This window comes from Aythya marila, assembly GCF_965140915.1.
Source record: "Aythya marila genome assembly, chromosome: 8".
NCBI lineage: Eukaryota > Metazoa > Chordata > Aves > Anseriformes > Anatidae > Aythya > Aythya marila.
In genome coordinates, this window is record NC_139049.1 from 7,671,606 (window position 1) to 7,794,933 (window position 123,328).

Sequence of the window (123,328 nt, forward strand, 5' to 3'; positions counted from 1 at the left end):
CGTGGGCAAACACTACGCAGGGAGGAGGAGGAGGGACGTGTGCTATGCGTGTTCCAGCCGGATGCTCTGCAGGGCAAAGTGTGATCCCGACTGAGCAGGCAGGGAGGTGTGCTGATGAGGGCAATGTTAGAGAAATTAAAAAGTGATGGCAGCGCACATTTAAACTCTCCTGGGCTATGAACATGAAAGGTACAATGCTGAAGCTTGGTTGTGTGCATCACAATGGGCAGGGGGTGCTTTTGTCAAGCTGGATGGTTCAAAGGCCAAGAAATGAGATGTTTGACATTCTGGTTTTAGCTTGGACATGCCCTTATTAAAATCTCCAGAGCCTAGCTCGTTTAGAGAGCATTTCAGGTTTGGTGACTTAGTTTAAATTGTGTTAGATGACTGCTGAGTCTCTGGGTAGAAATTACTTGGAATGTGCCTTAAAAATCATAGATACCGCAGAAAATTGTGGCTCACTGCTCTCCCTGTCCTCCCTGCAACCCTTTGTTCAGTTCTGTGCTAGCCCTGGCTCCACATTTATTAATGCAACATTTTATAGCATCGGCAATTTTCTATTCACTGCTCTTTTTAAGAAAATAACCTGTTAATATAATACCACCTGTTTAGCAATGAGAAGGATTATGTACTTAAAATGTTCAGCTGAATAATACATACAAACATCTGACATTTGGCCTGATCTGAGAATAGGCGACATGCTTATTTAACGATTTTGAAAATGTTAAAATGGCGAGGTAGAAATTAAAATGTCATTTTAAAATATTTGTATTTAACTTATCTGATTCAGTCCCTTTCTACATTTCCCCTTGGCATATTCGAACTGGGGGTCACGGTAGCAGTCTGACACTGTGGATACTTTGAACGATATCCTGAACACTGTTGGCATTTCAGCCTAATTAGTTGCATCCTATTTTGTGATTTGTCTTCGGTCCTTTGGGTTGCTGGCCAAGGATTTTTTTTAACCATTTTTTTTATGCTCATCATTGTCTCTTTTTAAATGTCAACAGACCAGTGCTTGTGTAATTGTGTTTAGGTTTTTTTCCCCTCTTATTTCTTTTCTCCCCAGTGTCAGAAAATTTGACAAACAATTTCTACGTCTCAAGTAGGCTACACGAGAAAAATCTATCTCAGTACTGAGTGACAAACAGGGTCTGATCTAGTCAGTGCAGGTCTTGGGCACAGCCACACATTTTCCTGGCCAGTAGTCACCACTGCTGACAGTTTTGAACTGGGAAGATGTTTTTGTGAGCTGGTTTAATCATTTTTGCCAGCAATAGGCCACAATGCAGAGAGTGCAATCTAGCCACAGGGCAGACCTGCATCTCTCTTGGGCTGACTTCTGAAGGAAAAAAAGCTGATAGAGCCTCCCTCTCGCTGGGGTCATGTTGAATGTTTTGTAGGTAGTCCTTGGGCAGCTCGCTCTGAAAGAAAATGCTTGGGAACCCAGTGAGTTCAAGCTGTACATCGAGGGCTTGTACTTTTAGGAACCAAAGTGTCAAGTTGCCAATTTACTTTAAAGAGTCCTTACTGGACCTAATTGTGTGCCTAACGGAGCATTTTAGCATCTGGAGTCACTGGGGTGTGACAAGACATGGGAGTGCACTACCAGAAACTGAGGAAGAAACGACACGCTTCTGGTTGCTTTTCTGTTTTGTGGTAAGTTTTGTTCTGCTGTCACTTGGCTCTGAGTGGAGGTGACTCACTCTGGGGGTCTCACCTGGGCATTGCTTCATGGAGCAGCACTGGGCAGTACTGCAGGCAGCCTGAAAGGGGGGCTTGTGCCTTATGCTCTAAGCCCTGCAGAGGTCTGTCCTGTCACCGCTGGGTGCACACCCACTTTCATTTCCCCGTGTTTTCCTGCTTCTTGAGGGGATGATTAGAAGAGGCTAAAACTGCATTACTTCTTCAAGCTGTTTTACACTTGGAGCAAAAAATACTACGTACAACTTCCCCAGAGATTTAGGCCTTTCTAAAATCATGCATTTAAGATTGGGGAATTGCTTAGGTGTAGCACATGAAACACTGTTAATGCGTTGTGCTAGTTGCATGGAAGACATTATTTGTTTTGTGGGATGGAAAGCAGCTATTTAACCTGAGGCTGCCCTGTGCTGCAACTGCCTGCGTGTTGCAACCGTGCTGCAGTGCAAATAACAGCTGGCACGGGTGAGAAAAGCTCAGCCTCAGCGGCTGTGTGGAGTTAGGATTGCCGTGCAGAGCTGCCCTGTTGGTTTGCTCTCACTCCTCCGATGCCTACCTTGCTGTCATTGGGTTTGAATCTCTGCTGAGCACAGGTGCCAAATGAAACTAAGTGGCTTTAAATTGGAAACACACATTTTTGTCATCGCTATTTATTACAATACATGCCAATGAAAATTGCAGTTTTGCTGAAACTACAGGGGAAATCGGAAAGGTCATGCACAATATTGAGCTAAGAAAAATGTCATGCTTTAAACCACACCACGAAGAGCATAAAAACAGATGAAGGCCCGTGAAGTTTTTCTCTGATCAAAAAGATGATTTTAAGTCCTGATTTGGACATCGCAGTCTTCCTGGTGTTTTACACCATTAGATGAATTGCTGGTAAATTGCATTGCCAAACAACTTTGGGGAAAGAAAAATCTCAGCCTAATGAAAGCAGAACTGAAAAGCAACTTTTGTGAAACCAAATGAAAGTATTAACAAAAGTTGCTCAAGCTGGTTAGAGTATGAAATCTCAATATGTTTTTATTCCATAAATATGATTTGAAGGAGCCTAAACCCAGAAAAACCACCACTGAAATGAGAATTCTGTTTGGCCTTCAGGACTCCACCTGTGCCTTGATTCATAATTTATACTCTGACTTTTCGATGTGCAAGAGGCCTTCACACCTCATGGCATGCATTATAGATGGAGGCAGTTTAGGTTAAAACATGCTTTTACCGTGAGGCATGGGGTATCGCCTGTTCTCCACATCAAATTCATGTGTGCAATTTAAACAAGACCTTACTCTGCTCCCCATAAATATGCACCAGATGTATCTTTTATAAATGTTAGGTTTTGCAGCATCTTGACACATGCCAGTAGTTTGAAGCCTGTACGTGCTTCATTGGGGCATGAAAGCCCATCCACTCATTCAACTGTGACGTTTTGCAATAGGCAAAATTTTAGTGTTGTCAGCTACTCCCCGTTCAACTTTATTGACTTACAATGTCTAATCTGATGCTCAGGTTTCGAGTTGTTTTCAGAGGTGTCAGTTTTCTTCATCTGTGAGGTGACTGAACAGAATAGGAAAAGGAGCTTTGCCAAAATTCTCCGATCGATGATTACTGACATTGTGTGACATTACAAATGTGAGGTTTGTCCTGCAGTGAGACTTGCAGGAGACTCCGGGCTTAAGTTGTATGAAACAGCTGAGACAATTTTGACTGGAAAAAAGAATTTGCTGTCTCCTATGAGGGGACACGCTTTCTGTTATGAGCCTGTATTTATTAAGGTTGTTTTAAGAAGCGTATCAGCTATGTTCTTTATTTAAAGTTGTAACACGGGGGATGTTCGTTATCAGTTAGCATTTTCTTGAACAATAATCAGTAGCCAGACTTCACCATCACTGTGTTCATCTACTGGAGAAGACAGAAAAGCAATGCTTTCCATTTCAAACCCTCAAGGCTATGTTATGATGATAGTGTTAATTGCTTGGCAGAGAAAAGTGTTTTAGTGTCCAGTTACTAAAATAATGGCAAAGCTTTTTCTTTTTTTTTTTTTTTTTTTTTTTTTAATATTCTTTAAGGGTTGCTACTGATTTAAACTTCCCAGAGACCCTTGGCGAACTTGAATACTCCTACAGTAACTCATGCATTTGAACAACAAATTCACCTTCGCTTAAATTTCTGAAAAATACAAAATTGTTCAGTCATTTAGTTAGGAACAACTAGCAGTGCTTCATGTAGCCCTGAAACAGAATGGAAGGGTTGCAGCCATCACCAGCCTGGCTGGAGGGAAGTTTGCAGTGCAACAAGGAGCATTACAGTCGCTGGATATGTCCAAGGGGATCCTTTCAGTTGCAGCTAGTTGCTGTCTTTGGGGCAATAAAAACCTTGGTTTCTGAGGTTATTGATCTTTATTGAAAATGTATGAGAAAAACTGTTGGAGTGAGCAGAATGCACCTTGTGAAAATGGGACTTGCATTAAGTCAAGAAAATTCTTGCTGCTCTGCCATTTTTCTGTCTACACTTGTCCGCAGTGCTGGAAAGTGTGCAGTAATGTGAAAAGCAGAGCATGAGATTCTTGGCTTGTATAAACTAGCTGCACTGAAGCTGTATTGATTCTTGTCACCGTGGGATGTGGCACAGGACCTCTCCCTTGGATGAGCACAGTACCATCAATGGGTGCAGACATCAGAGGATGCAGCAGGTTACTGTGCAGTTGCTGTGCACAAAGCACTTCCATCTTATTTCCACATGTGGAAAATGTTCCTCCATTCCTCGATTCTGAACAGCAAGTCTGACTTTTTAAACTGCATATGTAGTTCTGGCATGAGGATAATTTCCTTTGTAAAGGAAATAATGAAACAGTCTCATAAAGCAACAAATATAAGTTACATGTGGCTCAATATAATCCTTATTTATTGGTCATTTTGATATTTATACAGCAAAATAGTAACATGAATACACCAACTAAGCTATAAACAGTGTGTGTATATACAGAGAAGGGGTGGTTAATTTTACATAAGGTGGAGAAGGCACATTATGCAATGATACACCACGACCACTTTGAGCTGGCAGAATTCTGGCCACGATATTTATATTTTGGCTAATGTAAATTCTCCTATAACCGTCAGAAGGCTCTCCTTGTGCTTCGCAAGCTGGATATCACCTCTTTCAATGGGAAAAGGGAGTGGGCAGTGAAAGAGGAGTAAGCTGCTTCATCCTTCCCATGCTTTTGTGCATCTTCAGAGGGATCAGACACAGAGCAGGTCGTGTGCTCTACCTTAGCACCTTCTCCTTTGCACAAGACTGTTAGAAGTGAACAAGAAAGTTCAAATGTGTAAGGCTGAGAGCATATTACGTGTTTGTTCCTTGAATGATTGTGAACAAATTATTTTACTTTTGGCTTTAAAGTCAAATGAGGAGATAGCAATATATTTTCAAAATATTTTAGGTCTTCTGTGTGGAGACAAACATTCTCTCCACAACTGTTATATTATTGTTCTTCCCTGAATGCCCATGCTTCTCTACATATTCTGTTATATCCCTGGGCTGAGAAGCAGTAAATGGCTTGGCATTTGCTCTATCAGTCCTAATCCTTGGCTTAAATTTTAGTAAAGATGGTATTTCACTCTGTATAATGTATTCCCCTTTCTTTTAACTGTTGTTCCTTGGCTGAGATATGGCCTGAAAGGGTCAGGCTTCCTCACCATGGTTGCTACAGCATGTTAAATAGCCACAGCTTTGGGCTTTTTTATGCTTCTCCAGGCTGCTGTTGAGCTTTTCTGGCTGCAGAGTCTGACTCCCTGCCTTCTTTAGATGTTATTTTGTTAATTCAGCTTTGGTTCTTTTCTTGTTTATTTCTTATAAAATTGCAAGTAGGATTTTAAATATTTCACATTTTAATCTCTATTTGCAATAGAACTTCCTCCCTCTAAGTTACCCTACACCAACCTGCCTCAGTAGGCAATTCCCATGCCCTGACTCACCCCTGTCCTCTTTTCCATGGCTTCGCTGTTACGAACACCCCACTTCACCCTCACTGTGTTTGAAAGGTTGTAATCCAGCTGTTACCTCCACCTTCCTCAAGAGTCATCTGCTTTCATTCCCTTTTCTCCCCTTACGTTTGTGTGAATTTTCACCACTCCTATTTTCATCATTCCCTCTCTGCTGAGACAGACAGCAGTCACTTATGATTTATTCTAATCCTAGTTTAAAGGCTTTTCCCCTGCCTTCTGTCTCCCTGACTTACCTTCTACAAACCACACGTTTCACCATGAGAATTTTCCCTTTCTTGTGCTTTTATGGGTGTCTTTTTAATGCTTTAGTAGCATATTCCTCCAGAGCTCTGTTTGGTCTGTGTGAAAACTCTTCAGGTTTTCATCTCCTGTCTCTTCCTTTCAATGTACCCATTGCTGGGTATCTTTCTCAGCCCTATAGATTCTCTGCGTGACAACACTTTCTTGGATGTTTTATTACAGATTGTTTTCCCACTGTCTCCAAAATTTTGTCCAGAAAGTCGAACCACTGAGCAGAACAGAAAATGAGTTTCCAGCCACTTCCTTATTCTTGCTGTGTCTTTCACTGTGAACAATAACGCTTTCCTTCAGGTTACTTCTCCATGCAAACTGACCTCCATCTTCAGGTGCTTTCTCTCTTTTGTCCCTTTTCTTTGAATCATATAACAATTTAGGCTGGAAGGAACCTCTTGAGGTCATCTACTCCAACCTCCTGCTCAAAGAAGGGTTGACTTCAAAGTTAGATCTATATTACCTCCTTCTGGTGCTTTCTCTGAATTTATTTCTATTTTTCTTTCTCCTTCTACGTTATTCAATGGGATCTTAACTTTTTTTTCTTTCCTCTTTCTTCTCCTTTTAGCTTATACAACCATTATCACTGAGCAGAAACGCAGGAACATAAAGTAGGTGTGTGGAAGAATCTTCTCTGCATCTGCTTTACTAGTTCAAAGCCACTGCTGCTCCTTGCTCCCAGTTCCAATTCCCGCTTCTAGATTCCCCCTCATTTTCAAAGCTCTCTGTCCCCAAGTCCTTCCCCACCTGCAACCTTCCAGCTCTTCTTGTCCACTTACCTCTTGCTTGCCCTCTTGTTCTCACACGTTACCACCTTTGCCACCTCTGCCTAGAGAGCTGCCTCTTCTTTGGGTCTCATTTTTTTCAGTGAGCCGTAAGCCACGTGTGAAGGAATCTGCACAAAGCACACCTCTGTCATGGCTCACCCTCACACACTGTTCTTTGCAGTCTCATTTGCTGAGCATTATCTACCTCAGACTGTCTACTCTGAAAGTCAACCTCTTCTTTTCTTCAGGTATGCATGTGTTCAAGTAGTGATCATGCCAAACAAACTTTATAATATTCTTTATTATGACTTGGCAGTGTCTCACAGGGCAAGTGCTGGGCTGAACTAAGAGTTTCACTTATTACATAAGGCCATAATTCAAAAAGATCTTCCCTGAATCTCTATCTCTTACTGCCATGTTTTTGGTAGCTTTTTTCTTTCTTTCTTTCCTTATTACCACTTGAACTCTGGATTTAAACTGCAGCATTGCAATGATTGCATTTAAATTCATAAGCTTCAGTAGTAAACTGGGCTAGAATAAAATCTGTTGTGTATTTGTGTTGTTACTGCATTATGCTCACCTAAAATTCTGCTCTTTCAACTCAGTTTGAATCCTACCATCCACTCCCATCTACTGTAGTGCCTTGTTTTGAAAAATATCTGTAAGGACTTCAAAAATAAAGAGAATGTGCTTGCTATCAGAATTACTGCTAATCATCTAACAACGAAATAAGTGTGAGTGACATGAGTGACATCAATCTTCAGCAATCCCTTAAGGGAATCACTGAAAATAAATTCTATATTGATCATTAGTTAAAATGATCACTCAAACACTTGGATACCGAGTGTGTGCACTCTATAATACAACTCCTGGAATAATCATGGGAAGTTGAATGCGTGTATCTGGGGTATTTCACAACCACAGGAACAGATCATCTGAGCTGCAAGAAAAAGAAAACACCATCATGAACTTTCCATGATGCCTCTTTATTGTAGGCTCAATTTGTGTGGGAGCAGTGAGTTTGTGCTTTAATTTCTTCACTATGTGTGAAAATCAGCTGGATGAGTTAGTGCTAAAATTTGCCTCAAAAGTTCAAAAAAACAAACAAGCAAAAAAAAAACCTTGACCTGGGTCTATTTTTGGAATATCTTTTCCTTCTCTAAGAAAGATCACTAAATGGACTTGAAGATTTTCAAATGTGTCTTTCATTACAGTAGTTTCCAAACTTTTCCAGTTATTCCATTCCCTTCTACACATTTGTGTTTTTTTTTTTTTTTTGTTTCTTTGTTTTGTGTTTTGTGTTATTTTTTTTCAACAAATAGTTGCAATAATTTTGCTACTGAGGAATACAGTGATACCATCCCTGTTTCAAAAGAGGAAAATGCAGATACAAAACATAATTTTCCTGTGCCTATATGGATGTCTGAACTTCAGGACTATTGAGATGCTCTTTCATTATTTCCAAGCCAGTGCTCCTGCCTTCCTGGTATTTTCCATGAGCACTGAGAAACATTTTTAAGCGTGCTTGCTTTTTTAGCAACCAATACATGTTGGCAATGGGAAAGGCAATAGTTTGTACCATTGGATACAATCCTAATGAGAAAATGGTGTTAGTATGGATATGCAGAATTTGTTTAGGATGTTTTATTTTCATGTCTGCTAAAAGGTCAGGTTGTGTCTGCTGGATATTTCAGGACATAGTCGTTTATATTTAGAGAAATGCATGCATTTGTTGGGGGTGGAAAGTGAAATTCTTTTTGGTAGAAAATGGAGAGACTTCAGAGAAAATGAGAGAACTGGAGGAAAGAAAACCAATTAAATTTGAAACATTTATTTTGGAGAGTTTTTGCACAACTTCCTTTTAATCCCTGATTAACAGATGAAAGTAGATATGCTGAGACACAGCTCTAGTACTAAACCCTTTGATAACAGAATTAGAAGTCTATGTTGCAGGGTTATTTGATTTGTCTGCATTGCCTTCTGCAGCAGTGATTGCTAGGCAGGCAAAGGGAAACACAAACGAGATGTGTTTTTTTTACTCGCGTTGTGTCTGAGACAGGCACTTAGAAGTATCCCAGAAACCATTACTGTCTGTAATGCCTACTGCTGATTACCAAGGCTGAAGTTTCCAGTGCAAATAAAAATTGTCCTTGGACAGGTTGGTCCAAAACGGTGATAAATAGTAGTGGTTCACGTAAATGCTAGGAGATGTTTAGTATTATTGAAATTAAAAAGAAAATATTGAAAGCCCAAAGTCATTGTAATCTTCGTAGCAGGTGTTCCCGGTATCAGAATGCAAATGAACATATCTAACATATGTACACTGTCCCCATTCAGCCGTCTTGCAGGATGGAGGAGAGCCTTCCTCTAAATCAGTCTTTCCATCGGCGGTGGCTGCACCATGTTCCACATCTCTACGCGGGAGCCCTCCTTCTCCTGCCGGCTGGGGCTGTAGGTCCCTTGTGTCGCCCGTTTATTGGCAGCAATGACTGAAACCACAACTGCCAAGAAGAGGATCAATAACAAGGCCAGCATTACTGAGCCAATGGAGGTGAATATGTTCGAGATCAAGTCAGTTGTCAACTGGAAGGATCGAAATAATTGCAATATAATTTATGTCAAGAGAATACAGAGATACACTTGAGCTACCATGGAAGGAAAACAAAAAATCCTTCTATGGACAGGACTTTGCAGAAAGGACACACTGCTGAAGCACCATTATTTTGGAAGAGAAGTAAATTACTCCCTCCAGAGTTTGTTCATTGGACTCTTTAGAAAATTGCACACTCGCTGCTGGGTATTAACACACAAGGCAGAGCTGGATGCATTTCATGTAATGACCCTTTTAATTTGGCAACTTCCTTTCTGCTTGAAAATAGTCTGTCAGCTAATGCTTCTTGGACTGCGGTGGTAATTCAGCAATTATTTGCTTAATCACTTTAATAATAATTCATTTTCTTTAATTTTGTTGTGAACATGTTATTGCTAGTCTTTGCTGCCATGAGTTAAACACTAGCTATTTTGACTGGCTGTATAGTCAGTCACATTTCTGTTTCTCTTGCTGGAGAAGTCAAGTTTCTGTGAATACTTGCATATAGAAAATTTGCTTACTGTAAATATTTGTAACTATTCTACAGACATTCCTGCCAGTATTTTTTTTCTACCAGCATGTTTGCATGAAATAAGCATATAGAGACTGCACATGAACATAACTGCCATCTATTCAGTGAGGAAAGAGTATCAGTATATCTCACAAATGCTTTAAAATATTCATCCATCTCTTCTACACATAAGCTTAATACATAGAAACACAACCAGTACAGTATGGGATGAATGTAAGGAGGCTATGACTTCCTTTCTGTTTTCATGCAGCAGTAGAAAACGTGGTAATGTCAGAAGGCACAGTGCGCATAAACAAATCTGCCAGTTAAAAAGCTTTAGACCAGGGAAATTTTAGAGTAGTTGAATGTTTTATACACATCTACATATGGTTTTTTTTTTTGTATTTACATTTTTTTAAAATGTTGTGAGGGTAGCCGATGAAGTGATGTGGACGCTGTGGAAAAGTGGTCACTGCGGACAGAATGACCCTGGAAGGAACTGAACTTCTGGGCAGATTCTGCCATCCGTCATTTTTTGATTTATATTACGAGTGGCAGCTGAACTGCCATACATGACTGTGTGCTCGAGGGTGAACTTTCAAATCCCAAAATATTTAGAAATAAAAAATAGCAGGTCAAAGCTAGGTTTCCCAGTTAGATACTGCATGTTACAGGATATTTTAGTGACCCGCTTACTCGTCATTTCTAAGGAAGTGCAATTATGGTTCTGAGAATGACTGTGCATTCAACAATGGATGCAATGTGTTGTTTCTGTGGCAGTGCACTGCCATGCTTGGACTCACACTGCTCAGGTTGGCAGTGCCAGGGGAAGAATGATAAAACAATCCTGCCTCTTTTTTCTCTGCACCTCCATGCTGTTGTAAAAGGTTCTGCTATAATAATAAAAGCAAGTTGGGCTCGGGCACTCTCTCTAGAGGATGCATAACCTGCTGGGGTATTATTTTCTTCCTTCTTTGATGCCTCTGTACAATTCCTATGATTTTAAAAGCTTTTTTTTTATTATTATTTTTTCCAATAGAAATAATCCAGTGCAAGTGACAGGCCAACCCTAAAATAAGGTGACATGAAACATGTTGGTCTTTTAAATTGTAGGATTGGGAAGGTCATTTCGTCTGGAGATGTGTTAGAGATGTGTTTGAGATCTGAGTTTTTCTCTGCACTTTTAGACTCAAGGATGATGTCTCAGAAAGACTGCAAATTTTTAATGCAATTTTTGTTCTCAAAAGCTGTTTATTATTTTCATTTTCTGCTCTGGGAAATTGAGGAACAAGGTAGTCTACACGAACTCTCATCCTGGGGTTGAACCTGATGGTGGTGAAAGAGAAATACTACCATAAGCTGATGGATGGTATTATGTTGTATTCGATATGTGAACTTCCTGAAATTATTTTTCCATTTTCTTGTTCATACTTTTTTACTTTCTGGTGTAAGTATGTCTGCATCTATGGAGACATTTTTTATTTATGATATCTTTCAAATTGCACCACTTTCTTAAGGGTAAGTTTAATGCAGAGGAGTTGGGGAGAAAAAACAACGGTAAATTGTTAAAATGTGACCAAATATCTAAACCTCATCCTCAGGTTGAAATATTTATAAAAGGATTTTTTTTTTTTTCCAGTAGCTGCTTATTAGAGAAACCTTATTCATAGCACGTTACAGCAATCCACTAGACATTTTGCTGCAATTTTAATTTCTGTTTAATAACATTTATGGTGAGAGAAGATCATTGCATTTAGTTTGGTCTACCAGTGACCTGAACTTCAAAAAATACTGAAAATTGCACATATTGCCTGTATCTGGGTTGGACAAAATACTTCCTCTTGAGCCAGTATGTTTAAAAAAATAAGTTACCTCACTGATTAAAATCTATTGAGCACTTTTTTCTTTTTTTCCCCCATGATCAGATGACACATAGTCTAACTTTAATTCTGCTTTTATTTTGTTTCTAATTTCTAAATATGAAAAAATTGGTCTTTATGCATTCATTTGGGTGAATTTTGTATTAACCCAAAAAATCTACCATCCCCTGTACTGTCTCTTGCTTCATCAGCCCACAGATCACTGCCCAAGTTTTATGATGTAGGTAGCCCCCTTAGCAGAAGCAGTGAATTGATAGCAGAATTGCCAGAAGGCTCTGCAATCTGGTCCCATCAAAATCAACTGCTTCTTTTGTAACTGATGGCTGAACAGTTCAATTAATTTGGAAAATGAACTGGCTGATCTGAAAAAAGCATCAGAAAAGTTCTGTCCCTGATAATCTCTGTGTCTTTTCCTCACAATACTTGGTGGTGATGATACTGAACTAATCGTAACTGGTGATCCCAAATTGAAAAAAGCGATGAACAGCATTTTCAGAAACATATTGCTGCCAAAACAAGACCACCTGAGGGCTCTTCCGACCTGAATGATCCTACAAGCCTTGCTAGAAGGTAACCAGTACGGGACCAGTTGTGAGAGTTCCCCTGCCCCTAAAACACAGTAACTGTTGTTAAAAGCTGTGTTCTTACTGGTAATGGGTGCTGATGGTGAGATGATGTCGTGTGTCATGGTAATACAAACAAAATGAAGTCGGCTAAAATTAGAAGGTCAAACTGCTTCTCTCTAAGATGTTTTACATAGCATGTTCTATTTACGTGTCTTTGGATGTCAGCCAGAGCAAGGTTATTTGGTTATACTGCCCAAAATTATTTGGACAAAATTGAAATAAAAAATAAAAAATAGTAAGAATTAAAAGGAAAATATTCTTGAATTATGTTTTCATGTAGTGAATAGTTTTATCTGCAAAGACAGAAGTGCAGGATTTTTTTTTATATTTTTTTTTTTTTGAAACAAGGTCTTTTGACTTTTCACTTTTGATTTTATTTTAAACTCGATTCCTTTTTTTTTTTTTTAAAGTTTTTAGACTGTTAAGTAAAATTATTTCAAATATTTAGATAAAATTATGAATAGAAGTTTTTCTTTTCATTTGGTTATTTCATTTGGTTGTAGACTAACTGTTCAGCCTTGGTTCCTTGATCTGCTCTGTAAATGAACGGTTTGGGTCATGAATGCCCAGGTCACGAGTCAAAGCTTGGTAGCATATAGCAGTCTCCTTTATGTATGGTTATCTTTAAACAAGATGTCTTCCAAACAGTTATTTTATGAGGAGAACATTAGAGTTTTGCTATCTATGAATGTTTCCATGTGTGCCAAATGTCAAAGTCAAGTGGAACAGCACAAGGGAGCCAGCAGAATACAGAGGGCCTCTTCCTCTTGTGTGTTTTACATCAGCATGACTTAGCTGATCTAATCCTGCTTTATGTCAGTATGGGGGATGAGAATTATGGCACCAGACATGAAGTCCTGAGCCAGAGCCAGGGAGAGAGGAGAGAGCTGTGGTGCCGGAGCAGCAATTGCTGCATGGGAGAGAAGTAGCACGAGCTGCTCGGGACACTGCTACCTGGGCATGAGATTTGCATGGGAAGCATGGCTTGGGCCACAGTCTTTAGGATGTGAAAGCAATGGTATAACACTCTCTGAAAGCAGATGCATACCTCTATTGCTGGGCATTAAGATTTAATCATCCTTCATTTCAGCACTCACATAGAAATATGCTGGATTCTGGATGCTTTGCAAGACAGAGACATCAACGTAAGCTTTAAAATACAGGAATTGCCCAGCCCTGGAGAATTCCCTTCTCTGTCATGTGCGGTGCTTTCTGGGAATTCTGCAGCTGCTCGTGTGCACTAGAGCTTTCGCTGGTGAAGTCTCCAGATCTGGAGTCCTGACACCACTCACGAGGTTATCACTTCATTCCCGGTAAGAAAGTCTGATCCATGCCATCCAGATTTACTGCTCCCAAATCAAAACCATTTGCTAAAGTAATGAGGGGTGATTGGCTTGAGTGGTACTAATCCACATCAGAGTTACTTTGAAAGGTTTGGGGGCATATAGGGATAATAATGAGCAGCCAAAGAAAAGCCGTTAGCATGATTAGAAAGCCCATAGATATGCTGAGTTTATTTCATTGAGGATTTATAACCATCTTATCAGCAAATTATCCCATTAAAAGCTGATTTCAAGTAAGAATCCCAGTGGTTCTAGAAGAAATCCAGTAAGTAATACGCAAATCAATTCTAATGAGATGCACTGATAACCCCAGCCTGTGGGACTACAGTTTATTTTCAACAGCAGCAAAGTGGCCTTAAATCTATGGACTGACTTTGTTTCAATATAAGTCCTTTAAATTAGTGGCACATGATATTTTTTCCACCTTCACAACCAAGCACCTACTGCTTTGCCTTGTACCATCTGTAAAAAGTAGCTGCTCAGCCTGTGCTAAACACCAGCCACCAGGTTCCAGGAGCTGTGTGACTGAGTTGTTAGGCTGCAGATTTGAACCACTTGTGCACTATTTCGGACTCTTAAACAGAGCAGATTCATGTCCAGTTGAGACAAACCCCACACTGGCAATTGGAAATGACAAATTATTTTTTAGATAAAAAAGGGAGGAATCTTCTCCCTCTGACACCATGTCCCTTGAGAAGAGGCTGTCTTGTCATCCCACACCTCTCTCTTTACTCCTCTGAAAATCTATCTGTACTGTGTATAGAGTTGTAAATAGTCTTGAATTTTGATTGCCATTGTTGTTTCTTCCATCAGCCTCTGAGATATCTTCCTGCCATCCACAGGAAAATGCAATCCCATTGCTGGAGTACCTGAATGAGACCCCCCATGGCTTGTTTATATCTGCATGGACATTGCTGAAGACAAAACCACTTTGATATGTGGAGAACAGCCACAGTGTAGACAGCACACCTTGAAGAAGAATGTTTGTAGGTAAGTAACCTTTTTTTCCCTTTTTTGGTCTGAATGTTTTCTTAAAACAAAACAAAACAAAAACTCCATCTAGTATACATTTGTTTAAAAAATGTAGTTTGAATAGTTTGTCTTCACCGCAATATGACAGTTTGAGTGAGTTCCTTCCTGGAAAATGTCAACTTTTAGTTGTCTGACAATTCTTCATGAAATCAAAGCAGAAATATAGAGAGGATTCATTTTAGCAGCTATAAATTGATCATCTGGATTGACCAGTTATAAATTAGAAAAATGCAATCTGTTTTATCAAGGAAGAATTATATCTCTAGTGCCCTGTGAGAAAATGAAGAAGTCAGAAACAATTGATATTTATGATTTAGCTGGGCTTGCAAGGATTTAAGTTCATTGTAAGAAATTCTGACAACCTCCCTCCTGTCATGTGAAGTCTCACTGTTGTGACACTTCAGAAGCTAGTGAGGAAGTTTGTTCTATAGTTTGTTTTATAGTGGAGCAAGAAATTGGAAAGTAAAGGTGGTAGGTGGCTCTCCAAAATGTTCCAGCTAATTCCAAAGCAGACTTTGGTTAAAGCACGGGTGTTATCCATATTGGCCTTGATCTTATGTAGCCTCCTATTTACAATATTAGCTTTTTCGATGTAGCTTTTCAAACTCAAAAGCCTACTTTTATGAACTCATCTCTAACGAACAGACAGTATATGGTAATTATTATGTCTTTAATACTTGGAGTATTGATGCCTGGTGTATATTAACTATTTAATGGAAGTGTCCCAGTCAAAAATAATGATGGTATTTCATACTTCTTTTTTCAGCACTATACTTTGTGAGCTCAGCCATGGACCCAAGAAAGCCCTTAAGTGCCTAAGTAGCACTTTAAAATCTCCATTACATATTTTGGTGGATCGGTGTCTTGCAGAACAGAGTATTAAATGCCTTTTCTCTCAGGCAACTGAGTGTTGGTTACACACAGAGAAGTGATTTGGCTGGCAGTTTGGGAGGTAAGCTGTCGTTAAGCTGCGAGCTTTCAGAAGACTCCTTGATAGCATTTCTGCAGCAACTGCCAGCGCTAATTTTTGTAAGAGTGCTCCAGCTCTTTTTAAGATCATCTTGCTGGTGCGGCACAGATTAAATGTGCAGCTCCAATGTGTTGTTATGAGATGCCTTTTAAAATTCTATTGACAGCCTCTGGTGTAGAAACTTAACCATCTGCTGCAATTTGAAAGGGTAAGAGAGAAAATCTATAGCTGGTTTAAATCCAGGCAAATCATGCTGAGGAGTTTGTCCCATAGCTGCTAAATTGCAGACTAGACAAATAGTATGACAGTGTTTTAGTAAAGGTGTCAGTCTCTGGGGTGCAACATCCCTTTCCAGCTTGGGAAATGCTTTGGGGTATCATATATAATTATTTTTGTACATGGCAACAGAGCAGTACATCAGGTGTTGTTTCTATGTCGGGGATATTTGCATTACAGCTTTCAGACAGCAGATTCTATATGAATAAATCTTGGTGATGGATTAAAGCCTTGCCAGGCAAGCTTCTCACAGGAAGGAATGGATAATATTTAAAATCAAAAGACTATTGCTGAAAACAGTAACTTTCTGTCATTATCTGGCATCTAGTTGGTTTGAGTTTACTGCATCCACATAGTTGCCACAGTAAAAATTACTCCTGAAAAGGGATTTGGAAGAATGCACAGTAGTGGCCTTTTGAGGACATCTGTGTCTGTTGTCATAGGAGAGTGAAGTAGGTGGAGGAGGTCAGTAGGTTAAACCCAAAAGCAGGAGGAGAAGAATAGGAGAAGATGCTACAGTGCTGAAGATGAGGGCAGGACAGTTCCTGAAGAAAAGAGGTGAAGAGAGATTCAGCAGGCAGAATGGATTAAGTGAAATGACGAGAAAGAGGAATTAATTTCACAGTGGTTTTCTTCATTGATTGTGTAGGTGTGGAGCAGACCAGCATGTGAAGGATGATATTGTAACATTGAAGATGGGGCTGATGAGAACGACAGTGTTGGGATAAGAGAACAGGGCGGGAAATGACAACATACTATCAGCAGCTATCCCAAGAGTGGAACTAACCCCTTTCTAATGAAAACTTCTGATTTTCTGAAATTTGCATGTTTTTTCTCTCTTTCTCTTTGATTCTAGATTCTCTCTCTCTTTTTTTTTTCTTTTTTTTTTTTTTATTTCTTTTTTTTTTTTTTCCTCTGTATTAGGTAACATTATGAAATATTTTGCTTAGGTATTTTCAGTCTGGCAGCACAAACCCAATTTAGGCGAATACCTGTACATTGTTTCTTCACCCCAATATGTATCAATGCCCATTGTTTTCACTATGCGTGATTCAGTTATGTTCTGTTATCAATTTCAGTTAACTTTAATGGATTTTCAAATCTGAACTGAGGGCACCAAACTGGTTGCTCAGAACTCCGCTTCACAGCTCACAGCAGCTGAGGTAAAAGATTTCTTCTTCAGTGAGCAAAGGTAGTAGTAGATGATCTTTTATTTCTGAAATCAGACCTCTGAGATTGGCAGTAAGGTGGGAGGGGAGGGGCAATAAGCAAGGGGGCAGTAGTGTACAGTAAAGCAGAAACAGAATTAGGATTCCTGTTCTAGTCCAAAATTGCCAAATACTTTCCATCCCTACTCTGTGAAGCAATGAAGCCTACAGTCTCCAACATGTTCTATGACATTTGTTGTCCTATTTGTGGTATCCCTGCCCATGGTGGGGGGTGGGGCGGGGATGGTGGCGGAAAGAGATGATCTTTAAGGTCCCTTCCAACCCGAGCCATTCTATGATTCTATGATTTGGTGCTAAGCTTCTGCGAAACAGCCATGTGTTGCTACCTAGAATTAATATTATGCTGTCAAGTGGTGATGAAGTAAGTAGCTACTTGACTGTTTCACACTGTCAGACAACAAGGTATCAAGTCAACAGTGAGCCTTTGTTGGGTGCAGCACTTAGATTGCAGCCATCTCCTGCTTCCAACTGTAAATATTAATGATATAAGTTAGACCTTTATTGGCTACATAATACTTGCCTTAGCATGTTACATGACACTGTCACGTTACTTAGCTAATTATATTCCTAGATAAAAATTTGGAGTATGTTTTTATCCTACTAGAGTGGTTTTTTGTTTGTTTGTTTGTTTCTCTAGTAGAACGTTGATTACAGAGAACTATCATCGTTACATTTTAGATTGAGGAAAGACTTTGGAAGGGATGCACACAGGGAAAGTGTAAATTAAATTATTATAAAAATCTGTAGACTACATTAACAACTTCATCAAAATCTGTTATCTACATCAAGAACTACTCAATTTTACTCTTGATTCAGATGTTGGATTTGTCAGTGAACTTGCTGCTCCTTGTAGCTTTTTTTCTTTTTAGTGTACTTCCATCTTCTTGATGGGAGTGTATGAGTCTGTCTCTACCCAAGAACCTTAACTCTGCTGTCAGGGATTCTTGGATCAAGTACTGCACACCGAGTATAATATCCAGCCATTTTACTAATAGTGTCAGTGTTCAACAGGTTTGCATTTGAACAGGATTTGGATAAAGCCAAATCTAATAATTGTGTGTTTCTTTGGATATCTGCTGAAGACACAAGTGGTTTATGAAGTCTCTTTACATGTTACAGCCATCACAGTACATGAGAAAAAGGTCTCAAGAAATACATCAGATTACTCTTACATTTCTACTCCATGCTTTTACCTTACTGCCACCTAAAGATAACTAACAGAAAATACATTGGAGTTCAGATCAGAGCAATTTACTCTAACACTCTAGGAAGTAATGGGGGCCTTGTCAATGTCTGTCTTTTAAGAAGACTTCCTACACTTTCAGAAGGTTTTCTTGATGCTCATACTTCTTAGACCAGAAAATAGTCTGCTGGCTCAGCTAAATGAATTTATCTCTGCTCCTCCAAGGCAAGTCATATTGAGTGTGAGTGCAACTCAGCTCTGTTTCTAGCCAGGTGATTATTTTGGATCTGTGGGCTCCTCAATACTGGCTGAAAGTAAGCATTTTGTACAGTCTGTAGAGTCAGGTCCAAAACCACCTTTGCCTTCCACAAGCTGTGACCAGTGCAACAACCCCTTGCTGTAGTAGTTGTACCAGGGCTGTCTCACCCTGACCCAGCTCTAACGCTCCCATCAAGAAGGAGATCTAAGGAGATCTAGGGAGGTCTCGCTTAGCACTTATCCCCAGCCTCCTTTGGCAGTCTGTCATTTGCTTGGTGTTTGTACAGCTGCTAGAATATGGAGGCAAGAAATTATGAGCAAGAAGGATTAAGTTTGATAGCCCACATAATGGATATCACAGAGCTGTTGCGGAGCGAGCATTTTCCCTATATAAGATTTCTTTTTGGAGGGGAGTATGACATTCTCTGTTGCTTAAACTGCAAGCACATTGCACTTTCACTGGTAATAAGTAATTCATAAGTATATATTATGGACTTAAAGGATGAACTCAACTCCCATTTCCACGTGAGCTGACCTGTTATCTGTTGTCCAAGCACTGGGTCGTTGCTCCTTCCCAAGCGGGCCAGCCAGGCCCTCACTCCCTGTGCTGCTGCCTGCGGGCTCAGCTCCGCACCCCTGGGGGATATTGTGGAGTGCCAAAGGGTCTTTCTGAGACTTGAAATACTCAGAGAAACTGAAAGGTTTTGGCTTGATCTCTCTTGTTATCTATAACTGCTTCAAAGCAATGATGACACATTTCTTTTAAGTCAGCACATGGCTATTTTCAGTTTCTCAGGCATCAGGGACAAAACAAGTGCCACTGTCCATCCTCATATACCTGAGCTTGTTCTGAATGCTCCAATATTTTTATTTTAAGGCAGGGAATTATCCATGCTCAGATATAAACAAAATACATCTGACAGCGAGCAAGCTGCAGTTGTAAAATTAAACTAAGGGCTTCCTCAGACTTTAGTACAGCTTTCTTATAGACATTATTGGTTTTGTCTTGGGTGTTAGAATAACCAGCGGTTTGTATAAATGGGATACTCAGGAGTCCATTCCTAAATATTGTGATGAATGCCAATAAGAAGCCTGTTAAGTACTCGAGCAACCATCTTAAGGGAATGATTTTTACATGCTTTATTCAAACAAGGAAGTTACCTTTCCATGTTAAAATATTGCATGAATAAAATCTGTTGTAATTTAATCTATACTCATATAAAATGGCTGTCAAATTCTTTCTCATTTGGAGTTTAATTGTATAGAATTAGTTAATCTTTAAACTACAATTCATAGTTTATGAGGGCCAGGATGCTGAAACTAAGCTTAAGTTAAGTTAAGCTTAATAATGCTGAGTAGCTATAAAAAGATAATACAGTAATCTTATTTTAAAAATATATTTTACATGAGAAAAGCAATTGCCAAACAGGCAGTTGGTTATCTTTCTTATACAGTGCTTATGGGATCCTCATCTTAACACTAGCATTTCTCCCCTATTATTTCACTATTCAGTACACTTTGTGAACCTAAGGCCAGATTCCAGAACAAGAAAGGTAGCACTTCAGTCTGCTGTAGAGGATCTCTAGTAATTATAGATGTTTTCTTACTGGCTCCAAGTCAAGTTAACTTTTTTTCCCATCTAAAATGATCTTTTTATTTATAAAGAGCCATATAACGTTGCCTTAGTCAGGAGCTGAATAAGGCACAAAAGGGCTGAATGTGGAGAACCATGGCCAACAGGACAAGGCAAACAAGAACCGTGTGGTTCTTGGTGTGGGCCATGGGTTGAAATGTATCTGTATGGAGAACACAGGTCACTTAAATTCCTTCATCTATGAGAATGCCACAGTCATCAGGATTGGAGATACCCATGAGCTGTGAAATCAAGCGATTTATATATAATTTTGGCAGAAGTGTCATATGTTAGCGTTTTTGTTTGGAAGAATACTTCTGTGTCTTTTTTTTTTTTTTTTTTTTCCATCAGTGATTTGGGGAGAGGATGAAAAATGTTATCATGAGCTAGGGATTTTCAACTCAAAACGTTCTCAAGCTGAAATATGTAGTTTCAAGATGCTGGGTCTAGGCTAGATGTGCTCTGGCCAGCAAGTGCATCAGGCCTGAATGTTTCTCCAGAGGAGTGGAGGTAGCTGGGTACTGAATGGAAATATTTTCATGCTATTTCCATGTAGAGAAGTTCACCTTTTCAGAGAGTATTGCTTCATAGCAGGTTATACAAATAACAGTTAGTTTATATTTTCATTTCATTAATAGATACAGTAGACTCCAAACTGCTTACTTGCTTGAGAATCTCCAATATCCCTACTGTAGCATTTCACAGGGTCTACCAATAACCAAAGCTGTCTGCAGCAGTGAAAAATCTGCTTCAGCTAAATAATTACAAATGTTTGTAAAGGACACAGTTGCTGAGTCTTCTGTTCTTTGCACTGAATTACAGCAATATCACATTGGTGTTCTTGAGAATAATCTGTTTTACCAAATAATGTTTGAATAAATTTGAGGACTGCTGTTTTTGCTGTACAGTTTGGTACAAAGAATCTCAGATATTTAAGTAACAAGCTCTGCCTCTTATGTAAGTGACTCTGGATCAAAGCAGATAAGTGTTTCTGATCATTTGAAAACCAAATATTTTTCAAGTCCTCGAGAACAAGGATTTGTTTTATTGCTTTTTAGTGGACATACATTCTAGAAGCCTAGTAAAGTGTGCAAATATATTTTCAGACACTATTAGGAATGGAGTTTCATAGCAAGAACTGAAAAGTACTCTGCACAAGAATATACTTCACAGGCAGTGCACCAAGAGATACATGGGCAGATGAATATGCCACCCCTGCTCTATCTGGAAGCATCATAATTTCTAGACCTTTTGATAGTAATTATAAGCATATGATTAGTTTCTGAGGCATTAAAACTATTCTACCAAAAGTATTTTTTATTCTGAGCTAGCATATAGATAGTATCGATGACTACAGGACTACCACTGTCTATATAACGTAGTGGTTGAAGCCGAGGACCATGGTTCCCATTTAGAAACCTGAACAAAAGGGGATAGATTTTCTAAAGCATTTAATGTGTTGTACCTGAAAAATGTCCCTAATTTGTTCTTTAGCCGGCATCCTTTATATATAAATATATCTTAGATGCAGGTATCTTCTGGTCTTTCTAATTGTAACAGTGGTGAACATACTTCCTCTGAAGTCAACTTGTAATCTGGTAATAAATTTCATGTAATGCCTTGCACACGTTTCAATTCTGTTAATTTTAGTTAATTTCTTTTTCATTTCATAAGCATTCAGGGAAAAGTCAGGCTATATTTTTCAGCTTGAAGATGAGGATGGATTTTTCTCTTCTTTAAAAACTTTTGGTCAACTGTGCTACTTTGGGATTCATGGAATTAAAGCAGATTTATGGTCTGATTTCAGTCAGTGTTTGGCCAATTTGCCTAGCAATATAAAGCATCTTATTGTGTAAAATAGCCCATAGGTTACTACTGCCTGCTCTTGGGGTATTTGTTCCTGCTTTAAAAAAAAAAATAAAATTAAAAAATCTGGTTTTATATTTGAGTTAATTGTTTTAAAGCCACTTCCAGTATACCCTTGTTACTAAGCCTGCTTCATTATTGGAAGCCAGAAGAAATAGATAAAAGAAAAAAAGAACATTAATTCTCATGAACCACATGAGAAAAAACACGTAAAATTTAGTATCTGAACAATGCAGGCATGGAGTGCACAAATGTGTTATAAAGTGAGCAATGACTGAAGTAAATGCCCATGTGATGTGAATGTGAGTCTACAGGGAAAACATCAGAAGGTGAGAAAAAGGAAAACAATGCCATTGCAACGTAAGGATGGTGTACAGACAAAATGTGTTAGTCTGAATACTAAATGTGTTATGTGAATACCCTACTTGAGCTGATTCCTCCTATACTGCAGAGTGTTATGCTGTCATATGTTATCTGGGCTCCCTTTTCTGCTTATATTTACCATGCACATTAAATATTCAACTGCTTTTCAGTGATGCGTGCAGTAATGCTGGCCTTATGAGGAGCTCTCTTGTCTTTTCCAGCTAAGATGCATCAGATAACCTTACTGTCTTTGCATCCTAATGTTTTTGTACCTTATGTTATGACACATATTAAATATGTTTCTTGCAATATCCTTTTAGAAAATTTAGTTAAATCCTGTGTTTTGAATACAGACTAATAGAAAAATAGCAAAGGATATTAAGGGGCTGTTCTGCTCTGAGAAACAATTGTAAAAACAGCATTGTGACATTTGCAATGACTTCCAGAGCAGAACTGCTCATTTTACAAATCTAAAGATGTTTCTTCTTACTGCGCATTTGACCTGGCACAGGAATAAAGCTGGGTTCTCTCCGCTCATACCATCAACGGTAAAGAGTCTGCCACGATGGGTGATCTACAGCCATGCGAATGACATGAAAACAAATAAATTCCAGCTTTTTCCCCGCTCAGTTGCACTGACCCTGCTAGGCTAATAGAAATATGAAAAGCTTACTTCTGTCACAAACTAATATTATTTCAATAACCTGTCATCAGACTGCAATGAGTTTACCTGTACTGCCTGTGTTTTTCTCCAAAGAGCTGGCATGCTGGGGCTTTTCTGTAAGTGAGGCACTGCAGGGAGTAACCCCACAGTACTGGAGAAGGCCCCTCGTGCCTGCAGCCACCGCCTGATGGAACCAGCACCCTGCTCCAGTCCAGAGCTGAGGAGCATCAGGAAAGCTGACAGGTAAGAGGGAAATTCTGCTCCCTGGCTGTTCTCCTACCCCATGGTTTGCTCCCAGCTTGGACAGACAGAGAGCAGGAGTGTGCCAGGGGCTGGATGTGCTGCTGTGGTCATCGGAGGATGAGAGCATCCATTTTGAACAAGGGTTCAGTCCTCAGTGCTTTGGTCCTCAAGTACCACTGGCTTCAGTAGGACTTGGGGCCATGTAAACAAGAGCGGTCTTAGGCATCTCCAATTTCATGAGGTTATTTTATTGGGAGGTAAAGACCTCAAATGCGGTGAGTTAGCTACATATAATGTGATGTCCAGAAAATTAGTACTTATTTTGGAAATATTTTACTGTATGTATTATCCTTTCTCAATAGGCTGCAAGAGCACCAGAGAAGACAAAAAGCACAGCAGAAACACGTGCTTATTTGCTAAGCCCACAGCCCAATGCTCCATCATCCTTGCTCCACCTCACTGGAGCCTGGAGCTGAGCTGCATGTATGGCAAGGCCCTCTGTTTGCTCCCTGTGGGGTACAACAGCTGGGATGAGCTTTTCGGTGAGCCAGGGCACACCCAGCTCTGCAGCAGGTGCTGAGGAGGAACAGCAGGTTTGTCTTAAATCAGGGCAGTAGCACTTCTCAGTTTTGGTTGACTTACCCAGCTTTACTTCGTCATTTTACCACACTCCTGGGGCTGGCTGCTGAATATTGCTCTCTTAGTGTTGCCAATATTGAGCATTTAAACTTAGGCTAAGAAGAAAAACGATTACATTGCCTTAAAATAATCGTATTTCAGTATGTTTAAAAAAAAAAAATATCTGTGTTCTATTTCTGACTTTTTGTGGCTCTTTGGACTTTCTTCCAGTTAGGAAGGCCTATCAGCTTGTCTTGTATCACAGAGTCTGAAATCTGTGTGTTGGAGCATAAACGAGAGATATCTACAGCAGAATCATTTGTTCAGATTAAAGGTGTCGACAGTATTACTATCCTTGTTTCACAAATGAACAAACTCTAAGTATGGAAATGCCCTAAACATCTGCAGTAGGAAAGAAATTCCAGGACAGGATCAAACCTAAAATGATCACAAGGAGAAAAAAGTTCTTTCAGCAAATACTTTTACACAAATGTGTACATTTCTCCTTTGGGATTTTTTGTTTCTATTTCTCAGATTTGAAGAAGCAGAACATAAATACTTCTCTCGCACTTCATCTCCTAAAATTTGAAAAGTTCTCTGCTGAAAAGAGAAGGTGAAATATTTTGTTTGTTTGTCTTGTTTCAAAGAATATAAAATTCTTCTACATTTTTGTAACCTCAGGACATAAACTGATGAAAATACTGGCTCAGAACTGATGCAATGTGAAAAGTAACCGGCATGGCTGTATTTGTAACTGTATTGCTCTATAGTTGTTGAAAAGAATGCTTTCCATCTTTTTGTCTACTAGAAAGACAGATGTATATAAGAGCAAGACAAACAGGTAAAGCTGTGGTGAGACTGGGTGTCATCGTTACATTCCTGTTGTCCACATCTTCTAGTTGAATGATCATTATGCATTAATAGCTTCAAAAGTATGAATATGTAAATAGTTAGGGGATGCATTATTCATGAATCACCAGGCATTAATTATTGTAATTAAGTATCATTTGCTACGTTCATATTACTAACCTTTGCAGTTAATGAATACATTAGCTAATCGCTGTAGTGCATATTCAATCAAAATTCCGTGTGCCTGTGCTATGGAAGCCTGGGAGAGTTTTACTGAATTTAGATTCAATATTGAACAAATCTTACATGCTTATCGGTGTATTTTTAATGACACTAAATGTGAATCATAACCTCCAGTGCATGATGCTTGTCCTTGTGCCCAGGAGGATCGAATGGTACCAGCTGGAAGCAGGTATGAAAGCAACAGCCGTGCACATCAGAGCACAGCAGTAGCTACCTTAAGCAGAACTTTAATTCTGGGATGTGAAATCCACCACCACTTTCAAGTTTCATGTATATTCACGCGTACAATAGGAGAGAGTATGCTTTGTGAGGAAGTGCTGTCCCGAAGGTGTAGCAGATGATAACGCTCGAGAAACCATTTCAAAGCACAGCCTGAGCTGTTCACCAGTCAGCGCAGGGACCACATTTGCCTTTTGCTATGCACAGCACAGGCAGAATGGGCTCTGGAGCCTAATGGGGCCTCAGGGCACTCTTGAAACACAAAGTAAAAGGAACATTCTCTGGAGGTGTTCTTCAGGTAATAGTTGTCCAAGTATCACAAACTGAACACTTGCTGGAGGTTTTTTGTTTGTTTGTTTTTGTGGCTATTTTTTAGGCTACTGTATAGCTTGCACTTTTTGAGGTAGAAATTGTGTAGAATTTTTCATTGCAAACAAAGGTTTTGCCATTTTTAGAGAAAATCACTAAATCAAGTTATAAAAATTCCAGTTTGTCCTGGTTTCAGTTAGCACAGAATTAATTTTCTTCCTAGTAGCTGGTGGAATGCTGTGTTTTGGCTTAGAATGAGAAGAGTGCTGATAACACCCCGATGCTTTAATTGTTGCAGAGCAGTGCTTATACTAAGCCAAGGACATCTCAGCCTTTGCTCTGTCCTGCCAACGGGCAGGCTGGGGGGTGCAGTAAGAGCTGGGAGGGGACAGACCCAGGACAGGTGACCCAAACTAGCCAAAGGGGTATTCCATACCATCTGACGTCATGCTAAACAATATATAGGGGTGGCTAGCCGGGGGGAGGGGGCCGGACTGCTCGGGGTTAGGCTGGGCATCGGTCAGCGGGTGGTGAGCAATTGCATTGTGCATCACTTGTTTGTACATACTATTATTACTTTCGTATTATCACCATTGTATCATCATTATTATTATTGTTATTATTATTTTGTTATTTTTTTTCCTGTCTTATTAAACTGTCTTTATCTCAACTCACGGGCTTCACTTTCCATTTCTCTCCCCCGTCCCAGAGAGGGAGGGGGGAGGGTGAGCGAACGGCTGCGTGGTGTTTAGCTGCCGGTCGGGTTAAACCACGACACAGTTCAAGTGCTAAAAGCTGACATACGGATAAAGTGCCCTCCCAGCTGAACCTTTGGGTGTTAGGCCAGGAAAAATATTTGCAATGAAGAAAAGGAAACTTGATTTAATCACTATGAGTCTGAAGCAGATTTTTTGCCATTTTTAGTTTCACCGACATACTGTAGTCACATGCATTTAGTAAACTGATTATGGGATCTAGTTTCTTAAAAATTAAATGAACTGAGATTAAGAGAATTCAAATAACATTCGGCATTGAGGATACTTTCAAATTCACAAACACACGGGCTCTTTGCAGCTAAAACTGTGATAGGCAGAGCCTGAATTGCATTACAGCAGCTCCAGAGGAAGGTCCCTCGGAACCTGGATTTTAAGGTTCAGAAGTAGGAGCTATCATCTAAAAATCATACAAAAACCAGTGCTTAGCATCCTTATTCATCCAACTATTTTTTCATGTTTGTTTCTAAAACTTTCCTTTAAAATGTCCTAAACTTACTTTTCATTTAAATAATATTGTTGATAATATTATTTTAATTAATCTGGATTTTTTTTTAAAATTTTTTTTTTTTTCCCCTTAACCTTTTATACTAGACCTGTGAAGTCTGTTCTCCACTGGAGATCTGTGCACGGGGGAGACCCAGCCTACAGGCTGTGACAACTCAAAGGGAAGGGCTGACCTGTCGGAATGCACCTCCTAACACCCAACGGTTTAGTAAGTATTGACTTTTTTTGTAAGTATTGGAGGGAGGAACCAAGTGGTAAAAGTCACTTTGAGCCATGTGGACCTTTCATAAGCCCTTCCTCTCTGAGCTGTTGGTTTGGGGCTGATCGGTTGTTCAGCTGTGGTACACGAGGCACCGGGGGCTGCGCAGGACAGGGACTGCCCTGGGTGCTGCCAGTACACCTGAGAGCAACTTGGAGATGGAACCACTGCTGGTGGGCAAAGCATGGTACACCTGATGCAAATGGACAGAGCCGATAGCAGAAAATGAGGAGCAGACAGAGAGACAAAGACACAGGGTTTATTTTGTGCACAAAGGTAGGAAAGTCCTGTACACATGTACAATGTAGTAGAGCATACAGAAGTACAGAGAGGAAAAGAGCAGCGTAGCTGAAGTCGAGAGATGCTTCGTGATGACAAGGCATGAGAGGAAGGAAAGAATTCGAGTGCAGGAACGGAGAACATTTTCGCAGTGTGTACGCAGAGACTGAACTGCTGCTCTGCACGTAGTATATTCTAGATGAGTAACTTCCATATTCCTTTAAATCCATATAAAGCCTGTATGTAATACTGGATATACTCTCACATCAAACTTCTAGTGTTGACGAGAGTTTTGGAATTTCTATACAGATACATTTGTTGGTTTGCATACTGTGCTTACAGCTGCGGTATGTCAGACATACTATTAATACACGTACTGGTTTCTAGATTTCTTCAATGTTAATACCAGGATGAAATTTTTACTAACTGTAGGTTATCCATACTATGTAAAGCACATAACATCTCAATTTTTTTATGTGGGATTTGAGATAAAACCAAAAATTTTATTGTGATTTTTTTTAATTTAGATTTTTTTTTAAAGATTGGTTTGGAAACCTTTGGTTATAAGCATCATTTTCATCATAAGAATTTTCAGAATTCAGATTTTCTTGCTTTTATTTAGTATTTGAAAAAGATGTGATAGCTTTAATTTCAAATTATTTCTGATGCCGTCTAAATTTTTTGTTTCAATAATACTATACCAAGAAACATTTTAAGCCAGGATGAAATGAAAACTATGGTCTGCAGTAAAATTTCCAGCATAATACATTCATAGAATTATAGAAACACAAGGTTGGAAAGGACCTACAAAATCATCTAGTCCAACCATCCTCCTATCACCAATACTGCATTGTTTTATTTTAACTCAGAGCAATGGGAATGCTTTCATTTTGGTTTGTTTTACCTTGGTATTTTAAGCCAAAATGCAAACATGTCACACTGAAGTATTGATTTCATTTTAAAAAATGTATATATTTTCCTCTGAAATTGTAAGATTGATCATGCTACTTTTTTTTTTTTTCCCCCCAGAAGGGGGGAAAAAAAACAAACAATCAACCAAAAAAAAAAAAAAAACCACCACAGTTATTCAAAATTGTATTTTCATTGAAGAAAAAAAAATCCAAAATACAGTTTGATTTTGGTTTGTTGTCTTTGCCTGTGTTACATTTTTCAAAATTTTACAAATCATTCCCACCAAGAAAGGTAACTGAGCCCTACAACTGATAGAAAACAGTTCTGTTTTTGACTCTGACACATTAATTTCATCCCCAGTGATGGAAAATACATTCCCATCACCTATTTATTGCTTGCTTACAAAGAGGAAAGGAAATTTTAGCTGCATAATATTTTTTTTTCCACGAGAGATCAAAGATAAAATTACGCCAACCAATTTTCGGTGAGATATTGATAACAAAGAGGTTATCCTTGTGTAATACAATTGTTATAAGTAAATGTATTGTGCTTAAGTTTTCATGCTAAGGCAGGTGCTTGATACAGGGATATGTGACATCACAGGGATAAATCATGGTATTTTCCACCAATGTGTAAAGGAATGTGTTTTATATTTTTTTCTGAAAATACGAGTCATATTTTCAATAATACTATTGTTGCTGAAATTATGCTTTGAACGGCATTCAGAAAAAATAACAAATTTGGGGACACTTCTGAAAAGTGGGAGATAAAAGGCAGAGACTTGATTCTCAGGCAGTAATTTCTGTTGTATCCTGCTGTGGCAAACCAGGAACCTCAATATCTCATTTAGGACTCTCTGGATTCATAAAATCTCATTGTATAGCATTAGTTAGTTCTTTCTGTAACTCTGCTACCTGCCATCATCACTCAAGGACACTATTTTAAATGACTAAAACGAGTACAGAACCTATACAAACATGACATGATCGTAAATGCCTGAAGAAATGTTTGCACAGTTCATGAATGGCTTTTGCATTAAAGCATTGTTTAGAAAATGAAAAACTCACTTTTTACTGCTGTTTTTACATGTAACAATTTATGTCAGTAGTGTCTACTCTCACAAAGGCATTTACAGATTCAGATATTTTACATTTTTTACATATATTTGCTAAACCTCTCAGTATTCATAATTTTCATGTCCCTAATTTTCATTATTTAAAGAATCCATGTACAACTGATCAACTGTACTACCCTGATTTCTTCCTCAGAAGGAATAAAAGAATGATTTTTTGTCTGATGACACTCATATCTATTAATGGATTACATAGATTTAGTTAAAGTTGTAGAAGTCTTTGGAAAAAAAAAAAAGGCAAATGATTTTAAAACTTAATGTATTTACTAAGGTTTTCTTGAAAGAAGAATCTAAATGAAGATTGAGACAGCTGCAGCTTATCTCAGTATAATGCATTGGAGGTGTAGAGGCTACTGGAGCAGAGGTGCAGGATTAGAGTTACCAGTGCAGTACTGCACTAATCCAAATGGATGTACAAGTGGGCTCAGTGTGTTGCCAACTGCTAATCCAAACCAGTATCTAATTATCCAAAAATCCTATAGACGATTTCACAGGTAGGAGACTAAACTGTCAAAGAAATAGCAGTGAACATGGTATGTGATACAGAGATAGTGGCATCAGCAAGATTTTTCTGGTAAAATTAACCTCACTGAAGGCAATGGATCTTTGCCACCCATTGCAGCAGGGGCCTGAATGCCACCATCATTGTATCTTACAGTTCCCTTTATTGTGCATTGCTTCTTGGTGTGCCCCACTGCTCATGCTGGCAGTGTGCACATGGTGAAATGCTTGGGTGGAGGTGGGATGGGACACTTTTTAAGATCTGCTAGCATTTGATCTAAAACAAAGTGAGAGCACTAACATGGATCCACAGTGGTTCATGAAACAGGCAAGAACTTGGTCCTGAGCATTTGCACCACAAAGTTCTCATCATTCACTTTGTTAGATTATATTAAAAGGAACATGATGTTACCTAAGAGGTTTGTTTCCACGTTGCAACCAAAGTTGAAGAATAATTATATAAAACTAAACATTTCATGTAAGTTCAACAAATATAAAATGATTTTTAAAATTCAGATGCTTGCATTGCTTTGCTAAGCTGTTTGGAAAAGGCATCTTCTGTTGCACTAAACCAAGAGTTAAAAGGCTGCTAATAGTCTTCCTGGTCACCCCACTCGACTGCTGGATCATCATCCATTCGCAGAATAAGATAGGAGAGAAGCTGAAAGAGATTCTGCCACAACAGTAAAGAGACAAAAAAGGAGAGGTCGCTTACATCGATCTCACAGCGGTCTCCAGCGTAGTTCACGTCGCAGAGGCAGTGGAATTTGTTGAGCAAATTCTGGCAGAGGCCCCCGTTCAGGCACGGGTCAGAACTGCACTCATCAATGTCCTTTTCACACCTAGAGGTAAGAGAGGAAACAGTGATCCTCTGAAATCACGTACAAAATGCATAAAACTGGCACATTTTTAATTCAGAAGCTTTTTGGTGGGAGGGTGCTCTTTTTGAAATACATAGTATACTTCCACATGTGTTTATGGTCTTATTATTAGCCATGCTTAAATCTTGAACTTCCTGTGTTATATTAAAACACAGATAGATAAGCTGGAAATGCCTTTTCTGTAGAGTATTTCCTGGTTAATGGTGCTTAGCAACATGAAATGTATGTTGCTGTGTAATTTTAGAGCTGGATCCAGCACGGCCCTGCTAAAAGCTTGCTTGTCCATTCTCATTCTTACTGCGAGATGAGGGCACGTTTTCCTTATCAGTAATTTGGACCTACGTCAAACACGTGCATATTTTTTTTCACAACAGAGTGCCTCTGGGAATACTCACTTGCTTTTTTTTTTCTCAATTAGAAATGCCATTAGATGCCCGGCACAATCTTCTACCCAGTCTCTCTGAGGACATGGGCATCGAAAATGGTAAGGAAAGGAGATGCAGAGTAATGTTTTAGAAGCTTAAATATGTATCATTGCATGCTTTTGAGTTAATTTTGATGAGAAAGGAAACCCGAGCTCTTAATTTCTTAAAGCAACTGATTGAATATTAATGAAAAACGTGTGAGATTTTTTGGAAACAAGTAATGAGTTGGTGCCTTTCTGCTCTGGCAAAGCTTCCCCCTTAATTCCCTACCTCATTTTCTTAAAATAATGGTAATGGTCACTCCTATTTTTTCCAGATAAAGAGTTATGTTCACCCTTGAAGTAGAATGTGTGAAATTATAAGGAATTGCTTTGTTTAGTTGTATCTATAACCACCCAATAAACTGTGTTACGTTAGAGAAGAGCTGTTCTTTATATTAAATGCGCTTAGCTGGTTTTCTTAGTTAATACATGAAAAAGTTTCCACCCCTTCTTCCAATGACAAATTACATTCACATTCTTCAAAAAGCTGACATTAAAGTATTAATTCAATATGTAAAAATTGTATGGCTATGAACTTAACCTATGCAAAACTGAAAAACAGCTAGAAAATAAAATAGTCCAGGGCATGAGATGCCTGAATTCAACTGAACTTCTGGAAGATGTGAAGTAGGTAATTAGATAATTTTGATAATACTGGCCTGGATTCAAGGAATAGCCTGTTTTCAAGAGACAGCAATATCTCCCTTAATGAAGAGTAATCTTTTCACATTTCCCTTTCCACATATTACCAAGTTTATTCTTATTTTTTTTTTTTTTTTTTTTTTTTGTTAACTTGTGATCCCCAATCGATTGACATGGAAAGACGCTGTTTTCTCTATATTGTACATCAGTGGCTTTCTTAGGGATGAAATATTGTCTTTAAAGGAATATGTCTGCTTTATCAGTCTAATCAATAAATATACCAAAGGGTTTTGCTTTGAATTTTCTTATTAACTGACATATTTATAGTTGTTCTGAAAAAAAAGAAGTCTTGTGTTTGAGGTGAAATTTTCTCATTTGGTGTACTAACTTCTGCAAATGCAGAAATACTTCTGGTTTATGGTGCAGCAGCCTGGAGGTAAAGAGGACAAATAGTCGATTTTAGACATTGGAGAAGAATGCCTTGCTGTGATAGTCAGTTATAGTGCAGTGTGCTTGGTACAAGGCTGCTGCTCAATATGAGGATCATGGGAACTATAAAATAGAGATTATTGCCAGCCTGTGGGATGGATGTAAGCAAGGCTCATTCCCAAAGCTGTAGTTAGCACGTTGTCTGGCAGGGAAAGGAAAAAGGAAAAAACACTTTCCCTCTACCTCAAAATCCTGAGAAAAATACACACCAAAGAATTGCCTGAGAATATGCTTTTATTATTTTTTTTTTTACTATTATTTTATTTTTTAACCTTTTTTTAACTGTTGTGGCATGGCACACAGACCTTCTGGCTGAGTTAAACAGCGCAGCACAGACGTGTCTGCCAACCACACAGAGCATTGAGTGGGTGGAAACTTTCATTTCATCCGTCCGTTATGGCTTACTGTACTGTTTCCACAAAGTCCATGGATTAATAAGTTTTGAGAGAATTAAAACCTTTTGTTGAAAATTGCTTTGTGCTTTCATAGCCAGCATAGCTTGGTGCTATTGAAGCTTTGGATATTGTACTAAAATGTAATGCTAATTTCACTAAGAGTGAAAGCCATTCATTTTCTGTTTCTGTTCTGCATTCCCTTTCTTACTACCCAGAAAGGTGCTGTTACCTCAGGCTATATTATGACTGGGACAATGTCCTTCTATGTTTTTACAGCACCTGATGCACTGAGACCATCAAGCTTCCTTATTCCCAAGCCTTTTGTAGACAACAAACAAGGGGTTAAGAGTGAATTGTGGCAATCTGCTATATGACACAAATTTTGCTGTGGGAAAGGCTCTCTGTTTCAGACTACCCTATAAGATATAAAAAGTACTTCTCAGCTTGACTATTAATAATAATCCTGTATTAATAATAATTATTAATATAATAATCCTGTTTTTGTATTTTGGCATTCAGTAAAAAATAAAATAAAATAAAAAATAAAAATAAATAAAAATAAATAAAAATAAATAAATAAACAATAAAAAAATAAAAAAGCTGCAATACCAGCAAGTATTTCATGTCATGCCATCCCTGTAGAATAGATTGTATATTCACAGTGGATATGTGTGAAAAACAAACAGCTTTGCATATTCTTGTATCACTATACTGTAGCTGATTTTTATATATGAGCAGGATATGTGCATTTATGTGTGTCCATACATGAAAAGGTAATATTCTTCTTTGCCATATACAAAATTGGCATGGGATCCAAAGAACAGGCACGTGGAAGAAAGTGTAAGATGCCAGCTAAGGAATAATGGCTTGTCCTGGAATTGGTGGTGCTGTGTGGGAATGACCCTTCCTGCATTAATTTGTGATTCTTGTCTGAGTGCTATACTTTTGGGACCTCAAAGGCAGTGCAGCAAGGAACTGCTGCATTTGAAAACCAACTTTGTCTGTATTTCTGCAGGAGGGTGATTCCCCAGTAGATGGTACACTCTAGACCCTTCTGGAACAGCTTTTGGAGGAATTGCTCCACACAGTGAAGCATCTCACCGTTCTCCAGCAAATCCCGGCAGGCACACACACGCCAGCTCACCGCTGAGATCAGTACAGTTGCCGTAATTGAAACAGGTAAGATTTCTGTCTTCATTCCCACAAACCGTATGCGGTAACTTTCTGTACCTAGATAAATAAGAAGGCAATGGCAGTTGTTATTTGCTTGTCCACTTCTGCATGTCTTGTGCTTGTGCTCATCTTCTCCTTTGAGTCTATGTCATTGCTTTACTGGAAAATATTGAGATCTACCTTGCAGATTTGTTGTCTGCATGCAGAACCTAGCACTGTGAGTCTCCCAGAAAGCACAGTGCTCCTGCTGGCAAATACTGCCCAATGCAAATGGGGTGACCACCCAGCCATGGAGGTGCACACACCTGGTGCCTCCTTGGTTCTTCCCCTGGCAAGGAAACCCCATGGCTGTGTGGTTGCAGGCTGGTGCTGGGGGCTGGCCACTGCCTGTGCTGTGAGGCTGGGGTGGAAGCAGTGCTGCACTGTCTGTGGATGGACAGCAGGAGCTGGAGCCTGAGGCTCACGTAGTGTGTGTGTTACTCATACTTAACTACCTGAATTAGGGTTTGCCTTCTCAAGGATTTTCTGGCAAGTTAATGATTCATTGCTTTTTAGGAAAAACAAAAAAAGGGGCAGTGCTCTGCCTGGGTTAGTGGCTTGGATCTGTGTGACACCCAAATATCTTAGAAGAACTCAAAAGAGGGATCTAACATACAAGATAGAGCATATGGGGCCAATATAAGGCATCTTCCAACTGATCCACATCTAACTGATCTCTAAAGCTTTCTGTACTGCAGATTCTTTATATATCAATTCTGCAGCCACAATTAATATGTAAATTGATGCATAGTATAAAATACAAGTCTGTATTTGATGTGCATTGAAATGGGAGCATCAGTGGTGTAGTAATCCCTCAGATGACACCTTAAAAAATCATTTGGACCTGCCTAGTTTATATTACCTGCAAAGTTTTCCAGTGAAGTTGCTAGCACACAGGCACGAGTATCCATTAACCCCATCTATGCAAGTGGCCCCGTTAGCACACTGGTGGCCACGACAGTTGTCTATGTCCTCTTCACAGTTTAACCCTGTGTAGCCAGGTTCACAAATGCACTCGTACGAGGCAATCCTGTCCGTGCAGTTTCCATGAACACAGGGGTTGGAAAAGCATTCATCGATGTTGGTCTCGCAGTGGGTGCCTGTCCATCCCTGGGCACACACGCAGCGGTAGGAGGTGTAGAAGTCTTTGCATGTCCCCTCGTGCATACAGGGATCTGAGCTGCAGGCATCTACCTGCAAACAGCCAGTAAGAGTAGGGTTTGCAGATATTTTGAGAAATTGTTCCTCCTGAGGTTTTTTAGTGTGGACAGCAGCATTTTCAAAGTAGGAGAGATAAATGCCACTGATTTCTATGGTGCTCATACATCCTCGCAGGCCATCCAGACTGTCAAAAGCCTTGTCAGCCACATAGATGTCAGTCTCTTCTCTTAAAAAGTTGAGGCTTCCTGTGGCAGTTGCGCTAGTTGCAGTGTCTTTCTTGTCATCTATATCAATGTGCCACCTCGAAAACTGGGACAGGGGCTCCACCATAGAGACCATCACCTGATGCCACTTCCCATCGCTCACAGGCAGTGAACTAGCGAGGGTCAGCTTATAAAAGCTGTTGCCGCTTTGCAGCTGGAAGAGTAGTTTGGAGTTGTGAATACTGATGGTAACAAACTCTGGCTCCTTCTCTGCATACAGCAGTATCACATCTGTGTCCCTAGTTCGAAAGCCAAATATGATATTGGTGAGGTCTCTGCTGATTTTTCCATTGCTTCTGTAAAATATCGCGCTGCTTCGGCCGCTAAACACTGCATTAGCAAGACCTGTGCAAAGATAATAATTGAAAAACCAGGCCAGCTTTAAAACAATATGTGTGGACAGTATCTCTTCAGTGTCCCCATGCTCCCTGTCATTGAATTCCTTTTGTATCTGCTGAAAAACAACCAAATTCCACCAGAGTTTCAGTGATCCTTGCTTGCCTCTTGCAGCCACAGAGGTTACAGGGCAGTGCCAGCACCAATGTCCCTGGTGTCACGGGAGTTGCGTGGCTTTGTGTCACCTGAAGCTCTATTTCTGGAGCTTTGAGTGCGTTTTCTCTGTGACTTGAGAAGGGGGACTGGCCCTATTTACTGTAATGTAAATCAGAAGTATCAGTAGTAAAAAAAAACTATGGAAGTACATAACCATAGATACTAGTTGGGCCCTGCTTCTTCTTACGAGGGGAGCCCATCTCGGGCACTTGGCAAAGAAATAATAGCAAAAGACCAGGCCAGCAAGGCTGATGGGGCTCAATAGCTTTTTATAGGCTTTTATGGACATAGCCAAATCTGACTGATGTAACCATAATGATACTATTTTAAATGGTATTTTGGGAAGAGGTTAAATGATTATGTTAGTTGCATGAATATATTAAGATTGAAAAAGTATTTAGCTATTAGGTATCTCTTCTCATTGTAGTACTTGTCTACAATATCAGTTCCTGTATTCACATTTGTAGTCAATAGGTAGGAAATGATAGGTACTATTTACTTGCACTTCTCTGCTTCATTGGTGTTATCTCTTGTTCTTCCTTAGGCAGGGGAGTTGACCATGACTGTATACAGCTCAGACCTGAGGCTGAGAGAGTTTTTCCAAAGGAGACGTGTTTGTCTGTATTTGTTCCCTATGCATCGACAACTAGTTTTTCCCCATGAGGGACCAGCATTGGGTGAACCTTTGTTCTCAATGCCTCTTTTCTTAGATAAGGCATTAAGAGGTTTTAGAAAGTATTTGGTTGGATCCCAATCTATTCTCACTGATGCAAAAAGGATGACTCTCATTGAAGTCAGTTGGCAAAAAGCCACTTCAAAATCGATGTGGGAAGTCGTGCCTGTTGTGCTTAAAGCCAGCTTCTCCCGCTGCGTGCAGGCTGCCGCAGCCTCGCTGCCGGCACTGAGCCTGCGCTGGCGGGACTGGGAGGGCAGCAGAGGACTCGGTTTATACTGCTGTGAGTGAAAATTGATGGGCAGCATTATGGCAGTTTTATGGACGTCTTCACAAAGGTATTTGACATCTTTCATTAACATGGTTTCTACTAAAATGCACTAACTCAGTGGACTATAAATTTGCACATTCTGAGATTTATGAGGATTATAGACAGGGAGGAAAGACAGGAGGAATGTCTTCTGCTTGTACTTAAGACAAATTTAGCTCTGCAAGATCCCAGCACTGAGGTAAGGTGGAATTCTGAGCTTTCTCTGGGCTCAGTAAATCTCAGGAAAAAGAACCCCGGGGAACCCCAGTGTAAGATTATGGCTGGGGAGCAGCAGCAGATGAGAACTTGCCATTCACTGCAGAGTAAATGCTAAAGCAATTTACCTGAAACCTCCCAACGATGCAGGCAATAAGCACCATGAATTATTGTACTGCTCAGTGACTGTCTATCCCAATACTAATGCAGTCTTTCTCACAAGAGAGGTTTCCCCTAAGGAAACCATACCAAAAATGAAACTCAGATTTTTTTCAGAAATTATTTCTGACTTTTTTAAACATTTCACAAAGCTGTTTTAGCTGTTTTTAAGCTTAAAAGCTAAAATACTCCTGCTGAAATCCTTTTAAATCCTGACCACAGCTAGGCATCTGGATGTGCTTTTACTCTTAGTTGTGCCACTGGGCATAAGGTTTTGCGATTACTTGATGCTCCCCACTTCAGCTTCTTCTATCTAGCTTCTCTTTTTTTTTTTTTTTTTTTTTTTTTCCATAGTTGGAGTTCATGTTTTATTAAAATGCAATAGTGAATTTTATGAGAGAACATATTTGATGTTGTCATTAAATATGTCTGTTATAGAAGGTGCTATTATTTTAATTTCAGTAATTATTTTAATTTCAGCTGTTAATTTTAACAAGTGATGCAGTGCTGATTCTAACAATCTCAATGAAAATAGCATGATACTGATCTGCTTCTTAATTGTCTATGGTATAAATCTTTTGCTGACCAACCTTCTCATTCCTAAGAGTCATGACATGAAGAATGTCAGACATTTTAACAGCTTCCATCAGACTTTGTGTATTTGTCTTCCTTCACAGTATCATTAAGACTTCCTTTAATAGTAAAAAACTATGTATATATATATATAAAGAAAATAAATCAAAAAGGACAAAAAGGACAAAATATTTCTTCCTAATCCTTTCTTGCCTTTTAAATTCTGCTTCAGTTCAGGGTGGCAAATGAAGGTATTTAGGGTGGCTAATGTTCTTAAGACAGCCAATGGCCATCACTTTTCAAACTAATATACTGCCTGTAATGCAAGTGCTTCTTACAGAGATACTGGTTTAATAGCTGTACTGCTGACATTAGGGTGACTTCCTTCAAACATTTCTTTATCATCTTTCTTTAACATTAAAGAAAAATCAAGTTATACAAAGTATGTCATGTAGCTTGTGTTTTCAAGAGGATAGAGAACATCCTAAGGTTAATCCAACACTAGATATCCTCTTATCTCTTTGCAGTACAGGGATGTGGGGTGCACTTGCACTCTGGTGGTGTAGTGATCTGTTCTGCAACCTTGACAAGTTATGTTGAAAAAGTCAAATGTGAAGGTCGTGCAAACATCAGTGTCTGTGTCATGGGGTCTGTCTGAAAATACCTGTGTTTGGTAGGGCAGAATTTTCCAATTAACTTGACTCTACTTACAATTAACATGATTATTATTATAATATAGAAATAGCATTTGAATGAACCTTGAAAAAAGTGAATATTGAGTTTTATGGAAATGCTGATGACAATTTCAATTGTTTCTAACCTCAAGAGATGACAGGAATAACTGAAATGTACCTACATTCAAATCCTTGGTGCACCAGCTGGCATTGTGCTTCTTGAGGACAGGGCCCAAGCTCACACCACTTAACTTCCTCGCATGCTTTCCCTGCTGTATTAGGGGGACATGTGCAAGTGAAGTCATCCCAGAGTGAATAGCATACACCACCGTTATGGCAAGGGTTGGACTATGGGGAAAGAGAAGAGACAACCTAAGTATGAGTAAATCTTGTTGGACTCACAACTCTAAGGATATGGGACTGTTTGGCAAGAAGGATAATTCTGTTTATTTCAGGTGGAAAGCAAAGACCAGTGCTAAGACTGCATAGAGTAATTAATTGGTGAACAACAGTATTGTAACCTTAAAATATTTTCATTCTCTACTATGCCAATAGCTCTTGCTGCTGAAATCCATCATATGTAATGTAACAGAATCTGCTTTTTTCTAGCATTTCTACACATTTTCCTAAGATATCATTATTATCAAATATTGTATGGAAGGGTAATAAATATTATTTTTTAATTACCCATGACGAACTTGTGAAGATGTTACAAAAAAATGTCCTTCTTACCTTGCAGAGGTTGTCACCCATGCAGCCTCGGGTGACATTGATCAGGGTTCGGTTGACAAAAGAATTCTGGGAGTTGGTGATGGGGAAGAATTCCAGTGGCTGGTTATTCACTCTTACATCTTGGATGCAGCCTTTGAAATACCTGCCATTTCTATTAGTTTCTCTGTTATCTGGTAGGCCTCCGATGTAAAGAATTTTCTTGCTCTGGGTGGATAGTACTGGAGTAGAAATAAAGCCTAGGTATCGGGAGGACTGGAACAGTTCAATCTTATTTGGTTCTACTTTTAACATTATTAAGTAGAAGTTTCCATCATTCATAGAGTGTTTCCCTAATAATTTTATGGAATTTAGAGCTAACACTGTGAGTTTCCCACCTTCTAAGTAGACTATTAGGTAGACAGAGGTACTGTTTCTCAAAGCCAGTAACAAGCCAGAAGATTTGCGTGTTCGGACAAACATTGATATATTCAGATTTTCATTCTGAGTGGCATCAACAGAAAAAGCAGCATAGCCTGAGGAGTCCTCAGATCCAAACCGGCCCGGAATATACTCTTGGGATTAGCGATAGGGGAAAAAAGAAAGAAAGAGAATGGAGAAAAACAAAATAGTTAAGGCTAAATGACAAAGAAGCCAATACAATGATCAAATAGCTACTTTTGGTAATATTTACTTATGGTAGTAAGATGTGCTGGTATTAATGGATGTATAAGGACTTGATCCAGCCATAAAGGGCTTCTATTCCCAAACTTCTGTAGGTTTCCATGGCTGTAACATTAGGCCACAGTACAGGACCAGATGTTATATTATTGTGCATATTTTTCCCCTTTATCATGCTCTGTGTAATGCTGTGTTTTCAAACAGTTAAATAAGGACAGATTTCTCCATTTTCCTGGATTGGTCATCAGAAAGATAATTTTGAAAGAAACTAACTGGTTTGATCCTTTGATGACCATGGAAGTTAATATAATTCTGGATCTATGTGATTTTCTATTTTGCATTGGTTTCAATCACAGAAATAGTCAAAAGCTGCTCAGCAAATATCTCTTGTGTACAACTTCCAAATAGCACACCCATTTTGTCCTGCATAGGCTCCCCAGTTCTTCAACAGACTTTCTGTTGCTGGAGCTCAGTACGTGCTCATTTGAGTCCTGCTCATTCCTGAGTGCTCATAACACTACTGTGTCATGGGGAAAAATGATCCAGGACTGAGTAAGCCTTTTTATTTTTTTCTGCTTATCAATTAAAATGATTAAACCAAAAACATCTGTCTCCCTGCCTTACTCTCTATTTTCAGTAATGATTTTCAGACTTGTAAGGATACCAAATATGTAGTCCAAACCGTATTTTATTCTGATGAATCATCTCGTTAAAGCACAACAAAGTGTTTCTATTTTTACACTTCAAGTTTCATGATCTTGTCCTCAGCATTATAGACTTCCTGCCTAAACACTTTCAAGAGCTATTTTTTAATATATCAAATTCATAGAAAGAACAAACCTAGCCTTTTTTTTTTTTAATGCTCACATAGCTGAACAGTCAGTCCCCTTTTGCGCAGTAAAACTCTTAGAGTGAGACCTCGTAGGCCAAGTTCCTGCCTGCAGCACTACTCTTTTTTTATGACTACATTAAAATAAGCAATGAAAATAGGGTACTGACTGTGAAGCCCCTAACAGACCCTTAATAATCACACTGCACTACTATGTGGCAAAGTAGTATTATTTAGCGACAGGAAAAAATCCCTTGCTTGTTCCTAAATGATTTCATAAATTAATTAAAAAAAAATAAATAGTTCTTTGCATAAGATTACCTTTATTTTTAGATGACTGTTAAAAATCTGGTATGTAGAAATATGTGCTTGTTGGAATGGGTGTTTTGAGGCATGATACCTCTTTAGCCAATACCTCTTCTGTAATATTGGTACTGGAGACTGAAATATTTTTTCATGTCAGGAAAAAGAAAATTTCAGCTAGAGTTATGAATCATTAGTCTTCAAAGAGGTATTTCATGTTTACAATTACTTTGTTGTATTTCCCTCTATTTATAAATACATACATATACATATATATCATCAGTCTGATCTGTTTGATGAGATGGCTAGCATCACCTTGGTCAATATTAACCTCTTGGGTCACAACATGTGGATGTTGATCAAAATGAGTCAACATCTGTTTGTTATTTTGTGTATGTAGAGAAAATATTGCTTCTTGTCAATTAAATACTTGGCAGCAACTTTTCTTCAAAAAGACACTAGCATTTCTTACGTTATCCTTTACCACAAGTCTCCCCCACTCTGCCTTTTAAGAAACCTGTCACAGCCTTTTAAATATGGCATATATCTAGAACCTATGTATCAAAATGGCATGGTGCCATAATTTGCAAGGAATATTGTGGTCAGCAGAAGAAAAAAAAAAAAAAAAAAAGCACACTTTCTAATCATTCTCAACAGTTCTAATGCCAGTATAAGCCTCTCCTGGCCCTGACTGGTTTTAATTTTGCTTCATATAAGGAGGCAAACATATTTACCAGATGTTGTCCTATACTCCAAAGTTGCTTTCCAAACATTTGGATAAATTACAGCTAGACTTCAAAGCAGTCTGTTACAATTACCTCTCAGACTCTGTCATTTTGCAATAAGGGAAAAAAAACAATATTGAAAAGTATTGATAACTGTTAAGTATAGCATACAAAATGAACTTGTATTCGAACATTTTGAAATGCATTTCAAGCTGCAGCTTTCTGCAGCGATACATCCAATAGGCCCTTGGGGCCAGTCGTTCAGCTGGTGCAGGTCAATGTGGCTTCCCTGGCCGCGGTGCTGCCCTGCCAGCCTACACCAGGTTAGTCTGTCCATTCTCACCTGACCACAACACTGCTGTGGCACTTCATTTTTTAGATTTCTTGGTAAATGTATATTTATTTATTTATTTATTTATTTATTTATCTGTGTATCTACATGTTATTGTATGTATTCTTCTTCCCTAAGCATTTGCTGTGGTTGAACATGTGTGCGTGGTTAGTAAGGGGACAGATGGGGAAGCAGGGGCAAGGCACTGCAGGGAGGACTCAGCCCTGTGCATTTTTCAAAACCCCTAAAATGTTTGCTGAGGACGGATTGCAGAGCCCACCCCAAGACATTCCTGAGGGGTGCTTATTTACAGCTCCAGAGTTACTCACTGCCGTTCCCGCACCAGATGTGGTACAGCAGGGAGCTGTGCAGGGACCTGCTCATGTCCTCCCACTTGGCCTCGGACTGCACTTGGAAAGATGACTTCTAGCAGGGAACGTGCTACAGGCATTGCCAGCTTTTGAATCCCTGGTTGTCGCTGCCAAAAGGGCTGTTTTCTGAGATGTGGTCTTCTGTTCACTGAGACAGGGACACATCTTCCTCTGGTCACCAAACAGTTATCTGGCAGCAACAGCCTCTGCCAGCTGCTGCCCAGAGTTGTGTTGGACTCGGCTGAGATGAATGGGCCTCGGTCCCAGTCTCTGAAGCCCTGGCTTCTCCTCAGGCTAATCAGATTAAGTTAATAGCATAATCCCATTCATTTTGTAAAATTGGAATCTCTCCCTCTCTCTCTTTCTCTTTTATTTTTTTATTTTTATTTATTTATTTATTTTTTTATTTTAACATGCAGTACTTTTGCTGGCTTATTATTGCCTTAAATGAGTTTCTTTATAAAAGCCTAGAGAGCTTGAGGATAAAATTTTGAAAGAATGCTTTGAAAATAAGACTTCAACTCCAAGTGACTTGGTTGCTTTCTAAATTTTACTCCAGTGAACTACAGTTTTCCAGAGTTTATGGAGTGCTAAGAGTGCTAAGAAGATTTTAAAACTGCTGGATGAGCAGAATCCACCAGTTTAGCCTGACTTTTTTTTTTTTTTTTTTTTTTGTCAGGCTGAAAAGCAGCCTTCCTGGGAAAATAACTAGAAAATAATGAACATGTGCTGCTACTAACCTCTTGTGGTTTCTTACCAGTGGGCAATAAGTTCCAGAGATCGTAAGGCACACGCTGGTTCATCACTGAGATAAGCAGGCCAGTATGTTTTGAACAACCACTAATGCCAACAGCGTGATCTTACCTGCTGAGCAGTGGGGCCCTGTGTAAGGCCGGTAGCAATCGCAGTGGTAACTCAGCCACAGGTTGGTGCAGCGTCCCCTATTCTGACAGGGGTGGTTTTCACACCAGTCCTTTTTAGTACATCCTGTCTTGACATTTAAAGACGATTCAGGTGATGCATTCTCTGGAGTAATAACATTCAAGTCTATTTCAATATCCTGAAGACAGCCTACAAATGAAGGTGTAGAATGTATATTATTGATGTTAAGCAGAGAGCTGCTGCTAATGTTCCCCACTGGTAAGCTGCCCAAAAATGTGCTCTGAAATGCAAGCCTCATGTGATCATTATCTATCACAGCAGAAGTTTTATTGACACATGATTCTGCACAAGAGCTGTCAAGTAAATTAAGAGTAACAGCTCTTGCCAAGGTTACCTCCACTGAATGCCATTCTCCATCACTGACATTATGTGAAATATGCAAAAGAGCCTGTGGCTGGTTTTTGACTTGCACAGACAAGTGTAAGTAGCCATTCAGTAACTCCAGCTTCACGAATGTGTCTTTCTCCCCTCGATGAAACAGAAGGGTTGTGGGTTGCACAGTCTGAAACCTCAGGTTTACATTATAGAAAGATTCCTTTTTAGGGGTTGTGGGATTCTTCAACCAAAGGAAACTGTTTCCTTGAAAAGAAAATGTAGTTATGGTTTCACAGTGTATTCCAGTATATCCAGGTGAGCATATGCAGCTGAATCCATGTTGGCCATTTTTTAAATGTGGGATACAAATTCCATTATTTTGGCATTGCTGATCAGTACAGCCATGGAGAATTTCTGTGCAGTTCCAGCCGCCGTAATAAATCCCTTCTTTGTCTGCAGGTGGGCAATGGCAAGTGTAATTCCCAGGAAAATTCTCACAAATTCCACCATTTTGGCAAGGGTTCATGTAACATTCATTGATGTCTTCATCACAGTGAATACCTGAAGAACAAAGAATTAGACATTTTGGAGTGAACAACTAGAGCCCAGAATTGTGTTTTTAAGAACTTGTACTTTCTTAAATTATCTTTAATTTAAGAATAAAATTCTCAGAGTAAGCAGGGAACTGTGCAGTGTAACAGTGAGAAATGCAAAGAGCATCCCTGAATCCTATCAAAATTGGGGTGAGGTACAGTGGGATGCACCTTAACCACAGTAAACGTGCAGTTGCACATTTCAGGAGCAGTTGCATGTTGCAGGTCTTCACAGATGGAAGCAGAGGTGATTTCTGGTCCATCAGCTATATCTCATACTAAGAGGAGAATTGTCGTGGGACATGAGGATGTGAGAAAAGCTGTTGGAAGGGTTTGAACCCATGTGGCCCAGAAAAATGTTACTGGTACTGTATATCTACAGGGAAACATCCTTTACTTGTCCTATTTGCAAACTATAAAGAAAAGAGGAACAGAGTGTCTTCCCAAACATCCCAGAGCCTGATGATTAAAGCATGGGTGATAGTGAGTCATAGTTGCTTTTCTTCCATGTAGTGCATGGTTTCTTGTGTATTGTGTAAAGGAGAGCTCCTCATCTCAACTTGACTGGAATTTGATAGATGTAAACCAAGTATGCATAGTGGGTCAGGCTGCACAAAGACAAATCTGTTTGCCTTGTAAAACTTATCTGTTTATCCCTCTGCAGTGTTGTTTTATCTATAAAATTGTAATTATAGTAATTCTCCCTTGAACATTTAAATGACTGATAAGTATGAAATGGATCAGGGAAAATCTGTTTCTTATCCCGCTTGGAAGCATTCAAAATATCCAAATGTTTTTTTGAAGACTCATGCAAAATACAGCTCTTAGTATTTCCCCTGTTCTGGAGAAGAATATGAAATGCTAGTTTGGAACTAACCGCAAAGTATTGTCTGCACAAAGTAATTAATAGACATAATTATGCCTGTCCCTGCAACAGCATTGCCTCAAGCAGCTCGTCACTGGCTTATCGTGTTAGGTGCCTGTAAATTAGATCCTGAGGTATGCTGGGACTCTCACAGTTGCAGAGAGGTACAAGGCACCACACCTAGTTTTACATGCAAATTCACACAGAGCTTTATTTTTATAGCAAAATGCAGTCGTCTTCCATGAAAAATCACAGAGCAGCATTCAGCCACAACGAATAGCTTCAAACAGCAGCAGATAAATGTATCTACTCAGGCTAATTCCCCGCCTGTCTGTTTTATTCAATCACAATTGTAACTAGACCCGTCTCAGGGAGCTGTAAGTTCTGAGAGCCAGAAGGGACCTGGGAGTTGGCCAAGATTTGTTTTAAAGATTGGACAGAGTGAAGTGGTCATAGCATGCATGCAAAAGGCCCTCTTAGCAGTGATCTTCCTCACCGCAGTGCCCTCCTTCAATTACAGCACATGATCTGAAGCTTGAAGCAGAAACTATCAAGCACCGTAGTGCTCCTTCTGGTCTGACAGTGGGGTTTTACCGCAGCAGCCTCTCTTTTCGAGCCAGGCTTATATTTATTCCGATGTGAGATGTCTGTGTATACCTTAATGTGTAGTGGCATCTGGCAGAAATATGAATCATTAGGCCTGACTTTCTCAAAGTGACATGCACTTCCCAAACCTTTACTGACTGGGGGCCAGAACAATGCCTGCTTTACCCAGTTTGTGGCAATTTCTGTGTTAGCGACTTGTCCTGCTTTTACTGTTCTAGTATATGAAAAGTGAAGTTACCGTGAGCTGTTTCCTGTTTCAGTCAATGTTTTAGTACATCTCCTGCTTTGACATACACAGCAATGTGACCACGGGTCTTGTGTACTACTCAGTTTTACTATGACAGCTGTAGAAATATTGGTCTCATTGGGTTTTTGTGTCAGAGAGAAAAATTAATACAGCCTAAAAGCAGTAGGATTGGGTATGTATGCCTTGCCATAAAGCGTTAGGGTGGTCAGGGCAAACATAAGGATTTACAGACCGGGAGCTCCTATTAAACCTTTCATAGAAAACATCAGACAAGTGAATGGCATGCTACAGAAACTGTCTAGGTGCTTAGCTGCTGCATGTTCAGCTCTGAGTATGTTTGTTTATTATCCCACAGCACCTGCAAGGCATCATCTTTGCCTTGCAGCTTGTGGTCAGTGTTGCAGTAGTGTTGTTGTCCTCTGAAAGGGTGAAATAGACGCATGAACTGAACCCAACTTCACAGTTACGTTCAGTGTCTGTGTTGTTCTCTACCTCATAAAATTGAAAGGAAAATTAATGAGATGGTTTCATGAACATGCTAAACTTATTTGGAAATCATATATGTTTCTGTCTATAAGTTTAGATAACACACTAATAACACAAGCATCAGTGTCTAAGGAAGAAATTAAATTTGTTTTATGAAAATAAACAAATTGGTAGTGCATTCTTTGCCCATAGTGAATAATATCAGTTACTAAATGCAAAGTGACTACCACAGAGAGACCTCTCTCTATATATATATATAATTTCATAAGCATTTCAGTGACTGAACACAAATGCTTATTTTCTAAGTAATGGTATTAATATGTTGTAAAATAATGATTTTGTGGATACCTCTATAAATATTTGTTTATGTATACATATAAATACAGATTCAATGTCTATTTCATAATAAGATTAGCACAAACATAAATATAGGTCACACCAAAAGACAAGCAAAAAAACATTTTTCTTCATAGAAGGAATAAATAAATCATCTGTTCTTACAAGTGGTGGTTGATATTGCTTGTTATCTGCCAACTGCTATGCAAAGACCACTGTCACTCAAGATAAAAGCACTCTAGATAAAAGGATTAGTCAATATTTATAGAACTGTATAAGCAGTTCAAATAGCTCAGGTTAGAAGAGAAGTTAGCATTTAAAAAAAAAAAAAAAAAAAGGATTCTGAAAAGATATACCAAAAGCAAGTGCAAGGGGAACTTTTTTTTTCTTTCTTTTTTTTTTTTTTTTTTTTTTTTTTTCTGTGGTTACATGCATCAGCTCAGCTAAACATGTTTGTGTTTTAGAATTGAAACCATTTTATCTTCTAAATATATTATATGCCTACCTAAAATTTCAGATAAAGATATTTTATTTTTTATTATATTTTGATAGATAATAGTTAATTTTTCCTCCTGTAAATTTTTATTCAAAACAGAGATGAAACAGCTCCTTTGACTCTGTTTGACAACCCCACTCATACCTTCATCTCCTTTTTTCACTTACACACTACCACTAGAGCGTAGCTATTGTCTACCCATTAACCTCTTAATTAAACTATGTTTCATATTTAGCAGAAAAGTTTTTCTTACAGAAGCAGAATGACAAAAGCAGTTATTCAAGCATACTTCTGCTAAATGCCACTAACTTTCATTTTGATTAAACAAATATATGTGTTACCCAAATTACACTTTTTACACACACCTTTAGTCAGAAATCTCTCTACTTTCCCATTCCTTGACACTTTATAAATCATCATGCAAGTACAAGCAAGCAGTCTGGATAGACGTGACATACTCCGTACTACCTAAGTATCCATAACATTTCCCAAAAAGAAAGTATTTACCTGTAAACATTGTCATTAAAATGATGTAAACCTGTATCCTAGTTGCAACCATCCTTTTCTGAAGTAAAAAGATTGTTTAGCATTTACGCAGTCCACAAAGTAAATTTCTGCAAAATTCAAAGCAGTTCTTGGTATAAAGGCTTCTTTTCCAGGATTAGCTTGCTCCACTTCTGTACCTGCTGATGTAGTCTGATGGTGTATTTTGTCCAAGCCAGATCAACAAGGCTTAAAGTAAGACTCATTAAACTGCTTACGTAACAGATATGTATTCTACTTACATGCTTCTTCAGAGTGTTCAGTCCCAGTGTGCTCAAACTGAACTTTGGCGATGTTTGACAAAAGGCATATTTCTAAGATCTCTTCAAAACTGATTTGTCACTTTTTACTGTTTTATATTGTTTTTCTTTTAAGAACCAATAAATATTGTTTTCATTTTCAAGAGGTTTATTTACCAAGATCAACCTTTTTATAGTCACTGTCATTCAAAAAACTGTATATGTCAGTAAGCAGAAAGAAAAGACCTACAGTTGTGTCTGCCTTTGTTTTTTTTTTTGTTCCACTGGCATTCATTGTTCTGCTTGCTGAAAATTTATGTCTGTAGATTTTTGAGTGTGCTAAAGACGGAAAAAAAAAATATTGAAAGATTTTTCTTCTTCAGCTCTTGAGCAAGACATTTTTGATTTGGCCCTAATTTAATGAAAAAGTATAATCATAGAGTTCCATAGACTGAAGTATTTATGTCTGTGACAATGCAAACAGCAATTTTTTTCCTTTCGTTACACTTTATTTACCTGGTAAATTTATGATTTGCATAAAATATTGCTAGAGCAGTATCTTTGTGATATCTCTGAAATACTTATAAAGTGAGAGCATCTTTCCCTGGGTTGCTGTTTATACCATACATCCGGTGTATGACAAACTATGCACTCAGATCTTTCAGATTTTTTTTTTTTTTTTTTTTTTGTAGTTAGCCATTTTAAAACCTGAATGATGGATCCTGAAGTCTCTCTCAGACTACCTTATTTCCTCCACATTATAAATATTATATAAATAAATTTATCACTGAATGGGAAATTATCTCTGTAGTCCAGTAGTCAGGACTATGTGAGGTTGTATTCCAATATATTTTTTTGTTTTTGCTCCCTATGCTGTAAGTTGTGAAGGATCTTGCGGGCAGTGCAGGACATGGTGTTCATCTCCTCTTGGGAAGTCCTGAGTGCTCTCTGGACCTCTGGTATCATTCTCTGTTTTCATCCAGGAACTGCAGCCTGGCCCTGAGAAATAAATGTTGTTTTTTTTTGCAAGCAGATATTTTTCAATTTCTCCCCCTCCCTCAGATCATTTATTCATTAATTAGGAAATTCCTGACCTTGTTTGAAATGTGTTTTTAGGTTTACCAAAAGACCTGTACACAAGATACAATTCCGGATTCAGTTAATCTACAGTGCAGTTACTTCCATCGTGGTGCTCAGAAATCTGCTTTTCCTTCCAGCCTAAGATACAGACATAGAGTGATTATTTCTATTATGAACACAAGTACCACAGTGTGAGAATGTCATCCAGACTCCTTGAAAGGTAGGTAAGTAAGTTTTAAACAAAAGAAAGTTAATGTTGGTAAGGTATTATGCATGTACTTGTCAGATGTCTGATGCTACAGCTGTAGCGCTAAAAATGCATTTTTATTTTGAAAATAACAAGAAAAAGTTGGAGGTTCTCATCCTCCTTTTACAACATGATCCTGACAAATGTTTTGAGGTAAGATTACGAACATATGCATTGTCAGCAAGTTGGGATAAACGTACGTTAACACAGCTCAGGGAAAACACTGAGCTGATGACACTCCAAGACTGAAGAACTTCACACCAGGATATTTAGCTAACTGCTTGAAGCCATGTCAGAACCATCAGAAGTTTTTTGTTTGTTTGTTTGTTTGTTGTTTTTTGTTTGTTTGTTTGTTTTTGTTGTTTTGTTTTGTTTTTAACAATTGTCAAGAAAAAGTGAGTTATAGAAGATGGTGTTTATGCTAATTATTGTAAGGTCTATACAGTAACAGTAATAAATACGGTATTGTCTTTGATAACATTTTCATATACAAAATGAGGAAAATAATCTATATGAAACCACTATAAACCTGGGTTTAAAACTTTCAAAATCCTGCACAGAAATTATCAGGAGTTCACTGTTGAACTGGGAGGCTCTGCTAAGTAAGGTTTGGGATTGTCCTGTGTTTGCTGTAGCTGGCGTTTTCATAAAAGACGTGGGTGATGGAATAGAAAGTTTGCTTATTAAGTTGTATGTTAATGCAGGGTTAAGAGCAACTTTGTCTGTGTTAGAAATTAGCTTTTTGGATGAGTTTAAGAAACTGGAGCAATGGTCTGAAAAAGGAAGGGCTAATTAAGTTTGTATAGTCTCAGGCCAGAATAGTCATCAATCAGGTGGAATAATCACATGAGTTTACAAAGCCTTGGTCACACCTTAGCAGGAATATTGAGTACACTTTTAGTTCTGCACTTCAAAGAAGGTTTGGATCAATTGGGAAGGATTCAGAGAAGAGTAATGGGAACAATCAGGGGTCTAGAAAATATAACTTGTGAGGAGAGACTAAAAGCGTCATGCTATTCAGGCTAAAGACCGGAGGAGGAAAGGAGACCTGGTAACAGTCTTTCAGCACAGGAAAACACTGTTCCCTGAGACCATAGTCAACAAGTAAAGAATCTGTGGAGTTGTACTGCAGTAAGGAAGATTCAAGCCAGACTTGAGGGAAGTATTTTCCATGAAGGTAAGGCAACAAAGCCTTGGCACAGGATGCCCAGTCCTGGCCATAGCATTTTTCTTTGGTTCATTAAAAATGGGTCAGATAACAGAAGTGCAAAGTGTGACACGGCTCAGCTGATCCCATTCAAGTCAGATAGGCAAAACAATGTCTGCATGTTTATTCTGTCAAGTCTATGTTTTCCATGATTCTGTGATTTCCTTGAATAAAATAATTACCAGCAACTGAGCTGCGGATGTATCAAACTATATAAACATATATTTATGTATACATATCCAGGAATGCAAATAGGAGTAAATGTTGGAGAAATTTAAACTGTAACAAACCATTTAGTATATGCTTTATAGAAGATGAAGACAAAGAGCCTGCAATAACACTTCCTCCACCTATATTTTACAGTTTTGGAAGTGTCTGTTACAAAATCCTACTTTAGGCAGAAAGAACCTTTTTTTTTTTTTTTTTTTTTTTTTTTTCCAAGGGACTCATTAATCCTGAGCCCAGCGGAAAGATCTGGCAGCGCATATATTCTTCAGGCCTCCAGGTCTTAGCAGACAATCATGAAAATTCTAACTTTGCCACATCTGTGCTGATAATTGCAAAGAGATAATTACTCTTTGCTGGAAGGAGGAAATGCACGTTCATGAGTAAGCAAGCGCAAGGAAATAAATTGACCATCTCTATGTCATCATAATTAAAATTCATGCTTCTGGGCATAAATCAGTTGTCATGGAGGTCAGGAAGGAGGTTTTTCTCTTATGTACATCAGTGTAGATCAAGTAAGGGGTATTTAAATGGATTTTATTCTCCTATTTTCCTTCAGTAAAGAACTGGCCTATGTTGCATATTGAACTTAATGTGAGCAGTGATCTGATCTAGTATGGCAATTTTTTGTCACTGTTTTAGGAGGAAAAACTCGTGAAATGAAAGAATACAAGGCTGAGCTGGAGCATATGGAAAATTGGATACTTTAAAATAGGAGGGTAATAAGCATTTGCTAACATTGGGATAATTTGCACACGATACCTTTCACGCAGAATTCTAGTTTTGTAAAGTTGTAAGACCTTGCTAGTTATTCCTTTATTGCAGACAAATTCACTATTCTGCTCTTTTTCCTCTTGACATTTGAAATGTACATATAAAGTTAATACTGGTTAGGAAAAAATATTGAAATAGAAATAGAGCTGAGTGACTTGGCTTATTCATTAAATATGTCACTCTAGCTGAGGAATATGGAATTCATAATGTGCCATGGTCAGTATGGCATGCTGTAACTTAATCTTTTCAAATTTTGCAGGCCTGAAGCTTCATAGACTAGTTTGAATTTTCAGTAAAAATAGTTTTCTTTTTTTAAAGCAGTAAAAAACCCCAATCCCTTAATCTCTTCAATCATTAAAGGGTTTTTGGGAGCAAAAGTACTTGGAAATGTTTTTCCACTTGTTTCACATGTTTTGTCACACCTAAAACAGTTTTCATTTAAAAAAAAAAAAAAAAAAAGCCATGTAGGTGATTAGTTGTTTAGTGAGATCTGGTGTGTTTATTTTATTTTATAAATATTGGAAACAGCCGACTGATTTAAGCATTGCCTTCAGTTTCTGGGTAGCTCAGCCAGCCTTTTGCATGATCCTGCTTTGTAGGGCTCCTTCTGCAAGGTTGTGTGAGTGGCGCAGCCAGAGGTCAGAAACATATAGGCTGTGAATGGCAAGGGGCCATGTCCTAGAAGGGCAGCATGGCAAAACTGTTGCTTGTAGCCTACACCTTCATCCCATATTTCGATTAACACAGCCGGCCATGTGGATCCAATTGTGGGATTAGGGTCTGAATCTGGAGTAAAGAGAAGCGTGGTGAAGAAATATGTCCCTGCATGGCACTCATTTTCCTTTCATTTCCCTACTTCTAGAGTCAGCTTTATATATAGGTAAAAGAAGCAGCTGCTGTTGTGGATGAGTGATGGAGGTAGGAATGAAAACTGAGCAGTGGCAGCCCAGTTTTCCCAGGCAACATCCTTCCTGAGTGGGTTTTCTGGTTGCAGTAATGTGCGTGCAGCTACGGCCATGTCACTGACAGGAGCTAGGAAGGGCTGATGAGAGAAAGGAAAAGCTGTGATGGGGAGACCATGAGCATGGGGTGTGGCAGGTTAAAATGGAGAAATGTGTTAGATAGATTAAAAGGAAGGAAGAATAAAAGAAATAAGACAAATTTAAGTGGAGGAAGATGATACCATTAAGATAGAAGAGATTTCTTACTTAGCATGTAAAATTTTGGAGATTAAACTGATGAAAAAATAGAGAAAAATGTGACAAGGATCTCAATATAAAGGAAAAGGAAATAAAAGAATCAGTGGTACCCCCAAAGGTACTTATGTTGGCATTTGAGATAGCCACACACAGGGACGCATGGGTAGTAAGAGGAGCAAGAGTGTATGTGTATAACCACAGATATATATATAGGAAATGTAAAGGAATGCTTAAAAAGACTGCAGATCATGTATGGGGTCTATACAGTGATCGGACCTAAAATATAGAAGTGCAGAAAGGAGACAACAGGAGCAATGCCAAAGACAAATGACTGGAAAAAAAAAAAAAAAAAAAAAAAAAGTATTATAAAAATAAATCAGTCCTTGCATTTTTGTAATGAAATTAAGGTAGTCACGTGCAATGGAGCAGAGAAGTCTGGTCACCTGGTCCAAACTTCCACTCAAAGCAGGGTCAGGACACCATCCAGAGAAGAAACTGGAATGATTACTGGGTTTCAGATAATTTGATGTATTTATACCTGGTTATGCATTGGGTATTAGGAAGCCAAAGACAGTTATTTTGTATTCTGCTTCCAGATCATTTTTTGTGTGTTCTTTAAGCTGAAAAAAAAGAGTATAGATAATTCAGGTATTTTTCATGTTTTACCTTTCAAAAGACTCTGGTAAGACTGCTGAATTCAAAGCATTAATGATCTGATTTGCATTTTTTGTAGATTTATGAGCTTGTACATACAGATGATGTGTGTGCATTCGAACTGAAGTGTATCCAGAGGGATCTTAAAACAACCAATACCTTTGAGTTGTTTAATTAGATTGTACAAGGTCATGTTTCATTGACTTAAAAATCTGTTTGGAGCATATGATTCACTTTGGAATTGGAAAACAAATTAATTTTCGCTCCTACAAACACTTAAGGGCTTTAAAAGAGTGCTCGCTGTTGATGAACACATCCATTGAGAAATGTAGGCTGCATCTAGTCTCCCCTAAGAGGGATTTCTTTACCTTGTCTCTTGTTGACTGCTTCCTGTTTGTTTTAACTGAGGTGGGCAAGCACAGCCACTGCGCTGCTTGGCGTGGAACGGCCTCTGCCCAGGAAACAGGGCTTTGAAAATATTCAGTCATTTGCAAGATTTTTCATTTTGCTAAAACCAGTGTGAGCATCCACAGCCCACAAAAGGACTGCGTTTACATAACTTCACTGTTGGTTGATATTAAAAGAATCTGAAAAAGCCATCAGGCTAGAAAATCATAGTTCTAATTGGGCCTATAGAACTTGAAAAAACATTAAATATGTACAAGTGAACATACATAGCATGCATGTGCATGCTGTGCGTATTTTAAGCAGTGAATAGTACAGCTGTATAAATTGCATGAAGATTTCTCTATTTATGGCTTGTACAGTTACATTTCTCTGTTCTTGCTTGATGTATTTGAACGTCCTTTCTTGTCACTTTATAGGCAGAAAATCTAGTCTTTTACACCAAACTAAGTTTTTATAAGGCTGTTACTCTACCTGATGGGTTTTCTTTCCTGTGTAAATAAGCTTTTGCTTGCTATAGACTAGATGGAGATTCAAAAGACCTTGAATTGTGGACTGCCATCTTTCAGTCAAATTCAATAGCAGTGGGAGTAGTACTCTCTTGACTTTTTCATTTCTCTCATTCCCTTCAACATGAGTTCTTTTGCAGTGTGAAAACTCACCTGAACAATGGTGGTGTTTATCCAAGGTTTTGTAGGCTTAACATATCTTGAAGCTGTGAAGTGTGACACCCAAACTAGCTTCGTTTTCAGTAGATCACATAACCGTCCCACTGGCAAAGTGATAACATGGACTTCAGCTAATATTTTATGTGCGTGCCATAGACTTGTGACCATCATTTTCAGGGATTACCTGGGTCATATTACAGGTGTGCAATTTAGCTAGATTATATCCAGCTTTTGTTTGTCTTCAGATGCTACAAATGACTTCATACTGCTGTGCAGACCTACTTACAACATAGTATTTAAATAGTTTTCTCTATTTGTTACTACAGGTTGTATTGAATGCAATGTTCTGGCCTCACACACAGGCCTACTAACAATTCTTAATCCTCTTTGTTAAGAAAATATAGTGCCCACAGCCATAACAGTATTGATCATTATGATACACTGTAATAGTGTCATGTTGTTACCACAGCTAGACTCCAAGAATTACAGCAGTGGGAGAGCAATCTGAATCAGATCCACCAAATCTATTTCTAGCAGTTAATTATCAGCACAAAGGAGCTGTCTATAATAGCCTTCTTTTCTTTTATGAGACAGTTTTTGGAAAGTGCAAAATGCAGTGTCAACCAGGGAAAGAGTGCTTTCCTTACTCCATTTCTCTCAAACAATCAGCAGAAGTACTTTTCTAAGGAAATTTAATTATTTTTTTAAAGATAACAGCACCCAGATGGTCAGTAACAGGCTTGATTAACTTCTTTGAACTTCTCCTTACACCTGAAGAAATCAATCAGGATGCCTGAACGGAGATGGGTTATTCCTTATAGCCACCTGGGTTTATTTCAAAGAGTCCAAATGAGCAGAGACAAGAACATTAGGTCTTATCATTTCTGTTCCTCTTGATGGCAAACCTTGAATAATTAAAAGCTAGATGCTACAGGGAACAATTCGTGTAAACGAGCTTTTACTTAGTGCATCACATAGAGCCAGTTTTGTTCTTCCTTGAGAAGACCATAGATCTGGGACTCATCAGTGATAGCTAATTGCCAGCAAAGTATAAACCTTGCAAGTCCAATCCAAAAAAAAAAAAAAAAAAAGCATTAGTGCATTAGTGATCATTCTTATCATTCTTTTGTTGATTGTGGATTTAAATGGGAACTTTACAATGTATATAAAATTGTGAAGAGCAGTGGATATGACAGATGGCTGTGCTACCATTCAGAGAGACCTTAGACTGGAGAAATGAGCAATCTTCAGACCCTGATGAAGTTCAGTGAAGGGAACTGCAAAGCCCTGCACTTGGAGAGGCGCAATCCCATGCACCAGGAGGTGCACCAGGATGACTGGCTGCAATGCTGGTGAAAAAGTTGAACATGACCCCAATGTGCCCTTGCAGCAAAGAAGTCCAACAGCTTCTGGGCTGTATTAGGACAAGTGCTGCCAGGAGGTCAAGGGAGGTGACCCTTTGCCTCTCTCAGCACTGATGAGACCACGTCAAGTCTAGCTCTGGGCTCCCCAGCTACAAGAAACAAGTGGCTGTCCTGCAGCAGGTCCAGCAAAGGGCCATGAAGGTGATTAGGAGATGGGAAAATCTGTCTGTGAGGAAAGGCTGAGGGAGACAGGGTTGTTCAGCCTGGGGAGGAGAAGGCTTGGGGGAGGTCTTCTCAGTGCATGTAAATACCTGCAGGGGAGGGAGAAAAGAAAACTGTTCACAGTATAGAACCCAGGGAAGGCACAAACTGCCCTAGCTTACCCTGCTTAGAGCAAGGGGTTTGCACTAAATGATTTCAAGAGATGTCTTCTGATTTCAACAGTCATATGATTCTGTGATATAACTCTCTATATATACATACAAACTTATCTGTTCAAGAAAGGATGGTATTACTGGTCTGCACCATCACTGCGGACAATTGAAGAGAAATTAAATTTTAAAGGCATGAAATAGTTTTCCAAAGCAAATAATAATAATAATAATGGCGATTAAAACTTCTCCTAACCTTCACCTGTTTCTTCTCTTTGAACATCTATATTTTGCTTGGGCTTGCTCACATGATTGCTATCATGGATACAAGTCTACTTAAGACCTAATTACATGACTGTGAGTCCCAGTTGTGGTGATAACCTGCTTTTATATTTAAAATGCTCTATGTTGTCAAATAATTGTTTACAATAGGAACAGTGGGAAATCTGAGACATGGTTGTACTGTAAAAAATAAGAATATTTGGATTCTTGAATCCCTTCACCCTATATGTAGGCTTGGCAGTGTTAATTCAAGAAGGTTTAGAAGATTATGTGTGCATGACAGCCCTGAGGATTTCCATCATTGTGATTTTCCTTCCAACTCTTTTTTTTGAAGAGCGTAATGACCTATGACAACCAAGCTTTATTCTCCGTAGAGTCTGACATTGCTTCTGTTTAATGGATCAGACAGTTTGTGATACATCAGTACAAGGCACTTTCTTTCCCACGTCATCCTAGGGTACCTCTTCAATATTTCCCGTCTGTGCTGACCTGTGCGATCAAGAGGTCGTGTCCTGAAGTCAAACCCAGAATCGAAACACTCACTTCTGCCACAGGCCAGACTATTAATGTAACCCATTTAATTTACATCAAGTTGGAACTTGACATTCAATTTCTCAGTCCAGAAGCAATTACTTTTAAAGGAACATGCCAACAATATTGCTTGGCTTAGAATAGAGAAAGTTCAAAAGGGTAAAAAAAGTTTCACACCATAAATAAAGAATTGATTATACTTGAAAACAAAGTTTGTAATTACTACTGACGTTTCTGAGCCTAGATGAGGTGCCTTTTATGCTTTAAAAACTGATTTCATTTATGCCACTGGCATTATGGGAAACTTATGTAAGGGTTTAAAATAGTCCTTTGCTGGTATTTTAAGGACCAAGAAGAAAACGTGAATATTTTTGTCAAGGGAGAGTGCAAAATTCATGGTGGGTGTTTAGCCTTTAGCAGGACTGGAACTCCTCTGCCTTCTTTCACCCAAATAGCTCCATCAACAGGATTACTAGCATAACCAGCAAAGCCCAATACTTTGGGATTAAAATAATGTTGTTGTTATTGTGCAAAAGCCAAGCCTCCAAGTTGCTAACAATTTTTAACTAAGAGTACCCCTGATCTGGATCATCAGATTATTCTTCTGAACTTAAAACCCTCGTGCTTGTTTTTTCCGTATCTTTTGTAGCTCTGAGTGGACTTTGCATGATGGGCTGAAGACCTATATCACTGAAGTCCTTGCAGAAGGCTCTGCTACTCAAACTGTGCAGGGTGAAAGCTGAAAATTAATAGTAAGAATTTGGACTAGTAAATAGGGATCATCACAAACACTTTGAGCAATAGCACCTACCGGATTAGGCTCTAATGACTGCGATGAAATATCAACTTAAACTAGATTTTTGCTAATGTGTAGCAGATGCTACAAATGCACAGTATTTCATACTCCCTCTACCGGCTGAGAGCTACAGGAAGAGTACAGAGACCTTAGCTCTGCTGGTACTAAAATGCTGATGCTAGTTTAAATAAATTGCATATTTTCACATATTAGGTCAGTTTATACTATTTTGTGGGTAATACAGATAGCGGTTTACTAAGTAAAGCCCTTCACTGAGCTGAATCAGAATGCCATCCCACAGCTGTGGGTTATTTGGAGAGGTTAATATGTAAGAAGTGGTATTTCAAAGGTATGTAAAAAATCTACGAGCATGAAAACAGAGTAGTTAAGCTGTATAAAGCCTGTGAACTATACCATAACTAAATGATGAATGGTTTTACACTTTTTTTTTTTTTTTTTTTTTTTTTTTTTTTAATGCCACAGCCAGGTAACTGCAGCCTGGATACTTTAATCATAAATAATTTTACTCACACATCTTGACTTTTTTTTTCTGAATATTGGCCAATACTGCTGGCATAACAAATATATACAGGTTTGGCATGCAAATGTTACACATTTCCCACTGTCAGAAGCCATGCAGTTAAAATAATTAATTAGTAATGAAGATCAACATAAACACTGCTTATTAATAAACATACACATTGCATGCTTCAAATATTGAAGAAACGAATGAAGACAAATCTTTCATTCTTACCACAAAACAATCCAGCCAGAAACCTGTACACTTCAAAATAGAAACGAAAGTTTTGGACCTTTTTAATTAGTGATCAAAGAAAGGCTTTCTATGAGCAGAACAACAAAGTACTCTGAAGCAGATATTATGTACGTAACTACATATATGTGTATAAATACAGACATATTAGTATATATGTGCATATGTACACATGTATTCTTACATGTATAAGCATATGATTCAGAACTACTTGTCCATGTGTTTTTTTTTTGAATTAACTCCTTCAGCTTCTCTAATGTCACTCCTTATTTCCGCTGTTATGAGGGGAAAGAGAAGTAATTCCTTTTAAATGTTTGGCTGTATAATTTACTGTATTTCCAATAAACTAGATTTTAATAGGCTTCACAATGGTGAGATAATTAAGGCTGTTTTCAAAATCATCTATTAAGTAAAACATAGAACTCTTAAATTGGGTCATTTTGTTTATCACTTGACATTTGACCTTAAATACTCTTTTAATTAGAACATATTGAGGAAGTAAAATATATTAGTCCCATAGCACAGGTCTTGTATTTACTGTCTACTCATTAAGCACTTTCTACAGATAAGTGGAAACTGTACAACATGTAGATTTAAAGTTTGTTTTGGTTTGAAGAGCAAGTTGTGCATCTGCTTGACTTTGCAAGTTGACTGCAATTTGACCAGAATGATGCAGCTTTATAGGATGCAACACTGCAAAGCATGTGCTATAAAGTAGATACTGAGATGGAGAATATAAATTCTTGGGAGGATCAGCAAAGTTCTGCTGTCAATTCAGTATGTGCAATGCCTTCGGTTTGTGTACGGTTATAACTTCAACCACACTTTAAACTTTGCTTTCATTAGCAGTTGTCCTTGTTTTCAGTTTGTGTGCATCCACAGTGCGGCTCTGTGTATGTGCAAAAAATGTGTGGGAAACACCTCTCCTGAGGAAGCATACAGGATTATCTGTAATGCCAGGGTGCGGGAGACATGTAGAACTAGCATCAGCGCACAGACCAGAAGATACACAGCAGTTTCTGTTTATATTAGGGAAACGATGGCTACTATTTTTTCAGTAACAAAAAGGGTACAGCAAAGTGAGTCCTGTGTTTGGTTCCAGGCTGCATAACACCTCGCTGAACTGTTATGCTCAGGCAAAGCAAACAAGAAATGAAAAGGCGAGAGAGACTGTTCAATAGGGAAAGGTGGAACTGAGCGGGTTCATAAGCTCAGCCAAAAGGTGGCTAAACTCGATTATAGGAGACTATAACTATCACAGATATACCAATTAAAAAGGCTAGGAAAGGTTTATTCACAATATTCAGAAAGAAATAAAAAAGATAAGTAGGCACAGCCTGAATAAGCCCCCAGGAGGAAAATTCTTACTGAATATTTGGACTATTTTTAGCAAATAGTCAGTCATATAATCGAATGACCCACTAGGAAGGACTGTCTTGGAAATAATGAGTGCTTGAAAGGCATTATTCCTGCTGCCAAGTAATATACAACTTTTTTTTTTTTTTTTTTCTTTTTTTTTCTTTTCTCTAAGAGCACTTTCTGCAAGTACTGGACTTAGGATTGCATACATCTAAGGATGTTTTCTGTCTGTGTATTGCAAGACCTGACTGCTTGTGGCTGAAAATCCATTCATCCCTTCCTTCTCTTGTTCAGGGAAGAAAGCTTTTCATGCTAGAAAGTGTTTATGTGCAACAGTGTTTAACACAGAGAGATGTGCCAGATTTCAAAATATCCACTGCTTGCAGGCTCTGTCAATCACGTCGGACTACATTATACAACTTTGCATATCAGTGTAACTAGAGAAAATAAATCATAGTAATGAAGGCTCAGCTGTGAAATTTTAAAGAATAAAACCCTATACTTGTTCTGCAAATAATATTGGTAGATGCTTCCTAGCATTTTTAATTTCCTGTATTTCTAACTCAAAAGAAACAAACTAAATAAACCCTTGATTTTTGTGCATTCTTTCGGTGCTGAATAATGCAGAAGTGAAGGCTGTGATCTATTTATATTTCCAATGCAACTTGCAACAAAGAGAGTTATTTCTCAAATAATACATATTCCTCATGACAAAACATACATAGCTATATTAGGGCTCTAAATATGATTCTCAGAGTTGCAAACAAATTGTCAAGTCTTGGGGCTAATTCTGGAAATTTTTGTCATGAAGAGTTCCAGAGCTCCTTTCTTTCTAGGATCTGAAACTATTTCAGTCTCAACTTAGAGCACATCAGATATAGTAACTGGATCTGATAATGATGTACCTGTATTTTAAATACATTCTTGTGAAGCTCCACTGTTCATTAGGTAACATCATAGCTTATGAACATAATGGACCGTAATCTTTTTTTCCATATTTCTAAAGTGGGACTAATACTTATGTACTTCACGGTAATGGTATATATGGATTTGCTCGTGTTCATGAACTGTTCTGATTTCAGTGAGTTTAAATCCAGTTTGCAGAATATTTAGGTAAATACAGAACAAGTCATAACTTTCTTCAGATATAACCAAACTTCCAGTGCTGCTATCCATGTTGTAAGAGGTATGAATCCTTTATGGTGCAGAGCGTGCAAACTGCAAGTGCAACCTCAGCTTTCCTTCCAGGGGGGCTATCCAGAGACAGGCTAATCACACTAAGTTCATAATGAGTTTGGTCTGGAAGTTAAGCACATGAGAAGTGATTAGTGCTTATTGCAAAGAAAACAGCCTGATGAATAGTGAATAAAGAAGCAGGCAAAAAACTGGCGAGTATGCTGTGCTCCTGGATACTGAAACCATTTGCAAAGCTGTCTGCCTCTTTCCCTGGAGTTATGCACAGGCCAGGGCTAAAGGACACGCACTGTGATTCAAAGAGAACATCCTGAACAGTTCCAAAAACTAAGAAAAACAGAGGAGATGGAAGAACTCAATGACAAAAGTAGAGGAGGAGAGGGAAAACTCAAAAGGAATCAATTCTGATGACAACATGAACAACTCCTTACCAGAATGCTGCAGATTGAAGAAAGGTTAAAAAGTATTAGAGAATAGGATCATTAAAGCCTGTCCAAATGTTCTTTCAAGATCAGAGGCTTTAGGAGAGATTGAAAAAGTACTTTAAAGTGCTAATTGTCTTTTGTGTGTGTGTGTGCGTGTAGGGTTTTTACAGGCAGCAAGTGCCTGCCAGGCCCTGAGGGCATCCTGTGTTGGTACAGTGCTTGCTAGGCTGGTCTGGTAGTGCTGGAGCTGCCAGGAGCTGGCTGGGAGCAGTAAGACAAGGTCCTCCCCCTCCTTGCACCCTGTGGTTTTGAACACATGAATGTATGAAGGAGTTCACTTCACAATGTCGTGAATGCAGACAGACAGGGCAGTGCTGTAGAAATAGCTCTAGGAAAATAGGAACTTTTTCCCCATGTTCAGAAAATGGCAACACCTTTCCATGTTTCTCTGCACAACTTCCCGGTGCCAGCAGGCCACTTGAAGAGTCTGATTTTTTTAAGGGATCCTTTCACAGCAGTCTAACAGTGTGAAGGGTTGATTATTATCTCTATTGATTATGAATTGGATTTGGGGGGAAAAGATATATGCCTTTACAGCCTCTCTAGAGTTTCCAAACTGGTAAGAAACCTATGTATCCATCAAACTCTAATTCTTTTTGTTTGTTTCCCATGTTTTACTTGTATTTCTCCTTACTGTATTTCTCCTTAATAATCATTTCTCCTTAAACTAGCTCACCCTGAATGACTGCTCGATAGTAGCAGCATTTTCCTTTTTAAACCTTTGATTGTATAGGAATAACCACAAGCTAGCAGCACCTCCTGACCTTTTGGTTTTGAACTTGAATGCTCACTTTGCCTGCAGGGGCAGCCTGAGTCCCACTGAAAAGGTAGGAGGTGCCAGGGACACCTTCCTAACTTGGACTGGAGGTAGGATCATGAAATTATTATGCAGAATCCGTGTGCTCGTCATCTCTTTCTTTCTCCCTCTGGAACAACTAGGTGCTGCCATGATCCACCCTGCCACATTCATCTGTTAAGATGTGTGGTTGCACAGCCATAAGCTCCCTCAGCATTCTTGTCGACCTACCCTACTGCTTTCTTTGTCAAATTCACTGCCAAGCCATTTTCACAATCACTTCAGTGAAGTGCCACCTTGACCTCCTGGGCCATTTCTTTGTCTGACAAGCCACAAAGGGAACCTGGCATGACCAGGCATACTGATCATAGCACAGATGGGTCTCTTTGACCTAACTTGCTATAGCTTGTCAAGCTTGGCTACCCGTTGTTATATATTTTTGGCCTATAAAAGACCGGGAGAAAGTGCAGCTCTCTGTTTTCCTCCTTTGTCAGTAGAAAAGCCCTCCCAGAGACAATAAACTGCTACAATAATCAGGAAGGACCACCTCTTTTCCCCTGGGACCTTGAAGAATTTAATATCAGGAGGGATCTAAAAAATTATTTTCACAAAAGAGGATTGGGAAGGGAGCAGAAAAAGCCTACCAGCTCAAGCCAGCCCAGCTTCTCTCTTCTTTTGTCTGCCTGCAATGAAAAACGTCATGTTTTTTCTCTGTATCTCCTTTTTTCTCCTGATCCCTTCCTTGGGCAAAGAAAAGGAAAGCAGGTGAATGCCCCTTGAATAGCCTTGTCTTATAAGTCTTCAGAATCAAGATAAAACAACCTTTTAAACTGTGATGATGGCCCATCAAATTAAGTTAATTAACCTGCTGTGATAGAGGAAAGATTGACTGCTGTGGTGTGAACAGCTGAAGGACAGATGAGGAAATAAAAATTTTGGAATTTGGGGACTAGATGAGAACTCTGCTATTCGTCTGATTTCATTTATGTAAGACTCACATCATTTTATACATCTAAGATAGTTGGCAGCTCTGTGATGGTTGTACTAATGGTTCAGAATGGGATCTTTTTTTAAAAAAAAAAGAAACCTTACATATATGTGTGTGTTTAAGCTTCCCACGTTAGCAACAATGTACCTAGCATCCTACCCGTTGTTAGTAAATAATATTTATGTTCTGTATAATACTGTCACACACAAAAAGGAGGCTAGAGAAGAGAGCTATGGCTGGCGGAGACAGTCTGCCACGACATCTGCCAATTGGTCTGCCTGTAGCAGCATCTAAAGATGTGCAGAAAAATGGAAGCCCAATGCTTTGTGTGCCTGTGTTTCTTTCATCCTGGCTGAAGTGCAAAATGAGAGTCCAAATGAATCAGTTTTTAAGCACTGGTCCCATGACGTTCACAGTTCAGTATTTGAGTTGAGGTTCTCTTTAGTTAGCTGAGTGCTCAGTACTCTCCCATACTGGCCATTTATCTGCCTCATCTTCTGGCTCCAGGAGACAGTTTCTTTCCCCCATGCATATGCCAGAAATTCAACACACATACGACACCAGTCTGATCGTATCATTTTCTCTTGCAGCAGTCCAACAGACTGGGAAAGGGGCCAAGGAGATTTAAAAGGGAAAAACAGGAAACGAGACAAACAAATAAAAAGGGCAAAGAAATGCTCGGGAACTCTTCACGCCAAAGCAAGCAGCAGTGCTGGTAGCGCAGCTGGCACACGGCAGATAACCAGACACCAGAAGCGGTAAGGTCCTCATCAGCCAGTGCTCGTTTGCATGTTGGCAGGCAGCAGGCACCCTGCCTACAAAGGAGTTAGTGGGCTCTGCTCCTCTGATACTCCTGCTGAAGCCAAAGGGATGATCTTCAGCCCTGTTGGTGGCACTGTCCCACTGTCAGGGCGCAGGGAGCAGGACCACCTGCCTCGCACACTCACCTCTCCTCAGGCTCAGCTCAGCACTGGAATGTGTCACTTGACAGAGCTTGCAGGTTCAGGGAGTCTTTAATTCTGACATGGTGTTAAGTTTATTACAACCTGGTGAAATGAGTCACTACCAAAGCCATAGCTCTGCTTTCCTCCTTTCCCACGTGTTTTCATGAGGAAAGTGAGAAGCTGAACCTTTCAAATCACACTCTGTTTAAAAAACGTGCTGTGCTAGAGCAATACAATATATCCGCGATATGAAAGGATAAAGTTCTAGGATAACCGCTGCCTTCAGCTAGCAGTAACAAATCACAAGACCTTTAAAAGAAAGCGCAGTCTATTAAAAGTACTTTTGTGCTTGGGGGCCAGCAGACCAAGGTAATATCAAAAATCTAGGGCTTCCTACTGCAGAAGTACTGAAACCTCTTGAAATCTGAGTATCCCCAGGCCCTTTGACTTAGAAGGGAGCTGGAGAAGTTTAACCCTTTGTAGAAGCGCCTCAAGAATTTTCTGTCTTTGATGTGGGATAAGGCATCTATCTAATGAACTCAAAAAAATCCCGGCTAGGATAAATTTGCCACACCAGGATTACTACTTTTTATTATTTAGAATCAAATTTCATAAACAGTTTCCTCAGCCTCTTCTTGTAGGACATGCCTTCAGCTCTTCTGACATGCGAGGAGTCTGGGGCTCATTTTGAGCACTTTCCATTCCCAGATTACGTGGGGGAAGGAGAAAGGCCAGAGAGAAATGCTCAGTGCTACTAGGAGGACTGGGGAGGCTGGATGTATTGTACCTAAGGCCATTGCTGAATTCCCGACCTTTAGCAATGGTGTTATTCCCATGCAAATCAGTTTCCTCACATTAGCTCAATCTCCACCAGCCAGGTCTCCTTCAGCTGTTAGAGCACAGCCTAGGACCCTAGGGATGCTCGCTGCCAGTTAGAGCAATGCTGCTGTTTTCTCTACAAATATGCAAGTTACCTGAGTACCCTGCTTTTCACACAGGCCAGGAAGAAAAAAATTTAAAATTTAGACTGAAAAACACAGGCAGCAAATGAGCTGACAAGAGTGGCAAGATTAACCTTGTCCTGACATTAGTTTGCATCCCATGGATGAAAGGCATTTCACCAGCAGCTTTTACAACCATCCCTGTTAAAGGTGATTCTTCTTGCTTCCAGCTGTCTAAGCACGCTGTTTGCTAAAAATTGTTTGTTTGTTTTTACTGTTTTATTTATTTATTTATTTTCTGGGAGGGAGAGAGGGGTTGTTTTGTGTGTGTTTTTTGTTTGTTTGTTTTTGCTAATGACATTTATATATAGCATCCAGCAGGTATCCGGATAACTGAACTTATATAAAGGCTTTATGTAAAGTTATTTGCATATATTAGTAGGAATTGCAGAGTCTCTTAGAATTGTCAGCCATGCTATCTCTGGAGAGCTTTGAATTTTATTTAGAAGCTATCTAGTGAAAAAAAAAAAAAAAAAGATTTAAGATTAATAGATTTAATAGATTCTGACACTTTTTTTTTCATTAGATCACCGATCTCAATCATTTAGAGTATGCCTGCACATGGGTCCACTGACCCCTGGGGGAGTAAGGGAGCCCCCCTGTGTGACTAAAACCAGCAGAATCCTGACCCAAATCAGGCAAACAAGGCAGGTGTAGGCAATAGAAGAAGTGGGAGGATAAAGAATGGTGATGACTAAACAAGGAACCACCTTCTGAGTCGTCATGCAGAGCATGGGAGGTTTTAAAATAGAGCAAGAGGGGAAGGAAAAGAAACCTGACAGCTGGACACTGCTAGAAGGAAGCAAAGAGAAAGAAGTAGCATTTGAAGAGAAGTTGGAAGAGGTAAGGGTCATAACCAGAGGACATAACAAGCCTGAGCAGAAGCCTGATGTTATGCTCTCTTAGGCAGAACAAAAGTACAACAGCAACGCTTAGTGACAGGATAGGGAAGGACAGTTACGGGGACGGAGCAGAACAAAAGCAAACAGGTCTCACCGCACCTTTGAAGAAAAATCAATTGGGAATTCAGAGCACAAGTTGTACTCTCTGTATGCTTTTGTATCTGTTAAGTTGCAGAGATCAGTCATGCAGCCCGGTGGGAGACACAGGGGAAGTTTAGCAGCTGTGCAGGAGATGAATGGAATGAGAAAGTGGACTGGTTAAATTAATCTAGCTACTAATTATGTTCTCTTCAGAAGGAATAACAGAATGGAGACTCTACACCTAGAACCATGCAATCCAAAGCCAGCTTGTTAGTGTCTGTGCAAAATAATACAGGGTATGTTAAACACAAAACACAAAACTTAGCACGTCTTTTTAGGATTATGATTGTCTGCAATTTTTTTATTTTTATTTTTTTTTCTCTTCCTAAGAACATAGGTGCATGCAGAGTGTTTACAGAGTGTTTTTTTTTTTTCTTTTTTTTTTTTCTTTTTTTTTTTCATTTAAGCTGTGGAACATCACCAACACATTAGATTGCAACATCTTTTATAAATCTGGTATTATGCTCACACGGAGGAGTGCTCCTGGCAGTCCCCAGTGCTACTGTGTAGAAGTACAGGAGTAGTGTAGAGACAAATGCCGAAAGACTGGGAGTTGTACTTCATGGCTGCTTCATGAAGACACTCTATTATTATTATTAATACAATACCTGTATGCTGTGCATTTCAAACTCATGATGAAACACCTGCTAACACAAGTTTATGATATTTATGGTATAATTCAAGCAAATGTGACTGAATAATGAGGCTTAGCAGGCAGGACTGTAGGAGAGACTGCATCTCTCTTGCTGTATGGACTTGGCTTGGGGGTCATCTCTGGAGCCTGCTGCTCTCTTGCCAGCTTCACAACTTGTGCAACAAACCCTCCATCCCAAATTACGACCGGAACATGTGTATCGTGACCACCAGAGGGACCCTCTGCACTATGACGCCTTAACACCCCAAACTTACTTTACAGATTGATTTACAGCACGCCTGTACCACGGAACACTGCAGGACGTTACTTCCTACGTTTACCGAAAGATCCTTACCGGTAAATCCTGGTTTACAGCTACAGACGTAGCCCTCTGCCTCGTCGTAGCTGAAGTGGGAGGGCAGCGTGGGGATGCTGCCATACCAGTGCGCCCACGAGCGCTCCACGCACTGTGCCTTGGCTGGGCACGGGTTGCTGCTGCACTCGCTGATGTCGGTCTCGCAGCGGGCACCAGTATAGCCTAGGAAGAACAATCGGAAGAAGGGGTTTAATTGTTGGCCTGCCAATTCATTCCTGACCTGAAAGTGTTATTGTGAGTATATGCTGCGATGCGCTTGTTTTCAGAGTCTGTCATGTGCTAAAAGTGCCTCTTGAAGCTCAGTAGCTGCATCTTGCTATGGCTGTTCTGTGTAAGCTAGCTGAGCTTTGCTGTGCTGTACAGACTTGGCTTCTTTTTAGGAAGTAACATGGACACCTGTGTGAGTAATGGAGCGCTGTGCTGTGCTGCTCTCTGGTTGTGCAAAGCTTTCCTTGTCTTTTGCACCGGCTCCCAAAGATGGGAGTGCAGGGAGTTGGCCTTTGTAGTTCATTCACGTGCTGAAAGATTTGCAAAGTCTCTTGGAGAGCTTAGTGCCTGTGCTCCCACTGGTGTGCAGGAGCACTTTCCCAAATCAAGCCTTGCTGGTAGAGGAAAACACCAAAACAAAACAAAAACAAACAAAAAAAGAACACAGCCCAGTGTGTTTTCACCCCACGCTACAAGACATAAAAGCATGCATCAGTGATATGAAGGAAAGTACTTTGCCAATGTATCGCCTAGTTTGATTTTTATCTATGAACAGACAACTAATATTTTGCACTGAAAAGTATGTTTTTAAGACTGATTTAAATGTCCATTTAGTGAAGAGTAAAAGAAGGTCAGCCACAGCAGTGATGTGTGTACCATGTGGACTGATGGATTACACATCAAACTGGGAGGTGGATCCCAGCTCCAGCTGAGTCTCCTGTTTTGACTTGGTGATACTGGTCCTTGCTCTGAAGAAGAGAGTGTTTTTTTTTGTTGTTGTTGTTTTGTTTTGTTGTTTTTTTTTTTTTTTCTCTCCTCATTTCTGCTGTGTAGGAAACCAATCCTTAGCTGTGGAAAGTGAGCAATATACCCACAGCGCTCTGCCTCATAATGGGGAATGAATTCCATCATAGCACCAAAGTCTTAGAGCATTTTTAAGGCCACACAATTTCAAGTTTTGTATCAGCAAATGATGATGACTTGTCTAGTACAAAAGGAGAGAGGATGTTTATAGGAGACCTTGGAGCTTACCTGGCCAGCAGTGGCACGTGTAACCGTCAGCGCTGTCCTCGCAAGTGGCGTTATTGTAGCAGGGTTGTGACCAACATAAGGGAATTAGGGTCTCGCAGTGCAGGCCCATAAATCCAGTACCAGTACAGTTGCAGCTGTACCTGCAACACAGAATAAAATATTCAGTCTAGCTGGAAGTCAGCAGACCTGAGCTTTGATCCCAAAGGGGCACAGACCTGCTGTGCTGCCTCAGCTAACAGCTCACACGGCAGAGTCCGGGCCTGAGACGTCCTCCAGTGTTACAGGAGAAAACCCAGAAACCAGGAATGAAGGTCAAGCATTTTCCTGAAATAGGTGGCTTGGCCCAGGAGGGGACTGCTTGTGAATTCAAATAGGTTTTGACAGATCATTTTTTTCTAGAATTATTGACTTTTTTCTTCTTTTTTAATTTCAAAAATATTTCTGCCCTTTCCAATGCAATTTTTGTAGGCTTAATATTATTCACAAAATGAAAACGGGAGAGAAAGTGAGTTATCCCTTTCTTTTAAAAATGACCAAAAAATAAGATTGTAATTGATCCTAAAATACCACTAAGTGATAATTTGTCTTTGTTGGAAAACACTGTTGTTGTTGGGTTTCAATACAGAGATGTCAATTACTCGTGCAGTTCCAATAGTTACAGTTCAGTACAGATAGCTTCCTTTTGATAGCAATGCTACTGCTATGGGTTTAGAAGTAAACAAACTAATGTATGTACACAAATATAAGAAATACCGAACAAAGTGAAAGTAATCTCTATTGTCTGAACTTTTAAAAAAATACCTAATTATTATAAAATACATGTATCTTATGGCCTAAGTGTAGGAATTAAGGTCAACTTGTACATGTCATAAGCAAAGACAGACTTTTGTAAAACAACTGATAAATGCACATGCTCAGATGACCTTTTTAGTAATTATAAGAAACAAAAATATATTTAATTATTTTGCTTTATTTTATATTAAAATGATATACTGGCTGTTGCACAATTGAAATTGTGGGGGAATCTTGCTGAACAATATAAATATTTAATGATATGCAACTGGTTTTAGAAAAGGTCAAATCCTCCTTTGCTGCGTTCCTGAAACCTCACTGGAAGAATTGGTTTGAATTTTGGGAGGGAGCTTAGTTTGGTATTTGTATTTATAGCTTTAAATGCTAAACCTGTCCCCTTGAGTAATGCTGTGAAAGCTGGTGGCAAACACACACGTCTTGATTGTACTGCATCATTGGTCAGAAAAGAAAAAAACTTGTTTCAAGTCTACAATTCTCCCTTTAACACCCCCTCCTGAAAAAAATACCATAAAATGGCTAGTTACCCTTCTGCTTTGAACTGCTTTGTTGTCCAACCCTTTTCATTGTGTAAAGAAGCTCCAGTAGTTCTGCAGATGTCCTGCAGTATTACAAGCCAATTAAAATTGCTCTTACGTGCACCTCTGCTTTAAAAAGCTCAGAGGAAGAGGACAGTGATTAAGCCTGGCCTGCATGAGCACCACAGTTGCTCACCTCACATGCATATCCTCAAAAGCTTTGCAGGTTACTTGCTGGCTCTGCTGTGAACCAGTCCGGAGCAAGGTGACCTCCCCATCCTGCTGTTGCGCTTTGGCTACGCTGGAGAACAGGAAATTTTTTTGTCCTGATCAGTCATTCAGGGCTGCCACAAAGCAGCTCCACAAGGTTGGTGTCATGTCACCACATTGCTAGCGTTCCTAGAACAGGATTTCTTCCCCTCTTGCTCAAGGCAAGCCTGCCTTTTGCTGATGTGACTTTGGGGCTGATTCTGGGACATGAGTATCTTCAAAACAGATTTGCAAAAACTGGAAAGCAGACGATAGAGGACAAATCTTACACTGGAAAGGGTAGAGCCTCCATCAATAACACTTACTGACTTCTAGCTTTTTTTCTGTGATACAAAGTTGAGCTTACACACGTTTTCAGTTTCTAAAATCTCACGCTGAGCATGCAGAGTCGATGCTAGTGAGTGAACGCAAGAGCTCCGTCTACCAGGCTGCGCTTGGACCAACGCATAGAGCTTTTAACATCGGGTGGAGGAACTTTTCAGCCTCCCTACCTTCCCTGTGGTTACCCTGAGAGTTGCGGGTGGTTTGGAGGCAAGAGCTGCTGCGCGCTTCGCTGCGCTCCCGCTGCGCGCCCGACTCCGACGCGCACCCGGGCGGACCGGGACGGCCCCGGTCGGAGCGGGAGGGACCCGGGCCGGCCCCGGACTCACCCTGCGGCTCGGTCGTGGCAGCGCCCCCCGTGCCGGCAGGGCAGGCTGGCGCACTCGTCCACGTCGTGCTGGCAGAGGTGGCCCTGGAAGCCCGGAGCGCAAGAGCAGGAGAAGGCGCCCGGGGCATCGCGACAGGTCGCGCCGTTCAGGCAGGGCTGCGACAGGCACTCGTCGATCTCCAGCTCGCAGTTCTTACCTGCGGAGGCAAAGAAAGCAGGCAAGCCCCGCACTTAGCGAGATGCTTGCTGTTAAGGCTTGGGAGGCTTCACCAAAGAGCTCGGGTGTTATTCATGACAGTAGGTACAACAACTTTTTTGTCAGCTTGACCACTGGAGCAGAATGAACTAGCTTTCAGATCACTCAAACTGTGCCACCATCGTATTTATATAATACAGACGTGATTAGTAATTTAATGACCTCAGAAGAGCCCATTTAAAGCTGCACAGTTAATTGAATCCATTGGGAAGCTGTCGGTTTCCCTCTCTTTTGCTGCTTAGTTGTGTCTGTTTGTTTAAAGATTTAGCAATGTGTAACTAAACCAGTCTACGATGCTGTGCTCGCAACAGGTCAGACTCTCAAAGCTGCTCTTCAGAGGTAACTGATAAAGCTCCATCCGTTCTAATGGTACTTCTCAGGTATGCTTGATAGTTGGCAAGTTACGTACACAGTCCCTTTTCTTGTCTCTAATCCAGTCTAGGAGACTCTAAAAAAGATTTCATTATACCTAGCAGCTCCTGCTCTGATTATTCCAGGGTACTGTATATTTAATTATTTCTTACTTTGGGTAAGAAACAGTGATTTATTAAAAAAGAAAATATCTGCCAAATCAACTTGTTTTACCAGCTAAGGTATCAGCCACAAAACAGGCTGGCAAATTTTAATTTAGAAGCCACTTTTAAGCAGATTTCACTGTCTTGGTTTGGCTAACCAAAGCAGCAATAGGACTGTAAGAAGTTTTCAGGGACATTTCTTACTTGAGAGAGAATCTGCAGCAGAAGAAGATTTTGCAGGTATTTTTTATTTTATCTTTATTTTTAGGTGAAATTTGCAGTCCAAGATGGCACAGGCTTTCAAAAGATGGGAATGGCCACATTGTAATTATTGGTATTATCTCAGTAGTCTGTTTAGGAGCTCACCTGTAATTCTTTATGCTGCTTATCCAGCTCCGTCCTGCTGTGAAATTCGTGCCTTCTAAGAGCATTTTTTCAGAAAACACTAACTTTTTTTAGACATTACTAATATCTAGCACTGTTCCTTGATCACTAATTTATTTTGACCCTTTTGAATGTAGCACCCTTGTTAAAAATAATAAAAAAGAATAAAAATCCATAATCCATATTATTTGAAGATGTTAGCTCATAACTTTAATTGTATTTAATCTTAAATCTCATTAAAATACATGCACTTTTTCATCTTTCTAGTAGTTATGAAACATTATTACTGTGAACTTAGAGAATATATTCTTACAGCTTCCTCTGCATATAAAACATTCAGTGGGTAAAGTCACTGGTCCTGGGCTTCTGGCTTGTGGATCTGGCTAGCCATGGCTTTCAGTGGGAGCCTGTGTGAGATCCCAGCACAGGAATGATCCCTTATAGCTTTATGGTAATGTACATTACATCCAGACATAGTGAGCAGTCCCTCTGTGGTCATTGCCCTGTGAATTCACTGTAATTGTAAACAATGTGTTTGCAGAAGTATGTCTAGTGACCGTAAATCTGCCAGAGCTTGTTAACAGCTTACTGTGAATACTAAAAATCATGTGACAAAACAAGCCCTGCTCAACTGATCCTCAGTTCAACCAAATTTAAGACTACAGGCCTGAGAACAGCCTGATGATTAACATGAGACCATAGCGTTGTTGTTTTGGTTCACGTCTTTAATCTATCAAGCCCAGTAACCTGCCTTCGGCAATGCTGCCTCAGAAGAAAACTTCTCTCTTTATAATGCATCTAGCCAATGTGATATGCCATGCAAACAGGGGGAATTCCTCCCTAGCCTTTAGTGAGTCTGCTGTCAGATTTTCTTAGATGTGAGGAAGCAAGATGAAAAGATTAGATCTGTATTTGCACCTCAGCCTAACATTCTGTCATGAATATGCTGTATGCCAAATATCATATGCCAGAAAGGGGGGGTAAGGCGCCACCAAGCCCTTCCGCTGTTACTGCGTGGGGCTAAGCCATTATGAGCAGAGGCATTCCCTCCTTGTGCAGGCAGTTTCAGCATAAACCAAGCCCCAAGAGTGCATTGAGTTGAAAGACTGAGAAGGGATATTTGTAACTTCTTTGGTTTCTTTGAAGAACTAAGATTATTATTACCTTTACCACTTGCTTTTCAAATAAGTCCTATTGAGCACTTGTGCACAGCACTGCAGGAAGCAGCAGACAATCACTGTTGGCTGGACAGTGCCATTTGCTACTGGTGCAACACTACCACGAGCTCGCTGGGAAGGGAAGCGTGTACTTGAGGTACCTCACCCCATGGTAGAGGCTGCAGTGCCTCTGTGGGGAGGGCAAGGGGACTCCCTCATCCTTTCTCTGAGTACAGACCTGTATTGACCCACTTCGGTGCTTCACTGAGGAGGCACAGGAGTGCTGCTGATGAAAGAAGGGAGGAGGAGCACAGGCAGGGCACCAGGGCAGGGACTGCTGGGGCAGGGACTGCTGCCCCACTTCTGGGCAGGCAGATGGTGTGAGGTGGAGGCAGAAGCACGAAGAGGCTGAGTGGAAAGGCAGGCATGAGGACAGCAGCAGTAACGCTTTGATTCAGCAGCAGCTTTTGCCACTTGGTGATTTTGATAGAGCTTTGGCATAGCACCTATTTTGAATTTCAATACAACAATTTATACCTATGACTAGTTCATGGAATAGACGTTTCTGTGCTTGGTAGTTTGACATCTGGGTACCTGAAGTCTGTGGGATTTTTCATCTTAGTGCCTAAGACTTATGATGTATCTACTCTAAATGGCATCTACGGTACTGATAAGGATTCTGTGTGAGAACTAAGATTCATCAGGTAATAATTTCCTTATATTGTACAGAATTCATCACAGTTACATCATAGTAAAAGGTATTGCACAAAGAATGGATCTCGCCCACTGTACCTATTTCATCTGATGCTGAAATGTTTTTCCCTGTGTAAAAGGCCTGCTGTTGTCTTGGAGTCAGACTGGTTTTAGGAACTGCCCCTTGCCCCTGGTAGTTCCTACTAAGCTGTTCTCTGGCAGTGGAGGACTGGCTTCAGCTGAGCCCAGCAAGGTAATTATCGTACCTAGCTGTGGGTAGCTAACAGGCTGTGGCACTAGGCCCTGCTGGGGTGAATTAAAAGCAAGTGCAATTAGGCCAATGGAAGAAAAAAATGCATTTGATTAAGGTAGCCAGCAAAACTTCGGTGAGGCAGTTGAGCTTCATTATTTAACAGCTGCGTGACACATGTCTTGTAAATAATTTCACACATGCAGAGCATTATCATAGAAACTGCAAATTTCATGCTAAATTTTCCAGTCTTTGGCTCTCAGTGCGTTCTAACCTCTTCCATTTGTGTAAGAATTATGTGTGACATTTCTCAGCTATTTTGAGAAGTACTGCAGCATACCAATCATACAAAATAGCAGTCATAGCCCATGAAACAAGTAGCAACTGCAGCCAGTAACTCAAGCATTTGGTTAACATTACTGCTGCAGATTTACTGTGCATTCTCTACCTCCATATCAGGAGATGTAACCTTTTTAACATCTTAGGGAAATGAGATGAGGCTGGATGACTTCCCACAGTAATTCATGGTGTCAGGCCAGGATAATAATGGTTGGCAAGATCCCCCGACAGAGTAAATGAGGATTTTTATTACCAGTGGGGACACCTCAGGGCTTTCATCCAGTAATCCCCCTGGCTTGTGCATTTAGCACAACTCACAGCAAGGTGCAGAAAACAACAAAAAAGAATGCTTCTGATAAATCATTTGGTTAAGTAGCCTTTAAAAGCTGGTGTTTTACTGCTGAAGGAACAGCCAGCTACTCCTTTACAGAATTATGATGATTAGTCTCTACTGCTGGGAGCAGTATCAGAGCTGTACATTAAAGCTCTGCAGCCCCTTCTGCTTTGTTTTAGGCTTCTTTTCCTTCATTGGCTCCTTCATTTCTTAACTCTGCTTGTGCTGAGTGCAGAGCACTCCGAGTGTTGCTGCTTATTTTTTGGTGAGACCAAACAGCATCTGCCTGGAAAACAGCAGAACTGCATGATAAAAGCAGGGTGACTCCAGCAGGGTGAGCTCCCTCCAGCAGTTTGTGTTGATCTAAATCTTCATTTCTCTTTGTCTGGGCTTTATTATTTTATTATGTTTTCTCCCTCTGCCTCTAAGGTGTATATTCTGTCTTTCAAGCTGAGTTTGTGAGCTACAGATCCAGGCCTGGACCTTACTGACAGCGCAGGTTAAACAAATACAGTTTCCTGAATACCACAGGAGGTCTGGGCTGAGTCTGATCATTGCAGAGTAGCCATGCTGCTTGTTAATAGGCTTTTCCTTCCTTCTGCTCTTCAGCTTTCCCCGGGTTGTGTAGTTTTCCCCTCGCTTGGCCCGGGCTCGGACACCCGCTGCTAGCAGCGGGGTGGCAGGAAGGTAACAAGCTTCCTTCAAACAACATTCCCCCTGCTCATGAGGGACGCTAACTGAGGGCTGGCTTCCAACAAGAGCTGCGTCAGACACTGGAAAGCTGCTTTTTACCTCTGACTTCCCCTCCTGCATGGGGATTTTGGGATGGAGCTGTAAACCACATCTCTTATTCATTTGAATCACTTGAAGCAATAGCTGTTATTTTTTTCCCTTCTTGTGCTGTAAGATGTTTTTTTCTTTGCTTACCTGACTGGCAATCTATCACTAAAATGCATCCCCTTTTCTCTTTTTAATGATTCAATGTGCTCTCTCCTTCTGTCCTGTCCCTGAATACAGCTTTGAAATTTGAAGGGAACTGTCTCCTACAGCCATTATATGTTCTCCAGTAGAGAAAGTAGACAAGGTATGGGTGTGATTTTTCTTTAAAATGGGTCCAGATGAAATGGAAATTTATCAAAACATGGGTAGTTTTGGAACCTGATAGTACTTTTCCTACTATATAACTTAGGTAATGTTCTAGTTCCACGTGAATCCTCTATTTCTGGTTGGACAGAGGAAAGGAAGCCAACAAGGTTAGTCAAAGTTAAGTTTACACAGGCTAAGCAGTGAGTTCAGAATATGCATGGCCTGTAGGCAGGGGGAGGATGGCTTTTGCAGATGCAGTGGCATGTTTTTGATTTTATCGTTTCTGCTTGGAAAGCTAAAAACTTGGCTGTAAAATGTCTTTTTTTTTTTTTTTTTCCTGTCAGCAGGATACATTTTTTTCCTTAGTCCTTGTTGTCTTACCCTTTCCTGGTTCTGAAAATGTTTCTTTTGTGGCTTTTATACTACACTTACTCATTTTTTTTTTTTTTTTTTTGTATCAGAGTTTATAGTTTGCATTGATACTAAACCTTCCAATTCAACTGGAAGGCCAGTATATGGTGAAGTACAATGCTGTCAACTTTGAACTGCTAAAAACCTGCAGAATAAGAATTGAGTGTAAGGATATTTTCTCTTGATGATATGAACAGTTTATCTCCATTCTTGACAAATGTACATGTATGTTCTTCTAGAACGTCCAGCTGTAATTTCTAATATTTTATGAAATAACCAACCTATGTGGCTATTATGAAATAACCAACCTACATGCCCTACAGAGGGAGAGACACTCTTTTGAATGCCTGGAAACCACTGGAATATTGGTCTTTTGTTTCCCAGAAAAGAAGCCAGGAATGAGTTTTGGAAAGTATTCTTTTTGCCACAGCAAAAGAAATTTAACTGTGGCCTCAGCCAGACTGAATCATGGAGTGGATCAGAAAAATAATAAAAGGGAAAAAAACAGTTATATTATATGACATCAGTAGGGTATACAGCTTAGAAAAATTTGCAGAATTAAACCAGAAAGGCATAGCCATCCTGAGAATTGGTGTTGAGGAAAAGTGATAGATTAATTTTTTTGGTCTTGAGGTTCGGTAAAGTAGAGGAGGAGAAAGAGGCCTATTAGCGAGTGTACATAAAGGGAAACATTTGAATAGGGTGTTTTGAAAATTTCTGAACAAGATGCTTTTGCTCAGAAAAGGGAAAAAATGAAAGAAAAGTGTTTTAAAGGAAAAGACTCCTGCAAATCAATTGTCTAGATTTAAGAGTACTCTTTGTAGTGATTAGCAAATCAACCAAGTCAAAGTAGATCTAATTTTTATCACTGCCAAACATAGGTTTTGTCTGTCAGCTAAAAACTATGTATAGCACTCTGAGGACATGTGTTCTGAGAATATTTTGTTTAAAGGAAAGTTAACCTGGACCTGTGACACAACTTGATGTTCATGAAACTGCTCTGTAGTTTCTGGAAAATGAGAGATTTCTTCAGTCTTTCTCCATCTAGTATCACAAGTTGCAGGTGATAAGATAGGTGATAAGAAAACCCATAATATACCAACAGCTGCAGAGACTGAAGGCAATGTGGTAATACAGGTATGACTAAATAGGTGTGTGTGGTGGTAGATCTTAGAACACAAGTATGGCAATTCTCCATGATACAAAGATTGTTTAAAATGGCACTCACCTGTATACCCAAGTGGGCAGATGCAATCGTACTTTCCTATCTGGTTGAGACACGTTGCCCCATTCAGGCATGGATCTGACACACATTCATTCACTTCCAGGTCACAGTGCTTGCCTTGATAGCCTGGGACGCAGTAGCAGGAGTATTCATCGACCCCATCCCTGCACACAGCTCCGTTGTGGCATGGTTCAGAAATGCATTCATCAAAATCTGTTTCACAGAGCATACCTGTGTAACCTGCGCTACAAAGGCAGGTGGGCCCAGCCAGGCCATTTTGGCAGGTGCCTCCATGTTCACAGGGGTTTGTGTCACACACGCTGACGGCTCTTTCACAAGTAGACCCATTATACCCAGTGGGGCACTCACAAGTGAAGCTGAGGTTTCCAGGAGAGCTTAAACAGGTAGCATTTTGAAGACAAGGGTTTGAGGAGCAAGGGTCAGAGGTTTTATTGCAGCGTTCCTCCATAGTGTCCTGTGGTACATCTGCACAATGGCAAGTGTCCTCCCTGTGACCAGCAGCGCACGTAGAGTTCTTTTGGCAGAAATTTGACAGGCACCTGGAATCGTTTCTCATGCAAAGTGACTCTAGGAAGGAAACAAAAAAGATCCTGAGGACTTCTACCACATTTGGAGTAAACCAGAGTCAAATAGGTGCAATTATTACCACATTGTTTCAAATTTAATAGCTCCAATTGCTGGATTTTGAGAAGAAAACAGGCCCAGTAAATGTGCAGCACATATTGGTAGACTAATAAATGTAAAGTGAAAACAGTTCTGGAAATATGAGCAGAATTCTCACCTCTTCCAGCAGCCATGGCTCTAGTGCCAGGACTTGGAATACATTATTTAACACTAACAACGATATTGTTGCAACAATATTTGTGACTGTCAACAGAGATGACCAGCAACATGGAATGCATTTACATATGTTTAAAACAGGTGGTGTTGGTTTTGTTTTGTGTTTTTGTTTGTTTGTTTTACTAGAATGAGGAACTGAACAACATTTTTCAGTACAATACCATTTTGGATTCTTTTGTAGTGAAAGTTTTTTTTTGTATTGGAGTTCAACAAAGCTAAATGACTTGGGTATGCTTTAGTCTCTCATGACTGACTCAAACCATTATACACTTTGAGTTGGTTTTGACTTCCCAGTTATAAATACTACTAATTTGACATCTGTATAGCACTTTCACCATATCTCAGGTATCTCCCAGATACCTAAGATTCAAAATAGTACTCTGAGAGCCTTTCAGCCTCTGAGGCTGGAATGACATGGGGGACATAGCATAAATATTTAGTGGACATGGTATAAATATCTCCCTTATCCACCAGGAGCTGAACTCCTGGCATCAATTAAACACAACTTATAGTTGCTGCTGCTGTAAAGACTAACAGGTAATAACAATAGCTATTTTCTCACTTCCCAATCAAGGAAGAGTGAGCTGCTACCAACATTGTTCATGAAACACAACTGAGAAACACTAATAGAGTGAGAGCAGTGAAGGGCGTTCTTTCCAGTAAAATAAAAGAATTTTGCTATGAAAATGTGTAATTGTTTTAATCCTGATTAATTGTCTCCGTAACAAAATGAATGTCCACGTTTGGCTAAGCAGGTATACCACCTTTAACTGAGTGCTAGTTATACCGAATAATAGTGAGGATGGCTAATGCTGAATGGTTGAGGTGGGTTTGCTGACCTGGGCTGAATACTCTGCAATCACAGCTTCACTGGTTTGGTATGGGCCAACGGAAATGGTGTTAATCATCAGTCTGCATCCTGCAACACTTAGGAATCTCGTTACTTGGGGATATGCTGACTCCAGGCTGTGGAGAGGGTAAGACCCAAATGGAACTTTTGCAATCCACATTTTTATTGGGACTGTCCAACTTCACAGAGCTTTCTTTTCAGTCTGTCTACTTAAAATTAATTAAAATTGCATGTTTGAAGATATGTTGCAAATTTGAAGAAATTAACTGTGATTAATTTGCAGCATTATCTAACTATTATACTACGTAAACTGCAAGAGGTAAGGTCAACCACTGAAGTATTTCTTAAGTAGGACTACTGTGACTTGAGAAGCAATTCAGTTAATTACTACTGCTTTTCCAGAGATGATATGCATGCAATATCTCAATTTGTTGTAATTACTGTATATGAGAGAAAATGAAGAATTTGCCAGTTTGCAGTTTTGATAACAACATATTAGCTTTGAGCAGAGATTACAAATCTGCATACTTCACTGAGATGTTAACAGTGGATGAAAACTGAGGGAAGAGAAAAGGAAGCCCTAAAAGCACAATCAGTAGTGAAAGCAATCAATTTGTCTCCAAGGTGACACTGCAATGGGAAAAATATAGAAAGGTAAACCTGTTCTGTATTTTTTTAACAAGCATTTTAAGTTGAACATCTCTGGCTTTTATAAAAACAAGTTTCTTATGCAGAAATTGCCAACAGACAATACAATATAACCAGTATTCCTCAGGGATGTTTTTGTCTGATTTGTACATAAAGCTTACAGCAAAGAAATACAATTTTTGGAGTTTTATCTTCATTCTCATGTTGTTGTTGTTTTTTGGTTTTTATTATTATTATTATTATGTATATAGTTATTGATGAATACGAGGATTCTGATGGGCTTAGCAGAGATGTAATCACTGCTGAGTTTTAGCTTCTTGTGATTTAAAAACTAGGACCAAGAGATTTTGTTAGGGGTAATAAGATTCAGCACAACTACAGCTTAAAGAGGTGATCATCAAAGGGTAATTTATCAAACTGTGGTTATCAAATGGTATGCAGTTTACCAGTGCACCCCATGATTTTTTGACAGAAGTCATATTTCTAAATCATATAAGTGCTTCAGAAAATCCTTGGAGTCTTCATAGTTAGAGGATCCATTTTTCCACTTACTTTCCCACCTATGTTAAACAAGTTATTTGCAGTACGTCTCTTCCTCCCCTGTCACCATTCAGCTTTCCTGCAGCTCTGGAGCCATGTGGAAGGATGGAATTGGAAACCTAATGCCATTGGGAGCTGCATGGAAACAGCAGAGGAAGATCAGAGCATGTGGGAGCTGAACACACACCCATGCTATAGGATGTGATGTGGCAGTGTGATCGTGTCTGATGAAAAGGCTGGCTCAGTTTGAGATAATGATTAAATAATATTTTCTACTACATTTACAGAAAGAGTTATATGGGAAATAAGTGTTTTGATGTATTTGGAGGCTTTATTTTTGGTAATGTTGCACAAGGATAATCTGGAAAGGCCTTGTGTAGTAGCTCTGGTAGGCAGGGGAGTCATTTTCATGCTTACCCACTCAGGATCACTACAGCAGTGACTTGTTCTGAAAGATTCTTAAAACTTATATGTAACATCAGAAAAATAGAAACAAAATGCTGATCACTTTGATTTACACTGACTGACACTTGAGGTAATTATCTGTCTCTTTATAAACATTGATACATTAATTACTAGAGGAATTTGTGCCAAGCATTTTACCCCATGGTTAAGTCCTTTTCATGCAGTTGAGATATTTGGCAGGAAAATTCCTTGCAGTAAAGCTTGCCATCTACTGGAAAATCGTCAGTATTGCCAAAAACGTCAGTATTCTCTATCTTTTACAAGAGCTGGCACTACTAAACGTAAGAAATGCTGAGAGACAGTAATTATTTTTCCTCATACACAAGATTAAGTTAAAGTGCTGCTGTTCATTACAAAATCTTGATTATTCATATACTAATTGGTAATTAAAAAAAAAAAACCATGATTTTGCTGTGGTACAGACATCTCAGTGGTCAGAAACTGCTGCAATGAAGCAATACAATATGGTTTGGGAGGCTGGAAATAAACGAAAATATAACAGGGCAAAATTAAATTAGTGGGAAAGGAAACAGGGTGGGAGTTCTGAACAAGCGGAGACAATTTGGCACAGATCTTCTGAATCCTCTCAAAGAAACCAGTGTTCTTCAGTTATGCAGGTAATGTTGACGAGCCTGATCTCAAATCTTTCCTGAGAATGTGAAGTGTTGTTTTTTTTTTTTTTTTTTTCTAGATTCTGTTTGAATCAGAGTTAGAGCATTCCTGTGTGCTTTTCAAAATATATAATATTAAATTGATAAAATAAAAAGTAAATTGCCAGTTCCCCAGTTCTGAGAATCTGATTTGCAGTCTCAGCCATTCAAAGTCCACAGACAAAACCTATCAAGCTGTGTTGGGTTGTTTTTGGCAGAAATTTCTTTCAGTAAAAATTTATTCTTTCTGTCTGTGGCTCTTCACACAAGTTGGTGAAATATTTTAATCAGCAACAGAATTTAAAATCAAATTTCCATCACTGCTAATCATGTTGTTATGAACTTGAGTTCACTTGAATGTGGTCCTGCCTGCACTTTGCTAATCACCTCATCATGCCTGGAGGCTCCTTGTAATTCGCAATGCTATTCTTCAAATGTGTCTTTTTTCCCCAAAGGAGGACTCTTAGCTTTACAGAGGTTCTCAACACTAACAGCTTCAGGGTCTTTTTACATATGCTGCAGATTTTTCCTTCTTAACGGAGGCAGTCAATTTTCTAGGGAGAAAAACGAACAAACAAGAATACTATGAGGAGATAGCTATCTTCTTGATGCCCATAGTCATCAACAATGATGAGTTTACAGTGCTTTGGGGAGTAGTTTTTTATTTTTTTTAACAGCTATTACTTCAAAGTTTTGAACTAAATTTTGAATTAAAATGAGGAAGCCATACCAGCTAAAACAGATGAAGCAAATCACAGCAAAATATGACTTTTTGTTTGAAACACATACATTTTGGAAAGGAATGGGTACTGGGAAACCATCTGTGATCCAGCAGAGGGAAACTAAGGCCAGATACTGTCTTCTAACACCTAAACATTGTTAAAGACATGAATATTAAGGTATTATAGGTCTGCAGTTCTGTTTTTTTTTTTTTTGTTTGTTTGTTTGTTTTTTTTTTTATGTTATAAAACCAAAACAACAACAGAAAAGCAACCTAGGGAATGTGTGTTGAGTTACGGTGTTGTTTTTTTTTTTGTTGTCGTTGTTTGTTTTTTGTTCTTAGTTTCCCAAAATACCTTATACTATTGATACCTTGGTTGTGGTCACTGAGAGAGAGAAATTTTTCTTGGGACAAACAAAGCAACAGTTGCTTTCCTTAGTGTTGTTATTTCAGTGTCTCCCATTGACGCAACAACAGCATATAGCATTTGTTCACAATGGAGGGTTTACCTTGTGATCAAATAAACTGAATAAAGAAATCATTGGATAACTTGAGGGTAGTGAGGGCTTAGGTAGTCTGATGTCTTGAGTGAGAAATAAGAATCTTTGATGCTTACATTTTTTTCTTATTTAAAATTTGTCCCTGAGATTTTAAAACAAGTGTGTGAATGTGTTACTGAAATATCAAGCTCTGCAGTTTTAGTGAGATCTTGAAATAATTAGCATTTAACTGGAAATATTCAAATATATCCCAAGGCATTTAGTGCTGCATTGAAGAGCACATAGCTTTGGTATAACTAGGCATATCTTGTTTTCTCTGCAGTGCATCGTGACATGGAAAATATAGTTCATCACTATGACAATAACTTCCTTGCGAAGACAACCTTAGAAAGTTGTGGGTGTGCATATATATCCAATCTTATATATCTTGAAGAACTAGATAAGCGATGAGTACAGCTGCATAATCTCCAGTGACAGAGATGGGATCGGATACTTTTGCCATGAACTGAAAGGCAGAAATGCCATTCATGGATCAGCATTTGGCAGAGGGAGAAGGACAGAAAAACATGCCATGCTGGATAAAATGGAGTCAGGTAAGGGGCTCTCTGAGCCCTCAAAATAGCTTTTCCATTAAGATTGTCTGAGAATAGATCACTTTTTTTTTTTTTTTTTTTCTCCCACAGTTCTGATTTCCAGACCGAAAGCTCAAACTTCCTAAACATCGCACTAACACTATTTCATCCCTACTCAGTCCATCACCAAATATGTTTGTCTACTGTCCTAATTACTTAATGTAATGAGCAGCCTGTAGATACTGTGGTATTATTTCTCCTTTACAAACTTCACCTGGGATGGAAGCACCTGACCTACTCTGTCCACAGCTGGAATTACTACTCCGTCTGCTCAGTGAGGAGGTGTACCTTGGGAAGGTATGAGCAAACTTCTGACAAACTAACAAGAGTTTGTCATTGGGGCTGCAAATCCTGTGGTCATAAAGAGTTAATCTCAAATTCCTAACTTCAGTTGTGTGTCCAAAATGTCCTAGCATGTTGTTATAGAAACCACTTTCAGGCTTTAAATCTTGAATCACGAATATTACCATAGTAACCGCCGTTACACACAGGCACAAAAGAAAAAAGGCGGTTACACAAAATATTCCATTACTATTGAGAAAGACAGTTTTCTTTTCAAATACATTTGTATCAGCAAAAGCAAAGTAAATTAACAACATACCTGAGGCAGAAGTATTATATTAGCATAAGAATAACGACTGAATAGCATTAAAATTGTTGAATGTTGTTTAGGAAACACTTTAAGATCAAAGCTATTTGTCATTCAAATTACAGAACTGGTTATTAAATCAGTGTCTCCCTGTCGTCCTTCTCCTCTCATTTCTGCAAGCTCACACTAACTTGGTGCTGCTCTGCAAGAATGAAGGATGCTACTGCTTGCTGTCATTTTCCTTTGCTGTCTTTTTATCTCTGTGCCATCCCAGCCTTCTCCTACGAGCACTTCAGCAGCAGTCCTTACAGCCACACCTACTGACTATGCCAAGCACAGCAACAATTTGACAGGCTTTCCTACAAAACAGCAGTGTGGAGGCTACCCAGTGAGCCACAGTGAGGTGTGCTCGTTCAAAGGCGCTTGCTTGGCACTCTTTCCAGTTGGTGCAAGTGATAAAAAGAGAGGAGTGAGTGCAGCTCATTAGCTCATGGGTTGTGTTGTCAGCAGTGGGCAAATGAAGCAAACATCTCCAAAATGAGGTAAATGTTTTCTTCTCACAGTCCCCGCTCACTTTTATCCTTTGCTTCAGCGCACTAAATACTTTCTGGCTCTCACTTTATTTTGTATCATACTGCAGTGTCTATGCTGGGAACAGAAGGAAAATCAGGCCCGTGAGCTCATCAGGCATCCTGCAGACTGATTTTGGAAGATTTTTGGTCCAATTGGCCATCAAGGCATGGTACTACTAGCAAAGCCATAGTCAAGGGCAAGAACACTGGTTTCTTATACAAATAAATGAGTTCATCCACTATTTTCTTTTACCTTTACACCTAGTATACCACTGCAGTTTAATTTGATAGTGCATAGCCATCATTGTGCTTTTACTGTGTGCAGAGATTTTAGTTTATATAAGATGCAAGCCCAGAAGGTAGCTGTTACCAGTTGCAATAAGTGGCATAAACATTTATTAGAAACTGAACCTGTTTCTGCTATGCAATCCCTGCTACTGTATCCACTCTATTGGAATATAACATTCCTCTTTTATAGTTTCATGGTATGTTCTTATCTTCTAAGTCTGGACAGGAGTAAAGACAGGAGTGTAATGATGATCATTTTCAGTTGTATTAATGCAGCAGAATTTATTCTTAATGCTACACAGCAGGATTCATCTACACAGGGACATAGGAGATCAATGGGCAGGTGACCAACAGCTGCAATATGTGGTGGAGGGAATCTGGGGGACAGCTTCAAATCAGCTTTTCTATCAGTTCTTCAGAGGCAAAGAACATGGATAATCAATTATGCTAAGAATCTAAAACAATTTTAATTAGGTATTAAGAGTTCAGTCAATGCCTTTCTTGCCTGCACTGCTTCTAGATCTTCAGTAAAACTAGGGACATCTTCGACATGCAACTCAGGACACAGAGCCATGTGTGTAAAGGTCTCATCTGTGAGAGAAAATGTTTTGTAGAAAAAAGATGTAAATACTAGGTGATTTATTTAGGGCTGTGAATATTGTCAGAATCATCTCTTCAGAATGTTATCGTGTATTGCCTACCACTAGCAAGTTTTTTTGGCACACCTTGTTAGGATGGGTGGGTTTGGAATTCTTTTGTGAAAGGTGTTGCTCCTGCCTTGCTCTCAAGAGTTAAAAGATGGGAGCATCACGCCTTTTAAATTTAGTGGAAGCACAGTCTGGCATTTCCAAACCTGTCGTGTGAATCCAGGGATAGGTGCATGTGGTGCTGAGGAACTGGAAAAATGAGAGCAGTGCTTGCAGCTAGATGGGTACCATCTGCATTCACAGTTTTGATAAAAAGGAGGGGGAAAACACACACCTTGGAAGCAAGCACATAGCAAACTAACAAGAGAAATGGTGCCAGAGCCCAGAGGGGCTGCAGAAAGATGAAAACATGGTCTCGCTTCTCTGCATCAACAAAGAGATTTTCTGAAACATGGGGAGTAACAGCATAAACTGTCAGTTTGTGAATTTGGGTGAAATCCAGTTACTCCTGGTTCTATCTGAATTCCAAATAATGCAAACTGGGAAGTGAAGGAGCTGTTGCCAAGAGGCCTGATCTCGCCTTGAGAGACAGCAGGCCTCACAGCTCCTCTGGTGTCCAGAAGCGGTTTGTGGCTCCGGCTGCTGCTGGGCTCCTGGCTCCTGCTGCTGGGGGCTCAGCTGGGTGGCCTTCTTAATATTGTCTCTTAATATTGTTCTTAATATGAGAAGGCATACACTAGCACATAAAGGTACATAGCTGCAAATGTTTGTAACACCCATTCAGGTGTGATTTCTTTTTCCAAGTCAAAATTGGATACGCTTAAAGGCCTCCGCATTAGAAATGCATCAAAATCTGTAATGTAGGGCAAGAATTTCTCCTCAGGTGAGGGATATTTTCACATCCACTTTGTTAGTCACAGATTCGGTCAGGTGCACAAACAAGTATATGTTGACAGCCAGGTTTTGATGACTTCCAGTTCAACGTTGTCTGCATGAGCACTTGTTTTTATAGCATCTGGATAACCAGAGGATGCCATTGAGGCATATTGTGTCAGACATGCCGTGTCCTTTCTGCACAGCCAAACCTCTAGCAACAAAACGTACATTTAGAAAATGATGTTTTTTAACATATACTAGAACAGGGGCGAAAACCATGACAAAGTGCATAAGGGTTTTATAGATCTATTTCATCCTCCAGCTGGCTTGCTGTGCTTGCTTTGAAGTCTGTAAAGAAGCAAATGTTTTAAAGTTTCTAAGTGCAGAGCTGTGTACTGATATGTGCAGATGTGGGGATTGCCTCCAGTAGGTTCTCAGTAACACAGCTGGGGACTAAACTTTGCTGAAGTCAACAAAATGCAGCAGAACAACAAGATCAGCTCCAACTTTTGACTAGCGTCGCACTGATGACACAGCCACCGGAGCGCATGTTGTCCCTCCAGGCTTGCTGGATGTGTAGTCCTTTTCTCATACAATTTCAGTTTCATGCAATGTAACAGCACTCTTGTATCAAAATCATGATGCTGCTTCTCTAGTCTCTCTAGACTTTAAAAAACAATCAGCCCTGTGGCAGATTAGCATTATTTTGCTGGATACACAGAGTGCAGTGATTTAAATGCTATATGAGTCAGAAGAAAGCCTCAGTGCAGCTACAATGCACAGAGTACGGAGGAATCAGTCTTCTGCAGAGTAGTAACCTTCGTAGGGGAGTTCACATCGTAGCCCTTTCTGTTATTTACTAAATCATTTTGTGTAGAAATCAGTTATGATTTCTTCCTTACATGAGCTAATCATGAATTAGGATTTAGAAACTGCTTGAGGAAAGTTGCAGCTCCTGTATTTCAGGACAGGCTAGAGTTGAATGGGGAGACTGGCGCAACCAAAAACTCCACCTGCTGAGCTCTGATGCTTACAGCTGCTACCAGTGAGGCCAAAACCATCACCTTGAGATTGGTGGAGAATTATAATATGGTCGTGATCTGTACCAGTTGCTCTTACTGACCTCCCACAGGTAAAAATCAGTCATAGACCTGAGAGAAGGATGCGGCAGTGTGGGGTTTTCCAGTAGGAGAGAGTGCTACAGTTTCAGGTAAGAGTGAAGCTCCACCATGGTCACTGCTACAAGGTGACCTCTGGGGTAGCTTCCCTCACCTCCAAGAGTAGTAGATGGTATATTTATATTGTGGCCTCCTAAAAATATTCTAACTTGAAACAGATGAAAGATTTAGTTCATGGCTTTACATGAGGAGAGAATGTCTTATTTCTAGAGTAAGTTCAGAAACAGATCCTAAGAAGACTCTAAGCCACATGAAATTAAATTTCAGACTAGTCTTAGTCTGCAGACCATCATGATTTCCTGTCCTCTTTTTTCAAGAACTGTTTGCTCATTAATGCCAAACCATATTTTGACCCCCAACACACTGTATAACCTTCAGGGCTGTCATTCCAGCTTTCCCTAACAGCCACCACCCTTTCCTTGCCCATAGTACAGTCCTAGAGAGGACTGGCCAAACTCTTGCTTGATGACACCCTAGGACTCAATTGCACCTGATTGCAATGCAGTGTAATCAAATGAAACAAAAAGCTGAGAGAAAAAATAAAATTAATATCGTTTTCTGTCATAGGAGGACTTGTCTTGAACTGAGTTTGAGGGATGACAGAAACTCTTTTTCCACAGAGAGATACTTGTGAACTTCTGAAGGCTGCTAGGAAAATTCAAAAAACTGTTGGGGAGTGTCCAGAGGAGGGCTACAAAGATGGTGAAGGGCCTAGAGGGGAACACGTATGAGGACTGGCTGAGGTCACTGGGCTGTTCAGCCTCCAAAGGAGGAGGCTGAGGTCTTTATGCCTGGTTGTAAACTTCAGTATTGTGATGTATCATCTCTAGAAGTGCCAGACCATTTAGCAGTACAGCCATAGCCAAAGCTGTTTTCCAAGGCAGCTGATTTCTTTACAGCACTAATCTCTCTCTATTCTAACTCAAAGCACCAGGAACCTGTCCTCACAGAGAAGTGGGATGTCAGACTGGCCTTTTATCCTGAAGTTTCCTCGAGGTGACAGATCACAAGCTCGTCTTCGGTTTTGTGTGGTTGCCCACAGCTCGAGTGCAGGATGTTTTCTGCAACTTGTTGCCTGTCAGGCCCAGAGCACATTCCCTCCCTGGGCATCTGACTGCCAGGGCTCAGGGCTGACGCTCACAGGAGTCACCCAGCCCACAGGAACAGCAAGAATGGGAACTGAAAATCCCCTCTGCCATTAGGGTTTTCTCTGAAACCTTTGTGAGGTGTTTATTGTAGAGGTGCAGAAAAACAAGATTCACCAGTGTCAGGGAGCCCGGGAGCCTTCTGTGGGGAACAGTAAGGAATAATTCCTCTCTCATTGGAGGAATATCACTAAAAGGCAAATTGTTTCAATAAGCATAATGAGGGTGTGTGTTTTAGCATAAAAAACTCCTGCTACCAGGGCATTAAATACCTGTTATAAATGAATAATACCCAGCAAGGCCTCATCAAAATTAGAGCAGCAAGGATTTTGCCAGTAAAAGGATATAAAATTTTAAACCTTGACTAAACACTATATAGTAGCAATCAGTATAGTGCTGTCATTTTTGGGGGGGGAGTTTTTACTTTCTCTGTTCATAATCTCCTTTAATTCCTCTATTTTATTTATGTAAGCGACAGATCTGACTCCTCTCTTTCCTTTCCCAATTCCCTTTCTTACCGCAGATCTTTTCCAGGCATTCCTCTTCTCTTCCTCTGAGACCTGAGCCAAAGCAAACTGGGGTTTGCCTGGCAGCAGTGGGAAGTTACAGGAACATGGTGGAAGTGACTGCAGTAGCTGTAGCCCCAAGACACAGGGTCACCAGGCACCAGTCTGGCAGCATAACCCAGATGCTTCCAGAGCTGTGCTGAAATGCTCACACAGTGACAGGGGAGCCTTGTGTCACACAAATACTCTCACAGGACGCAGGGAGAAAGAATACTGTATTTTGGGTGCAGAGCCCTTTCTCACAGTGACACCCGTCCTGACTTACCAGTACAGACATTATAGGGTAGGATCCTGCCCCTACTTTGTATTAAATTATGCTATAAATTTTGTATTAAATTATGCTAATAAATGAGATCTGTGTAACAATAAAGGGCTGACCAGAAAAAAAAAATAAGAAAGATTTGATGGCAATAATAAATATATGATAAATATCAAATGATTGTCTCACTGGGGGTCTTTTGGCTGAGAGCTCCATGATGGAGCTTGTTTGATGATCCCAAAGGGCACCACGCAGCATACTGTGCTGAGAGGCTGCAGAACAGATTGGGAAGCAATTCGCGGTACTTAGCACCTGGGGATTCTCAAAAGACATTTTCTCTTAGGATCACATTTCCTTTGATTGTTGGGATTATTAATTATGGAGATTCTTGGACAGAACAAGGCACTGCCACTGTGTCCCTAAAACAGTGTCTCGTTTAAAAGGAACAAAATATGTTTGAACATATGAAATTAGCCACAAAATTGATGGCAACTGTGGCAAATAGCAATAAACTGATAAGCATCCATTTGTAGTTGTGCATGCCCAGATTACTCTCAGTATTGTATGTCCATAATTACATATTTTGATTTATTTTTGTCATCTATTATCAACAGAAATTACATTTGTTGACTAGGAGAGGTTTATTTCTGTATATTCTGTTGTAGCAAGAAATTTTTACTAACATTTTCTTCACCTTGCTGTGATAAATACACCTGCTTAGATGCACAAATCACTATATTTTCCATGTATAGCATGTATGGCTTACATTCGAGAAACCAAAACATTAACTTTATCAGCAACCTGGGGCAGATACCTGTTGGGGCAGCTATGCAGAGCCAGCTGCAGGTCAGTCAGCAGATTACAAATTAGCACTTTTGCTCCCTTGCCCCTCCTTGCCTCATTAGGGTGCTAATGGGGTGGGTGGTGGGAGGTGGCCGAGGTTTCTTGTAGCTCTGGAGCCTGAGCCTCTGTCTGGTTATTCAGGCATCCATTGACAGGCTAGTCCTGCAGTCTGGGAGGTTTTAGTGAAGAACCTGTGCTCTGTAAGGAGAAGTTAGTGCCCAGCTGCCAGCTCTACTGTCCTGAGCACTGAGGTAGCCAGCCCTACCCAGGTAATTTGGTATTGGCTCTACACAGAGCTACTTGTTCACCTGGATCACGAGGCATAGGGCTTCTCTGATAAAGGCCTGGGGCTCTGCAGCAAAGGGAACCAAGTGTCAGATCACCTCCCCTCCCTAGTTACCTTAGGGGCAAGAAAGTAAGTTGCTTCAGCGGAGCAGGAGAGGGAGACCTATGCTTGTCCTGGAGGACTCATGCTTGTCTGACTCCCAGGAACCACTGCGTGTCGCCTACCGGGTGATGCAGTCTGCCATGCTGATGGGCTCTGCTCTGCTTTGTAGTGGATGTGCTTTCACAGGGCTTTTCAGGTAAGATGTGGGTTGCATGCAAGTATCATATAGTTCTATAAAGGAATTGTTGTTGTATTACCTAGGTGTTCTTTTAAGTACTCAGTCTTTTGGATTAGTATCAAAGCTGCCTATGTGCAGAGATTTCTTGTGTGCATGTGTGTGGGGAATAATGTGATTCTTCATGATCAGAATTCTTATTCAAATTGGTGTGTTTCAGCCATTTGACAAAATAACTAAAGCTTGACTTGTCAGAAACGTATGTCGTCTCTAAGCACTTCATTGTGTCTGTACCCACCCCCCCAAAAAAAAAAAATAGTTAAGAAATTGGTCACCATGAGCTTCACTAAGAACGTGACTGATATCCTCAGAGTAGCTCCAGATTTCCAGGTTTGGGTCTATTCTTTACCTGCTAGCTTATTGACATCAGTGAATTTCCTGAAATCTGTTGTCCTAGCTATTGTACAAACACAGAACTAAAAGTTTGTTCCCAACTTCTTCAAATACTGAAAATCTCAGGCATGTTGACAATTTTTCAAATGTCAGTCTTTTCAGTGTGTTTATTGTGCTTTGGCATCTAAAAGATGCCAAATGTTAATGTTTGTACGTTTGGAGTTGATATAGTGACCTGATTTTATTTCTAAGTGCCTGGCTAAGCAATGCCTTTCAGGAGTGTTGAGGGCTTTATCTGCATGTACAAGTGATGCTGATGCACTGGATACCAAGATTCTTTCAGACTTGTACATTTGCCCTTCAATACTTTTTTCTTCCTTTTCTTTGAGCAGATTCTTTGAGCAGAGTTTCACTAAATGTAGTTTGCTTTGTTTTCCCCCTCTCCTAGATTATTTGGTACGTAAAACTTCCGAAAGTTACATCACATGTGCTGATTTTTTGGCCTCCTACCACAACATTGAACAGTTGTTAGATCGATTGATAGGCAATACTCTCTTTCCAGGCTACTTCTATAAGTTGTGTTTTATCATTAGCAAAAGGCAGTAACGCTCCAGCCACTCTTTTTCCGTTTTCATCTTTTTTTTTTTTTTTCCTGGCTGCCCTGAAGAGGACTGCAGATTACTTGCTGAGGAGTTCCTCAAGTCAACACCTCATACTATTCTAGCAGGCTGCGTGCCGCAGGAGGTGAGCTGATGTTGCTTTCATAAAGGACCTGAATTCAGAGCAATGAGAGTGGCTGTCACTTCAACATCTGAATGTCAGGTCCAGAATCCACAACTGCCAACAGAGTTCTTTGAGCTGTTTTTTTGCCAGCCTTGGCTGAAGCTTTCATAAAGCAGCTTTTATTAAAATCTGCTTGGAATCTGATTTTAAAAAAGCAAAATCTTATTTTTGCTAGTATACAATTCTTCACAGTTCCCTAACAATTTTCATAACAATTTCCTTCTCTGCATTGCCCTGGCTGCTTGCTACAGTGATTGAGTCTTTGGAAATGTCAGAACAATGTCAAGATGATGTGAAGACAGTGTCAAGGCAAATATATAAGGGTGATGCTTTGAAGTAGGGAAAGAGAAAACTGTCAGTACTCAGCACTCCATAGAGAAAATATTTCTATGATAAAATCATTGTCACCATAAGCAGGAGAGAAGAAAGTGGGGATATCTAGGTTATTGCATGAACATGTCTGAGTGACAACTTGGAGTTTGACTGAAAAAAAACAATTTGCAAGCGTGCTTTCCTACCTAAATCCAGTCCCATATTTTCTAGACTGTTCCCTATCAATTGGACACCATTCTGATTTAAGCTTCAAGTTTGTAACAAGAAAGCTTTCTCAAAAGTCAAAGAACAGGGATTCAAAAAGGCTCTTTCAGAGTGAGGTGCAGCTCACTTTTAGAATAGTTTCCAGGTTTTAAAATGAAACGCTGATCTCGCAGTGAGTCTATGATTAATTTTTTTTTCTTTATGCATGTGTATGGTGCTTTTTCTCATTTCAGCTCTGGAGGGAAAAAAACATTTTTAGTGATTTCTGAATGTCTTTATAAATCCCACTGAAGAGCTTTTTTTTTTTTTTTTTTTTTTTTTTTTTTTCAAACAAACAAACAACACTCCTATAGTTTCTAGGGTTACATTACCATAAGCCTCTCAAAATGCTTCACAGGTAGTATTTTCAGATATGAGAATTGGTAGTGAGCTATTTAAAGGTGAAACTGCTAAGTATTTCCTAAATATCTCATTTATATATTTATTATTATTTTATTGAAAGGAAGAAGGTTGAATAGTTAGCAGGTTTTCTGACCTGTTGCCTATGAAATAACTGAAAGTAACCATTTAAAACACTTGATAGTTTAATGTCATCCTATTCCTGTATTACGTCTATTTGCTGTGTATGACCACGTTAAATCTAAAAGCATCAAACTTGGGTGATGATTTTAAGGTGAACTACAAATTTTGTCCATAGCTGCCGCAGCAATGCTCTAAGTAAGCTGCTTAAACTTATTGTAGCCTAAGTCATTTCTGAATGTTGAATTTCCCCCTTGCCTGGACTTCTTTTTAACCTGAAAATAATCTGCCATTTTGAGTCGAGCATCAGCTGGAGAAGAGTGCCTCAGATGCCTCCTCCCATTAGTGTTCACACCTCAGCCATTGTGTGCCTCCTGAAATTGCTGCATCTCACCAGTCTTCAGAAAGGGAAGTCTGTAGGATGGCGTGTAAGTGACTACAGAGGGTGCATTGATCCCTTCCTAAAAGAAGGCTAAGAGTTATCAAAGTGATGTGCAAAGGAAATTATTCCAGCTCACAATGGAAACAGCACACAAGGATTGGCTGTACTTATTGCAAGAACAAATAAATAATAATTGTATAAAAAAGAAAGGTTGCTATATTATAGGTCTCAAGTTTCTTTCAGACTCATTACAAAACTGGAAAAGTGTCTCCCTTCCTATGTAAGTGTATATATATATGCATGTGTTTGTAACATATGAAGTGAGAAATGTAAGGTCTAAATTTAGTAGCTCGAACATGGAACAGGGAGATAATTTTGGATTGTATTCACAACTCTCCCACTGAATGAGAGGTATTCACCTCACCCTTCTCGAACTCAGGATTCTCACCTGTAAAACTGAGATGCTGCCTACTTACAGACTGACGCTCAATCTAGTTATGTTTTGTAAAAACAAATTCTTCTTGAGGGGAAAAAAAAAATGAAGATACTTCTATGGGAAAAAAATCTGCGTATTTGCAAGGAGAAATAATCCAAAAAGAGCCTATTCCTCTACACTTGCATGGCTCTGCTGGCTTTTAGTACATTCACAACTTTAACAATAACTTGAAAGTCAGTAAAATTCTTTGAGAGAGACTAAAATTAAACTCAGTATTTAGGTGTAAGTGCTGGAAGGACAAATGAGTTTTACAGGGTGAAACACCAGTCTGACCTTGAACATGAAAGCAAAGCCCTCACTATTAGCACAGGAAAATGTTAGATTCAAAGACTTCACTTGAGAAGCAGAACTAATTAGAGAAGATTAACAGAAATGAGGCATGTAATAGCTGGAATAGGGCATGACTGCAGTATGAAAAGCTGAATCACTGGACCTCTCATCAAGGTCAAGATCTTAAAAACACTCGAATTTTTTTAAAAGGCAAGTGGCGAATTTTGCAGATGTTCCTGGGGCAGCTGAGTATTCATTACTTTGTTCTGCAGGAGCTTTCCCCGTTTCAAGACTGTCAGCCTTGATGTCAGGATACATTTCTGAACTTGGGGGGACTGTGTTTGCATTTGTACTGCTCTGCAGGGGGACTGAAGAGGTTTTGTACCAAGTCTGCACTAAGGTGGTAATGGAGTGGGGATCCTGAATTTCTGTATGGAGCTAGTAACTGGTTTTTCTTGCACTTTTTTTTTTTTTTTTTCAAATGGAGTCTGAAATATACTTTAGAATCTTATTTCCCATCTTGTTTTCCATCCCCAATTTTTTCTGTCACTAACCAGCTTCCTGCAAGCTATAATGATCTCTTTGTTACTGAATGTTAATAAATGTTCCAGGGTCTGTTGGACGGCTTTTCTGATATAGGCCCTGAAGTAACTGCTATACCAGCACCACAGTAATGGCCTCATCTCAGCTTGAAGTGGCTCACAGGAAAGAATCATGGAACAGATGAGGTTGGAGGGGGCTCCTGGAGGTGATCCAGTCCAACCCACTTGCTCAAAGCAGTGTCAACTAGGGCAGAAAGCTTAGCACCTATTACCGATGGTATATTAATTCCTCATAACTGTCCATAATGATTTGCTTAAAAATCACCTATATCCTAGAAACCAGGCTCACTGTAAGCACGTGTAACCTCGTGCCTATGGTTAACAGAAATGCTGGTGCTCATCGGTGACTGCAGAAAAGACACAGTCATCCGTGAGCACCCAACATTCCTTGGGCTGATTCAGGGCCATGGCGTAAAAGATGTGCAAGGCTAAAAGAAGACAGGAAAATCAATCTCTGTTATCCAAGTATTTGTAGTTATGTTAATAAAAGTAAGAAGAGACTTCCTCTGTCCATAGGAAGGTGACACCGAGTTATGCCTCTCACTGAGGCATAACTAAATAGCATTGGCAGGTCATCGTGTGGCTTTCTGCTAGAGCAGTATATTTCTATGCAAGCCTGAAGAAATAAAGATACAATTCAGAATGCAAAAGTTTCTAACTGGTTGCCATGTATGCTATACAGAAATTCCTGTGAAGTCCAATAACAGCATCCATTTGGTTTTAGTAGTAATGAAGATTACTAAAAGCTTAATTTAAGAGCTTAGATACAATGAGCAGAGAGCAACATTGCCAGCCAGAAAAATTCTTTAGTGAAGATTAATATGTGTAGTCCTATTTCTGATTCATTGAGTATCTCAAAGAACATCATTATCCATCTGCTTGAAAAGAAGCCACTCCTGATTGCAACCACAAATTTCCTGTTATGTAAAGAAAAGCCATGCTGGCCTGAACTGGACAGCACAGCAGCATCTTCACTGAAACCAGTGGACTTTTAAAGGTGAACCAGATTAAGTAAAACTGAAATCACCTCTGTTGAATGCTATACATGGAATACTGGAAGTACCTACAACATACGGATCACTTACTGCAGCAAAACAATTGGGAGCTTGGGGATGCATGAGGTCCACTCTGGGCAGTTTTCATAAGTCACTGGACTGTGAGAATGCTTACAGAGATCTTCAAGAACAGGAAATGTCTGTATGAATTTGAGTAAATGTGCATTTTTCCCCAACAAAGTGCAGTATCTGAAGGAGCTCTTATGATTTTCAGGCCAGAATTTAACTACAGTGATACATCTGTTTTTGTTTTGCTATGTGTGCAGAACTGCAGCCTCTTCCTTCTTTCCATTGCTGGTTGAGTTATTAGGGTAGTCTGCCGGAAAGATTCCCCAAAGGTGTTTAGTGTCAATCTTTTCTGCTGTTTAATTGCATTAAGTTTTTCACCTAAATACTCTGTCTTTTCACTTGTCGCTAGCATAGACAATGGCAGAAGTTCTGGGATGTCTACTTGTTCTTCAGTGTTCTTTGGAATCAGTCATTTGAATGCAGAAATATCAATTGATTTTAGCCACCTTGCTCTTCTTGCACTTTGCCATGAGCTCCAGAATGCCTGGATGTTAGACTAAATTGAATCAGACATTTAAGACATGCTCAAGAGAGAACAGTACAGATAGTTCTTGTTACATCAAGCAGAGGGCGTTTTTACACAGATAGAGGCTTGCAAAACGTTCAGTACCATTAGTGAATAAAGACATACAAATGTCAGCAGTCTTTAATGTGAGAGAAAGAATGCGTTTAGATAGAAAGTTTGAATTGGTGGGTCCTACTAAATGTTGTCCAGATTTACTTTTTGCCATTGTATTGTAGAGGCAACTATTTTGTTTCTGTTCTCATGAGTTTCTGTTCTGCTCCAAATAAGTATACGAGTAGACAGCAAAGAGTTTTGGTTTATCATTCCCACCAACACGTTCTTCTTATTTTCCTATGTTTGAGGATAGCTTTACTTTCAACTTTATTTTAACTATGGTTTTGTAGGCTGATTTGGAACAGAGCCTACAAGGGCCATATGTATCATTTTTCCATTCAATATTTCTAATGTAATTTCTGATATATTGATGCCATTCTCTGGCTTCTTCCCTCCCGTCATTGCTATCTTGTTATGCAATGTTTGTTTTCTTAGCTTAGGAGACTTGGTGCATCTTCTCTCTGTACAATATACATTAGGCTGTCAAAGGAAGGTAAGGGGCTGCTGGAGAGGAGCAGCTACAGTTTGGGCTGCTGTACACTGTATCAGACCTCAGCAGTGTTTTTGCCCATCTCAAAGCTCTTGGAGTCAGCAGATTCAAAGAGGAACTACATGCTACATGGCCTGCAGACTCCATATCTTGGCCACTGCAACTGAATTACACCTTTGGTGGCACATAATCAACATTTCCAGAACTGTGCATGTAATCCTGAGCTCCACTTTCCTCTTCCACCCCACCAAAATGGGATCATCAGTGGATTGTTATGGGATATTTAGCACTGCATTTCAGAGAGACCCTGGAAAAATGCCTGCATAAATAACAAGATGTACGTGGGTAGGTACAGACAGAACTCCTTTTTCATGCTTTGAGCCAGCTCTAATCCAGGTGTCATTCAGCTGTGTTAACGTGACCCAGAGCCTCAGCTAATGTGTTCTGCAAGAGCTCATGCTGAGAGATTCAGCACAGTGCTAACACAGCTGCACCACTGCTGCACCAGACCTGGCTGATGTCCAAGCAGCAGCATGGTGATGTGCATAACTCCAGACGTGCTCTGAGGTTCATTTTCCAGCTTTTAGGAGGTTGGTGAGTTATACCCCAGACTTTTTGCTGATAACAGACCCTGCTTTCTTTTTTCTGCAGCATGGGCACTTAACTTTGTTCAGGTTCACGGGTGGTTAGCCACAGCAAGGGCAGTACTTGGCTGCTTAAGCACCTCTGAGTTGTCACAAAGCTTAGCAAGACACACTTGAAGCTATTGCTGCATACAGATGTTTTCTCAAGGCTAGATTATTACAGTGAGAGTTTTGGATTCCATACTGTGATTAATTCATCAGTGCAGGTTACTTAAATTACAGTTGCTTGCAGCCTCGCAGGCTGATGACTGTCTATCTTTCTATGTCCTTGCTCTGACTCCCTGCCAAATGATGTTGTTTTCAATGTCTTCTAGCTCACAGTGAAAGAAAGGAGGTAAAGTGTTACAGTCAAATTCTGGGCCCTCCTTGTGGAACAAAGAGCTAATGAAGTGCTCTACCATCCCTGCTAGAAACCCCAACAAGGGAGAACAAGAGCTGTCAAGGGAAGAGTGTGACCAATGTATGCTTGCCTTTTGTCTCCTCCTGTAGCTCTCCCGGCAGCCTGAATCTGAATTAGAGCAGCTCTGAGCTTAACTACTTCAGTGAGCAGCCAGCCTTTGGTATTCCCACAACGCAGGAACACGATGGTACCTCTTAGAAACCAGAGGCAAAGGAAATCTCAAGCCATCATGTCCATGGTTGCATGCATGGGCTGGGTTGGTTAGTGTGCTTGCCCAAAGCCTTGCTCTCAGGCACTGTGAGTGCACTGTGAAGGAATGCATCTTGTTTTCAGACTCTGACTAATGCAATTAAAGATGCTTTGTCTGTCCCTTTATTCCAGGAAAGGTTAAGGGAATAGGATTCCAGTATGCTCAGCCTTGGGAAGGGAAGCAAGAGCAGAAAGAAGCAAGGAGCTTCTCCCCTCAGCATCCACCCAGGCCACAATTATTCAAGCACAGTACTTCCCAGCAGAGAAGACCGTACCAGGCAAGTGCCCTGCCTGGGCTCTGCCTCTGAGCCTTAGCCGCTGGAGCGAGGACATTACGCACAGTGGGTTAGCAGCCCCAGCCCATGCCCCTTTTCTACCCACAGAATTATTTAGCCTGAGAAATATTTTGATTTCTGTCCCTGTTGATGAGATTTCAGGCAGGCAGGCACTGCCCTAGCCCTGAAGTTGCAGCAGCAGCAGCTGCAGGCTTGCTTTGTTGATGCCTGGAGAGCATCGTGCTGCTGCAGCCCGAAGGAGCCCTTTGGAGCTTGAGTGGCAGCTGCGTGGAGCACGTCACTGCCTGCCAGGCTGCCCACAGAGAAGCCTTGTCTATTGTTGTTTTTGTCAAAAGGCAGAAGCAAATTTTCTGTTGACCCATTTTATGGGTGACTAAAATATAATCAATATAAAGTAAACAGAAGAATCTCGTTGGGAAAAGGCTTAGCTGGGTGTTTCACTGTTTGCTGCTCTGAGAGGGCTTTCACGAGTTATGGCTCTGTGAGTGGCTGAGAAAACAACAGTGCGGACTGATTGAAACACGTTAGTCTTGGAAAAACAACAAATTAATCTGTAATATCAATCTAGAAAGTGATATGCATCACTTATCTGTTTGCTACCTACTGCCTGTGACTCCAGATGAGTCAATTAGGTTTAGAGGCTTCCTGTAGAAAATGTAAATATCAGGGCCTTTCTTCCCTTTTTGGGCCACCATAGAGTAAAAGGAATAATCAGTGTTGCTTAGAGATTGAGGCATTGTCTAAACAGCTTTTTTTGCTTTTAATGCTGCGATGTGCATTATAAAGAAAACAAAGAAGCATCATTGAGAGGTTTGTGAACTGAAACCCCCTGTAGCAGGATCAAAGGCGGTTAAGCTGCTGTTGCTCAAAGTTATTTATTAGAAGGAATATGTTGTATATTAAGTGTTGCGGGGAATGGACTAATGCATGTTGCTTAGTAGTTGACACTTACATATATATATTTTAAAACTTGACATTTTTTAAATGTGAGTTTATTGTCATAAAAAGTTAAGTTTCTCCTAGATGAACATCAAGGTGAAGAATTGTAGAATAATTTAATCATTATTTGTTGTAGTATGTCAGGAAAGATAAAGTTGAAAGAGTTTTCTAGGACTTTTTGTGGTATCTCTTTTGCTGCAGTAGGTTCCTGTCTTGCACTGTGCTTTTATGGGAAGTGGGAAGTTGGCTGTAAAATTTAGGTTCAGCAGGCAACCCATTTTTTATTTTTCTTCAGCCCTTTTACTACAAAAACGATATTATTAATTATCAATTTTTACTATTTCCTTGCATTGTACTGCCAATATATTAAGTATACTTCAATTAAAGTTTAAAAAAAAAAAAAAAAGTGATTTGACTCCAAAATCTGGTAGTCAAACTATGGCTATGTATACAATCAAGACATGATTTCTAGTATGGGGGCTGTCTATCCCTATAGGAATGAGTGCCTTCAATAGCATAATAATAAATGCTCATGTAAGTACCAGAGCATCGAGTGGATGCTTGGTATCTCAAAGAATGAGCATAAACTATTTTCTAGCTGAAATGTAGACAGCATTGTTGATTGTGCACCAAATGGGGCTGGGTGCCTGGCTGCCTTTGTTTTGATAATCCCCAGCTGTGGTGCCATCTGCTTGCCTCGGCCAGGAGCTGTGCCCTGCCTGCCCCCAGCCCCAGTGCGGGCTGGGACCCCTGCGTCCCCATCACCCGAGGTCTCCACAGGTACCCCATAGGTGGTGGTGCTGGCTGCCCTCTGACTGTGTAACACCAGCTGTGAAACGGCAGTCTGGGCATGCTCTAGCAGTTATTTATCTCATCTGTTCATTAAAATGTTCTGATTTAGAGATTTGATTAGCCTGCAATTGGGAAAGTTCACTTCAGTCTTGCCTGCTGCATGTGGAATTTACGGCATGCAACTGTTAGCATGGTTTTTCTTGATTGCCGTTCCCTTTTAAGTAGGAAAGATTGTAATCGTGTTCTTCCCCAGGCTTCTCTCCTGTGACCCTTTCTCATAGGTCACATCTCTTTAAATGTATTCCTATTTCTTCTGTCCCTCTTCAGCATTTCCCTAATTGCCTTTCTCACAAAATGGGATATCGTCTGTACTGAAGAGTGCACTGATGTCTTACATGTATTAACAGAAAAGTACTTGCCTTTTTGTATAGCTTTTCGATAGGGGCATATTTAATTTGGCCATCTATGTATGCCTGCTATGAACTGGTCTGTTTCTTCTGACAATTCAGTTTTGTAGTATTTTGAAGGAACTAATATCACTGCAGTTATACAGAAGTTTATGAAGTCTAACAAAAATTAACAACTCCAGATTCCTGTCTTGCAACTCTGTTAACTGAGACAAGGTTACAAGGAGGAAAGAAACAACCCATGCTTACCAGAAATACGCACTTTAATCCAAAAACTGTCAAAATTATGCTCAGTACTTGCACTTCCAAGAAAAAAAAGTGCTTCCGCACTGTTGTTGGCCCAGTCTGACTTCTGGTGAGATAAAAGAGAAGTCAGCAGAGCTATGCTCTGGTTGGGGCTAAAACCAGGCACCATGGCAGCAGAGCTTTGCTCAGGTGGCCAACAGGGATCCTCCTGCTTCCTCTAAATGGGTTTTGCCCCACTGCAGAACTAGACGTGCTTCACTAACTCCTCTCAGTCTGCAGCACAGATCTGTTCTAATGTGTCCACGGTAAATTTATGAAATGGTTATGGAGAGCCCTAAGTCACTTATAAACAAATTTTTAAAAGAGAGAGAGAAAAACAAACAAACAACAACAAAAAAAAAACACCAGAGCCATTCATAATGAACTTTCCAAATTGTTTTTTTTTGTTTTGTTTTTTTTTTTTTTGTTTTTTTTTTTTTAAAAAAAAAAAAGGAAACAAAGGCCACCAAATCCCCCCAATGCACCCGTGACTAGCTAGTTTTAAGCTTTGGATGGACACATCTTTGAATGGTTTATGTGTATATTAAAAACAAATTCAATACAAATGTGGTTGGGATGTTCTTAATGTCACTTTTATGCAAGTGGAACAAGATTGACCAAGTTACTTCCTTGTTCAAAAATTATAGGGCTACTACACTACCTTCTCAGGATTTTGTTTGACTCCAGAGACAGAGGTGTGATCTGTAATGAGATACATGAATGAAAAGAGGAAAAACCAAAACCTTGTAATTGGGTCAGGAAGCTGTTGCTTTAATCTCTTTTAGGATGATGGCAAGCATCTGAAAAACATTTCATTTTTGATACAGTACGGGTGCAATATAGAGCAATGAGGACAGAGGGAAAAGCCTCTGGCTCCTGGTGCTTGTGCTCCAGCATTGGTGGCTGCAGCCCCGACAGGTACTGTGCTCCTCAGCAAGCTAATGAGGACCTGCTGAAGGACGGCCTCTGCTATGAATGTGTCAGATGCTCATCTGAACAGTGCTCTGCTAGGAAGCTACTTGCATTGTCTGAGTGTGAGTGAGGGATGGGCAGTATGAGCAAAACCACAAATGTTGTTATAGGTAGAGCTTTATTCCTAAAACACTAATTAAGCATTAATTGGAAGTTCGGTAATGGGAGTAGTTGCAGGAAACTAAAAGAGCTTCTTCACAGGGAAAAACTGCATAGCCTCAGTGTCTCAGAGGGGCAGAAAAGGGGTGCAAATAAAGCTTGGATATTTTGTGCACGCTGATAGCAATCTCAAAGGAAATTCCATTCCTAATTTATAAACATTTGGGGGAATAATTACAAAATCAATAGGGATTTTCTCAACTCAGCTGAAAGGTCATAAAGTCACTTGAAAGGTTAAAAAATTACATATAGTTTTGAAATTACTTTTGCCAAAAGAAAAATATGCTAATGCTGCATTATGGGTAGATTATCCATTACAAAGTTTGTTGAAAACAGAAATATAACAGGAAAATACATCTTGTTGTAAACTGGATTAAGATTAAAAAAAAATGTGAATGTGCACTTGACCCTAGACAGAATCACCTCCAATATCAATGCTTAACTTATACCTCTGTTTGTCATAATTCCCCCCACTTTTTTTTTTTTTTTTTAAGGCAACTTTCTTCCCAGAGCTATATGCTGGAAAATGTTGTTAGACAAGCATTTATTTATCAATGCTGTTCTGGATTTGGGATGTGCTTCCTGTCAACTATCGCATCTAATGATTCACGGTCTCTTCTCATGCAGAACTGACTCTCTGCATCCACCACAGATTAATTTTCCATAGTTTTAGTGTAATTTTTGGAAACAAATTGTTTGCAATTAATGCAGCATATAAACCCAGTTTATGTTGAGGGCTTACACACAGAGCTACAACAATCATAACCATGAGCACCATCTTCACATTAAGGGAACTGGAAAACCTACTTCACTTATAGGGTTTTCTATGATGGTTGTTTTAGATATCACCTCAAAGTTAAGTCTTTCCAGGTATTGCATTAATCAATACACCATGAAAAGTGGTGTATTCCAGGAAGACAAGTCATCCACTAAAAGATTCTTTAACCAATTTTCTCAGAGATAAAAGTAGCCTTGTAGTGTTCTGTTAGAGTTGACCTTTAAATTCTTTTAAATCTGTAATATGAAAGAGTTAAACTTTTCTTTAAAGAGTTCCTGCTTTAAAGCTGTCCATTACTTCCTTAACAAATCTGGTTTATTGATTGTCACAAATGAATACAAATAATTGTTGAGAAAAGAGGTAAAACGCAATCCATTCTATGGCACGTCAGGCAGCAGGAATTCTATCTGGTGCAAATTCACTTCCCAGAAGCAAACAAAGTAAACTTTAAGACTGCCAAAATCCATTATTTTTAACGTGCCAATAAATGGTAATCTTGGTGATACATTAAAAATTGGGCTAGTATTTCAGTAGAGCAATTCTGCATCACAATTTAATTCTTCCTTTTGTCCTAATTATATAAAATATCTGACATTAATTTCTACTGCTCTTCAATACCATTGTGATTGAGGTCTCACATTTCCCTTGAAACACCAACTAAAAGTGCATTTTTTAATTGTTCCACCATCCTTAAGATCCAAGAAAACCAGTGTCCCTAATAGAAAGGTTTTTGCAGCAAGAAACTGATTACTGCCCACATCAGCTAATCAATTCTATTTGATCATCTCTTGGGGTGTATTCGGCACAGGTGACAGTCATAAAAGCCTACATCCAAATCTGAATTAAATATTGGATTTTAAGAGAACCATGCATCCTTCAAACTTCTACTACAATAAAACAGGAACAAGTAATGCCAAAATCTTTTTTTTTTTTTTTTTTTTTTTTTTTTTTTTTTTTTCCTTTACATGTTTCCTAGGACAGAGTTCCCTCTGTTTCTGATAATGTCACTTGGAGGAATGGGTTTGGAAACAGAACTTTGCAGGGGTGGAACTATAGGTAATTTATTTATTTATTTATTTTAATCAAGTGCATGCATTTATGAGCATCCATGCTTGTACTTGTGCAGGTGTTGGGCCCCTGGTAGAGTACACTAAAATGTTTTTTGAAGCATAATTGCACTCAGAACTATATAATTAAAATTAAAGTTAAAAATAAAAATAAAAGTATTGTTTGTTGAAATTGTTGTTTTTGTGATTTACAGGCTGTAGTCCTGTCACTGTACAGTCTGATGTTAAGTGGTGTTAATAGTTACAAAAAATGTAAAGGCTCAGTTTTACACATCCTGTGTTTTCAAAAGGAGCCACAAGTGACAGGACTGTTCTATAATACTTCCACCTTTATAGAAGCTTTCTGTACAGCCAGAAGATTTTTAATAAAAGCTTACCACCAGTTTAATTCTTAGTATGGTACAGAAATTAAAGAATAGTATTTCATAATCTCCCCCAAGTACATAAGAACTAACTATTCTACAAATAGGAGGGAACACAATTATTTTTGAACAATTTGTTTAAGTTTCTTTAGTTCAACCTATTACTTTTATGCTATATTAGAATATTTATGGAACAATTTTCCTGAAAAATGCTTTAATTTAACTGCAACTTTTCTTAAAGGATCTACTGTTCTGTGGTGTACCATCTATGTCTCACTTTATCCCGTAGTGTCCCATGTGTATGTCCCCCACTTCTCAATCAAGCATACCACTGTGCACCTCAGGAGAAAGGATGAGCAGGAAGAAACATTATAAGCAGGTATACTTCAGGAAAACTTGTCTTCTAAATACTATGTATTTCCCGAGTTGTTTAGAGTAAATAATTATGATAGACTTTAAGTAGTATCTATGATTAGAATATTTTGGGGAAAGACAAATCTACTCAGTTGACTTAAAAACAACCCTGGTTGATATGTTTACACACATTGGAAATCATCTCTGTTCTGCTTTATTCTCTGCTTTTTGCTCTTGGTCATTCTCAGCTTTAATTTTTAAATAAGGAAGTCAGTCGGTAATTGCTGTCAGTTCTTCTGCATCGACCTGCTTTACCTGTTCACAGTTCAGTTTTTATTAACAGAAGTTCTCAGCAGTTTCAGGCGGCATACAGACTTTCTTGAGAGAAAATACCCCCACGATTATCATGTACAGTGCACAGATAGATGCTCCTGAGCCTGATTCTGGCTCCTGCTGTAGGTTTTGCACACTGGTATATCAATTTGTATTATATCAGTTTGTAACTACCACAAATCTACCTGGGGAAAAGCAAGTCCTCCACGACTGAAAAGCCTCTAGCCTGAGACCGGCCATATGGCCATATCCCAGAGAAAAAAAACTCATGCCACATCTGAAATGTCACCCTAGCCAGCTTCTATGTTAAGGAAAAGACACAAGATGACATATGATTAGTTTTCTTTCCTTTGATATCCTATGCTAAGCAAAGCTCAGCCAAAGTCCAAGCCAAAACCTGTAGTTAATCTTTTTTTTTTTTTTTTTTTTTTTTTTTAACTGATTTTTGGGAGGCTTTTTTCTCATTTACATCCCAGCAATGCTTTCTTTGTGTGTGATGTTTTCAGTGTGACTGTTTCAATTTTATAAACAGCTGATTTGTTACCTCGATTCCTGCAGCATTTGTGGTTTGTTCTAAATTGCATGCCTGGTTTATAAATGAGTTTTCTTAATTATTGCCATTCCTGTTACTTCCTTTTAATTAGACAGCAGATTCTGTCTCAGACTTTCTGGTTGTTCATCCTCCTGTGCGCAGATTTTAAAAACCACTTTTTGAAAGTGGAAGGTTTGTTCTCTCTTTTCCTAGAAAGTCCTGTTGTGAGATAATTCAGAACATTTTGGCTTTGCTGATTCACATCAATAGATCCCTGACAAAGAAAACTGCAAGGATAAAACTGGATTTTTTACATCCTGTATGTCATTTTTCCTGCATTTCAAAGTAGGTATTTTTTCAGTGCCAGTTGATCTAACTGCATCTGTTTGCTTTTCAGTCTTTAATTTAGTTTGGGATGTAAACTGTCCAAGTAACAATTTGAGTGATGCAGCAACAGAAGGTGACCCAGATTACACAACACCACACGCTAATGCCAAGTCTTGTTGTTTAATGGCAGCTGCTCAAAGCTTTGTCTTACTGCAATTCACATTCAACATACGCAAATCAAACAGCCTCCTCTGACAGACACACATCCTGCCTGTCTTCATTTTAAGCATGTTTAAGAGCTACTGCTTTTCATAAACATACATCAGCCTCACCAGCTGAGGCCACTTAGCCTCCTTGGCTTGGATTTACTCTCAGCCATCTGACAAAATTGTCAAGGAAACCCATTGTGACTTCCAACACTTTGAATACCTCTGTTTATGTGAAAGTTTGCTGTAAATATTTTTTTCTATTAAAAATAGTTGGACTTTTATACTCTCTTATAATGGACATATTTAGTACCCCAAATATCAGTTGTTTAATTTCTGGAGACATTTTAATTAAAAAGCTAAGAGGTTATATAGTAAAGCAATGTGTGCTGCTAAAACACATAGCTTGTACAGTTTTAGCAAAATACTTTTATTTTAAAGAGTTAAGTGTGAATTTACTGGATGAATGGTATCAACATGCTAGAATTTTATCGGAACGCTTTATTGCTGTACTTTCAATATGTGAAGCAAAGTATTTAAAATGTTTTCATTCTTCATTTAAGAAAAAAGTTTAAGTGTGAACATCAGGAAAGCTATCACGCAATGAGTTTATACAACTTAGTTTCTTGGACCAAATCTTTTTTGGCATCTCCATCAAATTTTTAAAGCCTTCTGACAACACAAGCTTCCTGCTGGAAGTGCACGTCTAGCAAATCTACCCAGAGGACATGTCAGAACAGTAAGAAAAAGAACAAATCTTACTTTTTAAATGGATGAGCAGCAAAAAACTGAGGTAGAAGAATAGTAGAGAGTTAATTCTTGAATGAGCCATATTCATCTTGATAGGACATCCTCCACCGAGTTGTCTGTTCTCCAGAGGGCTGATGCTGATCCTCACTGCTTTCTCCTCATCGCTGAAAGCAAGGTACTACCAAAGGCACTGAGCCCACTGTAACCCATCTTTGCCTGTGACCCTCGTCAGTCCGTTCCCTGCAAACCTACGGACTTTGCTTCAGAAGGCAGTTGTTGTTAAGGTTTTACTTCAGCAGGTCTGAGTGATTTTTCAAACCTGGTGCAGATTTGTCTGTGAACTGGACTGGAGTCTTTCCCCAGCTTTCTGCTGCCGGAGTGTCATGAACGGTACAGCGCGTCTGGCTGACACAGCACAGCAGATGATGCACAGGGCTCTTTTAATCTTTCAGCATGCATTATCTTTTATTACAGCTCCATTACATCTTCTGATTCATAGTGTAAACACTCTATGCTTTTTTTGCATAAAGCCAGCTAATAAACACCTCATGCTTTTTGCATTTTTCTGTATCATAACCCCATTAGTACATGAAGATTAAACTATCCCATATTCAGTCTTTTTTTTTTTTTTTTTTTTTTTTTTTTTTCCCCCAGTTAGATATTAGCTGATTCTCTGCCAGAATTTTTTGTTTTGTTTTGTTGGTTTGGGATTTTGTTGCCTGATGTTTTTGTTTGTTTGTTTGTTTGTTTGTTTGTTTGTTTTTTCCACTGGTTTTATTTACTTTTGCCATTTTTATTTTTTTAAGGGGATAGCAACTGGGAGCTGGTACAGGCCCTTCATCAGGACGGGTCCATTAGTTGTAACTTTGAAGCTGGGAGGACCTTTCATTTGCAGATTCAGACTCATCAGTTGATTGCACCTTTGTTTACAGATCTTAAATCCTTGTCCTAGCCAAGCAGAAGAGGAGGGGAAGGAAGATGATGACAGCCCTAGCAGCCACTTTCAGATGCTACAACCCTAATACAAACTTTAGTCTTCTGGTACCCTACAAGCCCATGTGTTGTTCAGCATGTATGTTTACCATATATTATGCCATGAAAACCACCGCAGTAGCATCATTCAGGCCAAGAGATGACTTTCCTCTCCTCTTTCTACCATCTTCACTTCTACATGCCTTTCTGGCCTTTGGCCCTCAGTGCTTCCTGCTTGCTCTCCTTGCCACTGTGCAGAGACCAGGCGTTTCCAAGCCCCCCAAAAATCTGCTTTGCCTTTGCTGTGATATCATACCATGAAACACACAATGCTCAGACAGTTTATGGCAGTTGTTTGTAATGGGTAGGTACTTACACATCCACTCTTTCAGCTCAGTGAACTGAATAGTTTTAAAACTTTCCCTGTTTCAAGACTCTTCTTTCATTCCCATGTTGTTCATGCACAGTTGCTGCTCAGTAACCTCGTGCCACGTCTTTCCAGACCAAAGCGTATGAACAAATCCCAGGTCTTCTGAAAGTTCTTAAAATTGGGTTGCTTATAGGATAGCCAAACGAGATGCCCAGAAGAGCTGCTTTTTCATCCTTTTTGAAACTTAACTCTGTGTTTCACAATACCTATTTCAAATGTTTATTCTTCCTCATGAGCTATGCATATCCTAGAATTTAATGGTGAGCAAACTAAATTAATTTATCATTGCTCCAATTCCTAGAAGTTGCTGACAGGAGAGGGTTTGAATTTCCACAGTACTGATATTCTGAACATCATCTGTACGTAGTGAAACGTAACATCTGAATGTAATTTCAATTCTTTCAATTTCTTTCTCAGAACAGTTTAGCTTTGATGAAATTCTGCAGTCATACAAATAAGAGGCTATGTCACTTTCTCAGGGAAAAGGGCTGGTGTTGCCATTTTCTTTCACCTAAGTGCTGCCCTTTCTGTTCCTATTGCTTCTTTGCAATAATTACAATGTGGTATGGTATCAGACTATACTGGTCAGTGTAATGTCCTCCAAAATATTTTACTGCATCTCTGGCCAGCCAACTTCATAACCCAAAATCTTTTGCTGCCAGCTATAGGCAGTGAGACTGGTGTTGCTCCAATTTAAAGTGCAATTTTTACTAACACCATTCTGTGCCTTCTAGGTCAAATAGAACTATAGGTGATTTTCTTAAGTAATTGACCTCTCTTCTAGTCTGTAAAATGCTACAATGTTTTTAATCTAGATTGTAAAATAAACAGAAACTACTGCAGTTAAATAACCCACATTAAGTGTATAATTCCCTTGAAAGTAGGCAACGTGTTTACACAGTTTACAAATGGTTTGTTGCTGACTAACCTGAAACTTTTATTAAAAAGATGTTTTGTTTTGTCTCTGATAGTTAAAACACTGGTTGGAAGCAGGTGGGTGATTTCATGGAAGTGTGGAGCAGTCATGAAGATATTGATACTGCCTAGAGAGGTTGTGAATATGCAAAACTCAGCTGGATAAGGTCCTGGGCAGTGTGCTCAAGCTGGACCTGCTTTGAGCAGGTGGTTGTACTAGGGACCTCTGGAAGTCTCTTCCCACCTATATAATCCTGTGATTTTCCGTTCTTTAAATATAGCGTTAGTTTTTTTGTTTGTTTGTTTGTTTTCTGTACGAGCTCCAGCCTATTTTAGATCAATCCCTAACTTTGCATTCCTAATGCAGAAAACTTCTGGCTTTATTATACACTGCTTGTTTTTTTGACTTTTTTTTTTTTTTTTTTTTTTCTTGCTAGCATTCAGCCATGCTCTTTTATTTTTTTTCTTTTTATCTTCTGTTAGGTGCTTGCCAAATTTCATAATGGTTATGTGCCACTATTCACCGTTAGTAGAATTTCATTTTATGAAAAGCCTATGGAGCATGAGGACATGGAGTCACTCAGCCATGCCACCCTTGGGCCTTCTAACCACTAGGAGACATCTCATCCTGCACGTTCTGGAGATGTGTGCTGGTTCACTCATGCAAACTGTCCCGTTGAAGTCAGATAAACACATCTGGAAAGCTGCTTTGAAGCTCGTATCAGAAAGATGAGGAGGATTTGATCTGTATAATTGTAGCTGCAGCTAAAGTATGTCACAGCAGGTTAATTCTAAACCATACATTTTAAGAGAACAGCAGTAGAAAGATACTTTACTTATCCCCAGTGAAATGCAGGTGCTCTCTGCATGAACTTAAGAGCACATATCTATATTGTCATCTTGTGTGGGGTGTTAGAATACATTTCTGAAGTATTTATTGGAAACTCCAGATGATGGAGCTTGCAAAAAGAAAGGATTTGACCAGATCATCTTCCTGTTCATGATACTCATGCCCTTTTTAATATACATAGCATTATTTTTGGTTGGAGTCCTTTGGATAATTATGAATGGACAAACCAACATGTAAATGGTATTGTGGATAGAGAATTGTTTTGTAACAGCAAATTGTTTATTTCATTAACAGAACTGCTATAATCTATTTGCATTTTAACTAGGCACCTTGCAACAAGATCAACTGTATGTACTTTGATTTCATACCACACTTGCAAAGTTAACTGCCTTTAAGAGATAATAAGAAATTCACTTGGTCTGTGCTTATGCACTGATAAATATTTTATTATATTGTTAGTCTGCAAATATTATGTTTAAGCTTACTTTTCTTTGCTATTAATATGTACAATTATTTTTGTCTTCTCCCTTTGAATTCTTGCTTTGATCTTTTTTCCCTCCTTTGGTCTGAGTAGCAATTCAAAGTAGAACACGCTCTTGCGAAAGACATAGATAGAGCATGGGCTTTCAGTTTTATCAATCTGCAGATTATAAATGGATTTATGAAACTAAAGGGTTGTATTTTAAAATGTATGATTACAGAAGCATCAAGTTTATTCACCCAAATGTATCTTCTTTTTATTCACCCAAATGTATCTTCTTTTGGGTGTAACAGAAACGGCAGGAGCGATGATCCAGGCACTGCTTCCAACCATGTGTTCGACTACAAGAATTTCAGGCCACGGTTGATAGCAGCCGGTACGTGCTTGTGGTCAGTCACTTCTTCAGGTGCACGCTGTTCAATCATTGTATTTATGGAAAGATGTTTGAACTGTTTTTTTTTTTTTTTTTTTTTTTTTTTTTTTTTTTTTTCATACAAAGTCTCTCCTGAGTATTTATGTTTAGCCAAACAAACTGCCTCTGTGAGGTACTGCAGGATTCCTCTGGGACTTGCAGAACTCAGCAGCGTGTGATTTAATTACCTGATCATTATCTCTGAAATTTGGAAAATAACATCTTTTTATTGTATAGCGTGTGGTTGATAACACCAACGAAGCAATTCCACTGCCAGATGAATTATAGGTCAGGCATTGTCAATGTAGATGAAAATTTGCAATTAGTATTCTGTACCTGGCTGCTAACGAACCATCTAATCAGGAAGTTTCTGTGTACCAATAATCTTCCTGTGAGTGTCAAGGTCACATGAGTGCTTGATAAAATGAGACACGTAGGGTTTTTACAACAGCACTGATACATTAAGTGCTAAATGGATTGTAAATTTAGGTTTTACTTCTATGCTTTCCGCTTCAGCAGAATATACACAATAACAGACTTACAAATCCTATTCTAATTCTTTTTTTTTTTTCCTTTCCTTCGGAGTGAGATAATTCATACTGTAAGAATTGGAATTAAATTGAAAAACCTGTCTGTGTCAGAAGGGATAATTGTACAGGCAAGAAACATTTTCAAATGTGTTTAGAAGATAATTTGAGCTAGTGTGCTGCATTGCTTCCCCTGATCAATAATAAGCCGCTCCTGAAGGAATTCAGACCTCAAAACTCCACCAGGTAGTGGTGGAGAGGAGGAGAAAAAGTGAGAATCAAGAAGCCATGATGACTGATTAAGATGCCTTGATTTTAATGCACATTGGACATGTAAACACTGTACATCAGGTAAATGCTGTGGATGAGAACTACAATTGTATAGTGAGGCTGAGAAGTAGGAGATGTAACTAAAACTGTAATAGAAATTTTGATCTTAGGAAATATCCCGCATTGAGAAAACTGGCATCCTCCTTCCTTCATGAGCAGAGCACTGGGCTGGGGGCCAGGAAACCAATTCTCTCCCCAGTTCAGCCTGTCAACACCACGCTGACAGGTGAGGCAAACCACATTTGTTGGCAGTAGTAAATCATTGAGGTATTGTAATTTGCCATGAAAATGCAGAACACAGTACTCATAGTACTCATTAAAGAGTAATATTTGTAAAAGGTAAATAGAGAATTTTCTAATTTTTTTCCTTATATCTAATACCACTTATTTATTTATTTATTATTTTTAATTCAGTCATTGTATTGACTACTTGTGACAAGGTTTTGAAAAGCATCTGATGATCTGGGGCTCTTTAATTTACAGGTTTCCAGTTGAAGGATGTGACTTCCAGGAAGTGCAAAGCAAAAATTCCCTGCAGGCATCTCTGAAGTGTCTCAGCATGGGTCTTGGCAAGTATTAAATTCCTCTTGGAAATGTTGGTCTCTGTGCTACAGTATTAGATAATATTATGGGAACAATAGGTAATAGTAAGTGCCCCAAAGGGATATCAAGTTCCCACTAAGTATCGGTTAAGACAGCATTCATCTTAATGCCAGTGCATTTCTTATAGGCTGCAGTTTTGTATCAAACTACGTCCTGAAAGATTGTCAGTTTGAATTATATTGTTCACAAGGTAAAATGAAATATTCTGGCTTCCAAACTTGTGTTGATTTAGAATATTTCACACCTATTTTATTCACTGGGAGTGATACTGACTTCAGTGACAATGACATCCATGTGACGTGCTGTCACCCTGTTCCCATGCCAGTGAAATGTCCCCTGGATGGAGATGGCACAGTATCTCTAAGCATCACGTTGAGTGTGAGAGGGGGAAAGAATGGTCATTGCAGTTATAATTCATTTGTGTTCTGGTAGTATCCAGGGGCCCCCTTAAATCATCAGGTGGTTTGTTGCCGAATTTGACTGCTTAACTGCATCTTAGATTCTGCGTGTGGGTATGCGGAGATCTTTGCACATGTTGAATTTCAGAAAGCCCTTTCTATTTTCCAAGGTATCAAGATTTCTTTTGGTAAAATAAGACATTTTTATAGCATCTTCCTCCAATACAGTGAAAACCTTGGTGACTGTGGTTGTGCACAGGCAGCTGCTGAGATTTCATTTTGTCTTAGCACCCAAATTTGAACTTTAGCAACTATATTCCTCAGGTGCTGTTTTGTGGGACTTGGACTTCTAAATCTGGGCCTCTGAGATACTGGGGTACATGTGTTTCTAAGCCCGCAGTTCTAAGGTAGTTAGTGCTATCACAGAAATACCATTGTGCCATTAGAAACTGCATCTAATACCTTGACTATACACTAGATGTTTTGTTCGATATAGAAGCACCTATGGGAACAGACATGCTAGCAGCAGGAAACAAGAATTCCTCACAGTGGCCACTGTCCATACATATTCCTCATGCCAGTAGGGTAAGACTTCCTCCTAGCATTCAGCCACACAGAGTAAAGGACTTGACCAACCCACAAGTTGCAGAGTGTGGAGTGAAACTTCCCATCCCCATCAGGACTTTGGAAGGACTTTTGCTACAGGTCCTCAGCTAATCTACTCAACCCATGCAAACCTTGACTGTGCCCATTCCTACAGCAGTGAAGTCAGACTTCAGAATTAAGTTAACAAAGTAGATTATTAAAAACGTCCTAATGTAACATACTCTTTAAAAAAAGTCAGGAAACCAGTAACTTATATTATTACCCCAACTTTCATTTTGATACGATAATCAGAACTGGCTAACTGGCCAGGAAATGGAATTAACTTTTTGAGGACTGTGCAGGCAGAAGTTACTGTACTTGCTATACATTACATTAGCAGTTATGAAGACCATTAGTCTAACAAACTGCACCATTTTTGGCCACTTACTCTGATTCTGTAACAATTTGGCATTTATTTAGGGCCATACCCTTCTACCTGTTGGAAGTCCCTGCTGATTTTGACAGTAGGTGTTGCACTTGTAATTCAAGACAGGAAGAAAACCTTTTTATCTGGGCAAACTTGATGGAAGTCTTGCAAGTTCCTTAACAATTAGAAAAATGTATCCACTCACATTTATCATGCGGAAAAATAAGCACAAGTGTTTTGGACTGTATGTCACTGCAAATGTGAGAGGTGTTTTCCAAGCACTGCGAAGGAATATGAACACAGATGGTCATTTCTCTTAACACGTCAGTCTTTGAATTTCTGGAGTCTTTTAGATGGAAGAGGTGTGGGTTTTTTTTGTTTTGTTTTGGTTGTTTCATTTTCAAATGGCCATTTATTTAAAAATTGCTGAGAAAAAATGTTTTCACAATTTAAAAATGTATAACCTTCTTGCTCATTTTTTTCCCCCATGGACAAGTAAAATAACTTCTGAAGTTTTTTCAAAAGTTTGAAAACTATATTAAGATTCCTTCAGCCAAACCTTTCAACTAATCCAAGCCACTTCTTATATCAAATATTTTCAAGGTAATAAATATTAAAAATTTCAATCTTTGGTTTAGGTTGGCAACAGGAAAATAGTTTCAGTAAGAAAGAAAAGCATTCTCACTCCCAGATTCCTTTGAAGTCTCTTCTACCTGTCTTGATTCAAATAAAGGGCACTAGTGTAAGCAGAATTTCAAAAATGCTCCTAAGAGGAAAGGCACTGCCTGTGGGCCTTTATGAAAGGCATCCAGATATGTCAGCCCTTTCACCACCATTCACAACAGAGCATCCACAGTCATTGTGGGTGAGACCAGTGAAACTGCACTGCGCTTAACAGATGTCACAAAAAGTTCTGCAGTAGAATAGGATCTGAGAGAATGTGACTCCTCCAGAAGAAACTCTGCTAGCCTTTGGTTTAGAAGTGCTACAGGGGCTCTGAATTTTGTCTAATAAAATAAAACTAAGAACTGGTTCTCCCCTTCAGCTATTTTTCCTGAAAAAGTATGCTTGCTAAAATGAAATAACATCAATCTTGGGAAAATAGGTAGCCATAGCAAAAGAGACATGTACAACTACCCTGAATGCAAGAATTTACTGAAATGATTTTAGGTCCAGCAATACCCCAGGCAGCAAGTTGATTTTTTTTGTTGGTGGTGGTGGTGTTTTTTTTGTTTGCTTGCTTGCTTTGCTGTGTTGGTCATTGTTTATTTTATATATATATATCTTTTATATAAAAAAGTAATAATCCCGTAATAATCACCTTGTAACAATGACTTTAATTTTTAAGGTCATTTTTTCAAGTTGATTATTTCAGGATTATTTTAAGTGTTGCACTTACTTTGGAATGACTACAGGAAGACATCCTGCTGTTGCATTTATACTAGTGTTTTACTAATTCAGTTGTCATTTATTTTAGTTTTTATTTTGGTTATTATGATTTTTTTTTTAATACCTTACCTGTAGCAATTTCTTGTACAAGCTTCTTTGGCTATTGATACGTATTGGATCACTAGCTGAGCAGAATTAATTCTGTATTTCCAGTTATTTTTAGTTAAACAGTTTTCTTCTATGCTGCATGCTTGCACAATATATATGGTAACTACTGCTTTATTTGACTGAAAGCAGGCTTGTCTTGCTTCAGGTTTTTAGCAGCAGCCAGCCTCAAAGCATGATTAATTTATTTGTGTTCTGCCTCTTGATATCAGAATTATATTTTCTTAGAAAAAGAAAAAAAAAAGATTGTAATTAATGTTCATGTATATTAAGAAATCATATAATATGCACTACCTAAAATAAAAGGTGGTCCTGAAATTTATACCATAGTGGTGCTTCAGAAATAGATGTAATGTGTTCATTATGTGATGTTTTTTTCTTATAGTGAGCAGAGTAATATAAGCTGTAAGCTTCATAACGACATCCTTTCATCCTGACTGTAAGTAAATGGGCAATACATCATAGAATATGTAAGATGGACTCAGACAAATGATCAAGCACAGATAAAACGCTCATATAACCCTAAAATATCCTTCTGGTTTTAGAACTGTGTGTTGTGGGGGGTGGGGGAATATATTTTGTAGATTATACATTTAGCTTTATAATTCAAAACAAATAGCACTTACAAATTACATGGATAGTGATTAAGGAGAGCACAGAAGAGCATTTTAATCTCCTTCTACACCTTGAAACACCATGCCTCTATAACAGAGATGAGTCCAGATTGCCTGACAACTGTAACCATGTGAAGGTTCAACACAAAGGAAAGGAGAAGAGCTCTGAAAAGCCTTGATAAACACTGAGCTGGTGGGCCTATTGGACTGCATTTTACTCCTAGCCATCCTTTTAATTGCATAATGGGAATTATCAGAGGACGCAAAGCCTTGAATACTGTTGGTAATTTGTTGGTTTCATATGTTAAACTTCTAACAAAATGCTATTGTCATTCCTCTGATTTTTTTACCCCATTCAGGAACTTCTATACATTATAATTTATTGCTGAAAACATCTTCATTAGTGAAGGGTTTTTTCCTCTCAAAGAAGAAATACCGAGCACATGGAACACATATAGTTCTACATATGTGTCTATATCTGTATGTATTTTAACCTGTGTGTGAAGTTCTGTTTTCTGACAGGCATCGTTTAAGTGTGGTGCAACTGTGTGACTGTGTGGTTCAAATGCCACAAAGCGTCTTGCATCCAGATCAAGCCACCGTAAGTTGGCTCTCGTAGTGTAACAGAAGTGCTGTGTTACACATATAGCAAAGGAATTCTGTTCTAATGGTATGGAGAGTTGTGTGAAATGGCTGTTTTGTGGAAAGAAATATTACTATTTTATAAGTAATTCAACAAGGTATTTATGTCCAGGCATAACTAATCTGGATATGTTGCTGCAAAACAGATATTGAGTAACAGATGCAGGGTGTTTAGCTCATGTGGAACTTTATATTAACACAATTGGACTGCTTATAATATTTTAAAAGGCCCTAGATTAAGCTTATTAAAGACTTGGTAATTCAAAACGAACAAGTTCTGTACCTCTTTGTGGCATTAGAAGCAATGCATTCCTTAGGCCCTTGGAGAGCAACGACTCAGAGCTAACCTGAACAAGAATGGACCTTGGCACGCTCAATGCCTCATTCATTCTGCACTGCTGAATCCTTACAGTAAACTATTCAACCCCTCAGTACATCAGTCTAATACACAGTCAAATACGCCCTCAAGTTTCAAAGTAATGTAAGAATTGAAAAATCCCTCAGCCCTTGCAAGGGTACTAGATAAAAGACCTAGGATCTTAAGGGTAAATCAGTACAAGGCCTTCACCTGAGGCCTTTCATGACAGAACTCTGAACTTCATGCTCTCTGTAAATGTGAACTGCTAGAATGATCTTCAGGTGTCTATGATGACAGAGAATATACATTAACGCTTTGAAAGCAAAATGCAGCTATTGTTCTTAGGGATGAAGAACAATGTTTATGAACAGGATGGAGAGAGAGAGTCTAGAAAGGCCCTGACTTGTATTCTGTGGCCCAACAAACAGCACCAGGCCTGACTGCAATAATACTCCAATTACCAAACTCTAGGGGAGGATAGCAGGCATTTCCCTCTGTCCGATGATTTAATTGGGCTGTCAGCTAGGGATAATTAGTTTCTGGTTGACTGAAAAAACTGACAGTGACATCAGCTCTCTGTTACCCTTTATTATTTAAATTCTTGTATCCTAACAGGGCCTCAGCACACAGGGCGCTCCTGCGGCATTTACAAGTCTCTCGTTTTGCAGGGCAATGGAAATGCAGCAAAGTAAGACACACAGAAAACATTTCGAGCTGTTTACCACGTACGTTTTCATAACACAAGGACTTTTGAGAGCCAAGATTATTTCTGTACAGGAAAGTCTGGTTTTGCTTGTTTCACTGGAAATTTGATAGGACTGTTACAGATGTGACAGTCTAGAGCTATAAGCAAGGCAAGGTTTATACGCAGAAGCAATGCCTTCCATTAATCCAGCTGATGTGACTGGAAAAAGTAGAGATAATTTTGGGCACATGAACCTTTCTTGAGATCATGTACCCAAAGCTGGTCTGTTTTTAGTTCGCATGGTCACATACACCATCTGAACTATTAAAAGCATTACATTTCTCTCCAGTTTTTGCCTTGCTTATAGGAAAATACCTCTGATGCTAGTAGTGTATTATCACAAAAGGTCTAATTCATTCTGTTGAAAGCACAGTCCAAAGCAATTGATATAAATCTTGATACTTTTTTTTTTTTTTTTTTTTTTTTTGCACAGCATCAGAAAGATGCTTTCATTTATATTGATTTTTGTAACAATGTTTGAGCTTCTCTAACAGAAGAGGAGAACAATGAGTATTTCTCCCACTGTTTTCTTTCACTCAGCTTCCACTCTCCTCCCTTCCCTTAGGCTGTTGAGAACTAGTGGAGCAAGCAGAAATGGCAGTGCCACAAGCATTGGCAGCAATATACACAGGCAGTTTCTCTCAGGACTTCTCCAGCTGGTGTATTTTCAAAGTGCAAAAGGCATATAGCACACCAATGAATCTTCTTGTACACTTAGAATCCAGTCGTTTGCTGCTCAGTTTTCCGGGGAGTTGACATTGGATATTCTCAGTTCCATGGCTCCTCATGCAAATCTTACATGTGAATGACAGTGGAGCTACACGACTTCACAACAGTGATGATGGTGAGTCCTGGTCAAGCAACAATCTGCACTGTTACCATTCTTCCACAGCAGAGCTCTGAATGGAAGCTGAGACCAAGCCTAGTACCGAGGAACATTTTGGTACAGATCTAATAAACCTTCTGTTTATTCAGACCCCTCTGGGCTTCTTGTTCCTTGCCCTTGCCAATTCTAATTTCACCTAAGGTCTGTGTCGGATTGAAGTTCCAGGAGCAAATCTGCTTTGTGGGGTCTGTATAGCTATGTGCAATGTTCATGCTGGCTTAATTCCCCAGAAAAAAAGGCAGCAATGGCAAACATCATTGTTATTCAATCCATACCCGCTGATAGAGAATGAAGTCCCTCTCCTCTGCAGAAACTGGAGAGAGCCCAAGCAGAGGTACTGTGCTTGCCCGTCCCTGGGTTAAGCTCCTTGGATGGAGTGAGGCGGGCGGATAGAGTAAGAATGAATCTGACCTTCTTCTCTACATATTTTAGTTGCTGTAATTTAAGGCAGAGACAAGAGGAGAAGCCTGATGAACAGGATTCACATGCCAAACATATATAACAGTATGACAAGCCTCTGGTTGATTAGTGCTCCACAGAGGCCTGGATTGAGAGTCTGGGGTGGTCTTTTCATGGCCTACTTGAAAGAATTTCTTGGCAGTGGTTCCAGCTTTATTCAGCACTGTTGGCTACAAAACTTGTTGCAGTCTCTAGACAATCTTATAACCCTTTCACTTCACAGACTAATTTAAAACATTTGTGTATATGTGATGACTGGCAATAAAATAAAGTCTTGGACTAGAGGAAATACAGGCTTTGTGGGTTCCCAGTACCCCCACACATTACTGCTGAAACGAAGGGAGCAAACACATCTGGGATACAAAAACTCTGAATGACAGTGTGGATCATGTTTCAGCAGTGTCATAGGCAGTGAACCTAGAGAAAATAGTGCTAAATTTCCTACAGAAATACGCACTTGCCTTAGGTCAAAGTGAAAGCAGCAGTTTAGACTGTTTATGCTACTAGATGTACAACTGGGTACTCACAGTCAACAGGTGTTAAATAATATATGGGGAATTTATTGGGATTACTTAGGTCTTAAAACTTGAATGCTCTCTTTAATTTTATTTTGTCAGCTACATGCTTAAGATCAGAGATTATACCCTATGTACTTGTTGTTTAAACTGTTGATTCAAATATTCAAATATTTGTCACAGTTTCACTATGTCTTAGAAGTGAAGATTTTGAGCTGAAGAACAAGTATTTCAAAACGGACTTCTTCCTCTGACATCAAACCCTCTTGCAAAAAGCCACTTACTAATTTCCAATATTTCAAGAATATTTGTGATAAATATACTGTCTTGGAAAAACCTAAACAGATGTATTTGCAAATTACACAGACTCATGGAGATAAGCATGTGCTTATTCTTTGATGCTACTTCTGTTTAGTTAACATAAAAGTCAGCCTTTTTATCTGACAGATATTCTATTAATGAGCAAGAAAATTCAGCGTGCATAAATCTTGGAACAACAAGGATTAATACTGTTAAATTTTGCCTGTACCATTTTAACTATAAAAGAATTAATGCTGAAAGAGCCATAATGACCCAAGAGTTCAAGGACATTTTGTTTCTGGAGGATAATTATTGTATTGTAGTGATGCCAGTCATGGTAATGGATCACTTAGCATTGCATAATTTTCTTTGAACTAAATCCTTCATGTAACATAAAACAGCAAAAGGAGGGATGGGGGAGGGGGGAAGAAGTGTTGTGTAGCATTTTGCAGAGTCAAAATGCCCATTGAACTTGTAGACTTCAACAGTGAGGACAAATGTGGATGCTTTGCAGACTGCCATGCTCATCACAGAGTAAATGATATTAGCAACAAACAACTGAAAAGGTAATTAGCTAGAGAACTAAGAACAAAAACAAATCTAGAGGATAGCAACAGAGAAATGAATGATGTGGTCAAAGAGGTTGAATTTAATTCTCAAAGTGGAATGGGAAGAAAATTTTAACTGTGGGCCAAAGTCCATGCTGTAAAGCTGAGGTCTAACTTCTACTTTTTTTTGAAGTGGACATTGGAAGTCAACTCTGGATGCTGCTCTTGGAAGAAATTATGCCCAGAATATTTTTATTTGGCCATAATTCTTCATATTTACCTCTAAGCTTTTGTTTTTAAATGGCAATACTAATGTAAAGGGTTTCCACTAACGATTCAACTTTATGTCCTTGAAGCATCTCCCTAGTATGTACAGAAAGATTAAATCTAAGAAAGAAAAAAAAAATTTGCCAGTCAACAGGTATGGAAAATTCTGGTCTATCAAAATATAGTAGTTATACACTGAAAAATAACTGAATCCTGCTACTGGGCACACTTATCTTCAGGGTACTCATCCGCCTGACCTGGAAGTCTGGGACGAGGAGTAGAAGAACCGCCCCGCAATTCAGGTAGAAACGGTTACAGACCTCCTGCTCCACCTGAACTGTCACAAGTCCATGGGGCCACATGGGATCCATCCAAGAGTGCTGAGGAAGTTGGTGGATGTGATTGCTGGGCTGCTTTCCATCATCCATGGTCATGGTCATCTGGAGAGGTTCCAGATGACTGGAGACTTGCTAATGTGACACCGATCTGTCAGAAGGGTCATAAAGAGGACCCAGGGAACTACTGGCCTGTCAGCCTGACCTCGGTGACAGGAAGGGTGATGGAGCAGGTCATCTTGAATGCAATCACACAGCATACGTAGGACCACCAGCGTGATCAGACCCAGTCAACATGGATTCACAAAATGCAAGTCCTGGATGAGGCTGTTGACGTAGTCTACCTAGACTTTAGCAAATCTAGTTGCCTTTGACATGGTCTCCCATGGTATTCTCCCGGAGAAGCTGGTAGCCCATGACTTGGACAGGTACACTCTTTGCTGGGTTAAAAACTCTCTAGATGGCCAGGCCCAGAGAGTGGTGGTGAATGGAGTGAAATCCAGCTGGCGACCAGTCACCAGTGGTGTTCCCCAGGGGTTGGTGTTGGGGCCCATCCTCTTTAATATCTTTACTGATGATTTGGTTGAGGGAATTGAGTGCACCCTCAGTAAGTTTACAGATGACGCCAACACTACAGGCTTGGGGCAGAGTGGCTGGAAAGCTGTGCAGAGGAAAAGCATCTGAGGGTGCTAATCGATGCTCACCTGAACATGAGCCGGCAGTGTGCCCAGGTGGCCAAGAAGGCCAATGGCATACTGGCTTGTATCAGGGACAGTGCAGCCAGCAGGGCCAGGGAGGTGATCGTTCCCCTGTACTCTGCTCTGGTGAGGCTGCACCTCGAGTGCTGTGTCAGTTCTGGGCCCCTCAATACAAGAAGTACATTGAGGCCATGGAGCGTGTTCAGAGTAGGGCTATGAAGCTGGTGAAGGGCCTGGAGCACAAGTCCTGTGAGGGGCGGCTGAGGGAACTGGGGGTGTTTAGTCTGGAGAAAAGGAGGCTCAGGGAAGGCCTTATTGCTCTCCACAACTCCCTGAATGGAACGTGTGAGGAGATGGGGGTCGGCCTCTTCTCACCGGTAACTGTCAATAGGACTAGAGGGAATGGCCTCAAGTTGCATCAGGGGAGGTTTAGGTTATAAATTGGGAGACATTTATTCTCAGAGAGTAGTCAGGCATTGGAACGGGTTGCCCAGGGAAGTGGTGCTGTCACTGTTCCTGGAGGTGTTCAAGGAAAGGTTGGACCTGGTACTTAGGATCACCTGGTCCCAAAGGATTGGAGGCTTGCCGATGTGACTCCCATCTACAAGAAGGGCCATAAGGAGGACCCAGAGAACGACAGGCCTGTCAGCCTGACCTCGGTTCCAAGGAACGTTATGGAGGAAATCATTTTGGGTGAGATCACACAACACGTATGTAGCATCCAAGGGATCAGGCCCAGCTAGCATGAGTTCACGAAAGGCAGATCATGCTTGTCCAACCTCATATCCTTCTATGACTGTGTGACCAGACTGGCAGATGACTGTTTATGTAGCCTACTTAGACTTCAGCAAAGCCTTTGACACGGACTCCCACAGTATTCTCCTGGGGAAACTGGCTACCCGTGGCCTGGACAGGTATAGTCTGCTCTGGGTAAAGAACTGGCTTGAGGGCTGTGGTTAATGGAGTTAAGTCCAGCTGGCATCCCGTTACAAGTGGTGTCCCCCAGGGGTCGGTAATGGGGCCTATTTTGTTTAAAATCTTTAGTGACAACCTGGATGAGAGGATTGAGTGTACCCTCAGGAAGCTTGCAGATGACACCAAGTTGGGAGGTAGTGTTGATCTGCCTGAGGATACGGTGGCCCTTCAGAGGGATCTGGATAGGCTGGACTGCTG

At 39.5% G+C, this 123,328-nt stretch overlaps 1 protein-coding gene across 1 annotated transcript; it reads right to left on the minus strand.

Annotated features, from left to right (window-relative positions):
* Positions 1-8,025: 8,025 nt before the first annotated feature.
* CRB1 (crumbs cell polarity complex component 1) lies at positions 8,026-107,392 on the minus strand (the record flags this gene model as incomplete). Its single annotated transcript, XM_082766585.1, has 12 exons — positions 8,026-9,346; positions 30,747-30,873; positions 34,006-34,134; positions 34,979-35,885; positions 38,880-39,045; positions 39,430-39,980; positions 43,510-44,463; positions 67,688-67,870; positions 68,948-69,087; positions 71,196-71,391; positions 77,848-78,432; positions 107,317-107,392. The coding sequence occupies 12 exons, from the start codon at positions 107,390-107,392 to the stop codon at positions 9,131-9,133; spliced, it is 4,230 nt and encodes a 1,409-aa protein (XP_082622711.1). The 3' UTR covers positions 8,026-9,130.
* Between the last annotated feature and the right edge of the window lie 15,936 nt (positions 107,393-123,328).